We start from the raw sequence: 144,179 nt of genomic DNA, 5'->3' as shown, positions 1-144,179 counted from the left end.
TAACAGTAGCTGTAAGTGTGAAATTCTCTTCCAAATATTATATTTTTTGTAACTACTTGGGTATTTTGTGCTTTAGCCGGTGAATGCTTGAATTGTGAAGCTGTCAAAGTTTGGTTAGTAGATGCAGTAATTTAACTCTAATTTAACTTTGCAAGAATGTTACCACAGACCCCCAAATCAGAATACTGCAAATATATCAATCTATAAAAAATATATCTGCAATACTGTCATCAGTGGACCACAGGCTTGATCACAATTGTGCTGGCTACAGTAGTGAGTCAACAGTCATGTATCGATGTCAGATTGACCATTTTTTGGTCAGTTTTGGCATTTGAGTTTCCAGCACCTAATTAATCAGGGTTTATTCACCCTAAACTGATCTCATATTTGTAGTAAAGAATAAAATGTGTTGTCAGTACATATTTTGCAAATGCATTCAATTTTAGTCAATTTCAATTTTTCAAATTTACATCGCTGTCAAAATTTCATGAAGTCAACAGAAAATGAACAGATATTGTCAAGAAGGATAAACACAATTTCTCATCAGTTATCTTGTGATAACTGAAACAGACTTTTATATTGAAAAGACAAAATGTTTGAGCAGATTTTGACTCACAGTTGTAAGTCTACAATGTGATTGTACCTGTAAATATTTGCAGATACAAAAACATGTTTTTTACTGGCTCTAATTCTAGAGTCAGATCCCAAATGAGTATCATATGATCAACAATTAACTTTGTGTGAGTCATTACACTTATATGAGGTCACATTGACATGTATGTTGAGCTTAAATTTTCTCTCACAAAGACACAATGAATCCTTTTCTATGCCTCTTCTTCTGATAACCCAGCTCTTCTTTTAATGGTGCCTCTCCATGAAAGAAGTGATAATAGAAGCCAACCAGGCCAAAAGTTGAACAAAAAAGAGAAATGATTAAGGAACCTTATTAAAAGCAACCTTGTAGATTCAGAAGCATGATGGAGAGCACATTATGAGGCCTGATCCTTTTCAAATGACACCACGGTTTCCCGAACACGCGAAAAACCTGATTAGGGTGACAAGCACTGAGTGATACTGCAAACCTGTTAATAACATGAAAATTAGAAGGGGCTCATGCAAAGAAAGGAGATTAATTTAGCTGGAGTCCATCTTGTGCAAATTGCGAAGTTGTGAATATGTTTTCAGATAATGAGCCTTCCTTCTTGTCAGCTCACTTGTCATTTTCTGTAATTAATGTTAAGGAAGACTCCTTCCTGATGGTTCATATTACTCATGTACCAGGAAAATTTCTCCCCAGAAATAATTTACATTTATTATCATCAGTCTGTTTGTGTGGTTTATTTCACAGTGGAGTAATTTATTGCAGCACCATTTCGCTTGCCTTGATTAGTCACTCGTCAGACTGAGATGTAATTTTTTTTCTTCATATGTCTGGTCTGTGGAAATTGAAAATGTCTTTGGCTCAGCATGGCACCTTTGCAGCTCCACCTTGTACTCCTTTTTCAAACAGTTTGTGTATGTTTACTCCTACATTTTTTGAAAATCCTTCTCTCCCTTTTCATAAAGACAAAAGCAGATCTTCTACACTTTATTATATGTAAATCACAAACATACTAGGAATAAATAAAAAGCCCTGATGTAAAAGCTTATAAATAATTAGTATTGTATTGATTTGCCAGATGGGAATTTGTTTTCTCAGTAACAAAGAGGACCGAGAATTCAGTCAAGACATAGGTTTCTCTACAGGAATTAGTCAAGTAGCAGGACATTTCCACAGTGACAAAAGCTGAATCTATTATTATATTAGCAAACCATTTATTTTATCATACAACATCTAAATACAGTGATGACAACACTGATATCTCCTATTCTCTTTTTTTACACAGAGGCATTTCTTCCCCACAGCCTCCACAGACACCAGCTGCACAGATTCAACCCTCTGTGGTGTGACCATAACTCAAAGAAATCTTCATTTAAGACAGATATTCAAATCGGCCTTTCTTGGCCACTAAGCTTTGCTTTTCTTTGCCAGTAAATTTATAATCCCACTTCTTAAATGTATTATTCATCCATGCATGTAAATAATGCATGCCTGCTTCCACAGTGAATTAACCCTTTACCTTACTGGGGTGTACAGGAGTCATTGTTTTGAAAGGCAATTATGTAATTTAATTAATGTTGTAATTAATACCGTAATTAGCTTAAACACCCTGCAACCGGGTGCCACTACTAAGCTGTCTTAATTAAATAGATTGAATGTTTTCATATCTTTTTGCACTGTCATGTTGTAGGGTATCAAGTGATGGGCCATCTTATGTGCATATTTCTACGTTTTAAAACAAACAAGGTGTAAGAGCTCATTCACAGATAATGTTTGCACTAAAAGCTTTCTGTCTTCAAAGCTTCTACTCACAGAGAAATTGCAGATGATTGTTTCTGAACTAACACCGTAAATCTTGCCTCGGTCTTTTGTGACCAGTCACAATTTGGTAGTCTATCACAGCAGGAGTCATTGTCTCCTAAAATTATGAAACAAAATAAATCTTATTCCAGATTCTGCTTTCCCATTAGAAGTAAGGGAGCTTGTGCAAGCTTGTGTTTTATTGCTGCAGCACAGTGGCGTGAGCAGGCAGACAGCTAATCCGCTAGTAGAGAGTTTTTATCCTCGCCCAAGCTGACAGTGATAGAAAGTGTTTTCCCCAAACTAGAAAAATAGTTGAGAGAGGATGAAATAGCAAAGAGGTCAGTGAATACTGAAGTGTTTCCAGTCCACTCAACTCCACCGGCTGCAGGTCCGGTTTTGTATTCATGGGCTGTGAGCATCCGTACAGCTCATCTATTGTGCATGTGTATGTCAGGATCATTTTTGAAGCCAGACGCCTCGGCTCTAGCAGGGAGCAATAAGGAGGAACTCCCAGCTTGTAAAATTAATTCCCCTTAGTGTGTCAGAGTATAGCTGAAGACCCTGGGAGTTAGTGAGGAGATATAAGCTGCTTTAATGTGTGGGATTTATTTATTTATTTGTGTGGGGGTTGCTCGCAGTATATCTCTCTACATTTAAATAATGTATAAACATTTGAAAAGAATATTAAGAGAAAGATTCTAAAAAATTTGTCCTGCGTATCATATGTGCATCGGGGAAACACGGTGGCTTTCTATTTTGTTGCAAGTGCTTCTATCAATGTCATTAGACCATTCATTGAACTAAGTGAGGAATCCATCAAAAGCTGACAGGAAGCTGTAGACTAATGGCTGTTAGGCGGTAATATTCTTTAATATGATTTTTATTTGCCTTAATTTCATCTTCTTTTTCACAGGTCCCAAATCGGTAAAGAGTGGCTGAACACCTGAGCACTCAGCTCTTCAGCTCACAAAGCATTACATTCCATATGGATTTATTCTGGCAAAAATCTACAGCTCCCAGTAAACTGAAATGAGAAGCACATTGTGTGACAATTGCATTTCACTGCAGGGACACATGATGTAAATTAGGTTGGGTGTATATTATCGTCTATGGCAGCAAGTGGGACAGCAGTTTGTGTACACAAAAACCTTCTGCACCCTGTTTCTATCTCCTTGTACTCCCCCTGTGTTTGTGGCCACCTTCATCATACACTCCAATACTCCAAATTAAAAATAGCTCAGCGGGTTCCAATTTTGTGCTGACACAAACCTAATTTTACACCTCCTTTCAGTAGTTTCCCCTGTTCTTACACCTCATATCCTCCCAAACAATCAACGCGGCCCTGAAATTGCCTGAAACATAACAAAACAAATTAAATGGAAATTAATTTTTTGCAACAAGATTATCTACTGAGTGACTGTTATCTTTTCCTGCTGTTTATCTGGAGCAAAAGGAGGAGATCATTTTACAATTAATGGCAAAGGATTCAGAACCCAACTGTAATCATTAGATGACACATCTTGAAGAAATGGCCCTTCATATTGCCTTACCCTGGGCTTCGGTAATCTTGACCCTGGGTATTAATGGATGAGTTAATAGCCTGCAGAAATCCTTTAATTTATGCCAGGATGAATTAAGAATAAGTAATGGATTCTGCTTTTCAAAATGTCCAGACAAGGCATTTCCGCTCAGCCTATCAGAGAAATGAAATTATCATATTATCTCTATGAATGGGTCTTCTGAACCCATATTTCACAATATCTGATGGAAATAGTTTTGACATTCATTACACGACTCTTGCTTTATTGTGCCTTGCTAGTACATGCAATGACAAAGGCGGATAATGATTTTCCAGCTAGCAATGAAGAGAATGAGTGGTGAAAAGAAAGAAAAAAAACAGAAATGACAAATCCAACAGTCAGTGTTCTAATGTAAATACAAATGTAATTATGGAGGTATAAATTGGTTTGACTCTCTGAAGTGAGGCCACCACCCTTTACCCCTGTCGTCAAAATACATTCACAAAAGATTTGATATTTCTTAGTAATAATATCCTAATAAAATGCAAATGGTTTTTTCATTAGGTATGTTATCTTATGTATGTGTTTTAAGAGGCCCAGGTAATTGTACTTGTGTAGGCTCTTTCCCACATTTAATGTGATTTGTATCGGTTGGTATAAGCTTCTTTGGTCATCTGGGGGTCCTTTTCTCAGCACCCTGAATTTCAACCATAAGACTAAACCAGGGACTAAACAAAATTCCAGAAGCATATCTTATTCCCCAAAGTGGCCCATGGAGAGGGCTGTGCTTCCAATACTGGGCCTCTAGTTAGGCCTCCAGCGCTGAACATTTCTGATTGGTCAAGTATTACCTGTATCTTATTCTTTGCCTTTTGGTATCAACTAACTTTTAATCTCTAAAGTTGATCAAATCTATTGACCTCAAGTTGTACCACAAGAATAATTGTCACTGGGTATAAACACACAGACTCAACTCAGCCATTCATGCCAGCTTCGGTCATCTGGGGTAAGACAGCAAACAACACAAGCTGTAGTTGTGAAGAGAGCTTGAAAGTGAATGAGGACTTAAGTGATGATGACTTGTAGGCTCTGCAAGCAGCGGCAGTGTCTGATGTTACCTCTCTTCTGATTGGATCATTTTAGACAATCACCCTCCAGTCCAATTTCAATGGGCAACAGTAGTAACAGAAGCATTACTCAACAGTAGGATTTAGTTGTGGTAAAACTTTGATGAAGCGTAGTTGTACCAAAACTTGAACTAATAATAATAGAATTGACTTGAATTAAGCAACAGAGGCTATGTATAAAACAAATGAGATGGTAAAAGTTTGGTATTTAAAGCGTAGTAGTTCAGATTAAGAAAGCATCACGGCTTGCATCACAACAGATAGTGTGGCTGTAGCAGAAATATCCTGGATTATTGGATACTGAGTCCTGTTCCCTTGCTAAAAACACAGAACATGTTGGACACACAAGCCAGACAATGGAATTCATGTTGGGTGCCATAAAACATACACAGATTTTGTCTTTATCAGTACAAATATCTATTTTTTTTGTTATGTGACTTTTTCAGGTTTTGTCTTGAGACTGGGCTGTGTTTTAAGACTGAAAATCATGAATTATGATTATGATTATCGTAAGTACGTCCACAGCAGGGTATTAGTCCATGAAAGAACCTGAAAGAAATGAGCAAACGCGCACACGCACACATACAAATGACACTGCGTAGTATCCCTATATTTTCTTTTGAGACATAGCTGTCCTTCTTAATTTTCTGTTATATCTGTACAAGCTAGTGTTTTTGTTATATTCAAGTTTACATGCTGTTCTTACCATGCCTCCTTAAACCAAATAGAAATTTATAAACCAAAAGAACTTTTATATTTTCATGCCTTCATATTTTTTTCCGACTAACTGATGTGTTTAAAGTTATTTAGGAAATTCTGAAAAACTGTACTGATCTATTGAAAAACTGTTTTTAGCATAAAAATATTTGGATTAAAGTGTAACAGCATCATATTATGGAACTTACTAACGAGTAACCTTGATTTCATGGATAGAAGAATGATGCAGAATAATGCTGTGTCTTAAAGCACAAAACGCGCATACAGAATACTGTTGAAGCACAAGAATGTTGTTGTTGTATTTGATTTATTCACCAATGACACCTCCAGAATTAAGTTCTGTGAGACTGTGTTTCTCATATTGTTTCCCATTTCTGTGTGTAAACAAAGGTGGACAAAAAATAGTCTTATATATGTTATTCAGTCAATGACAAAAAAAACAACGACGACAAACAAATGACTAAAGCAAAGTTGACTAATTTTGTCTTTGTGAAGCTATAAAATAAAAAGAAAAGAAAGAGAATAAAACATCACCATTTCCTTTTATGCTTCACAAAAGTTTAGTAGGATTTATCATAGGGCTGTTCTAATAGATTGCACTGATAGCTTAGTGTTTATTAATATGCTTTCATTTTTATAGGCACAAAAGTATCTCTTCACATCTCCTTTACACCTCTGCCTGCTGTATGTTGTGGCCCACTCTTGGGGACACAGTCTGCATTTTTAGTGGATGAGGTCATGCGTGTGTCAAAAGTTTGATGCAAGGCATAATTCTGTCGCGCAATGATGAAGTCATCCATACACTCAGGTTGTGACTCCTCAGGTTGAAGAACATCCTGTAAGCAAACAGGAGCCTCCTAGATCCCTAAACCCTCATGTGCGTGTACTGAAGTTGCACATACTCTCCTGTCAAACAGCAACACAACACTGGCAGTTATTTGGGGCTTGTTTGTAATCTTTTCGGGCGCTTTGTCAGACAGGCGCAATGATATTAGTGTGAGTGCACAAAAGCCCCCGAGTGGTGTCACGCACAATTAATGTCCCCAGGTAGCAACTCCATTAGTCTTATGAACTCAAGTCGCAGTGGGGAATGCTAATGGTGGAGGTGCCGTAGGGCATTAGGAAGGAGCGTAGCCAAAGCTACCACTTTACCCTTCGATTTGACCAGTGCGCACCTCCATTTCACTTTAAAGCTCTACAACCAGCACCCCCAACCTCGTCAGTTTAGTAAGACACACCGTGAGGTAAAAGCAGCCTTTAAAAAGATTCCAGTGGCAATATGTGCCACTTTCGCACAGTTGTGTTCCGTTCTTTTTTTAATGATCATTTATATGTTCCAGGCATCTTATTCAAACGTCTCTATTACAAAATAGTGTCATGTTTTGTGTCACACTAATGGCCCCATTGCGAGTCCGTATTTTCAGTTTCATGTGAAAACACCCTTTAGTGGTTAATCATTGTCAGCTTTCATAAATTTTGACTTCCATCTCAGCAGCCTCAAATCCCACATGGTCACATGACCTCCTCCACAACAGATCCCGAGCCTGACCTTGCTGGTGTAGAGGCATGGAGCGGTTCATTTGATCCAATAGGCCTACAGCTGAGCTAAACCCAGTGGTGAGGCCTGCCTGCTCCCCTGCCCCATGCCCGCTCTTGCGTGGATGTTATTTAGGAAGCCTAGTAGCTACCTTTACATCACAGCTCAGTAGCATCATGTTGCCTCCAAACCTACATGTCAATTTCATGTCACACAGTCCACGGAGCGAAAAAAGAGGTAGAGGTGGTCTGTGATAAAGAGTGAACTGACAGAAAACAGAGAGATAGAGAGAGAAAAGCTGGTAATTTGGGCAGAATGAACCCACATCTCCAAGCAACCTCCATCCAGGCATGAAAAACTCAAGCCTGCCATGACAGTGACTGCAAACAGCCAAAAGTCACTCTGAGCCTATTCACAGCCTTTATTACATTATCAATTACAGATTATAAATGTACTCCACAAGGTCTGTTTCTTAGTGCCTTACTCCATCATGTTGTGCCGTCATCACTCAAACTGAGGCCCACACGGGAAGGCCAGCAGAGCTCTCAGGTTCCTAAGCGCCTTTTCACCGTTGCTATGGAATGCAGTGCCGGTTTTATTGCTTGTGGCAGTAATTGCACTTACATTTGACGGTCTTTTGTTGAGATAAACCACACTGCTGGCTTTCTGTTAGCCGCTATTGGAAGCCAGTAGTCAGAATGCTCTTAAATATGTGACAATGTACCAGCTGAGGGCCAAATGTGCATCTTTTAACTTTTTATTTGAAATCTTTTTTTTTTTTTATCATGTAAAGTTAAGGTAAAAATGATCCCAGCCTGTTTTTAAAATCATCCTTTGCTATCATTTTCTGGATGTGTCCATGGGTGTTTGAAGTCCAGGTCTTTGATTTTATGACCTTCCTATGAATGAGCCAAGCAAGTGTTCATATTGATTTACACATTAAATATATTAGTAATAAAACAACATCCTGCTGGAAAAACAATTGTAAAATCAATAGTAATTGGAACCAAAATATTATGAGTTCTTGGTCTGCAGTCTTACTGTCTCTGTAACTGACCAGTGAAATCCTGTATGTTTGCACGATAAATGTGATAAATATTGATAACAATGTCAAATGAATGTATGGCTGTAATTCTGAGCACCTATATATAAATTGAATATACTCTGGAAAGATGGTCTGTGATGAAACAGGAGGATAACAAACCAAAGCAGAACTGAACTTGTTGAACTTGAAGCAGTATGCTCAGTACCTTTCAGTAGATAGAAATTGTATCAGGTCAGAGAAAGCCATGCTACTCAATGTAAACATCGCTGATCATCATTTTCTATATTTTTTTGTGAATATTTCCCAGAGAATGGCTTTAGTTCAATGGTGACTTGTATGACTTGTGTGACTTGTATGGTGATGACATACAAAACAGGAAGCAACATTTTCAAATGTAATGGTCTGCTAGCATACCCAAAATGTGTAAATAATATCTGTAATAATTGAACTGCCTATTAAACCTGAAATAACAGTGTTTTTTTTTGTTTTTTTTTTTGTTTTCCACTACTTTGGGCACAGCAGAAAAAAAGTTGCAAACACAACACTGATCCCCGATTTGGATGTCATCGGTGCTGACACGCCTTTAATTAAATCTTATTGGGCACTCTACGATTCATGGCCATGTGATTAATTACATGTAAAGCCGCCACAGATATCAGTGTGTAAAATTGCCAGTTTTAGCACAAATCATGAACTTTTCTCAAATATCAATAAGCAGTTCTTTTGCATAAATCTACAGTAATTCATAGGAGGGCCAACAATTACGCAAAAGTCTCAAACTTGATTCTCCTCAGTCCAGCAGCAGATTTAGGTAATGCAACAGCCCTTCGACCTATGAATGTAGACTCTCTACCTTCATTAATGGCCTCCTGAACCTCCTGAATAAGCGGGTAGTTACCACATTGTAATTGCTAACAGCTAACCCAATTTAATAGCAGAACATATAGTAGACAATTAACCATTTCCCCATCATTTCAACTTACTATGCAGGGACGCAGCTTATGTGATAATGTTTAGGTTCAACATTCACCCACATTTGCGTTATATGATTAAGTTGATCTACCACACATTGCTGCATGATAGTGTTGTTCATCTGCAAAGTCTTGCAAAATAACAATATGCACTCACTTAACACCATGAAAGTATTTAATTTTCCCAATTTGCCCATTAAAAAGTGTTTTTAATTTTCTTACTGATACGGAAGAGGATGGCACTAATTTGTTCACTTTTCATGTGTCCATGTGATTGACACCCATCTGACATAACATATTACACGATAATAGGTTGAAAACACATTGTTAGGTTTGACAAATGTGGGGGGATGGATGTCACAAATTTTAATTTATCACCTTTATGGTCATGCCACAAGGACACTCTCCTATACCAAACAACAGCCTGCATATACCTTACCATGTCTCATTTTTAACCTTGAATTGTGACACTACTACATTTTGGGCACATCGACAAACATGCACATTAAAAGTGTTTTTATGAGCCTTGGCTGTAAAGTGACCATTTATGAGGTGAAATCAAGCGTATGTTCCTTCTAAGTTCATATGAAAACTTAGCAATAACTTGCTCATTTACACCTCCATCACTTCTGGTTGACATTAATTTAAAATCTGTCTATCCACATGATTAATGTAAGTTAAAATTCACTTTTTTTAATCTTTTTGTTTAGTCTAAACCAGACTCCTGAGGAAATGTCTGGATCTCTGGGTGTCTTTTTGCTAATGATATAGCATTAAAAGGTTTAAATATATCCAGATATAACTAAGATGGGCTGTGAGGTACAAACTGTAGTCTGTGCTACCTGACTGTCTTGGATTGCTACGATGAGCCATAATTATGCACAAATTTATTAGATAAATTGTTGCTTGTCAGGACCAATCTAAACACAGAGACAGCAGTCACCATAAATTACGGTTAATGTTTCAATAACATTTCAGGTAAACTGTCTTTTTTGTATGTCCTTTTACACGTTGTAAAAACTTCAGCAAAGAGAAGGTGTAAGCAGGGCTATACTTTTAATAGAGAGACACTGCTCCTTTTATACACCCCTTTGATATGGGATCCCATGGAGCAGGAAAACAAAGCATGAGGTGTGTCTTATTCTCCAAAGAGTGTCCTGGGGCCAAGGAGTGAGCTTGCTGCCATCCTGGAGGCTTTGAGTGCTTTATAACAGTGTACACAGAGGACCAGCTTCCCACAGCCCAGTCATTAACAAGTGGGCAGCAATGAAGACAAAGCCGGAGAGGGGCTTTCCTCCATCCTGCCACCACACCTGCTTCTACATTCACTGAGCCAGACTGGCCCAGCATGACGGATGACTTGTAGTGTGCTAAACTCCAGGGAAAGCATTCCAGCCCCTTGTCTTGTTTGTTTGATAATTCAAAGGATTTTGACAACAGTCTACAGGTCAGAGCCACAAAATGTTGAATTTAGCTGCTTTGTCATCACTGGTCTTGTAAAGAAATAACATGACTATTCAAAACTACAACACAAATACAGTTTAGTTTAGAGCTGTCACTTATCTCACTGGTCCACATATCTGAACTGTCTGAATAAGCTGAACAAGAATAAAAACCTCAAGTTTAAAGTCGTGCAAAAATTAAATTTATCTGTACTGTTAACTCAACTGTATGGATTTTATATGGTTTACCATATATCAGAGGGTGAGGGTAAATTTCAAATAAGCTGTAAATCTGTCACTGGAATTTTATATTAGACTTCAACATCTTTGGTTTTCAATTGTTCCAGAACTAATTACATAATAACTCTCTGTAGGATTAAGATGCGAATGAATTTATGGAAACAGCTTTTGGAACTCATATAGAACTATATTCTGATGGGTTACATCTGTGTTCTCATTGATGTGCCCATCTTATGAAACAAATTTGTATTTTAGGGTTGAAATATTGTATAATCATATAATCTTTTTCTATCTGTGAACATCTTCACAATAGGCTGGGGACAATCTTTTCAATGGGTGTGACGGTTAAAGTATGTTCTTCTCATAAAAAAAACACAAAAGACCTTCCACAGCATTAACATTTCTTTTGACCTCAACACATTAAAGGAAATATGTTTGGAATAGCCAATGACACATTAAAAACTTAGTTTTACATCATAACTTTTTACTGCCACTTAAATTACGAATGAAAAACATGTACATAAACTGTCATAATTGCCATTAAGCAAAATAAAATGAATTTGACAGCTCTGTGATGCTAATGAATCTAAGCACCATGCTTCATAATAAAAAAATTAGAATAAAGACAATAAAAGACCCTCCCAATAAAGAAGCACAGAAAGACACACACACACACGTGCATACACACAAATATAGTGTCCCAGCCCTCCTTTAGTCAAATGAATATAAATGTGTTCTCAAGCAATCAACTGGTGTAAAGGAAGTTATATCTAAAAATCACTGTATTTCAAATGACAGTATTTAATCTTCAGTATTCCCTCAGGAAGTCAACCCTCATAATGCAATTTGTATTTAACACAAAATGACCTACAGCCTCTTGTGGTAATGCTCAGTTGAACTCTCACTCTGTATAGCAGCAGTGATGTCTACTTGCATTCACGATCCTATGAACGCAGACAAATGCTGTCATTGTCTCTTACAATCAGGTCTTGATACTGAAGTACAATCACTCTCACACTTTTCAGGTTCACCCTGTCTTTGAGGAGAAGTGAAATGTGACAAAAACACTGAAAAGAGCTCATCAATCTGATTCACTGTTAATATCAAATGATAATGCAGTGTGATTATAAGTTAGCAGACAAAACCAGAATGGGCTTTTTCATTTTTCTAATCAGAGAAGTTGTGTTGGCTTCACTCCGTCAACAATGAGCTCTCTTTGCTGTAATGGCTCTTAGGTGCCCTGCTTACGTCTCTCTAATTACTTTTGTTTCATCAGGTCTTACAGAAATGTGGTGAAGACAAAAATCAATACTCGATAACAATGAAAAATTCATATTGTTGTTTTTCATCCTTCCCTATCTCTCTTACTTTCTTTCCCCTCCTCTTACTCACATCTTGCTCTCTTATTCCATGATATATTTAAATGTTAATAACCATTCATTTCTGACACCCTATCCACCAAGCCCCAAGTTTAACAGGAAATCTATTTAATCTGAAGAATCTCATTACATGATCATGACAGCAGCTAAAGCTCCAACTATTGTCGATAGATGGGAGGTAGGAGGGGGAGAGAGAGAGGGAAAGAAAAGACGGGCTTGCAGAGAAAGACGATGATGCACAGGAAAAAATGAATTCAGGGATAGATATTTAATTCAATCGCTGTGCATGAAGCAACATAAAGGAGGTATGAAAAGTCTTGCTTCTCTTCTCGTTTGAGAAGATCGTGATTTAATGTTTTGTATTGTGCTGTGCAGCTGAAAGCTTTAATCACTCCCAGAGCCGAAGAGAAGAGGCTGAAAAAGTTAAAATATCCCACCCTTTAGTGCATTTAACAGTATTCCAAATATGAACTTCTCTTAAGGCCATTAAAAGATTATCATTGATTTAACAAAATGCCTGTTCAGAGCATTAGCCACAGACGGTTCCTCAAACCCCTCAGAACACCATTCTCTGAGCTTCTATTATCTCATCCACCCAGCACTATTTAATTTCATTTCCATGAATATGCAATGAATTCAATTTTGAACACTATTTTCATCTGCTCCTGTAATCACAAAAATGCCAGTGTAATTAGTTTCTAATTACTTGGTGTAATTGTTGTAGTAATCATTTTAATTACCCAAATGCACAGACATTAGATGCTAAAAGGAAAATAATCTGCTTGTACCTCCTACTGTGTCCCTCATTCTCCAGAGTTTGATATCTAGATTTTGACATACGCTGCTTCACAGTCAGAGACATAGGCAATAGAGAGCTGCTCTGTATGGATATCTTACAGCACTTGATAGGGGAGTCATGTATTGTATAGGAGGGAATGTTGGGGGGGGAGGGTGGAAGAGACAGAGGCAGACAGACGGGACCAGACTTACATTGTAGCATCTCTGCAATCTGCTCTTTGGAAATTTGCATGCCCCAAAAAGCCATTAAGTTAAAATATACAGTTATTGTACCTTTCTGGGATCGGCGCCATACAAATGCTTATTGCATGCGCTTATAGCTCAGTCTACCAGATGGTAAATCATGAAATTTTATGAAATTATTGCACCAGTGAGGTGTTTTGAAAAGGAGCAGCTGTGAGGGAGATGGGACATTATAAACACTCACAGGTGTTCTGTCTTTCCCCACCGCCAGCCACAACATAAAAAATTAAATTATAAACAAACCAGCAAATGTTGTAATCTCCTTCACAGATACACTACTTACAAGAGAAATTGCTTAAACTAAGCACAGAATTTAATTTTAATTTGCATAAAATATTTATTGTGGCTGAGAAATTTCATAGAAGAGCTGGCTCAACTGCCAAGTTTGGAAATTGCAGAAATGTACATTCAACTAGCATCTCAGTGCCATGGATGAAGATCCATTAGGGAAGGCTCTAATGGGCACTTCACCCAAGCACATATGGGCAAGTACACCTAATAAGAGGGAGCTGGTCAGTGCCAAACACCACAACAAGCTTGTGTTTCTCATTAAGATTTTATTCCTTCCTTAGTATTTAATTAGCCACTCTTGCACAGGGACCAAGGAAGATGGTTTCACATCTACTATGTTGCCACCTACCAAGTTGCCAATATGTAAACTGGAGGTCTCCTGCTCCCTGGCTTACAAGTAGTCTATTATATGACTACTTGTTGCTCGAAACAGAGTCAGATTCTCTACATAAACCTTGTATCTCTAAGGTAAGACATGCTAACTTAGTTTCTCTCAAATCATCTCATTGCTACGTGCATGTGTCCTTGCTTAGTGGGAGCGTATTCAACTGTACTGACATTCTCATCAAGCCATGACCTCTATAAACAAGAAACAATTGTACTTCAAAGCTGGTTGTGCTGGAACCTTGCCTGGAACCGAGTATACTTAACTGCAGAGAAGAGGTAAACTAATTATTGAGACAGTATCACAAAGCCTTGTGTCATCAATTGTAGGGGTTAGCAGTCATGGACAAAAACCCGGCTGCAAAACATTTGTCATCGAGCCACTAGTGGGAACAAACTAAATACATTGAATAATATGCATATTTGAGAAGAATATTAACTGTTCAATAACACTTAAAGCATTGCTTGACTAGCTGCATCCCCATAGCTAAAGAGTGGTCACCTAGCAACAGTGTCTACAGAATTTGTCCAGTGCCTCTAAATGCAGATGACCCAGGCAGTGCGAAGGAATGGATGTGTGACCCATTTGTAAATGTCCTCATTGAATCAAATTAATGTTGCTGGAAACAACATCTCTGCCAAAACCTGTAGTGAATCCACTTCACTGTTTTACCTAGACTGTACCTCCCAAGTCACAAAAATTCAATATGGCTACCTGATAGTTGTTGGCTTGGGGATATAACAAGTTTACATAATCTCAAATAAAAGGCTGTTGCTCTGGATGATCTTTGCACTACAGAGTGAGTGTAAAAGAAGAGAGAAAGATGCCAAAGTGCCAATGATTAAAAAGTCATGAACAAGACAATACAACCCAACATAAAGATGGTGCCCTTTCAAATATGATTTTATTGAAATGGCCTGTTGCGTGTTTTTGTTGCCTTCTAAATAATAGTGGTCTAATTCAAAATGTGTAACAGACTCAAAATTTGAGGGTTTGCATGTTATTAGATCAACGTCTGGCCCTTACAGTTGCTAAGCTTTGACTTTTATTTGCTCTGTGACTTACTTATTCCTCTCAAGGGCTCTAGTTAGGCGATAACTTCACTTGAGAAAAGCTCAACAGGACATTCTAATTTTGAAAATGTGTTTTAATGGTGTATTTTGTGATGCACTGCACTTGCCAACACAGACCAAACAATAAATGCTTTGTTTTGAGAGTGGGCTTTCCAACAACAACTTCTGGCACCATCTTTTTGTCCCAGTCAGCCCCTGGTCATGATGCCAGTTCACCAGCTCTGGTCACTGCTGTGGGTTCATAGTTCATATCAGACTGAAAAAAATAGATCCAGTTTTAAACATGATTAAAATTGTTTGTAGCTGAACTTATGAAAAACATGAACCATTATATTACACTATCATTTTAAGTGTCCAAAACATATTATCATAGTTTATTGAAGGATACTTGTATACCTACATATCCTAAATTTGCAGAGTAATTAAAAACACTATTCCTCAACAAATACATGTATTGCAGATGACTTGATATGCTGCAAGTCTGTTTTGTAAATGTGAAGCTAAACTCTTTTTCTCAAGAAAGCATCTTTCCCAAATGTGAGGCTTTCAGGCTGCAAACAACAAAAGGTTATCACCCACTTTTGTGTCTGTGTGTGTCGTTTTGGATTACTTTATCATCATCTCCCAAAGAACGTTTTTTCTAAACATATATTTATTGTATATGACTTGGCATGTAACATATTCAAATGAGATGCATCTGTGTTCTTTCTGTGAAAAGAGGCTGGTGCCTGGACGAGTTACGCTGCAAGGGTAGCTGGGATGGTCATGCATATTCAAATCCACTGCTGGACATGGCTGCCCTAAATAGGCAAAGAGCGTGCAACACTCAAGGGTGGTTTGTCTTCCATGTGTTTTTTCTTCTTTCAAGCTCCTCCAGCACATACTGATCAAGGCCCTTGTAGGCATTTATCTCACATTGGCTGCAGGCACTTCATGGCCCTGCTACCTTTTCACATCACTGTTGAATGGATCTTTGCATGAAAATCTAAGACATCTATCTATCGATCTGTCTATCTATCTATCTATCTATCTATCTATCTATCTATCTATCTATCTATCTATCTATCTATCTATCTATCTATCTATCTATCTATCTATCTATCTATCTATCTATCTATCTATCTATCTATCTATCTATCTATCTATCTATCTATCTATCTATCTATCTATCTATCTATCTATCTATCTATCTATCTATCTGTCTTTTTTCTTTCTGTCTTTCTTTCTAAAGTGCATGCTATGAACAAAAGGCCTCCTAAGTTGCTCCAAGAGCATTTAGGCATCACCAGTCCCTCATTAAAAGAGCTACAAAGTCCATTAAAACATCATGAAGAGGGTGGCTGTCAAAGTAAAGAACACACTTAAGTTTGGCCTTTGTTCTCTATTACGACTTCAAGAAAATGAAAACCACGGCCAATCACAGAACCAGCTCTCTTGGTCAACTTATTGATCCAGTTGTTGTCATCCACATCAATGCCCCCCCCCACAACATAGCACAGAATAACAAAAAAGGATGCTCACCAGGATTCCGTGATATAAGAAATGTGGAGGAGTCATAATAGGTAAACAAAAATCTGAATTGAACCTTTTTTTAAAAAAAAAACATCTTCACCGTTTTTCTTCCAGCTTTAGTTATTGTCCGAACTGACAGCAAGATATTTGTGATTTCAATCTGCTGTCATTGGAATTTCATTAAATGATTAACATGGCCAGAACCAATAACAATATTATTCCAATATCAACAGAACACCTGAAAAATCAACTAATTCACCTTAATAAAAAGGTAAGGGAAAAATTACAATAAAAGCAATTTGCAATCAATAATATTTTGATCAAATCAAATGTGCTGAGATCAAATCACAATATTACATCTGTTATCAAAATTTCATTCTTATAATATCGCTATTATCATCAATACAAAAAACTCCACTATGCTGACCCTTGATAATCTCAGGAGAGAGTTGCTGTTTTTTCTAAAATAAACAACAACGTTCTTTATTTTTAGCTACATTAGGTTTTTAAAAGTGTGTCCCATACCAGGAAAAAATAAAACAACTCACTCTAACTTTTGTATTTCAAGTCATTTAACATACTAAGAAATTTCACCAGAACATTCTTCTGTAATCAGCAAATTGGAATGACAGAAAGAGTGCAGCCGATCCTTCAGCAGGAGAGAAGCACATTGTGGCTTTTTGTTTATGAAGCTTTTAAATGGAGCAGCTTTTTACTCCACCAAACAATGCCTCTCAAGAAAAGAATAGTCTCATAATGATCCGATATGACAAATTTACTCTTTGCAATTATTTGCTGCCATTTCCAGGCTCTGTCTCCACTTTGTGCATGGTTGGTCATAAACCTGCACCTTGCAGGATAGTGATATACCTTTTCACAAGCAACATTTATAACAAATGTAATGGCGTCGGTGGGGAGAACGGACGGGGGCTAAGGGATGCCCTTGATTGACTGTACAAACCTGTCTCTATGCTGCATTGCGAAATTGTCACAGAAGTAGTTTTTCAGCTTCCATGAATTCCTAATGTTCAGAGGCATGATGCAAAAAAGAACTGTCACCACACATATACAGGGAAAAAGGAAAAATTAAAACTCAACAATGCCCATGGAACATAGCAATAGCAATGCCAAGTATGGTAATCAAATCTGCTTGCAAATTACTTCAAACTCATCAACAAGAGCTTTTAATGAAATAACATCCTTAAGTGAACACTGGGAGAGACTGAAAAGTGAGCAAAGGCTTTTCAGGGTAGTTTGAATTTTTAATTGCCTGTCGAGAGAATATTAGATGAAGCTTGATTAGAAATAAATTGAAAATCTCTGTTGAATGCATCTACTGATAGACACACTAAAGGAGACAGGCAAGGAAGGCAGGACGTCCATAAAAAGCCCAGGAAGACTTTGGAAGTTGATTGATTTACTTGCTATTAGTGTTTTTGTACCTACTTATATGATTTCTTAATAACCAGCTACCTTACACACACACACACACACACACATTAGATTTATGTATAAACTTTAAAAGAAGAATAGTTTGAAAACCGATGCCCTTGTAGTGTCAGATGTCAAACGTAAATTTTATATATTCGACCTGAAGCCAATTTCTCAGTATTCAAAATTGCAAACTTGTTACTTGTGACTATATGTCTGGTGCTGTTGTAATGTGATCATTTCGCTGGACAGTGGTGGCACTTTTCTCTGCTTTCTTCCACTACATATGTCTCTCTTGTGCAGTCTTCTGACCTTTGACTTCTCATTCTGATTTATTCTGCATGTCTTTAGTCGTAGTTGCTTCCAGGACAGTTTTGATACCCAATTAAACATAAAGGTCTACAGCATGAGTCAGACCAGGGGGAAAAAATAACTCCAGTCATGTTATTTGTACGTCTTCCCTACATGAGTCTAAGGCATTTATTTAAAGTTGGAATTTGTGAAATATGTAATCATTTACACTCTAATAACTGTACAAGTGATAAGAAGATGACATACTCTGCTTCACATAATATTTCTGTTATCTATTTGATTATGTTAAACTTTTACATCTCTACTGTTGCAAATTAAATGTATTTCTTAAGTTAACCAATGCTAACTTACAAATATGTTTGTTTGTTTTTTTTATCAAAGAGAGCCATCTGACATTATGCAAGTCACATTAAAACATTGTTTTAAATCATGAAAATTGGTCATCTGGTGGTGAATTTGTTAAATGAAGAAAAAATATGTTTTAAGTATTTGTAATACTGGTGTAATGTGTAATGTGTTTGAATGAATTCTTTTTTTTTTCACACCCAAAAAATTGGACCCTTTCAAAATAGGTCCAATATTGTTGTCTGATATGTATTCTTTTTTACACAGCTGAATGAAATAACATACAACTGTCTTGCTTAATGTTGTGTTGGCCTCCATGACAGCCATTATTTACAGACCAACAAAGTAGGTGGTGGGTAAAATGAATCAAAATCCTTTATGAAATCACCCTCATTTTTAATTTTTAAAGGTTAGTAAAACACCTAGCTATAAAAGTGCAAAAGGCAAAAGTATAAAAGGCAATGGCAGATTAGGACAACAGTATATACATTTATACTTTAAGAATACCTATATTACAGTTCCAATTGCACCAGTTCCATTCCAAAGGTCACAAGATCAATAAGGAAAAAAGATCACTGCTCCTTCAGTAGTGTGATTGTTGGATTTGTAGGATTTGAAAGCGATAAGAGAAAAAAACAAATAAAGGAAAATGTTGTTGCTCAAATGCTCAATCAAATAGCTTGAAAATCACGGGATTTATCGGAGTAGACTCAAAATAAACAGTGTCTTGAGTAGAATATTACTCTAAAATCTATTACTCAAACTCCTCCTGGGGTAATTTCTTTAATGATTATATTCAATAAAAGACCATCGGTGAGGGAGAGCATCTATATGAAATAACTACTTCCAGATAACAGAGGCCGTCACAGTGACAGGCAGGTCAAGAGGTCAGCAGACTGCAGAGCATGTGCAGTCGGCTGTGTGAAATAAAGGACACAGGGGACACTGAGCGCGCCTCATCTGACCAGCCTCAAGATATAGGCTGTTCTTTACTCACAGCAAAGAGGACAATATAAACAAACCTGAGAGAGAAATATCTACACAGTGTATTTCACTGACTACATGGCACCGACACTGAAGCATCAAGAAAATACTTACCATAGTATTAAAATGGTGCTTAACCATACCATAGTATTAAAATGGTCCTTAAATGCTAAGGGAAAAATGGAAAGCTTTGTATGTATCTGGATTGCTCCTTCTACACTGTCTATGGCTTGTCTCCCATTTGTTCTGAATTCTGCCTACATCCAGACACACAGAAAGAAGCTCAGAAAAAAAATCTACTATTTATTTAATTTTAAACGTCACAGCAATTGCATGAACAAAAATTGCACCAAGCATGGTAGGGGAAAACAATAAAAAGAGAGAAAGATCTCCTGTTGAAATGTGTCTGTGCTGTTTCATACATTGATTAGACAAAATAAAACAGCCATAACATTGGGTCAGGAGAACACAGGGCATGGGTGCTGACATTCTATCACCGCAGACATATATTGACTGGTGCTCTGAAAGTAGTCACTCACTCATCAGTGTGAGGCAGGCTGATTGAGTTGCCAGCAGCCACTAAATGAGGCCTCCATCCACTGTGGGTCGAAATGAACCGCAATCTTTTCAGACCTCGTTGCAGCCAAGAGACCAAGTGAATGTGTGTGTAAGATAGAGAGAGAGAGAGAGAAAGAAAGAAAGAAAGAGAGAGATTAAAAACCCAGGAGGATTTGAAATAAGTTTACTTAGAAAAAAAAGGAGAGAGAAGAGAACCATGAAAACAAAGCAAGTAGACTTCTGAGTCCAGATGCTCTTTGTGTACTAGATCTAGCATATTGTGCTGTCTTTGTAATCTTATAGATTGTTTTTGAACTGCATCATTCTCACATCAAACCACACAAAGACTGAGGACTACAATCAGTCATTATAAAAGTAGTATCCAAGCCCGCTGACAGATTTCTCCTCCACATCCTTACCCTTATTCTTAACTTGTGCTCTCTTTGTATTGCAAAGACAGAAAGCATGCAGTTAATAATAGCTGATGAAAGATTGTTTGAGCAGAAAAGGAGGTATGTACATTAGGGGAGAGAGAGTCAAGCGGCTTGAACCAGAGGGTTCCACGCACAATTTGTTTGAACCTGGGCCCTCCTCACTCTCTGCATGCTAATTTACCTTGGGGCTGCACCGCCTGTTTTTAAATATCGTTAATTGACTTAAGAGCTCATCAACGCGCTTTGTCTTCATTAGGTTAATGAAAAGGCCCAGTGTTTATTTTTCGTAACAGATTGTGGCAATGACATAATCTAATCGGTTACTTCCACTTCCTGAAGGATTGAGTTCTTCTCATGAGCTGCTGGAGTCGTTCAGATGTTCTGTGTTTGCGGGCGTCTGTCTCTGACAAAGTAGGGACGGGGGAGGAATTAGAATAAACACATTTAGCCCTTGGCATGAATCTATGTTGCCCTTCTCTAATCGACAGTGTGAACTAACAAGAAGGTAATGGCAGTTTTGATGTGTGGGTTGTCGGGTGAAAAAGAGGGGACAGAGGCTGAAATTGAAGAGGATTTCAGATTTTTCTCTGTAATCCTAATGGGGGGAAATAAATCTGCCACACAGGAATGTCTATGAACACACAATGTGAATCTAAAGGGCATTGTAAGATTTTGTTTGGAAAATGAAAATATAGAAATGACTTCCTGGTTTTTGGGGTTGGATACTGTATTTATTTCCATGTGCCTATTTTTTTCTATCATGCTTTGGCAGTTTCAACTTAACTGTTAGACAAGAATGCTGATATAAGGTAAGGCTAAAGCTTAAATAACTATTTGACTAATAATAAGTATGTTTGGCAACTATTTTGAACTATTTTGTCTTTATTTATTTTTAATAGTAAAATGCCACACATTTGCTGGATCAGATCCAGTAATTAATCCTCTATATGACACTTGCTGGTAAAGAAAAAGATGCAAGTTAAAGTCTGAGAAGTGCCCTCACCACTGAAACCTTACCTACTATAGATAAGAAAAAAATGTATCTAGAGACCAGCTTTGAAAGGGTTTTTCAGAACTGGATATTTCACCAAAAGCCAGAGAGGCTCCCTTTAAGATGATGAATGAAATTATCCTTGAAATAATTTTCTAAGGAAAAGATTTAATGTTGACAACACACAGTTGTGTGTTCTGTGACTGAGGTCGACAGGCTGAAGCTGAACAACATCAGTTATTTTCTTGAGATTGCATATGTATTTGTGTTTTTCTGATTCTTTTTTTTTTTTTAACTTTGTGAGTCTTTTTTTTTGTCTTGCTGGCAATGTGATATGGTAGTGTTTTGAAAGAAAGATAAAACCAATAAAATAAAAAAAAATTATCCCTTAAAGTGTTGCTGTAGCAAGTATTCCCAACAGGCCATTTGTTGTGAGCTCACTCACTGTAGTAAACTGCACAGGCCTTCGCTGCAGCCTTTTTACCGTACATCTCTTACGCGATAGAGAGTTCTCTTTGGATATACAAGACTGGCTCAGGCAGTAGGAGACGGACCCGAATGAATCTACTGATTTATGGCCGAAACACATTTGGACAAACGAGCATTAAACTGGTAGCGGGTGAGTTTAAGTTGTGACAACAATTAAAAATGATAGGTTTCAATTAACTGACTGGTTCACTTAGCAGTTGCATGCACAGCTGAGTTGAGCCCTGGTTAAAGCTGGACTTAGTTATTTAACTGGAGCACTGTCATTTTCCCAGTACACAAACATAGGAGGACAAACGAGATATCCACAGATGTACGTTGCCCATGACGCTGGGGATTGTGTGAGTTAATGTTCAAGACATTGTGTCGCTTCGAACTTTCTCTCAGAGATCATCGAACATACACACACCTCAATTTAATGCACACGTTGGAATGAAACTTTTACTTTACTTTTATTTGAATAGTTATTTTTGTCACATGACACTGATTATAAAATCAGGATTTCAGTTGTGCAGAGCGACAGTCAGGAAAAGGTTTAAGTTACCGTAAGCTGAAACATAACTTTATTGTACTGATTTTCAACCTTGTTTTGTCATCTTTTTAAAAATAAAAGTATGTAAATGGGAGGAGCTTTACTGGGAATTCATACTTTAATGATTTTACAGAATTGCAAAAAAATATCTTTGAATCATTTAAATCAAGTAGAGCACATACATGTTTGGACTTTGATACATTTTCATGTAGCTTAAATCTAGTTTTGGTCAAAATACAAACACCAAATACTTTTTTTTAGTTTAGTTTCATGTAAAAATGCTCAATGGAAATCAACTTGGTTCATCTGATTGGTTGAAGTTTGCTTGTAACTTTGATGGATAGATGGGGATTTCCCATATAGCTCTGTGAAACAAAAACATCTGAGCCAGTGCCAGATTGGGGGGAGCACTCTAAGTGGTCAGTAAATTATCTTGGCCATACATTACACAACTTTCAAGCAATTTCAAAATTGTAAACAGTTCTCCAGTGTCTGAATGAAACCGGGAAGTATCTCATGAGAGTTGTGCAAGTTCCCATGATCTAGTCTTTTGGTCTCATAAAAGGTGGTCATAAAACTCAATCCAGGCTGTTTTAAAGCAGTCTTTACAACAAAATGTCTCCACTATGTCTCATCTCCTTTGTACCACATACGGTGCCACATTCTATTTATAGTTTTTCTTCTTCAGCATACTACACTGTACTTAAAAATGCAAATAGTGGCTAAAAGCAGCTTATCCGTTGACTTCATCGTTGTTAAAAATTTCCACCAGATGCAAGATGGAAAATAATCTTGTCGCCTTGAAAATAGTGACCCTGCAAGATCTCAAGTCTTTGCAAAATCATTAGTCTGTGACTTAAAACTCAGTGACACTGGCTTTAGATGTGAGAGGGTGTCAGGCATTGGTCTTTTTAAAATCTTCTTCAAGTTTTTTCAAAGTTGTATGTGACGCATTACTCTCAGTGTGTCCTCCGAAATCTTCCGTCCAAAAGCCCCCTTTTGTTGCCTCAAGGTGAAGATCAATGTTACTGTTTTTAATAAGGGTGAATATTAACGTACTTCTGAGCAAGATGTGAATGCTGGTCTACGGCGTTAAGGTCATTCGTAGTCATGTAAAAGACCCACTTCTGCCTGCTCTGTCTCTAAACACGAGCACAAGGGGTGGAACCATTCAGTAGAGCTATAATAATGCCAAAGAGTACAGGGCTGAAAAATTCCCACATAAAGCAAATATCAGTAAGCCAAGCATGTATTTTGTTTCTGTCGACATTTTGAAACTAGAAAAGACCTTAACATTTTAAATCCAGTGTTATAACCCTTAAATGGTCAACCTGGGTTGATGTAAACATTTAGTACTAAGCAATGAGGAGGAAAACAGTTGAATAAGTGTGTCCGCCTTGGCCGCTGTAATACTTAGGAAAAGTGATCTGATCTTCCTCCTGAGGACACTAACATTTGAGGCCATCTTGTGTGGTGTGGCCCATAAAACGTGACATGCTGGTAAAATAAATCACCCCCTCGACCCCTGGGCCCCACAAGCTACCCACTTCCCTTCTTCAGTCTGGTACATGTGGTCATCGGAGGGCTGCAAAAGCTCATCAGTAAGAACTTGAGAATCCTCTCAGGAGCTGTTCTGGGGTCAGCTCAGCCTCTCCACTTCATAAACAGCTCCCCTCGTAGTCAGGTTCATCACTAACCATTTCCTCCTTCTCTTTTACTCACTGTCCATCCATGCTCTCCTTTCCTGTAACATTCAATAGCAGACGTTTCCAATAAATCATTCAACCCCTCCTCTTGCCTCTTGTCTAGAAACCCCTGTCTGTCCCCGACTTGGCCTGAGATGATGCGTTCTGCTGAAGTCACTTAAATAAAAAGATCGCAGTGGGAGACATAATGTGTTAAAGTAATAAGATGGTCTCAGGCAGGTCACGGCCCCTCTCCCTGCTCCAGTGCTCCTGTGGAGGCTCTTTGAGTTAATGGGCTGTGGTCAGTGCACTGGTGAGTCATAAAGACTGCCCTCTGAAACTACAGCCCCATTCGGCGCAGTGGATCCTCCAAAAGTCGCTAACTGGCCCATCTAGATAACAGCACACCTAGCATTATATCCATAGAGCTTCTGACAGTCCGAGGACCTATAAATCTCTAGTATTTATCATCTTGTCTTGTAAGGATGTGTGAGTCCTTGCTGACTGCCATACTTACACAACTGTTCTTCAGTATCAGCTCATAGCTGGATTTCTGTGTCTGGTGAAATACTGAAACATGACTCTTTCGCAGCCCTTTTTCAATTTGTACACCCATTTGACATACTGGAAGAGTACCTCTTCTATTTCTATAATACAATGATGCATGCAGAACCTTGGATTACTAATTAATCCAATAGAATTATTAAAAGCAGAAAGCTGTAACAGATTATCGTTTTGCATTTCAGCAGCAGGTTATTTTCATGATGGCTTGTGTGACTTTACTCGGCTGTGGAGGTTTGTTGAACGAATGGATTGACCATTAATGAATGTAGCTCAAGGGATTAATGAGAAGAAGCAGGGGACGTGTCATGAAGAAGTGCTCTGGCATCGTGACGACGACACCGCAGTCCCCATCTTCTTCTCCACTTACAGTGATTACATTTGAGCCCCTGTCATGTGCTATAAGTGGTTTTATGAAATTGTATTAAATGCCATTGTTTATGCCTCACTTTTTGCTTCCTCATTGGTCCAACACTGTCTTTTTGTTGCCTGCCTTTAGCACGCTTCATTTGAGTCTCACTTCAGGTTTCATCACCAACGCATTAGCATGCTCAGTCAAATTAACCAATTCTTCCTCTTGCCAGATTTGTGGAACCTCACATTTTTTAGCCCACGGAATCCTTTTGCTTGTGGATGATTAATTTGTATGGCTGTATGGTTCTCCATCAGTAACAACAGCAGGGAATAACTAGTTTAGTAACCAATCTGATGAACCAACTTAATTTACAACAACAAAAACTTCTGATAACAAAGTTTTGATCCATGTAAACATGGAGATCGATCCAAATGTTGGTTTGTTGGTGACAAACACTGCAGCAGAGGGAAAATGGGGGCTTATAATATCTTAAAATGCTACATGCAAATACGGTACACAAGAAAATCAAACAAAAATAAAACGGCATATGTCTACTTCACCAAGCTCAGTTGATTTTTTTTCCAAGTAAATATCTTGAAATATCTTTGAAATATCTTATCTCGTAATAAATATGTGAAATGAATATATCAGAAACTACCATGGGATATTTAATGAGTTAATGCCATCTCTCTTCTTCTCTGATTAAAAAATCCATACCAAAAACCAGCATGTGTTATTAGATGTTTTTAACCACATTCCACTGTTTTACTGGCTGCAATACATCCCAGGAAGAAGCAATCTGCTGTGGTGTATAGTAGAGGAGGACCCCGATGCAGACACGTGGAAGGTGAAATTAAATAAACAAAGATTCTAATAAACAAAATACTTAATACAAGAAGCTGCAGGATATGCTATCCAAAAACAGATTAATCAAAATGACAAAACAGGCATGGAACAATGTAGAAACAAAAGACAGTTCTAAAGACAAGGATCTAGTCCTGCACAACATAAACTTTGAACATACGCGATGAAATGAATGAAAAAAAAAACAACTGAGAGTCAAACATATTTAAAAAACAGGTGCAAAGCAAACAAGGCAGGAAGTAAAATCGGTGGAACAATAGTTTCAAATTAAAACAGGAAGAGAAACTAAATGAAAAACAGAACAGTAAAAATCACAAACCCCAATGGAAGAAAAAAACTGCGTGGCCAATGACAGATATTATTTCATACTCTTCAAATCAGTGAGTCAATTGTTCTCCTAATTTTACACAGCCAACCATATTACAATCTTACCAAACACAAAACAAAGCAGAAACCAACATTAGCATCTGTGCTATCAATGCTAAGACTGGAAGGGCCACAGTTAGCTGCCACTACCACTATTCAAGTCACATCTGAATGATTACACAGAACTTCGTGGTTAAAAACAAGGTAACAATCAACAGGAAATCGATGGTAGAGTTCCAGCTATCTGATATTGTTATTTATGATAATAATTCAAATACTTTACCTCATAACTATAGTGTGTGTCAGATATAGCTTGTAGCTGATGTCTCTGACCAACTCTGCAGTGATGAGTGACAGATACATACATTTGTAACTTTGCACCAACCAAGCCTTTTTCTCCACTTCGCTGGATATAGTGAACAACATTTAGACACTTATTCTGAACCTTGGGCCAATCTGAACACTAAATGGTTGATAAGGAGTAGTTTAACCATATACTAGACACATTCTTTACACTGGCTCAAAAAGCGGAGAACAGACTGTGACTGTCAGTCATTTCTGTGCTGTATACGTAGCTCACTAATCAGCAAACCAAATCAGCTAAGGTTCTTTCACATAGTTGAAATGACCACATAACCAATTAGCATGTTAATAAAGAGGAGCAATGCTGAAACTGTTTCTAAACCACTGTTGCTACATTTGGATGTCATCACCATAGTGTTTGAATAGTCTTTGTCAATATATATATAATCTAACCATATTTTCCTCATGTGAATTAAAGTATTACAACAAACCAATGAAGCTGAAACAGTGGGAGCTCTAAACTTCAAAATGCCAGCTAATATTGGGAACATGCTCCTCTCCATCAGCTGTCCTCATTGTTTCAGATAGAAAAGGTGCAAGAGTAACTATGCTGCATTTAATGTCACTACAGAATAATCAGTGTTTGGTGTTATATGTTTTTTATTGTGTTTAGTCTTAGCAGACCACATGCAGTTGACGGTGGCCTGATGCTTGCAACTGCTGCATTAAAGTGTTCAAAGTGATTTTTTTGAAATTATAGACTCACTTCTTATCTCTGAGGTGCAATGAGCAGAATTCTAGTGGTGCTTGAACGTACCTTTAAAGCATATAAAATTGCAACCAGTCTGCGTAACATGCTGTACAGATACATACAGAGAGAGAGAGAAAGACTGCCTCTCCCCAGTGTGGCTATAATAACCTCCTGGTGTTGAAACAGACTCTGAGAGATATCCTTGAGCCTCGCCTCATCTCTCTAACAGGTCACGCTGAGATCCAGGAGATAGTGAGCTATAGTTAAGGTCCAGATCTGCTATCTAGACTTGAATGATGGAGGAAACCATGTGGCGACATGTTTATTGTCACCCAGATGGTCCACAATGCAGTGTCTCAGTGAGCCACTTCGGTTCCTAATATAATTCATAGGGTGGCACCATTGTGGGGTGACTGATAAGGCCTTCACTTTGCCCTGCACTGGTCACTTGTCTCAAGGAGACTCCAAAGAAACTTCACTCTGTACAAATGGTGGCCAAAATATCTAATCCCACCAAGGGTTGCACTTTAGTGTTAAAACTTGTAGTGAGGTTACAGAGCTGAGAAAGGCCATTCATAATAAGAGAATTCTGTCTTTACCATTTGAGTCCTTTGAGGAAACCTTATTTAAAGGGGAAAAAAAAGAAACTTCTTGTCAGAGAGCAGTGCAGAAATTGTAGAATAGATGAAAGAAACCAGAATAACAATACAAGCCCACCCAATGAGAAACCCGTTGGCAGATGTGGTCGTCCACATAAAATTAAGCCTCCAGAGGCTTTTGCCTTGGCGTGTCAGAACATTTTGTCACCTTCAACTTCAAGAATTTTCTTCCTCAGCGAAATGCTAAGAAAATGTTATTCCTACAAATTATTAAACTCTGGTGTGTTTGGTGACATTTTGATAGCTAAGGACAGCATCAAATAAGCATTCCAGCAAGGGAGGTTAAATGGAACCAAATGTACAGTTGTCCCAGAAGAGAGCAAACTGGTCACTGATGAGTGAGATCAGAGGACATCAGCATGGTGCTGTGTTGACTCCTAAAATCTGTTTCTCATCAAACAAATGTGCCCCATATTCTCCAGAGAAATTTGCTCTGACAAGAAAAATGTGGATAACTGCATAAAGATATTTACAAATCTGTTCACCATTACGTAGCCTGTCATCATTACCTAGTGCTATTATGTTATTCTTTCACATTTTTACTCTCACACATTTATGTCTCTATCACTTTAAAACTGTGCAGCACTATTGCTGATAATCTCCTGCTCTTTTCTTTGTTTTTCTGTTTTGAAGAATTCTTACTTTCTGGTCATGATGCAACATAATGTAAAATAAAAACGATTGTTTTATTCGAATGAAAACGTTTTGAAAATAATATGAATGTCTTGGCCCTTTCTTGGTTCAATGCTACAGGTACATAATCTGTGAAAAGGCAAAAAAATTGGATCAGGAGGAGGATTGGGAACATCCCACATAAAATCACTCTTGGAAAAAGGCATTATGTGTCTGAATACACAAGGCCCCTCATTGTGGCTTCAAATAGAATAGAATAGTTCATGAATATTAATATTTTTTTTGACCGCCTTTTCAGTCTTTCACTATCTCATCTTGATCATTTTTATGCTATTGCTGAATTAACAAAAAACGCAGAGAGGGAAAACAGAAACACTTGTATGATGCAATACAATGCAACATCAGTCCTGCAATATTTTTCCCCTAATACTTTGTGTGTTTACTTACCCTATGATGCTGTGTTTCATAATGAGTGTCAGTTCTTCTCATTTCCTCATTGTAAGAAAAACAATGGACCAAATTTGGCCCACTGAAGTTCATGAGAGCACATTTAAATGCTCAAGCTTGTGGTAATGTAATATCCCTTAAAATCTGAAGGAGAAATTAACTTGTTCAGATTTGTACTTAAAGTGCAATTTGCAGGGTAAAAACCAAAGTGATTTAAAGTGTTGGAAAACAAACAAGAACTGTTTGCATTACAATAATGTTAAGAACTGTGTTTGCACACATTAAAAAAAGACGTGTAGCATAGAAGAGAGCAGGCAAACTAGGATGAATTTGACAAAAAGAAAAATGGATCCACACTTTTATACAGAAGAGGTAAAAAATGTGCATACCCCAGCCTTATAACATATCAGAGTATAAAAAACATAAAGAAATAGAGGTTGTCTACTACATGAGTATTAAAAAGGCCACAAAGCAAAACTACATGACCAAGGATCAGCAGGTGGGTTATTAGTCATATTACTTTAGACTTTTTTGACTTTAGAGTAGGAGAACGAGGGTAAATTAGGGGAGAAATTAAAGATGATTAACAGATTAGAAAAAAAAGACCACACTTTCCCTGTTGCTGTCAGTGAATGCTCTATCACTGTCGGCAACCTGATGGCCATGGAGACTGCGTGGAGTGAACCACTAACTGCTATCAATCCAGCTTCTACATTCCATCTGGAACGCCATAAAACCTACATCTAAATCAGTATCAGTATAATCAGTATAAGCTGCAGGCAAAGTTTTGTTCGTTGTCTCAGAAGCATTCGAGAAGTCCTGTCTTTTCACCTGCCGAAGTGCATCCTGGCAGGAAAGCTGACTTCATCAGCTCTTTACGGGGAAAAAAAATGGGAATTCTGCATTGAAAGGCTGACGTTTGGGCAAACTACACTGACAAAATATTGACGGTGAAGAAATTTACAAAAAAGCAGCTTTTTAGATCAGCGCTACTACCCCATGATAGTTAAAAGGACGCGCCATGATAATTTTTTTGAAAATAACAATTTCTAGGAACACTGTGCATGGCTTTCTTTCCTTCTGAAACTTTGTTTATATGCAAAATGATTTAGAATCAAATACAAATGTAAATACGTTGATTACTCTATGAAAAGGCTGCTTTGTCCAATACCAAACAAGCAGAGATGCTTTGTTCAGCTGTTATGTTTTTCTATGAAGTGTATGAGCCAGATGACTATCCAAATGCAAAAGAACAAACACTGTGCAATAAAAATTCAAAAGGCATTCATGAGTGGACTTCCAATCTCTACCAGCAGCCAGGGCTTATTTTTCAGTAAGACCAGTAGTTGGAGTTCTGCCTATCGAAGCAGCATCTTTATTCGGATGGAAAATGAATCCTCAAGGAACATGGCCATGCGCTTTATTGTGTATGCAGTGTGTGGCCAGGTTCAAATTGGCAATCAATTATCCAATTAAGACTGACAGAAATGCACATCAGGAATTCCAGCCCATCAGTCCAAGCTTCTGATTGGAACACGATTAGAGGGACTTAATTAAACCCTAGGTGCTGGGTGTTTAAACATCATTTGTGCAGCGTCGGAGGGCTTGGAAAATATAAATCTGGACTGTGCACACCATGTCTCGGTTACAAGCCAGGAAAGACCTGTGAAAATGTTCCTTTGACTCCATCCTGTATGTGACCGCATTGGTTTTTCAAAGATTTGCAAGGACCATGGTATTGTTACATTAAAATACATGCCCTTGGGAAGATATGAAGAAAGAGATAAATATTTGTGAGAATTGCACAGTACAATGCAATAACAATAGCGACCATGATATTGTGTCACATTAGTCTTAAAACCATTCGTACAGTTTAACAGGTTCTGAATAATTCAAGGACATACCATACCACGGAGAGCCGTATAAATGTGATGTGTGGAATGAAATGCAGCTTGTTTTTGAGATTCTTGGGGGTATTTTCTTACTTGGCCAACCTTTCCTTCTCCTGTGTGGTTGTTTAGTGCCTGTATTGATTTCTGAGCTGTTTCTTCCTGCTATGTCAGACAGTGTGAAATGGAAGGCACTGCATTTTAATATTGGGTTGTGAATTAATCATTTTTCCTGATAGCAAAGCTCAGCTCTGTCCCTGTAGGAGAACACCTTATCACAGCAAATAGGATTCAAAGGGAGAGGAGCAGTATAATCCACAGCTAATTGGATAAAATGGCTATGCTCTCTCCCTCCTTCCAGGGGCTGGCGTCCGTGCAGCCCCCTCCATAGGGATCTTGGAGCCACCGAAGAGGTTATTACAGTCTGTCCTAAGGGAGCATTAATACCTTAGCCCTTGTTCAGACATGCAAATAATCTAATTCAAGGTCTAGCTAATTAACAACTTAGCTACAGTAAAGATAAAGAGGCTCAATAATAAGCTTGAGATTTTTGCAAGGGAGGGCAATGTACCACCTACCACAGATACAACAATGTCACAAAAACACGGCCTGCACTGAAAAATTAGCAAACAACCTTGCATTATAATGAAAAAGAGAGCTTTAAGCAAAACACAGAACAATTAATATTAAAGGCTGACGTGAAACTGGCCATTTAAGGGAATGTGAGACATTATTAAGGGAGCGTAGTCTACATTTTTTGGGAAATGGGGGAGGGTGTTTAATGATTGAACATTTTGTCTCCAGAGAGCACATTTGTCCCTATCCTTTAGCAGATAGCACCCTCACTTTATCTTGAATCTTAACAGGAAGGGGAGATACTAAAAAGTGCTTTGTGTTCAGAAGTAAATTTGTCATGTAAAATTTGGTTGACAGGAGGGAGCAAGAGAGCTAGAGCTATTATCCAATAATGGTTTAAAATCTTTATAAAGTTTCAATATCAGAGGAAAAGTTAAATCAACCAATCAATAATGTTGTTTCACTTTGAAATTCTATGGAAATAAAACAAGAAATCAACATTTCAGAAACAAAAAGAAAGGGCACAATGTAACAGCAAAAACAAAAAATGTGACATTTCACAGAACATAACTGAGAAATGTAAGCACATGCAAGGAAATTCAACACTGAAGCAGGACAAAACTTCCTAAAACACAAACAAATAAGACAAAACTATAATACCACTTGTAGCATATTTATAAAAACACAACAGCAACGCATACAAGTATTTTATAAACTGCAACAACGAAACAGAAAACATTTCAACAAAACCAAAATGCATTTCAGAAAATCTAACAAACAAAACCAAGAACACAACAAAATATTGCAAAACACACACATTTAATGCCTCTGCAATGTTGCAGGGTTTCCTTTTATTCTGTCTTTAGTGTTATTTATCTATTGATTTATGAAATTATTTGTTTATTTATTAATTGCTTTATTTAGTCAGGTTTTCTGTTTAATTTTTTCTGAAACTTTGCTGTGTTTCAGGGTGGATTGCTTTGTGCTGTGTTTTTCAGCATAGGGCAAATACACGAGATAGAGGTTATTATCTCGTAATTACTATCATTGTTTTACTTCAGAGGCAACAGTTAAAAAATCTAATAGGACACAGAAACCTGAATTAAAAAACTGAAAGATAATATTAACTCCTGCTCTCCACCTCAATGATTTCTAAACAATCATTTACAACAAGGACAGATGTACAGTAAAACTGGAAACACGCCGCTGTGTAAGAGAGCAAAATGAAGTGGTAAGTAAAAAGTAGTGCTCTTTTATACTTATACAAGTTTAATATAGCACAACATATGTGTTCACTGAATAAATGTTAAAGTTGTGTGTTAGAGCTGGCTGGTAACCTCCTGTTGTCAAATGTCAATATGTAAAACAATATGCATGTGACTTTTCTTCAGTGGACGATCAGATGGATATGTCAACATTTGTTTGACACTTAAAACACTTAAATCCAACACAAGTTTCTCCTTGAGTACTCATGCAGCATACTATGGGCACTTATTTGAATAGCCTCTGTAAGCTGTTGTTTCATAATGAGGATCGGGAAAAAATGGAACATGTTTTAAGGCATCTCTGGCTTTTCCAGGGTAAAATGTTAATCCAGCTTTAGCAAGGTTAGATGGTCAAGGTTGCCAAATTACCGACAAGCACTAATCACCCTGCCTTTGAGCGAGTCTGGCTCAGAAGCAAACACTGTGGAACATTGCTCCCAGCCCCCACTGCAATGCCTCACCACACTCACAGCTACACTCTGCACCTATCTTGTGTATGAAACTGTGATTTACAACATCAATTTACATCTGCCAATACCAAATAACTTTTCCTTCAGTTCACAATGTTACTGCATCAAAGGGTGTGTGTTGTCCCTCTCAGGATGGCTGAGACACCTCAAGCTTATATATCAGACCTACACAAACACACAAGCATGAAGATCGCTGACCTTTAGAAATTGCAACATTCCCATCAAGAGAGCATCAGCATCAATTAACACAAAAAGCTTTTCAGACATGGAAATATGCACACATCTGTTATTTTGTTTGGACCCTTTTTAAATTGGCCATGAAAAAAAATCAGCAAGAATGTACCCATCCAGAATGAAAGGATTGACATTTAGGAACACAGACACTGATATAGCCATCTCTTGGAAACAATTAATAAAATGCAGTCAGATTAGTGTTAGATTATTACTATACCGACATTCTAAGTTTTGTCATATGTATGAATAAGTGCTATAATGCATGAGACATTTTCACAAGCATAGCTGCCAATGTATGTCTGTATAATTAAATAAGATTATGTGTATTTGTGCAACTTTAAGGTTTATAGTTTTATAAGGAACACTTAGGTTCACCCGATAGCAGTGTTCCCGTCCATTGTAATCTGTTCAGTGTGTTATTGACACACCTGCTCATTGTTAGAGAATAAGTTAATTGATAAAGTCTTTACTTGAAAAGAAAAACTCAAACGAAGAACCCAGGGAAGAGTATATATTTTGAGTGAATGCAGCCAATTGGTATTTAATTCATGGTTAGTGTCAACAGTGTATTAAAAAGTGACAGAAATATAGTCAAACAAATGCAGCATAGCTATTCACCTTTCAAAGTAAAGTTAAAGAAAAGTAAAGTTTTCAAAGCTAACAGTTTGTGAGCCAGTTTTAAAGATCAAACCTACTGTTGGATCTATTGAGCTGATAGGGGACCCCAAAGTGTTGAAAGATGTTTGATTTATTTCAAGGAATGAACTTACTGGAAAAAGCATCCCTCTTGGCCATATGATCAGAACTACAGTAATATCATTGAAATCATCCAAAATACATTGTCATCATCAAATGTAGTGTAATGTAATGTCATTTTACTGAAATAAGTATAATTACAAAAGGGTTAATGAAAGTACAACATAAAATGTGGTATACCAAGTGTTGGAGTCCAATCACTCTTTTTAATAGCTTTGTAGCGGCCAGAAAATCAAGTATTCATGAAGATTGAGGAAGATGATCCAGTGAACTTCAATTTAATTGGTGCAAATTAAAACAATCCATCTTTTGCAGCTGTCTATCTATCTGCTATCACCACTTCATTGCTCGTCTTGCACCTTGATTACAATTATCTTTTAATAGCAAAACTTGTCAGCAATTTCTTTCCCTTCTGATTTACGTCCAGGCGCAACACAGTGTTGTCACACTCATATAATTCATGTTTTAGTGTAATGCAGAGTAAGCCTTTGCTGGGCAGATGCAAGATGTATTGACACCATCATCTCATGTGTGCTGTGCGCTATGACATATGGCAAACTGTCTCTCTGTAGTACAGGCTGCAGTGCTTCCCCGATTCATACAAATTTGGCATGTTTGCATGCCTGGAGCTTGGTCCCAGTAGGCTATGTTCAGACTGAAGAGTATCAATTGATTGAAAAATAAATGCATATGCAGACACTTTTTTTTTGCAGTGTCCGGTAATGGTTCCAGGTAATTAGACTGAAAGATGACACGTTGACTTTAATTTGGGACAAAGTGATCTCTCTCTTGCCTCTTTTAGCCTCATCTGACTCTCAACTGATATGCTGAGCTAAGGCCTTTGCAGAGATACATCACATGTTTTACCATAAAATGGGATCTCGCCATTCCTTGCAATAACTGGATGTTGAAATGCTCATTTTAGATGACTTAAGATTCAATAGATGACACCGGTGTAGTGCTTTGGGAATGGCTGACATCAATGACTGTTGAGATAAGCAGAACTTACAGCCCAGACACTGCATTTGTTTCAGTAAACCACAAATATGCATCATCTCAACATTTCATAGCCACAGAGGTTCAGTGTCACTCACCAGATGTTGGCTGTTTATATGATGGGGTCGTCAGATTGGCCTCTTATTTTGAGCAGCATTCTCCTCACTTTTGGTTTTGACACATCACAGTTAACAGATGAAAAAGAAAACTCTTTTCTTACATAAAAAGTCAGCCTGAACGTTAATAACCTACAAGATGAAATTGGCAAATTTGTACAAAGATTGTTAACTTGCAATTGGGTAGGGTGGCCTGGCTCTGTTTGTGAATTGCTGTAAATTTCTACAGTGAAATGTTGTTGCCCAGCAGGGATTTTCTTCCATGTTTGATTACTGGTTCTACCAAATCAAGGTCCTTTTCAACAATTCTCTCCATGGGTTGCATCCCACAACATCCTTTTAAAGAACCAGAAATGGTAATGTGAGCAGTCATACGCTTCTGTAACAAATGACACTGAGCTGTGGAGATATGAGACACTAGCTAAATAATGACCCTGCATTTAACGGTCTTTAAGAGGCTGTGAAATTACGACCTTTTCCTTAATATGATCAAATAGGGTTTCCTAACCTAACTTTACCCAGTCATTTTGTTTTGGTATGAAAGAAAAAGCTTTTTATAGCTTTTTGTGGGCAATGTTGTACATGTTTGTGTTTCTCAGAAGCGTTACATGTGTCGGAACAAAACACACCAGCAAGATCAAAGTGAAACAAGACATAAACCACTCAAAAAACGAATGTAAGTTGGTGCACACTTTCAGAGGCCAAACTTAAGTATACCTCCAGATCAGTCTGTAAAGTTTAAGTGAGTCCAGGGTTATTGTCAGAGAAAGAAAAATCTATTATCTGCATAACAATTCCTTTTACAGTATCAGCAGCAGACTCATTGTTGCAGCAATAAAATGAATCTAAGTCAAGAGTTTCAGCCTCTAAAATTGCTGGACATTACAGTAAATGAGCCATGCATGAACAATTATCTGCGAAGAGGTGGATAAAAACATAGCAAATAAACAGGTTCATATCAAGATATGTGATCAATGGGAGAAAAACCATTGCACCCTGACATTTTATTGCCAACAATTATTCACTTACAAGGGATAATAGACGCATTAAGCTGATAGAATTTCTCATAAACAAGACAATTAAAAATGTACTTCAGGGAACTAAAATAGCTAAAATAGGACGTTGAAGAGGTGTAATACTAACTGTGCAATTTTTACATGTGACCGTGATTTTATTGGTCACCCTTGTGCTGAATCTAAGTGTCCCCTTTGCTTGAAAAAAAAAAATAAAATCTATATAAGCTTTAGGGAATTGCTTAGCCATTTCCACTATGCCCCAAATAAACTTGGATGTTCTCCATCCATCAGGTGACTACATGGAGAGCTGACCTGTCATAAATTCACTCTGTGGGGATGATGACAGGGCCGGAGCCAATCTTCATGAAAGAAAAGAAAAAAAAATGTCACGAGGTTCCCATCCCCCCACTCCCAGAGCCCCCTTCCAACCCCACCTCACCCTTTACCCTCACTACTGGAGCACCTTCGCTCCCTATCCTCCTGCCTATCTCTCTGTCTCTGCACCTACGAGGCTTTCTCTCTCTCTCTCTCTCCCCCTTTTCTCTCCATGGGTAAGCAGGTAATCATGAGCTGTCACAGAAAGGTGACCCATTAATGTGATGGATACGGTGTGAAAAACAAATGGTGTGAAACGTGTGGATTGCTGTCCTTACTGCACCTTGGCCTTTTGTTCTGTCATATCAATATCCACACAGGGCCTCATTACACCGCTGCACTACACAATGAGTGGAGCGCCAGGGTCAAGACTGCGCCACGCTCCCTTTGACTGGCTCCGACTGGGCTTTTCAGCTCAACCTCACCCAAGAGGACTCCCAGGTAAACAGGAAGAGGGGCAACCTTTGGAGCCAGAGACAGAGCTCATCATCCCAGACCAAATAAGCACACCCCCACCAGCAGTTCTGTATCCATCAGGGGCCTTGACTCTGTTTACAGACAAAACTGATAAGAGTCACATGGTGAAATCACTGAGTTTTGATCAATGCATGAACCGGTTCTTTCGTCAAATTCTAGATACAAGTTTTGCATCTAGCAAGTGAAAGCCTTTGTGTCGTAGGTTTTCTAAGTTATTCCCTGGTTATGTCTACAAGGTCAAAAACATCCTTTTTATTGAATTCATGCTGATGCTGTCGATGTCTCACAGAGTTGTTTCTTTCCTGCAAATGTTCAGATTCCTTGGCTATAGATCACATTTTCTTCAGACAATGGCAGCTCACATAGAGATAATTGATACTCTACATTGCCAGACTGTGTGTGAACAGCAGCAAAAGAATCAATAAGTAGGACTTATATGAATGTGTATGGACTTCTAAATTGCTTCAGGCATACTGTAAGATGGGCACTTAGATTTTCAAAGAGCCATACGGTCACTCAAGGTCAGGAGGGGAAGCAGTGAGAAGTTATCAGAGTCCAGGGCTAACCCGGCACTGTCCATTACACTTAACTGCTGTCTGGTCAAGCACTTATTAAATACTGGGGCTAATTCCACTGCCAGGACCTGTGATCTGCTAAGTAACAGCTAATCACCAATTAAGAAATATCATGGATTACAATCTGTTGGTTTTATGTGCAAGAATCAGACTTATGGGACGTGGAGAATTGTGTCTAAAGCTGAAGGAGTGTCTATGAAGTGTGAGATATTCTGAATGCATCCTCCTATTAAAAACAAAATCCCTTCTGTAAAGCAGCTTCCAAAATTGAAAACCGCTAAATACATTTATTTACATGTGAATAAAATATCTTTAGAGTGGTTTTGTTTCCTTGTCACTTGTACAGTAGAAGTGATATAAAGTCTCTCAAGATGTGTTGATGAACACCTTCTGTTTCCCCTGAGCTCTGTAGTGGTGGTCTCGTGGACACCTCAGATGAAATGCTGGGGACTCTATTAAGGACAGTGGTTATGGGCCACAGACTAATCTAGTATGACAAACTGGAGGTGTCCTCTTATTTCCAGACCGTTTGATGAATCGAAGGCTGTAGTCCCCCATGCTGTCATGTCAGAGTGGAGCTGAAACAGATTGAGAAGGAACAGACAGGAGATTGATGATCAGTGCCTCTTCCCTCTCCTCTAAAACCCACGGAATCAGTCCATTAGCCCTCCTCCCATTTGCCTATCATTTTACACTGGCAACTTCCCCAAACATTCAAACCTGAAACATATATAGGTGGAATGAGTGACATAAACTAGTTAAGTTTTTGTCCTTCTTTAGCAAAAACTATCTAAAAACTTGATTTTTTTCCTGTTTTTTTTTTTCTTTTTTTAATTCAATATCAAACTTTGCAACAAAAACAACCTACCGTGGACATTATGAAATCTTTTTTTCTACAAAATCTCCAGTTTTCCTTTTTTAAATATTGTGCCAACCATTCTACAATTAGTTAAATATGTTGTTTAGCATTAACTAAGAGTTGGTGGCTCAGCACACAAGAAAAAGAGTGAGTGTAACACTCAAAACCTAGCAGAATAGTTTTGGAGAATTTCTAGATAACAGATAATTCTTTCATAGCAGTATATAAAGTGGATTATTTCATATGGAGTCACTGATCCTGGTTGAGAAACACAACAGGAGACGTAGAAGTCTACCTTAAACCACAACACAGTAAGGACTAAACAAATCAGACATAAGATGGCAATTACTGAGCTGTAGATGCGCTGGTGTTCAGATTTTATTGTGTCTGGTGAGAGCCTTAGGATAGTTGTTTCCCCATTTCAGTCTCTAATTGGTTGCTTGCAGTGACTTTACATGTAAAGTTTTATGATTGGCAAGGGTTTCCACCCAAAATATTTCAAATCTATCCTTTAACACTAATGTAAATGACAGTGCTTTAAACGTAATTTTATTCTATTTAAAGTAGTGCATTCTACGCTTAAGCCTATACGTTTAGGCTTTATTGCTGTTAAATGTGTGCAACTGGGATTCTTCAGACTTGGGTTATCTATGGTTATTGTTAATGGAGGAATGAAGACAATGACAACACTCTTTGTGGATCCTGTTGTGTCTGACCCCAACACACACACACACAAACATATACACCTCTGCCATCCCCCTCTCTCTACGATGACCGCATCCCCACTGTAATGCACCTGTACGTGTGTGAAGGACATCCCGACCGGCAGGGCTATCACAGACACAATCTCGCAGCACTTTAATAACTTTGAGAGCGGTCAGCACCCTGCGCTTTAATAACACTCCCTGTCAGCTCACCCCACACTGCGCAAAATTGTCTCGTTGGAATTCTTTATGGTGGAGGCCAAAGAACTCTGGTGATGGGGCTGGAATATAGCCACACTCAACCCGCTCCCAGCTCTAAATGGCTTTCCAAGAGTATGTTTTTATCTTGGGCTCAAAACAAACAGGAGAGAAGAGAGGCACTTGCTTTGTGACGCAGCAATACGCTCTGAGAATCTGTGCTGCCAATTTTGAATAAAAGGTGTTTTCTTCTGTTGGAAAGAGTAAAGTTGACATCCTCACTCATCCGGTATGATAAAAGCAGGCCTAAATTTTGATTTCACACAGACCCCCACAGGAGAACGTTTTCATGGAAGAGCACCTCTCCAGTAAATGAAGTTGTAGAAAAGAAAAAAATATTTTTGGGACTATATCACTGTGCTCTTTTCTATGTACATTAACTGCGAAGACAATTATATCAATTATTGAGTCATGCCCTTTTTCCAAGTTATGGACCTGGAAATCTCCCTGTTATTGTTGTGACTTTTGTATAATGTAATATCAAGTCTTGCTGGTAATATATACAGTACCACCATTAAATGATTTCAGATAGTGAAGTTTATTTCACTTTCCTCTTGCTGCCATTTGCAGCTGCCAACAAGCAGACTTGCGTGGTGTAGCTCAGGGTTCTTATCATTATGCAAATATTTGATTATCTGTTAAGGGAGATCACAGCTAGTAGCTTCACAAATGCAGCATGTTTATCTCCAGAATACATATTAAAGGAAAATTCAAGCTGAGCATGTGAAGTGTAAATCACACAGTGCTGCACATAGTGTGTAGCGGCTGTGTTTCAGAGCTAATGATGGGCTCGGGCTGTGTTTTTGTGATGCGTCTCAGATTAGAGCTCTCTCCTGCAGCAGTGGTGCTGCGTTCCTGGTCATCACAGCCTAGTACCACTGATTAACATAATCAGCCAGCATTAGTTATTCATGTGATGTGCAGAAACGCTCGGGGGTCAAATCTTTGCCCTGTCTAATAACCTATGTTAAATATTAAAGAAGTACATGGGCTGCCTGATTTACATGCCTCTCATCCTGCCTTTAAATGCAGTAGTAGGGGGGGGAACAAAAAAAAAATCACTCTAGGCCTGTGGTCCATTACTTGTAAGCAGAATAAATATATATGGTGCACTGAAGATGCATTGCTTTGAAGATCTGGGTTGTTGTAATATAACAATGTGTGTCCAATCCTAGTTTATGTGCAAGGCTCATGTTCATGTAAACTGTGTGTGATCATCTCATGTATGAACCAGCTCCTAGTAACCACCAATGCCCTGCAGAATCACCCTCCTTGTGCTTACAAGTGTGTGTGTGTGTGTGCGTAGAGTATTAGAGACCACTTTTTTCCGCACGACTTCATCTGACTGTCTAGCAAAAAGGACCCTAGTGGGCATGCATGAACTGACTTGCTGCATCTTTATGCCTCACATTTCTTGATTAGGAACAATGAAAGAGGCTAGCCAAGCGTTGAGCTGTCCATGCTGGATGAGCTGAGTAGAGCAGAGGGTGGGGAGGGAGACCCTATGGGCTACAGGGACAGGGGCAGACTCTGGACCCTGAGGAAGTCATTAGGAGACCAGTGACCTCACTGGTACAGAGCACAAAAAAGCTGCCCAGTGGCATGATGTCATACTTCACATGTCAGCTTTCATCATAGAGATACAATGAAGAATACTAAAGTGTGAAAAGAATGTTGCATACCTGGCAGCTTGAGATCCACTTGAAGTACAGCGGTGGCCTTACTTCTCACATTTTTCCACAACTGCTTTGCCACAATTCTTAAAGATAATGACTACATTCAAAAGTAGAAACCTACAAATTTTTGGGCACTTTTTAAAATACGGTTTAATAGCTCATCCTCATCTGATTTTAGCACAGCTGAGCATATGAGTATGTACAAGTGTTTATAATTTGATTGAACAAATCTTGCTGATATGCAGCTTGTTGACTGAACAGTTACACACCAAAAAAAAAAAGTTATTTGTGGGAATCATGACAAGCACAATGTAGTCCATTCACTTAGAAAATTGTATTTGAAATATATGAATCTCATCCAAAATCATAAAATCTATAGAATTAAATAGTTAAATAAATCCCTCCGTTGTCCTGGTCTCCTCATACTTGCTTCACCCCCCCATACTGGATTTCAGCTCCAGCCTGAGTCATCTACCCTCTTGCTTGCCCCACCGCTGACACGGATCCAAAACCAGCACAACCAGTGCCATTCCCTCCTACATGGACCACCTCCTTTCAATAAGTAAGGACAAGACAACCCTTTTGGATTTTCCCACTATTTTGGAAGAACACACTAACCCTCTCCCTCCTCCTGCAGAGTCTCCAAGTTATCTGGATCCACCCTCGACTATTCTCCATTATTAATAAATCCTTTTACCTTTATTCATACCCAGTCTGCATTTGAGTCCGTATTCTCTGACGGCTTGTCTTCAAGCCGTGACAACAGTTTTATTGAAGTCATTTATGATAAAATTCATTGTAATCCAATCATAATCCAATAAAGTCAAATTTATTCTAATCCAAATTCAAACCTGAGCATGCACAAGGTGACGGTGGCAATAAAAAAAAACTTCCTTTTAACAGGAAACCTTCAGCAGAACCATAGTCAGGAGGGATGGCCATATGCTTCGAAAATTTGAGGGTTGATAGCACAAGAATAAGGGGTCAACAAGTATCATAACACCAGGTCAGGCATACTTTCTAAGAAAGAGAAACACATGCTGGTGACAAAAATAACTCGAATAGGTACTGGCAGCTGGTTCCACAAAAGAGGAGCCTGATAACTAAAGACTTTCCCTCCCATTTGACATTCAGAAACGACAATTAAATCTGCAACTTGAGAGAGAAGTGCTCTGTTGGGAAAATATCAGATTGTGAGATATTGTAAGATATGATGGAACTCGAAGTCATTAAGAGAATTTTTTTATGATGTGCTATGAATCCTGACTGACACTCTGAAAGCAGATTTTTTTCTGTGATCACAAAGTTGCTTGGCAACAACTTTTTTCAAGAACTTTAAACATAAAGGATAAGCTAACAGTTTTGGATCCAGAGTAGTTTTTTTAAATAAATGTTTGATTACAGTAACCTTAAAAGCCTCAAGCAATCCAATATAGAAATGTTGATTAAGGAAAAAACCTCCTGGTTGGGATTGGGTCAAAAAGACAAGCTGATGGTTTACATGAAGCTATGGTTGTTAGTTCAGAGAGACGGAAACAGTCAAAACGCAAATCAAGATTTTACAGAAACTTCTAAAGCTGTTGTACTTAATGGTACATCAGTGTCAATGGTGGGAAGGATTCTATGATTCTATGATCTTTCTTTCTGAAACAATGATACTGATGAAGAAGCTCATGGAGTCATCAGTACTAAGAGGTAAAGGGATGCATGGCAGGGAATTTTTCCCCTTCTGTGGGCACTCCCCTTTTTTTTTTTTAAATGAAACTTTGTTTTAATGCGTTAGAGAGTGAAATAACTTGGGGACGTTTCAAAGTTTTGCAGGTGAGTCATAGTGCTGCGCTGTACCACATACTGTAATCAGTGATGATAAATGTGCCTCTAAAGCTTTTAGAATGTTAACACTGTTTGATGAAATGAGCCAAAGCAATCAAGACTAACTATAATGAGGCAGTTGAGCATCATTTACTGAACTTTATCTGCAAGCAGTCTCAGTGAGTCATACATATTGCATATAAGTTGTTGGGCAGTACAAGAATACGTAGTATTTATCAAAGAATACATCCAAGTGATGGAGATAATCTTGTTTGCTCCACCTATAAACCGAATCACTCAAAATAACTCATAAAACAAAATTTAAAGGGTATTGCACAATTAGTTTTGTTCTCTGAGGATTAGAGAAGACAGACGCAGTCACAACAGCAGGTGGGTCTCAAAGCTGGCACTTTGTTCCAATTCCAGGTTGGACTTTTAATGACAGCTTGCAGTGTGGAAGAGAATGGATGCACAATTTATCACCCATATTCCTCACCCTGTAGGAAAGAAAGACCAAGCATGTAGACTAATGAACTGCAAACTCTCCTTCAGGCTTCCTTTTATAACGACGGAACCACTCAGGATTTTTCTTTCCTTTCTTTTTTTATTTTTTTTAATTTGGTCCTTAAGAAAATAACAAACCTCCTTGGCCCTGCTCATTACTGCTTGGCTGTGGTGACCATTAGGAAATGAAAATAACTTTGCTCATTTTGTGCAAAGCGAGAGTCCCTAGGCTGAGGGTCTGAGTAAAGAATTTAATTTCTAAATATAACTTCAGTTCTCACAGGCTATTGGACTCTCACATAAAGAAACTGTGTGATGGGCTAGTTTACAAGGCTACTGAATTGCAAATAGAATGATCGTTTTGTGCAGTGCAATGAATAAGAAACTAAAATGAAAACATGAATCAATGTGCGTGGATTTCCTCTTTACTTTTTCATGTGCATAACTCAAGCTGCTATGCCCATGACTATGCATGTCAGATACCCTGGAAACATCACTTAGAACATCCTGAATGATTTCTCTTATTTCTAGTTTATCAGAATATCAGGAAGGATTAGTCTGAAAAGATGCAGAAAATGAATAAAAATGAATAAATAGGTAAACTGCAATGAATTCTGGAGAATTGGTGGTATGAAGGTAGAGGTATGGCTGGTGGAGATCAACCATTTGCAAGAAAGAAGAGGGGCAACATAATCTTAGAAAATTTTAAAACAATTATCTGCATCTATCAACACTGTACTTGCTGACTGCTTAAAAATTGGGCATTTTAACCACCTGCTTTGGTTTGGGAAGTATAAACTATTTGATTAAGACAAGAGAGACATCATAGCCTGCCCTAAATCAGACCACCCATAGTATTAGGCATCAGATGTTTCTATCACACTGCAACGGTGAGTCCTGTCCACAGAATATGTCATTCAGCTACAGAAGCGCATTTAAATTAAATATCTGATTTTGAAAACTGAACCTAATGTATCAATAAACAAATAAATAGATAAAACCATTAAAAAATATTTCAATTTGCATGATTAACAATGTTTTTGTTTGGTGCCTGTTTAACAATTAAAGTATTTCAGCTTTCAAGTCTGCCGACCCTCAAGGCCTGTGTGACATCACCTTCACCAGACTATGAGGATCCACAGGATCCCTCTGCATGCAGGCAAAATATTGTACCTGCACAGATTGAGCCTGCTGTCTATGCATAGACTTGGATTAATCTCCATTCAGGTATGTTAGTTTAACAGATTTAGAAGAGAAAAAACATGGACGTTTGTTTAGAGGAGAATCGCCTGTATCCACATTTCTACAATATACTGTCGACCACTTACTGTACATGCATGGGATTCTTCATTCTATTACCAAACAGAATTTGAACTGAAAATGAAAAACAAATGGAAACCAAAAAGCTTTCAGTACAAAAACTATTGTCAGTTGCTCATAGAAAGTCTTCATATGTATATATATATATGTTTGCAAATATAAAACTACACTGAGTTAAGTAAAAATGTGCTTCACTGCTTATTAATTTTACTTCATATTGATAAGAAAACATATTAGGTTATTCCTTTAATCAACCCTTCTTACTAAAATAGCTCTCTATATTTGCTCTGTCAAAACAGATAGACTGTTGAAGCTTATGCTCACATAAAGTTTTCATTCATTGGATTTACCACTGTGACACTGCATAGAATCTGCTCCTGTCAATGTCTGTGTAAAAATCTGTTTCATACAGTATTAAGGGACACAGGCACAGAGTCTCATGGCGCTTGTACAGCATCAATTCACTCACTCCAAACACAAATGTGGTGGCAAGCTCAATGTATTTGGCAGAGACCAATGTCTAGCAGTTACTGGATGAATGGCCCTCAATATTGCACAGAGTGAGCGCACTCCCACATCGAGGCTGGACTGCTGTTTAAATCAAGCGGGCGGTCACACTTGGTGTGTACATCACCACTGAGGCATGGTGAACAATGAGACGCCTGTACAAGGCCCCTGCCGGCCCATTGCAGGGCTGAACTGCTGAGGCCCCTGGGCTGCTTAATCAAATCTGAAACCATCACATTCACTGGGCTCTCAGGCAAGGATGCATGCAAAAGAAAGAAAAAGTCCACATCACCAATCATATCCCTCCCCCACTGCTCTTAAATACCACCATTAGTAAGGTATTACAAAGGAATACATAAGTAATAGAAATAAAGCATTTTATTTTTTCTTATTTATTTCCAGTCTAAAGTAGGTTTGTGTTTAACAGAACTTGTTAAAGTCAACCAAGGCTTTCCAAAAGCACAACATGTTCCCTACAGTATCTGTATCATCAGCCATATGAAGCTGATAACAACAATCTCCCCTCAATCTCTAACTTTCCAGACCTATGAAATTGATGTGTTTATTTAGCGTGTCCAAGCCAAGGCAGAGCAGTAATGGCCTTGTCTAGAGGGTGAAGATGGAATCCCGTCGCTTCGCCATCGATGTAGGATAATGGTTTCCTTTGATGGAGATTTGGGCCATCTAAACATAATTAGGCAAGCGTGAACAATGATCTCCATGAAGTGCAGAGTACTAATTAAAACAGTTCAGCATAACAGCATTTCAAACATGACAATAAAAATAACAAGAGGACCCAAATGGATTGCACACTGTGCCAGCAGACCCAAGGAAAAAATTACATCAGACATTCACAAAGCATTAAAGGACTATAATTTGAGAAAAACTAAGTGTGTATTAAATTAATGTGTGTATTATCTTGGTTTCTCTTCTGTATAAAATGAAAACTAAGATTCAGTCACAAAGATCAGCTTTGAGTAAGAATGAGAGGAGTTATTAGTTGCTTGAAGCTAGTAAATCACTGGAAAATTCATCGAATGATACGAGTTTCTTCCTTTGCGTTACATATATTATAATAATAGGCTTGTACTCTTAATTAGTTGTCACAAAAGTTGTAACTCACAGCTTTAAATGGTCCACATTTATATTGTGCCTTTTTAACCTTGTCCAGACTCTACAAAGCATTTTACTTGTTTTTCATTGAGCCATTCATACAGACACTCATACAGCACATATGCTCTCTACATAGTATGCAGCATTTTGTTTTATACAATCACACACCAATGTTGGTTTCAGTATGTTGTTCAAGGACACTTTGGCACATTGATGAACTGAAGATTGAGCCACTGACCTTCTAGCTGGAAGACAACCATTCTACCAACTAAGCTAAAGTAAGTTTTGTTCACTGCAATGACCTCATATTTTTTTTACATATCAAAATATGTCATAAGTGTTCAGATAAGCACCATTCCTAAGCAATAAGTACCTACAGCTTATGAATATTGGCTGTCTAAAATTATGTGAAGTTCTAAAGTTCAAAATAATGACAAAAGAGTTTCCAGTTCCATTTCAAATAGCTAGTCTCTTGAGAAGCGCATTGATTCTCAAATGAATGCAAGGCTAAAGAAAAATGGATTTTTTTCCCTTACGATGTGACTTCATATCTCTTCTTTAAATCCCTGCAGCACTGTGTGCATTTTAATAACATTCTGAGAAGGGGGAATCTTTGCATCTTTATAAAATATTCATCGCAGTGGATGACTGTGGCAAGGTACTATAGATGGTTACTTGGGGAAATCTTTGGAAGTTCAAGTGTCTAAAAACAGAACTTGGTGCCTTTTATTTCAGCTGAGACTTTGCATTCTTGTTGCAGATATGGTCCAAAGTAGTTAATGAAGCACCATCTTTTCAGTTTTTAATAAATGGTGTGCATCTAGTAAATGAGCTGATCAAGTGATTTACTGTTATGAGATGACTTTTGTTACAGCATATTTCATCCATTTTGCACTGACAAAAGATTGATTTAAGATATGACCATGTTTCAATTACTGCTGGATCCTTTATTACCCAGTTGGCACTCTTGGCTCTGGTTCTATTGCTTTGTGGGACCTTCTTTGAATTTTATTTCCTATACTGACATTTCTTCTATGATAACAATATTTCAATTACATAAGATATCTCTAATGTCCCACAACTGTGCGCAGCTCTTAACTTCCTTTGATTGACTCATGTAATACCTTTTTAAATGGCATAGCAAGTAGAAATGTACAAATATATGCACCACTAACTCAGGCTAAGTGCATTACTGATCTAAAGTTGGCCATTAAAATGACCGCTGAGAAATTATCTGTTACAAACATGCAGATTCTACTTGGAGTGCACACTGCTTGGGTTTTTTCTTTTACTTATTTTATCTTTAGCTTGCATTGACATGCTACTGCAATGTCTTAAAAGAGAACAAAAAACTTAAAAAGGCTAAAGTTAAACATAAATCTAAATAAATTTTACACCCTCAATTTTACAAATTGTCTTTATCAAAAGACAATTTCTAAAAGCATCTTTGATCTCTCTCTCTCTATATATATATATATATATATATATATATATATATATATATGTATATGTATAGCATGTCTTAACTGCCACTGTGCCAGAACTTTTCATCTTCATGATGAAAATAAAATACTATTCAACTTTGCATCTTAACTATCAGCACAATCAGAGTTATGTTAGTTAAATTAGAGAACTGTACTTACATCTTACATTCACAACCCAGTGACTGATAAAGAAGTGATAAAGATTCACAAGTAACTGGTTCTAATGACTACCAGCATTGAGCAAAAGTTAATTAGTCGATTACAATATTACTAATGCCAAATGCAATAAACTTGTTCAGGATTCATTTAGCAGACAGAAATTTTGAATCCACTCATACTTGGCCTTTTCAGAATGCCAGAAGGTGTCACTGTTTATGCAATGCATGCACACCAAATCCTTGAAAACTGAAAGCATATCTCTGGTTTATAAAGACCGCATGCATTACAGCGCAAAGAGGAATTGTTTGCCCATTCATTTTCAATTAAAAAAATCAATCAGTCATTCAACTGAATCCAGTAAATATAATTACAGCTGTTCAAATTAATATTTTATTAAGTATAAAAAGACATTCAATACTTGTATCAATAATAAAATAGTATTACATTAAACATTACATTATTCTTGTGAAATTTGTTTCTAATTTGACCATTAAGGAAGTAGCTGATGTGAAACAAAACCCCTGAACACATCCGCACGCCCACACACACACAAAAATAAAAAATAAAAGCCAGAGAAATTGTAAACAAAGCAGAAACGTCAGACACATGCACACACACAGACACACACTGAGTGGAAGGGCTTGTCAAAGGAGTAATACCCCTTGCTTGGTATCTTCAAAACTGACTGGATGACAAACATGTCTGTCAGTGCTGTGCCAATATAGTTTAGAGCCTCTCGTGATGGGGCACACACCCAATGACAGAAGCAGGTCATTTCCGCTCCCTGGCATCATAAATCCACCGTCTGGCCCCTGTCCGGCTGCTGATGCTGCAGAACGCCACACACAGTGGACCTGTCGGAGCACCATGAGCTACTGCGCTGTCCCCATGGCACACAAAAAACAAACACAAACACACACACACATACACAGCAAACCATCTCTCCTTTGGCGAGAGAAGCTGAGTAGCCACACTGTCCCATCTGCTATTGTATGGCATCTCAGGTGAGTGAAGAAAATCTGTCGTCTTATCTAAGTGCTTTTTCTTTGTTGAAGCTTACGGACTACTTTTTTTTTTTTCTTTTTTTCCCACTTGTCAAAAAAGAAAGCAGAGCTGCTGTGTTGTGGATCACATGTCCTTTGTGCAGAACCTGACAGCTCATATTCCTGTCTGCAGTAAAGACTGCACTTAATATACAGAAGCATTGTACGAATACAGTGAGAGCATGTCAGTAGGGGGATGAGGGATACTGCATGTAATATATTCATGTTTGCTTAAATCAGGCTCAAGGTTAAAACAACACCTATTTCTCTTAGCGTCACATCTCTTTGGCAGAACACAGAGTTTAGATGTGCCAAACATGACACCTCCACTCACTAATACAAGAGAAATAAAGGATGGAAGATAAATAAGTCTGCCTTTTCACAACCCTCGGCAATACCGCACCCTCATGTTCTTCTCTCCTAGACAGAAATGCAAATAGGTCATTGAGCTTCATCCCCCTTTATCCTAACATGCAATGACAGTCTTTAAATTTAAGGCAACAAGCAGAAAGAAAAATGCAAGAAACTTTCTCATTTAGTATGAAGAGGAGGTAATATTTTCCTATGTAAGGCTAGGGATCAAATATATATGCTTTAAGGAAACCATGCCCGCTTTCAGGAAGCCATGACCGGGTTGAGCAGAATGCTAAATGCCATACATCCCCAAGGTTATCTCTGAAAACAGAACCCTTTTGAAATCTGCTTCTGCTTTATTTTCTTGAATGCATGCATCAAGTCAGCTGAATGGAGAAAGATGAAGGTGACTCCTGGAAGGAGTCAAATGCTCTCTCTCCGTGCACCCTACCTGGTAGGGGTGAACACCTTGCTGTGTCTGCACTGAATGCTTGTAATTCGGACTCTTCATAACAGCTATTCCAGCCTCTCTGTGCAGTGCACAGTACAGTGTGGACTGGGATTAGACGGAGGTACAGTAAGCCAGAGGCTAATACAAAGCACTTAAATGTGAAAAGTGTCATTTCCATCCCCAAGTCCCTGAATATTGAAATTAGGTCATCAGTGCAGCAGAGGCCAATTTTCACCCTCATATATCATAGCTGCCCCTGCACCCAAGGTCTCATTACGCCGTACATGGTCAATAACCCATTAACATGCAGCAGACAATGTGTAATGTTCACACAAAGATAATGTATCTACTGCACAGTAAGAGTAGTCGGTCACTGTTTGTGCTATGCAATATTTCAGGGCAAATAAATACATTTAATGATCGGGAGAGTTACACCTAACAACCATCAGTCGGCATATTTGGGCTTGTTCCGATGCTAGTGGTTGTTTGGTAAGGAGAAACAAGAAGCTTTGTATGCAGAGAGCTTGCACCCCCCCCCCCCCCCCCCAACATCAGTTTGCCAGTGTGATATTCATTTGTTGGAAGCTGTGCTGCATAAACAAACAACGCCCAAGGCTACCACTGGCTGGTTAAACAACCACAGGCTGTTTTCTCTTTTCTCTACCATAGCACATCGTAAATTCCTTGTTGGACCACAACATGCTCTGTTGTGCTTATTTAACAAATGGCATGCTTGCACTGACAATTTTACCTTACAATGTATTAACACCTTGCATCCCAGATGAGTATTCTGTATATTTAATGTTCAGGCTTTAGTTAATAAAAGGAATTGTCAACAATATCATTACAGTGTATTGTTACAAGTTGGAGAGGGTGGAAAGACGAGGACCCAAATGCAGACAGGAGGCTTGTGGACACTGAAGTGGAAGTTTATTTAAAAACTGAAACCAAAAATGTGGCAGAACCAGAAAACCATAAACTAAACAGTGAAAACAAAAACCCTAACCCTAAATACATAACAAATCAGATGGCGAAAATACACTACCGATAAACAGAACCATAGAGAACAATCAGGTAGACAGCAACAAAAACCAAGGAGCATAAATACTGTGGGGAACTGAGTTAGTGACTGAAGAAGAGACTGAATGACAACAGGTGAGTGTGGAACTGAGGACCAAACAAGGGAACCGAGGACAACGACTCGACAATGTAAAGAGTAAACTAGAAACTAAACTGTGAACACGACACAAGTACAGAACTGAGGCAAGACAAAACTAAGAGAACAGACAAAAAGCAAGAATTACAACAAAGACAGACCATGAGAGGCACTATAAACAAAAAGGCAAATCAAAAATAATACAAACAAAGAATAAATCCTGATTTAAACCAATAACTCAAAATACTAAGAACACAAACAAGAAAACAGAATCAAATGAAACACAGAAACACCAAGAAAAAGGAAAACAAATTCAAAGTCAGAAAATCCCCAAACCCTAACAGAAATAGTAATTGCTGAATTATTGAAACATTTCTTTGTTTGTCAGCATTCCTACATTTCCCCTTGCCATCACCCTGCAATAAACTTAAGACGTCAACAATCTTTCAACAGACCAAAGGCAGATTGAGGCTTCTGGCTGCCACTGCTGTAACCATTGTGGCAAATCATTGTCACAACTTATGTTTCCTTCTCCTTTAACGTGGTTACATGACTGTGCCGGCACATTTATGGACCGTTTGATCCAGTGCTGGCAGATTAAGGCAAAATCAAGCCAAACCAGTTTAAACCTCTTAGGTGACAAGTCTCCCAACATATTGTACAGCAAATTTAAAAAAATAGAAAATGTTACGAACAATAAAACAATGTTTTGTTATATTTTCTCGGCCTGATTCAATCTATTCCCTTTAACATTTTTTTTTTTCCCAGAGAACCTTCTTCCTGCTTGTGAAAATGGGGTTTGTATTGATGAGCTGGGCCCAATATTGATTTCCCATCATTCCTGGTGTGGACATTTTCTGGTCTATTATACTACAGTCGCAGCATATTCCCCTAGCAGCTGTAAAGTGGATATATGGACAACCTGACCTTGGCAATATGGAGATAATGAAATATCCTTAATGACCCTTCCTGAAAGATTTTACAGGCTGGACTATAGACTGCCAACCCATGTACAATAATAGTTAGCAGAGGAAGATTTTAGAGGCCCAAGTAAATGTAGAGCTCTCAACGCATATTGGGAGGACTATTAACTTGTCTATTTTACTAGGTTAATGTAACCATTAAGGGCACACAGTTTTGTGAGAGTACCTAATATGAGTGAGTGGTTTACACTTAAGAGCAGTGTCAGTCATTGCTCTCTGACTAGCATTTTTAAAACACATAACCTTTTCTACACAGTCCTGCAATGTATCTGCATGTAATGTGGTTTGACAATGACAACAAGATTATCCATTCAAAATACAGGTCTTTGACAAACAAGAATCTTAATAGAAAGTTCTATGACTTTGTTTAGATTATAGTTATATTTAGTGGTTCCAGAAAAAATTGACCATTTACATATACATATTAGTCCATGTTTTGTTGACGTTTCACATATTCACATTCAACATATTCTATTATACAATCTGTGGAATGCATTTCACCTGAGTATATGATTGCAAACATTTTATATTTTCATTATCAGTCATTTATGTATATACACAAGGTGTAAATGTTCAGGGATGAGATGAAACTTGAGATGTCATTCCATCTGCTTACAGGTCTATTGTCATATTTCAATGTCTTTAATAATTAAAACCATTTATGATTGCTGAAATTGAGTTTGAAAGAGCAAAGTAAAAGGGTAGGCTAAAATAAACTGCTCCTATAACTTCCCATCATTTGCGAGAACAGTGCACCCAACGAAAAAAGGAAGAAAAGAAAGCCTGAACTCGAGAAGTACTGTGGATATTCAGGTGTCAGCTTTGGTTCGGCATCAGCAGGTGAAAAAGGGAGATCATTATTCACATGTCATGCTGACAGTTGTTTCAGAGATTTGTGCCGATAGCAGCTGATAATCATCCCCAGAGCGAAGCAACAATGAACTTGCCCTACCACTCCACTGTCTTCAGAACACTTCAAACATGCTCCACTTCAAACACAAAAGCAGCCATCTCCTTTGATGTCATTGTCAAAAAATGAGTTTTGTTCCGTCGCATTTAAACTCCACCCTCTCCGCTGAAACCTAGACGGAGACGTGCAAGAAACAGATTTTGAACATGAAAAGAGCAGCTGTGTTGTGAGATACAGCCTTCTATCCCCAGGCTGCCACACTTTTGCCTTGCCTCTACAGAATAGGAAATAGTCAGAGCTCCGCCACACCTTTATCATAAATTTAGATCAAGCCACTTGTATTAATGTGATATTTACTGACTATTTTGAACAGAATATATGCATTCTGTTAATTCGTCCTCCTTTCAAGGACTGACTTGAAGAGTATATGGTAGGCTAAGAAGGCACTGAAATATCCAGTATTACATCTCCAGCTATGGGTTTTTGCACAGCTCTTTTACTAAAAGGGTCCACGTTGCAGAGGCAGCTGGCAGACCATATCTGCTCGTGATGAAATCTCACTACAGACACGGCTGCTTCATAATGACTATAATCACAGCAGATAAGCAACTAGTGCATGGGAAGGGTGGAGATCAGAGGGTGAAAGAAATAGAAGGAGAGAAAATGTAATTGAATCTTTTGGAGGCACATTCAGATGAAAGCCATTGGCTGTGTAGGAGATGCTTTTCAGTGAATGACATTTAGATTACAGAGGTGCCCTGTTCACCATCACGGTCAATACCTCCTTCTTCACAATAGCACTCTGAGTACCAGCAACACTGCTCCCAGAATAAATGTATTACTGTAGTGATGTGTATTTTGGGGGTACAGAGGCTTTTTTGTTGATATGTTTAGAATTTAGGAAGAGAAGTCTGGCAGTGCATTGAAATATGAGTCTTTGCAGTAAGTTATCTGTTAAGATTGCAATGCGTAATCATCATAATCATCATTAACTGAGTTCCCTACCAGAAGAGTTACATACAGATATAAGGATATTCACGTCTTGGTGTATGTGGTCACGTTAAATATTCATTGAACCACCTTATCAAAATGTAACCCAGAGGAACTTTCTCCCCAACCCCCTGTCCGCTTTTATCTTTCCCATCTCCACTATTGACATAGACCAGCATATGCCTAATGTTAGAGGGATCACATATTGCCCCGGTGACACACTTCAAATGTATCTCAGATTAATGATATATCACAGTAAGAGATCTACAAAAACCATTAGTAAGCCTGACACTTTAACGTCAGATTTTAAAAAATCTCCAAGTAATCTTTTTGATTTATGAAAGTGTGTCCAGGTTCATCGCGAGTGATTCCAGATTTATCACATCCTGGTTAGAATTATTAATGATTTTCAATTTGTAAATCTGATGCTGCCATGTTCGAAGCAGCTCTGCAGAATCACCAAAGGCTGATATCAGAGTCCGAGGTTTGCTCCTGAAGCATGATTACTTTATCAAAATATTGCTACCTGTGACTTACATTTCACTTATTTTCCACTCGTGCAGTGCCTCTTCCATTGCCTTCATTTCTCTCTTCTCACGTTCGAGAGCCACACACATTTTTCAAAAACGGCTTCTAAACACCAGAGCAGTCACAGCTTATGTCATTGCTTGGCTAATCTTCTGGAGTTAGACATTGCGCTATTAGTTCCGAGTTCCTGACACATGCACTTTTAAGGGCCTAGTGTGTCAACTTGTCAGATGGGATGTAATGCACAGACGGCTGTACATTGCAATCTTTCTCACTGTTGATGAGAAGCACAGCTGAGATCATCATCGTTTTCCAAAGATAGCAAACTATGTGTTGATGTCAAGGTTTGCTTTGATGTCACGTCAATGCATCAGTGCAGCTTCTTTACTTCTACTTCCCTTGTATTCTCACAATGACTGGACATCATCACTGTGTGAGGGCTTCTTTGTGTGGCATACGCTCACTTAGATATGAATTAGAATGTCACTTTGCAGGTAAGCACTATGAGTACATATCAAGATGTATGGGTGTGGCACCATTTGCTGAAATGTGAATTCCCACTGAACCATTCGGAGCAAACCAGTCGACGTGGACAATACAAAGTGAAAGGGAATACCTCAGTAATACCTCAGTAATTTAAATACTGCCCTCCATAAATAATAACAGGATGCCATATTTGTCAACGTTTCTTGCTGTTGATTTTCAGCTTATACTGTCTGCTGCACCTCACCTCAGAGGAAATCGGTGGATGTGTAACACTGTTGATGACTGTCCTTAGATTCTGTCCCATTTTGTTTTAAAATAATTACAATCTTTCACCATGTTCATGATTCATTGTTGATTGTGCCAACGAGAATGTGTTAGTAAAATCCCTTTCACACTGGACAATACCAGCTAACATTTGGCTTTTGTCTGTAACAGAAAAACTTTAAAGCTGCATTCAGCCCCAGTCAGAGACTCTGAGGGAGTGTGTTGTGGTCGCAGCGATTTATCAGTTTCAGCTGCAGTCAAAAAGAATGTAAACATGACACTCAGAAGGACAGGTATATTTTTTTCTGAGTGCGCTTTGAGAAAGTTTCAAAAGCTTACTTTATAGACCTAACATGGTTCTGAAACAGTTAGGACCATCAATCTGAGAATAAAGCAAGATCCAGTGGATGCCTTTTATCATTTCACATGGTGGAAGGCAGTTTGCACTCCACAGGCTTTTAATTTAAAACATTTATTTTTGTCATCTGACAAAAAGTCAAATGCATTTTTATAATCTATCCATCCATGACATTATTCCCAATACAAATATTTAATCATCTTAAGTAGGACATTGCATCCATAGATTTTCACTTCTTCCTCTCGGTAGTGTCTTCTTCAGTCCCTCTCCTCTAACTTGTGGACACATTTGTCCCGCAGGATATGCTACATTTTCTTAACGGCTTTTACTGATGTTATATAAAGCTAAATGAATAACTAATAGTTACTAAAACAAAATAATTTCTGTCTAAATTTGTATTCCTCTCAACTAGTTGCAGCTAGGATAGGCGCTGGCCCCTTGAGATCCTGAATACGACAAAGAAGATATGGAAAACGAATGGATGGATGGATAATGTTGCATCATAATTATTTTTATCCTGCAAAATAATTTGAGAAAAAATATGGACGTGGTATGTATGCTAACTTGTGTCTTGCGACAGACAAAAGGAAACATGCCTTTACCACCACCTTAAGTTGAACCATTTTCTTGCATTTCCTGAACCAGTGACTTTCTAAATCACAATGAGGTTGATGACCGACCAGCGATGATTTCAGTGCTCTGAGTTAAGAAAAAGCCTGGCATATAGTTTATTGTAAATTTCTATTAAACCATAAGAGCACAACTTGATGTTTTTATGAATGTGGCACTGATGAAACAATCAACCTGTAACATGTTAATGGGTTAAGTTTCACTGCTTGTGGGTGGATTTTGTTGGCTTTGGACAGCATTAGCGCATTTATGTGCTAAGTTTGTTGGACAAGAAGTGTGATCTCAATCCTCCACACTAAATTCCTGCAAGAAAGTGGGTATTTCTAGTGCTGCCAGACATTTATGCTAAAACTTTCTTGAACACTTCCCAAAGTAATCATACTCTAAATGTTATTGCTGCAGTATACACAATTATCATGAAGAATATATTATCTATATATATGAATAGATAACAATAAATAAAATGAAAATAATCTGACAAACTTTTTGAGAGGTGAAGTGTGGCAGAGGAAGGTGTGGTTGAAATAATCAGAGATTAGCATGGATGGACGGGAGTGTTGTTCTGTTTTGTAACAGGACATGCAGAGTCGGCTGGTAACAGGTGAACTCTCAGTCAACACTATGGACAGAATTATACCACATGTGTTAACAAGAACTTTAATCCCTCCTCCTTTACTGTTACCACTCTATCTGCAGTTTCTGTCTGCCATTATAGTCTGAAAGCTGAATAGCTGCATGTATTTTGACGAAAAAAATAATTTTGCTATGCTGATATTTCTGCTGCATCCTGGTCAGGGCTCCAAGCTCCCAGTCCATTTTACCTGCTAGTGATCTCACACTTCCCATAATGATAAAGGAATTAACATATCACAATTTACAGGGTACAATAACTGCATGTTGATATTTTTAAAAACAATCTCAAGACCCACCTATTTAATTTGGCTTTTAACTAATATTGTATTTATTCAGTCATTAAATTATTTTAGTCAATTTAAATAGGTATATTATATTCTTTTTACGACATTTTAGCTATTTCCTATTGTTATTTTATCTTATTTATCTATTTTAAGTTCTTAGTCTTTGTAGTATTATGCTTTTAATCCACATCCCCAGTGTTTCCTTGGTGGGGGCCATCTGCGCTGGGGGCTGTGATCGGCTCTGGCGGGGATGTCTCCGACTCGTGGTGAACATCAGCTTGGCCAGGGTATGGGGTCTGGGGCAGTGCTCCACTGCTGTGGGCCCCTCGCTGGCTCATAGCTTGGTGTGCACCCCAGTGGAGTGCGTCGTGGGTCGTGAGCAGCACCCAGTGCAGATGGCCTCCTGTGATAGTGTTTCCTGTATTCAGCCACACGTTTCTAAGTTCATTTTATGTGTGTGTGTGTGTGTGTGTGTGTGTGTGTGTGTGTGTGTGTGTGTGTGTGTGTGTGTGTGTGTGTGTGTGTGTGTGTGTGTGTGCATGGGTCTCTGCGTGCGTGCGTGCGTGCGTGCGTGCGTATGTCTGTTCATGTATATGTGCTGGGGATGGGGACTGCTTTTAAACATAAAACACTTTGTGCTACATTTTAATGTGTGAAAAGTGTTTTATAAATAAAGTTTGATTTGATTTGATGACGCTCTTTATGAAATATTCAAGGTAAATACAAGAAACTTATGAAAAAAAAAATAGATCAAACTCAGTGAATAATTCCCTATCATTCCAATCACTGGCATCCAATAGTCACTCCCCTATTGCCAGCCATCCCTGCTCCTCACAACACAACCTTGTGGTTTTTTCCACAACCACAAGCTACTCCAGCCTTTCACCAGCTGCACACCAGTCATAGCGGGGTGGGGATACAAACCCTGGTTCAGGTAGGGGGTAATGAAAGTATAGAGGGTGCCAGATGTGGAGGCAGGACAAGACACCAAACTCACCTAAACAGTCTTACAATCACTAAAAATGCCAGCAAAAACAAGGCCATACAGGGCAACTCACCTAAAATGGCCACTTGGTTTCTAAAGGCTCAAATGGGCCACACCCTGCACTTAAATATATCCTGGATTTCTAGGTCTGTTTACCCTAAGTGCTCCCCCTGCTGGGCCCCCAGCTACTATTGCTTCTTCAAATCCAAATCCACTGACTGGACTTAACAGCCCCATCTGACACTTCCTTCACTATTTTCCTCACACTCTGTCCACCTACACCCAACTCCCTCGACAATGAGACAACAGACTTTGCAACAAATCCTCTCCATCCTACTTCCACTGGACATATCCTCATTTTCCATCCTCTATGCTCTGCTTCTGCCCTCAACTCCACATACCTAAGCTTTTTCCTTTCATATGCTTCTGCCACTAATTCCTCCCAAGGAACAGTCAGCTCTATGAAATAGACTTTCATTTTAGTCCTAGACCACAAGACTATATCGAAATATGCTCTTACTAAGTTAACAACAACGACAGGCACTCTAAAACAATCAAATGCTTTCCAAATAAGGCTGTGTGGCACTGAACCAAATGCATTTGCTAGATCCAGAAATATAACAAGTCTTTTTTCTCAATCTTGGCTGTCTGAATCTGATGCCAAATCATGCTAGTGTGCTCTAAACATCCTGCGAAACCTGGTATTCCTGCCTTCTGCATAGTAGTATATATTAAGTTATTCTTTTCTAAATAACTAGCTAATCTCTGCAACTACACTAAAGAAAATCTTCCCCTCTACATCTAGGAGAGAGATCATCTGGAACTGACTCAGGTCCGAGGACACTTTCTCCTTTGGTATAAGAACGCCTCCTGCCTAGAAATAAACTGTTTCACCCAAACTATTCTTAATTGCTTCTACAAAAACTTTAGGATATCAGGTGCACTTTTATAAATACAGTAGGGGACTCCATTTGGCCCTAGGGCCGACAAGGCTTTTGCACGCCTGAATACCTCCTCAACCTCTTTCCACCAAGGTGGTCTAACATCCATCTCGTGAGCTATCTCTCCTAATGGTGGCATGTCAGGTGGAAGGCCTACTACTCTACACTGCTCAAGATCTGAATATGTATTTTTTAGATACTTTTCCACCTCTGACTTTGTTGCCTTAAGCTGCCCTGCCTTTTCCTGGTTAAACAACCCTGAACGGGTCTCTGTAAAACGCAGTCCTTACATATTCTTTCTTCTTTCTCTTTTTCATGAGAGATTCAAATAACTTAAAATGTGAAAAACATCAGTGCTTGGTCGTTAACAATGACCGGTGACACGTTATTTAACATAATGGAATAAGGCAAAAATCACTTAAAGGTTTCTTTAACTGCATAATAGATCTTAATATGACGTGTGGGGCGGCTGGATGTGTTTTCAAACAGACAACCCAGTGAAAATGTTGCAACATTGCAGTTATTTGGCTATGTTATCCACTTGGTCTACTTGGTCATTTAACCTGTAACTAGGCTACTGATAAATAACAAAAAACATTTTTTTGAAGACATATATGAGATAGTGTGACCTGTATAAAAAGAAAAAAAATTATCTGAGAAAAGCAAAAATCATAAATTGACCCAAAAACAAAGGCTGAAATCTTTTTTTTTTTTTTTTTTACAAATAAATGTCATTGTCCTTCATTTCTAAATTTCAGATTTGGTTACATGTCCTGGAACTCCAGTCATGAGCATAGTATTACAAAGATTAAATAAAACACATTTACTGTGAGAGAAGAAAATGCCTTCTTGTACTGATTGAAGTGTTGCATTACTGCATTTACAATTCTCCAGCATGTGAAAGCTACACAGCTATTTTATGTCTAGTTTATCTGTAATAAGAAATACAACAATTAAGCCAAACAGTGAAACAGACTTTTAAGATCTGGGTAATTTACATTCTGGAAATTAAAGAGTGGATGAGAGGACTAGTCCTGCTCATATTCACTATGTCAATTAAATGTATGGCTACATCAATCTTTTAATTAGCTTTGCTTAGCAAGAAGTCTGGAAAGGGGGAGACATCTAAGTTCAGTCCAAATGTCACCCACCAACGAATAAGTTGCTAACCCTGTCAGCGCAAGCTAAATGAAAAAATGGACATCGCAAAGAGAGGGAACAGTAAAATTGTACTCACAGATTTTTGATAGCTATTCAAATGCTTTTTAACAATGAACATGTACATTTTTGGTCCACATTAACATGTGGAAAGCAAAACATTTGTTTTGGTTGCTGGAGGTTAAAAGCATACATAAAAATAAAGAAATAAAGCATTTCCAATCAGGACAAATGGATTTTCTGTTTAATTGGTTACTTTCCTTGCTTCTTTTTGCATTTTTTAGCCAGTTGGTGAGTCAGTGTGATACAGTGTTTATTTATTTTTGGTAAAGAGCCCAAGGGAATTTGTGCTTTGCTGTGGAAGTAATTAACAGAGATGAAGGGGTGGCAGCAAAAACTTTCAAGTGAAATGACAGCTGACTCTCCACTATCATAAATTATTTTTTCTTCTCTGCTGCTATTTTTTTTTTACTTCAAAATGTTATCCTTAGAGTCCATGAAACTCTTTTGTTTATTCAATATAATATACAATACCCCCCTTAGCACTATGGTCAAATATTTAACACAGTGATTTCCAAACACTCATCCCATTTCTATTATGCAAGCTTAGCTAAGGGCATAAGACTGTTATAAGGCTTAAGGTGATCTAGACATGCTGAAGGGAATTTCTATGTAGTCATTATTATCCTGACATAATGAGAAGATAGAGGCTAGCTCACAAGTTACACCTAAATCTGCATCTTTCTGTTGCCTATCATGATTCTTACTGTCATTTCACATCTGCACCCATTATTAGATTTTACTTGGTGAGCATCATAGTTACATTTAATTTGAACAGTGATGTGTTGCAAAAGCCAGATGCTCTGAGAAAAAACAGAGACATGTTGTTTCCTCCTGGGGGGTTAGCGATGGAAAAATGAAACATGTTCTCACTATCAGTAAAGTCCTGTTGTGCAATGTGTTTTTGAAGCCAAAATACTATCCTACTGCTTGGACTATGCAGAATTCTAACTGTATTCCCAATATGATGTCACATAATTTCTAAAGTACTTCTAGTGACAATATTGCATATTCTGGCTCATAATAAACAAAACTTTGTAGAAATTGTAGGTATGCTCAGTGTGTAAATACTGTATTGCTCTCTCCCTGCCAGTCTGTACAGACTGCAGGATTTGACAAAGGGAGCGGCAAGTTAACAGACTTGACAACAAGTGCCTGTGACAACCATACAAATTAAGGATGACTTATGATGAAGTATTGTGGTCTGAGCGGCACGACAGAAAGTACCAGGACTTAATTTGTGTCAGACTAGCAATGATGGTAATGAATTCCTGCGGTCGGGTTGGACTCGGTGCCAAGGTCTTGAAATTCATGCAGCGAAGATCCTGCATGTAGATTCCAGACACACTGTGTATTCATTTATTGTTGAACCACTTCTTAAATGTATTCTTCTTGCTCTATCATGCGAATCATTTCTTCGATTTTATGTCCTTGTCCATTTTGTAAATAACTTACTATTTTTGGTCATAGCTCTGACCACAATTTTCAAGTTCATTTTATGCTATAAGGTTCTCAGGCAATGGAGGCTGATCATTTCATCCATACAGTAAATGACCTTTTATTGAGAATGTCAATAGAAGGATCTGGTTACCTATGTTGAGGGAGAAGGAGGAACTTAATTGCTCCCAGTGAGTGCAGTCTGAGGACTTGATTAGACCTTGAACCACTTCTCATGTTTTTCATTTGTGTGGTGACGACCTTCCTCCTGACTGAAATCAGCCCGGGCTCATTTCATGTCCACTACTCTCTGGAGATTCATGCCCCAGTGACTCAAACTGACTGCTGACTTCATTCTAGTAACTCTGAGGAAAATCTGTTAACTCTTTAAAAAGCAGAGAGCTCATTATATTCATTCTGAAAAATGTCTTTTATTATCTATATCATGACCAGTAGTTAGTTCTGTAAAATACTGATAAAATCTAAGTGTCGCTTGAGGGCTTTAATGATCTAATTGTGGAGCAATTTCCTTTTTTGATATGTATATATATATATATATATATATATATATATATATATATATATTGTGTGTGTGTGTTGATCTCCAACAATCAAGCAGTATGAATTTGCATATCCTCTTAAAGACTAAAGAGACAAAAAAAATTGATATGCAGAGCTGATTTCTCATAAGCTGGTTTTGCTGCCTTTTTAAGATCGAGGAACAAAAGCAAAAAGGCGGAAATCACAATTATAGTGCTCAACTGACCCACCTGCCATTAGCAAGATGAATTATCCGGGTCCATGTTAGTGACAACAGCTACAGAGGGAAAATAATCCTGGTGCCTCACAGACCTGGGCTCCCAGACACCACCGGGAAGCAGACAGGGGCCGCTCAGACCCCTGAGACCCAGACAGGGAAAGGGAAAGGGGAAATAAACAAGATAAACACGTTTACCAAAGCTGTGATTGTGTAGAAGAGTGATAGGGGTTTACTTCTTGTGCAATAAAATAAATTATGCAGCACACTGGTGCATGGTGGCCACACTGCACTCTGAGGTGGGTGTGAAAGTACATGGAGGCTTAATGTGGAGAAATGTTTAATGTCAAGAGGGATTTTGTGCAAAACATTTATATATGTAATTTATATGATTTTATCATTTTCTTTTTTTCAACTCATTCTTTAGCAATCAGTGTGAATTTGTCAGAGGGCGGATATGCTACTACCGTGTATACAGGTCAACATTATAATTATGTGTATGGCTATAAACTAAGAATCAAATAAGCTTACTTGTTCACCCGTGTCTAATGAAACATAAATGTGCACAGCATAAATAACAGGCATATGTAGATATATTCATAATTCTATTTACTGCAACAAAATATGTTTTGTTCCAAACAAGTGATGTTACAGTGAATTCCAAATGGCTCTCATGAGGTTAAGTGATCAAGCACAAGCAACACTAGATATGTTTCCATATAAATGTCAAGTTCATTTAAAGCAAACTTTTGAGATTTCACTGAAAGAAAGTGAAAAAAAGAAACAAACAAAGAAACAAAGAAGGACAATCAAATGAAATGCAAATTAGCCATTATTGCAGTACCAAATCTTTAGGTAAGTATTTTCTAAGTAAGTTTTAAGTAAGTATTAAAACAGTTGGCTTGATCATATCAAAGACAAGACTGGAGATAGGTGTTCAACATTTTTGTAAATTCAGGAAGTTACAATTACATTTCAAGGTGGCTAGTATTCAACACGTTTCTTCTCTGGGCACAAACCACCTCATACGTGCATATGGTGAAAATTTGACCTTTCCAGCTTTTAGCTTCTTATTTTTTCCATCCCAGTCTGCTGACAGAAAGTGTAATAGCGACATTGGCCCACAAAATAAAACTGGGTTTTTAAAAAAATAAAAAAAACTTGCTCACTTAAAATACATCTTCACGTCAATGCTCAGTATCTCCATACATCTTGCTATGTAATGAAGCTCACTCTCCACATATTGCTATGCAACTGATACTGTTGATTGGCTATAGATACTTAAAGTGGACAGAGTGGTTGGCTGATGGCTGAAGGCACTAATCTGTAGATTTCCATTTCCAATATACTGGAAGTTTGACACCCAGGCTATTGGTAAAAAACAGAATCTTCAATCTGAACTGTCTCATCATAAAAATACATTGAACTTGTATAAAGTTGGCTAAGATACAGATACCTTCACTGACTTCATTGTGGATGATAACAGTTCGTACAGGTTTGGTATGTTACTCGGTCAAACTGACAAGACACCCAGATCATGTGATACAAACCCAATATTTCCAATTCTTCTTACCAGTTCTTACCACTTACATTGAATTGTTGATGCCTTGAGAAAATTTGATGGCCAGGGGTGGTAGAATGACTAATGGTATGTAAAATAATGACATAATGCCAGTGGGCAACTTTTTTGAGCTCAGCACCAGTGAGGTCACTGGTCTCTTAATGACTTCCTCAGGGTTAGGGCCAGCCGCTTCTCTACAGCTCAGGGCTTTTTTTCGGAACATCACCCTCATTGCTTGGCTGCAGCCTTTCCTCTTACTTTGCTTAGTCAGTTTTTGAGGAGATACATAATAAATGCAGGGTAGCTATACCATACATGTATCTATTTTCTGTCCAAATACCTTATTCAAATGATCATGATATAGTATCAAATCTTATTTATAAAGTGGCAATGTGATTCACATGAAAGAATTGCAGTAGATGCATATATTTTCAAATTGATCATCCTGTACATTAGATATTGCATGATTTTCTATCAAATGTAGTGGATTTTAATGTGAAAGAGTATTTATGCCTTAAAGTTAGCTAGGTAGTGAGCTAATGTGATGCCTTGTAAGCAATTAAGAATCAAGGCTCTGAGAGAAACTATGTGATGGTGTTTGCCAGCTAAAGCTCCAGTTGCTGGACAAATATGTCCTCAGTATAACCGCCTCACATCTGTATTTGTTCTGCTCTGAATCATAGGTGGCCCAAAGCTGTCTTGATAAATAGCTACTCCAGGCAAGTATGCTGTATGCTCTCTGACACTATAGGTCACATAACCTTGTTGTCGGGACTAAGACTAATGCAATGTGAAGTGTCAAGTTATTATACTGAAACTAGAGTGTGGAGCAGAACCTGAGCCACTGTGGTGATAGCATGTAGGTGAAACAAGGCAAGGTGAATGTAAAAAGGTCATAAAAGGAGGAGATACTGAGCAAATGAGAGGATAAGGGAAAATATTCAACACTAAGTGGGTCTTGTTGGAGGTAAAAAGAAAAAGGTTCTCGCTAGTCAACGCAAATCATAATTGGCTGCTCCAAGTTGAAGCAATGCAAAACACAATGCTGACTTGCGAGGTGCATATGATGCCAGGAAGGGGATGTGTTTGTTTATTTCAGGAGAACTAAATAATGCAGCAATAATCCTCCTCACCATGTCTCCGGAGCAAATGCCTCAGCACCTGTCAAGAATTTGCAGTATGTTGTCTGTTGAGAGAGTTGCAAGAAGAAAACATGTTATTATTACAAAGCCAAGTAAACTAAAGTAAGCGTCTGCAGATGGCAAAAACAAGCCACAGCTGTTAATACAGTGTGAAACATAAGATATGAAATATAAATGTTGCGGCAAGGGACTGAGAACAAACTGCATCAGACCGAAAGCTAATGACTTCCCATTACACAACGTGTCCTATAGCTATGCTGACTAGAAGATGGAAAAATGCTGTAGAATTAGTTGCTATATCAAGAAAATGGCAGAATAAAAGCAGCTGGATGGTGGATTTCAGGTTGTAATTAATTCCAGAATTATGTGCATATGAATGTTATCATAAAGTTGTGTTTTATGAATTATGGTAATTAATAAAACAGAAGGCTAGAAAACGTTACGAAAAGCTTGCATGTGCAATATCTTTTTAATCTTTAAAAAGGTATTTTAATGACCAGCTTGAGCTGATTGTCTTGCCATGTAAAAGCAACAACAGCAAGTCACTGTTCTCGAGAAATAGTTCATAAGGATGTGCTTTGAAGCATGTTCAACTCAGCAGGTTTTTTTGTGTTAGCTGGCTTGACAAAACCTAAAGCTCCACTTAGAGGTAACAGGTAACAAAATGATACACTTTATTTGTCAACCCATTTATTTGTCAGTCAAAACTTACTTGATTCCAAATTGGGATATAATATAGAAACATATTCATAATGCTACACCAGCTGCATCTATGCAGCTTCTCACTGTATCGCAACCCTTGGCTAAAGTTTATGCAACTCGAACTGCAAAGCTTCTTTGCTGTAATAATATATGGCTGAACAGGTTAGGAGTTCAACTTATTTCTCAACACAGTATCACTCCAGAATGTACAATGGCTATGCTGTTCAGAGGACAGTTTAATAATAAAGGTTCAAAAAATATAAATCTTCTACAATTTGAAGTCTCTAAAAAGTTTAGTTTGTCTTAAAAACTGTGATAATGCTACATTTTATATTACTTGAAACTGTTCTGGAAAATGTTTGCGACTTTTAAGAAGCCCACACACACTTGAGAATGGCCAGAACATGATGTCCAGAAACAATAATACATGGACTATCATGCAAAAGACACAAGTCTGAGCCTCAGTTGTTCCAACATCACTTAAACTTCGCTGTGACTCTTGATTGGTTGTGTTTAGGTTTTAGAGAAACACGATTAGAATTTTAAAGAATGTATGGTTGGGTTGAGCATCAAGGAACTTGCAGAAGTGTTGGCTGCTCTTGGTTGTGTTGTTTGTCCGTTAAAGTATAGGTCAGAAAAAGATCTTCCAGCCAAAATGGTCATAAAGTTTGCTTGATCATACTCTTTAAAATCGACTAAAATATATTTCCTTTAGCAAAGCAAAGCAAAATGCTATCACTTGAAACATAGTTTTTGATATTATAACAAAGCTAGTGCTAGCATTTGCTAAAAACTTAGCACCCCTTCTCCGAGTATGGTCATTTCTGGCAATAAAAAGCAGAACTGTGATCATTTAAGAATATCTTTCTCTGAGTGAGAAAATGGATGTGTGGCATAACGGTGTGAGGCAGCTGGTTTCTTTGCCTTAAATATTCATTGCTCCAACTGCTCAGATATTCAGTGAAGGACACACCCAGCTGTGTGTTTGGATTTTGTCTTTGTGTGGTTATGTTTGGCTCACACCCATTATCATTGGTTTTTTTTTGTGAATTATTCAGAAAATTCCACAATTTTGCTCAAGTTTAGCGACTTTCTACTTCTGCTTTCACTTGTTCAAATCCTTTGTGCAATTTGCTGTGCGTTAGGTGAAGTACTCTATTGATTCCGTATGTAGCGCCTAAAATTAGCCCCTGCCTAAAAGCTTTGTTTCCCATTACACCCAGAGACAAAGAAGAACACAATGGAAACATTCAGGATCAGCTTGATTGTCTTGTCTATAAGCAATAATTTGGCCAGAAGCACTAAGCGATAAGTTGGGTACAATTTCACAGCGTACTGATTTCCCTGACTGTTCTAGCCTCTTTGCAGACTCTTGGAGAGATAACTGATCAGTGGAAAAACCCATGTTTTGCAGCAGTAACAGTGACAAGAGTGTATAATAAGGTTTATTAACAAACTTAAAATATCTACCTCTGAGTTCTTTCAGTAGTTCGATACATCTCCGGATATTTGAAGAAGCCTTTGATAACATTTCTCAGCATGTTGCCATCATTTCTTTGAATCATCCCAACTGTATGATACTAAGATGTTACAAAGGATATTTAACGGCTGTTTAAAAGTCTTGGAAAAAGTAAAAAATGAAAACATCAGAAGGACCAAGTCAAAAACATGTTGTCACTTCAGATAGACTTGTCAATCTATACTTTCTTTAAAGTGTGCAAATGAATGAATCTCTTATCTTGTATTTTTATTCATTGACCTACTTACCTAATCTGGAATAACAAATGGGTCCATGCTCTTAATCATTTTTAAGAAGTTGACAACGGGCTTGCTTTTGTTTTTGTTATACATTCAAACAAAGATGGAGACAGAGATGAGACATAAGGTGAAATCATGGACAGTATTTTAATGCAGGACATATAAGCGTTGTAATTGATATATTAGATATTTTAAGGGTATCCTAAAATTATTTAATTGCTGTGATATTTCTTTTAACATATCCTTCAAAAAACACAAATCAAAAAGAATATGCTATTCCAAGCAGTATTGCTGTTTTGTTTGTCTATTTGTTTTTTTTGTTTCATTGTAGTAGGTACGTCCGATATTTAAATTTACAGCAGTCACAGCATTACTATCCTCCACTGTGGAAGGTTGGCAGTTGGCAAAACTTGCAAACCCTTTGCTGACATATGCACCATTTGCAGTGATTAACAGGTTATAGACACAACCTTTGGGTAGTTCACGCTGAGAGTTTCATTCTTTTAAAAATTCAGACAAGATGTTTGATGTATTATTTGAGTCCAATTAGATGCTTACAAGTCAGGATTTGTACATTTAAGGCTCTAACATTACTTTACACATACTACCTTCTAACTTGTTCACTGAATTCAATTGCAAACAAATGTGAATCCTCATGAATCCTTATGTGGGGAGCATACCAGTTGAGATGATGTGTAACTGGCATGTGAGCCAAACAGAGTGGCATGTTTCAACGTTCTATGGTGTTTGTATGTTCCACTGTTTGTGTATTTATAGAGAGGACATATTAGAATATTGTTTCTCAAAGAAACATCTGTCATTTGCCACAGTGATTTTCACCTGCTTTGCAAGTTGTGAAGGCCCTATGACATCTTTCTGAAATCAAAGCAGGAAGTAAATAGGCTTAAAATCAGAGCAGCCTTGATTTATTTTAGTTAATATTATGATTACTGGATCTAGAGTAAGTTGCATCATATAGAGAAAGAAAAATAATACTCTTTTGTAACCTAGTGTCAGTATATTTTAGCAGCATGAAGGCAGTACTTGTTGGCATGTGTTTGTGAAGAGGTAAGACAAACATCTGCTTTCTATCAAAAGCTTTCCCATGCCTGTTTTTTTCTCCCAACTAGCTGAAAGGAGCCACCATCAGTTCAGATATGAGAACTCCTAGAGTACCAAAATGGCTGAATGGGTTGAAATGAAATTGAAAATGAACTTCTAAAGATGTAGGGAGAGTTAGGATCAAATGTTAATTAACTCCACAGTTTTAAGCTCAAAGGCCACTCAGAACTAATCTCTTAATAGTAGTCAGATCTGCTGAAGAGATTAGTTCAAGGAGTCTATGGCCCATAATACCTCTGCTCAGTAAATCACACCACATACTCTCAGCCTCACATCTCTGGCTTCATGAGCATCTCCTTAAGCAAGCTCAAATGGAGCAAAATCATGGATGGTGGTTAGCAAGTTAACTAAAAATTATACATTAAGATTCTGGTAAACTCAGGTCTAAATAAGATGTACACAGTAAATAATGCTCAAACAATATAATGCTTTAATGCAAAATCTTGGAAAAACGAATGTGCTTTTGAACATACAAGGACACTTCCTTAATTGCTGTTTTAATAAACTTAGATTGACAATAATTATATTGCAGAAGAGAGTAATTTGGGTAATAATTTTCCCAGTTTCTTTTTTTTTTTTTTTCAGATCTAACTTTTTAGCGGGATGTATGATATTATTATTGTTTTACCTACTGTAGACAGCAGTCAGAGTGCTCTCAGTTCAGAGAGGTTTTGCCATTTAGGGCAGTGAAACTTAAAAGATTTCACAACAGTCAAAGCAAACACTATATTATATATAACATAGTTTCAAATAAGACTGTTGTTTACTTTCTCACTGCATTTTCTCAAAAGAAGTCTGCCTTTGTTGCAACACCATCCATGGTTGATGTAACTGTAAAATTCAAATGTGACACAGTGTAAGAATCCTCACTATGGCATTCACTCAGACCACAAATAAACTGTTAAGGTTTTGGCTGTTTTAATGGCTACAAAATATTTCTTGTTGTGGCCCTCTTCTAAGCAGTAGTTAGATTGGCTCGCACTGTAAAAATCCTACCTGATTCTACAAGCTGAGAGTGCACTGATCTCCGCTTACAACAGGTAAGGCACTGACAGTTCACTTTAAATAAACTGGTTTATAGTCTCTATGATGTGTTGTTTGTTAATGGATTATAGAGTAAGGATAAGGAATGACAATAAAGCTTCTAATAAACTAAAATAAAAGTAGAATTTTTATAACTAATTGCAAGTGCTGCAGGCATAAACTCAAAGATATACACTTTTCATTTTCATCTAAATAACTCTCACAGTAATTCTCTTTTTGAAACTACTAAATTTCTATATGGAATCCGAATGCTTACAATCTGGGGTGTCTTTTTTTCTTTTATCTTCTCAGTCTTTGATCAAACATCAAATTTACAACATAGTGCATGTTGAAACTACTGCATACTGTCTGGAAACTCCATAAAGACTTATCTCATCACTTAGGTTTTCAGGAATGTATAATTGATTCCACTAAACATAAAGTGAACATCATAATGCTTGCAAGTAGTGGCATTTTTTTGTAAGCACTTGTGAGAGCATCTCCATATGGAGTCACATTTAGGCATGAAAAACAGATATATGCCTGCTTATGTATTTCTGTTTGAACCTCATACCAATCCAATTTAGCAGTAGTGGGATGCAATTACAGCATTTTACATTTTAATATAAACAATCACTCTATTGAAATATGTTATAACATGGGTCTGTGAACAATGCACTATGAGCAATAAATCAAACCATGAACAAAATTGCATTTTATATTTAATGTAATATGAATTCTACCTTAATAATATAAATGATATCTTTCTCTAATTTAATTGGCACTAGCTTCGTGCAAACTGCTAATATAATTCTGAATTTCCATATTTAATGATGCATGCTTTTCATGGTGAATTTTACTTAGAAAATGTCGTCTTTAATGAACCTTAAAAAAAACCCTAATAGACATAATCAGAGAAAATGTAACTTCTCTATTCAAAAGGTTCTGGGACCAATTTTGCTGAATGCAGTACTTAAAATCCAGTTGCTTAAGTCTTGGGGTAGCAAATGTATTTATTAGTAAAGGTAGAATGAGCAAATAGATTGTAATCTAAACAGCAACACTGCAACGGCCTCTGTATTTAGGTTCACATGATATCATAATTCCTGAAAGAAGATGAAGGTATGAATATGCAACCTCCATGTTATCATTAAAGAATGGTCAGAAACCACATTGCCTTGCAGCAAACTAGCTTCTGTGTGGATACATTAAATGTTAAATTAAACAACAGGGAACAGTTGTAAAACTAGCCTTGAGCATATTTCTTGAAATCAATAAAAAATAGTAGTATGCAAAGTAATAATTCAAAAAGCTACTTGTTTTTAATCATTTGATTATCTCAGAGGCGACACAATTTTTCAAAATCTAGATTGCCAAGTAAAAACGGCATCTCCATGTTTTTGGATATATGTGACATTGATATATAAAAGATAAAGATAAAGACAAGATTATTAAAGAAAGGTGTTCAGTGAAGCTTTACACTGGTTGAGTGTACGAATATGCTCTTCTGGGTTACCGGCTGCACATTGTGCTTGAATTAAACTTGTCTCTTTTCTTCTTTTCCTGCCATATGTTGGAATGAAACCACACATGAACATTCCCGGTTCCATAGACAAGTCCTACTTTCTGCTTATCATGAGTGCTGATATTCTTTGCAGCAGTGGGCAAGCACTGTGTTTCAGAGGTATATGCAGTGTTGAAAATCTGGGAAGGCCTATGACCAAGAGATACATACACTGAGCACAAGTTGAGGTGGAAGATGGGAATGAAGAACTCTGCTGAGAAAATGAGAATAAATGGATGTCAATTTCCATGTGGAATTGGTAACCAATGATCCATTAAGCCAGCCTTTCCACAACAGACAGACAAAAGAGCCTGAATTAGAAGTGCCTGACATTTCAGTTAATTGCACTAACCATGTCAGCTCACAGTAGCAGCAAACAGGATTCTCATCCTCTCGCCACAATATAAAAGGCATATACACATTCAATAAATGTTCAATTTGTTTTTTAAAAATTTGCAATACTAAAATAACGATAAAACAAAAAGCAGAAAAAAACATCCTGAGAAAAGTGTCAAGCGTTCCCTACTTACTCTTTAAGAAATAAAGAGAAGGCAAAAACACTCACCTTACTGTCATGAAAGCAAAGGGTTTATTCATGTTTGAAATTACACAACTACCACAAGGAAGACTTTTCTGTCCAGGGTGTAGTCTGGTTAGAAAGTAACACTAAACATCTTTAATACATTAGAATCACTGCCACAAATCATTTGTCATGACTTTTCAGTTTCAGAATCACATACAATAGAAAAGAGAGAAAAGAAGTCTTGAACCCTGTTGAACAGAGTTGGAAATTTACAGTTCTGAATACTGAAACCTCTATGCATTACAGTTTTTATAGTGTTTTTTTTTTTCCTTTTTTTGAATGATTTAGTAACAAGATGAGCAACATTCAAAATGTTTTTTTTTTCTCAGTATTTACAACAGTTTTACTGTTTGGCGTTTATTTATCGACAATATTCATCACACCCCCTCATAAAAGCCACACACCAACAACATCTTCATTCCCCTTCCCAGTCTATTTTCCATGGTATTAATTTTGTAATCATTTGAATTTTTTTTTATTATTTTTGTCATTTTACGTTGCACTGCAGCAACATAATTTTATTAAAAGATTAAAATATACATTAGATTACATAGAGAATGGAAAGTTTACAGTGTTCCGAGATGTAATCAAAATAACTACATAAAAACATTAAATAAGGGCAAAAGAAACTATGGCGGTGATATTGTTTAGAGGTAGTAAGTGAGCACTCTAAGCTACAGAAATGTTGTAAATGACTGCTTTCTATGAATGAGGTAATAAAGCTGTTTATTGATTGGTGGGATGTATAATTACTCTTAAGCTATATTATATACAAATTTTCCTGCGTATTGGGGCCGACTCCTGTGTGCCATAACATAATGATCAACTGTGTGTGTCTGTTTGTGTGTGTATTCGGGGGGGTTGATTCCATAAACAGTACAAAAAAGCAATGTTTACATATGTACAACAAAACATCAAATGATAAAATATGGAATAGTGTCATGTTATAGTCAAGCAATTAATTACAGAGTTTGAAAAGTCATTTCCTTGTACTGATGTATACAGCTGTAAGGCAAAAATAAATCTTGAAAGTAACGACAAAGCTGCCATTGAGCTGTCAGCAGTAGCATTGTTGAGTTGTGGAACAAGATTGCTAGCACGTTATGAGTCAAAGAAACAGCTGTGTTAATTGTAAGATTGTACTGAACCAATTATCAAAATGGAGATTAGCAATCAAATCGAGAATCAAACAAATGGGTATTTGAATTGACATAAATTGTCATCCAGTATTTTGAGCTGAGCGTCGATAATTATCCTGAAAGTTTACTGTGTAACATCTGAGGGTTACAATATTTGTACATGTCTATGTGTTACCCCTACAACAAACAAATAAAAGCAAGGTGATTACACTTGATTGAAGCAGAGAGAAAGAAAACCCTAAGCCACCAGGAAACACTTGGTGTTCATAATGGAGGATGTCATTTGCGTGTGCGCAACATGGTCGTGGAAAATTTTAAGGTACAGGAAAACCAATCCATAGGGAGAAATGTAATTCTTTTTATAACCTCTGCCGTTCAGCAAGTTAAAAGTCTATGTCCAGCTTGAGGCGGAGATGCATTTTTAGCGGATCAATTCGAGGTATCGGAGTGCACACTGCCAGGTCCTTCTGTTGGAGAAATTACAGAAGACGGAGTTGTTGCATCTTGCCATCCTCCATTAGCCTAGGACACAAATAGGAAAGGCTGAGATTACAACCACACTCTGCAATATGAACCTGGTAAACTATAGACACAATAAAAATGGAAAGAAAAAGAGAAAAAAAGAAGAGAAAGCCGAAACTATGGTTGCACGAAAGTGTCAACTGGTATTAAACTGCTGCAGATACAATGATGCCATATGATTACTCCAGTCTTTGCTTTACAGTGGCATCAGCAAAGAGACTCATAGCAACAAATTTGTTCTGTGTCTGGACCAATGGGAACAGTCCCTGAAATCAGTGTCTAAGCAGATTTCAGCAGCAACCGACAGCTTGTCGCTACATATTCTCCTGTCAGTCAAGAGGAGGGAGGGCTCGACCGGGTGAGGTGGAGAGAGCTGAGTGAAAGTGACAAGGCAGAGCCTCTCCAGGAGAGCCAGTCTTAGCCAGCCTGACCATGCTTTGCTTCAGGCATGACCTAGCCTTTACTGGATCCCTCTACGTCACCACCCACAAAGCTAAAGGTTAGTCTGTGCAAATATATCTATAAGACACTGGCTGGATTGTTGCTAAAAAGAATAAGAGTCATAGTTGTTATTCGCCATATTTCATCACTTTATTACTCTAATTTATTTAAAAAAAAATTTTTTTAAGGTTTTACTGTTATTCTGTAGTGTCAGTTAATGTACCAGCTCTCTAACGTAGAGCTGATACTGAGCTTTGGTGAGCCAGTACACACAGGTCTACACTGCACATGGAAGTGAGAAACCTTGTGAGAAAGTGAAAAACACTTGATCCTGCTAGGAGCTGACATGTCTAAAGAGCTTACAGCGGTAAGGCCACAGCAAAGCCAAAATGACACGGAAGGCACAGAATGCTGGAAACAACTGCCCCCATTTGTTTACATAAAACACACAGATTTAGTTTCACAGAAATCCTTTTATAATTCTAAGGTGTCTGTAAATGTAACATTATGCTATGATGGTTAAGATCTAAATATTATGAGACTGGAAATATGTGTGCATTTTACCCAACAGGCAACAATAAAAAGAGAACAGCTCTGATAGAGTGCAGACATAGAGCTGTCGGATACTGTTTCTCTCTCATTCTCTCCCTCAGTCTTCATCCTCCCTCATCACCAAAATTAATCTTTACTCTGATAGCTTCAGATTATGTGCTGCTTTACAAAAAGGCACCATATCAAACCTCATCAGGGAAGATGGAATTCATGTCTGAAAAAGGCTGCAGGCAATCGCATGTTCATATTTTATCGTGAAGCTAAGTCTATGGAAAATTCTGTGAAGCATTGCAAAACAGCTCACATGCAACACACATGTTGCAGTAAAAGCTTCCTTTTTAAATCTTAGTTATGGTGTGACTCAAACAAAGCAAAAATGGTAATCTTATTTCTCACATTAGATTGATATCAGTTAATGAAGTGACAATATTGCACAGTATACTATACATAAAAAAAAACACTTTTGGAGACTAAATAAAAACTATAGGAAACTAACGTAACATTTTCTTATGATAGATACAGTAGCTAACAATTTTAACAGTGTTCATGTGCAACTGATAAAGTCTCTACTTACATTTAAACCATGTGGACTATACATGGTGTTCCCCCCCAGAGCATCATTGTATCCTGCCGTCTGACTGATAACATGGCGCAGGGTATCCACCTGAAGGGACAGACAAGATGGACAAGCTGGTCAGCTGGGTGTCTTGCAGCTGTCCAAAAGTAACTGTAATCATGCTCAGTGAAGCAAAAGATGTTAACGAGTGTGAAATCAAAAAGAGAGACTGAGACAGCAAATGTACTAACCAGGTACCACAACTACTTGACTCGATAATGAAACAAAGAAAAGCTACTCATATCACAAACATGCTCAGATCTAATTTATTTTCATAGTGGCTACGAACTGATTAACAAAAGATCAAAGCATAAGAGAAAATAATAACACATACATTATGGCTGTTTTAAATGAGATTTCAATATTTATCTTTATCATGAACAGGCATAGATTTTTGGTAGAGTGTGGAGTGTGTTGGTTGTGTAGCAGCATTAAACTCACGAGATGGAAGACAGAGACAGCAAACAATAACAAGATGAGACAGGAAGACAGCAATACAGAGTACAGAAATGAAAGGGGAAAACATAGTACCATAAACCCAATACCAACCCAAGAGCTCAAGTCAAAGCCAAATGCATTCAACACAATGTTTGTAACCAGGTAATTGCTTTGTAGCATGATAGCAGTGGGGTGGGATTATATTTTGGCTGCCAAAATATTCCATCCAAAGCGAAATAGTCAGTACACACTTCAGTCAGTCGGATGTTATTGGAGGCCTCACTTGGTAATTTGAACTGCCCTCGCATGAGCAGTGTGTTTTTCTTATTTTCTATTTTTGGTTTCATGTGCTTCAGACTGCACTGTGGATGGCTCAGTACACAGGCAAGACAAGGACAGCTCTCTGCACTGATTGTCAGGAACTGTCCCTGATTGTTGATCCTACCTGTGACTGTACATTGGCTCCGACTTGTGCCCCTTGGTAAGAATCCCCATTCAGACTCTGCATGCTCAAGAACATGTCCCCAGAGTTTGGGAGGCTAAAAGAACCTGAAGAACCTGGAAAGGGAAGATGTAAGTAGCTGAATACATGAGAGGGCTATAAAGGGAAAGCAGAGACACACAAACCCACGCAGAAGTAACACAGACACACAGCACGCACATGTCTGCGAAAACAGACCCAACTCAAGCAGACAAGCACACAGAAGAAAGACTCCCACAGAGCAAGCAAATATGAAAGGGAAGGAAGCGAAGCAAGGGACCAAACAGAAGAAGACGATATGTAGATCTTTTGACGAATGGGGTGAACACAAATGGAATGAGAATCACATGACACGAAGGGACCAGTTCTACATGTGGTTGGTTGCTTAAGCTCCCAATAGTTCCACATCACCTACTTCCAATATAAAATTGTCAGGGAGGTATCACATGGTAAATGACAAGGACAATAAGAAGCTTATGAAAAGACCAGTACCAGTAAACATGTTGCTTAAAAGAGAGTTTTTGCTCTCTGCAGAATCCAGTTGAAACTCTTCATCTTTCATCTGGAATCCTGGGTGCAAGAAAAAGGGACCACTTCATAAGCTTACCACATCCCGACGCAGGTAAACCTAATCCATTCTCAGCAATACATCACTAATTAAACTGAACTAAACATGATCTTTTAGGCTTTATGCTTTTATATTATTCAATAGAAACAGCAAACGATGCCATTTTTACAGTTGGCAAAATGCTCCCAGCAATTATGTTACACCATACTTGTAAAAAAACCAGTGGGACTACAAACCATTATATTACAAATGACAGGAAGTTGACAGAAAGTCAGGGGAAAACAAATCCCATGGCATGATTCTAAATATTCTTCTTTTTATTTATTTCCCAAAAATACATTTGTTCTCGGTTCACAACTCAGGAACGCGCTCTTTATGCATGAGTTTGCTTGGCATCAACTGTCTTATAGACAGGAGACACTGTGATCCCCAAGCTGGGAGCAGAGCCTGTCACTCTTGCCAGTGTGAATGGTGCATGAGAGAGTGAGGCAGGCAGGCAGCAGGTTAAGGACTGAGGTAGAGGGCAGATCTTTTATTTTTTGTCAATGTGCTGGAGTGCCTACCGGAGTTAGGAGTGGTAGGGGAGTTGGCCTGGCTGTTCTGCACTGCAGCGGCTGCAGCGTGTGCTGCATTTACAGCAGTCTTGGCGGCATACAGGTTGGCTTCTTCCTGAAACTTGCCAATGTTTTTCTTGTACCGGATCCTTTTGTTGCCAAACCAGTTGGAAACCTGTGTGGGAGAGCAGAAGGAGGAGGAGCAGAGGAGTCAGACGTCAAGCAGTCACAGCACCGTGCACTGAGCAGTGTGATTGTTTCAAGATGTCATGTTTGGGTCCATCAAGTACCCAATTCCCAGCCCCTGCAGTAATGTCCGCCGGGTACACAAGCTAATTAAGCCATAATCAGGAGCCACTTGTGTCTTCTCATGGATGGGAGCATGACATGCTCTCAGATCTGTCTCCTGACAAAACTAAAACACAAGAGGCTCCTACTGTATTGCACAGACTTTACAGTCAGTGTATTGTATTTCCTGTATCAGTATTGGTTATGAAGGTTACAAATTTTGACATTTCTCCTTCATATTTAATCCCCTAAAGAATGCTCACTGATTCCAGATCAGTGACTATATGTGAGTGACACCTCATGGAAATGCGATTTCTTGAATGATTAAATATCATCAAGCAAAGTAAAAAATAAGATGTTTAGCTTATGTAAGGCAACGTGTCAAATTTAGCATAAACTTTGCACAGATTTGTTTAATGTTGCTATTTGACAATAATCATTATTCAAGCATGCACAAGACTCCATAATCAAACTTAACGTTTCTCTTAATTAATCATATTTTAATTCAGAAAATAACAAAATAATACATCAGTGAAACATTTGTGTGTGTGTGTCTGCGTGCATGACTGATGATGTGGAGCGCAGCTTCTGTTAGAAATATTCAAAATAAGTGTTAAAGGGTAAAGACCTGCAGCCATGTGAACAGATTATTGGTGCAGCGAGGGTAAACTGATGCCTACGAAAGATCGAGATGTATTTTTAATGGGAGAAAAAGGACATCTAACGGCACAAGGAGGAATTGAGATAAAAGAAATATAAAAAAAGTGAGTGGAGTCAGATTTAGAAATGTTTATTTTTTTGCTGGAATGATGATGTCCACCATCGGGCACTGAAAAGTTGTGTGCAGAATGAACCGTATGTGTGAATGCTGGCTCTGCAATAACAGTGGAATAATAATGAGATGATGCTTGTTTTTAATGGTCCTATAAATTAGAGTGTCTTGTCGCTGTGCTGCAGCCCCCCTCTCAGACCTTGCAGCCCACGGCTGGACCAGCCAAAGAGCAGCTGCCCCTAATGACGCTTTATTTAATTTCCACCCATGTGCTTAAATTTTAATATCCCCAGCAGCCCGCCAATGCTGTGGCGTAAAAACTGACTGGATTTGCAGGACATCAGATCATTTCTATCCTGCACGTCTCTGTGCTCTAAATCTTTAATATCTAGGCAATTAAAATTAATGACCATTCAGGCAAGGCCCACTGTTGGCAGGGTTTCCTTGACATCAATTGTTTGATGGGTTTACCTAGAGGTTAAACTAACAAGCAAGGTTTAATTGGAAGCAATGAAAGCCCTGGCCATCATCCTTTTTACTTAACCTGCTTAGAGTGGATTGTAGGGCTAAACACGGTGCAATATTCTCGCTCATTTAGACAGCTCAGAATGTGCCCACAAACCCCTGAAAATCATAGAAAATGTTTCTATTGCTGATCAGTCTGTTTAATTTAACAAATCTTGATACAGTGTATTAAACAGATCTACATTTATGAAAATGAAGATATATTCATACCATTAAGTGTGACTTTATAGACACGGACTATACATTAGTTTACCACAGATCATTACTTTCAGCAATAGAGCATAATGCAAACAAATTCTTAAGTAAAATGTGACTGATTATTTAGTGAAATATTAAGAGTTTAAACATTGTGTTTGTCACATTTTCACTTCTGTTTTTCTGCTTTACCATAAAGTGTGTAATGATTATATTCGAAAGATACACTGTGTTACAAATCTAAATGTCATGAGATCTTCAAAACATCACTCCACACCTCTTTCCTACAATTACACACACACACACACACACACATTTCTCCCCTGTCCATTGAACTCTGGCTTCAGTGATTCTGAAGTTCAGCTAAATATTGAACAATTGCACGGCACTGGAAGGTGTGCAGCACAACCCCATCTACAGAACTAATTCCCCTCTGTCCCGTGGCAGGCCATGCATTCAATTGACTCCTGTGTTTGGTGAGAACCTGGCTGTGAGACTGCATTGCCTAATATCAGCTGCATCAAAGGCACTGACTGTATAATGACCATGCAGACCCCTTGCAAAGACACGATGCCACTGCTTTCATTAATGCCCATGAGGGTGGCCAAAGTTGTAGTTAATTATTCAAATCATTTCAGCATATTTAAGGTCAATACAACTCTCTGGTCAATATGTGGCAAAGCATAATCATTTCTGAGATAAATTAAATCATGAAGAAACATTAAAGTGTATCCTCAGAACAAAATAAAAAACAATATATTTTGAAAATCCAATGTTATCTTTTATCGAGCCAGGATTAAATATTAAAAAGTGAACAGGTTCCAAATTATATCAGATTATATCAAATGTCACTTCTGAAATATCTGACACAAACAACAACCATCTAATGCCATGCCTTTGTTGCAATGCACATGCAAAGTGACAGAGGAAATAAGATGGAGTCCTGCATTTAAAGACCTACTTAGAAAATATTATCAATGTGAAGCCATCACTGTACTTGAAATATTTGCTAAAAAGAAGCAGGACTCAGTAATCAAATGGGGCACATGAAACATAGATATTAATGCACACATTCAGAATTTTGTTAGTACAAGGTTATCATTACAGCATCTTCAGAGGGCTTTAAATGAATAAAATAAACACTGCATCTGAGCTGCTGGAATCTGGATTTACTCTCAGAGAAGATGCCTGTGTGTCACATGCATTTTAAATGATCTCTGCCAAAAGGATGCAGGGTCTTTCATCAGTGATGATGCATCGAGAAAAGCTGCAGTGTGATATTGGCATACCATTCACAACGGATAGCGTTTACTTAATGAACTACGTGTGCAATCAACAAAGCACCGCTAAAAGAATACGGGGGTGTTTGAAAAATTACTTTGCCGTGCCCTCAGAGTGACCACAGAGAGCTGTTTGTGACTCTGAAAGGTTGAGCCACTGTGAAGGATGACATACTTATGTTGCACCTGGCATTATGTCAAGCTTCTGACTTTGTTACTCACTTAAAATGAGTCAGAATAAGTCAATAAGAACGTCTGCCATGGCCACCACTTATCGAGGAGTATGCCACTAATGGGGCCTGAGATGAGTTCAAGTGAAATTTTAAAAGCATAGACTGAGCTGTTCTCATGGGAACAACTCTGTGGCCTGTTTTGGGGGATACTTGAAACACAGACAGGACCTCAGCTTGTTAAGGCCGGTGGTCATTTCTTTAAGCAATGTAAAGCACAGAGTCATCATGATGTGGGAGAGTAGTAAATAAACTCAGAGCACTGACTGAGAATTCTAAAGACCACACAATTAGTCAACGCTCTACAACACACAAGAATAATAAAAAATGTGGTGAATAATAGCTAAAAATCAAAAATACATGTCACACATTTGTACACACATAATATGGTGATAACATGGGTATAGTGTAAAAATATGAGTCAGTCAAAATAGGCTGTGGTCTTGTGTGACTTACAGGTGGGATGTAAATGCTGAATACTATCATCCACTCTTTTTTAAAAGTAAATTCAAGCTTCACATACTGTATTCTAGCATTAGCATTGATCCAGTGGTGTGAGGGAGAGGGAGGGGAGGGGGGTTCTGTGCAGTGGAAAACTGTAAACCTATTACATACATAAACAAAGAAGGTACAGAGAAAATGAAAACAGTGGATCAGGAGAAGTTATGACATACCTGTGATACTGTGATGGTGCTTCCCACCCCCTGAAGGCAAAAAAGAATGGGCTTTTACAGTATCTGACTCTTCATGACTACACTCAATATACCCCTCATCACCCCCTCCCCACACAGACAAAACACTGCAGATTATTGTATAGATTCATGTTTCTATGATATTGTGTCTCATGAGGACAACCATAGAACAATAGAGGATAGTAGTCACAATCATAACAGAAAAAAATAGAGCACAGGATAATAATACTTTGGATGTGGGGGTAAGGTGTGAGAGATATTGCCTTCAGGTTTACTCAACAAGGAGGCTATGATACATAAAAAGTAGGAAAGTCGCATCTTTATGTGTAAAATATAAATGAATTAGCCGACTCCTGCAAGGTCACTGAAGAGCAAACATACAGATAAATACCCAGTATCATCTGGTGTTTGGAAGCACCAGCCTTTGAATGCTTTTCTTAAAGTAATGGATGATGCCATTTTTTTCTCCCCAGTTTATGACCTGAGTGACTGACCAGGCAGTAGAGAGAGCACACATGGTGGATGGGAATGAGAGGGAAAAATGTCAGGGGACCCAGCGTAAGGGCGGCTAAGGAAGGACAGCATAGTGCTTTGATTGAGGCTAAGATGATATAGGCCTCCCTTCCCTGTGGCCCTGCTCTGACTGACTGGGACCTGCCTTGACTGAAGCATCATTAGGCAGTCACAATGTCAAGGTTAGCAGAGGACATTGTGTCTTGGTGGTGTGTCCTACTGTAACGATCCCTCTAGGCTTTAGCCTTCCCCACCTTGATTACCCACCAGTTACTGTTAGATGAGCAAAACCCACCTGGGAAACGGTGATGCTGCACTTTTTGGCCAGCTCCTCTTTAGCCTCCTCACTTGGATATGGGTTGCTGAGGTGGGAGTAGAAGTATTCGTTCAAAATTTCTGTCGCCTGCTTGCTGAAGTTTCTCCTTTTCCGCCTGAGTGGGGAGCAAAACGAGAGAAGGGCCAAGCAAACCTATTAGTGAGACCGGCATTAACTCATCCATTTGGATTGCACAAATTGCACAATCAATCTCACACATAAATGGTGGAAATAATGAGGAATGGGCTCTAAGGGCCTTCAGGAGCATATTATCATGTCCTGCTCCAAGTGAAAGAACTCTGACCAATAAACTGATATACACAAGCATGCACAAACAAATCCACACAGTCTCAAAACACATACAATGTTTAATTTGGTCTGTTGGTCTCCAATCTCCAGTCCAAGCGTGTAATGTGTAGAGTTTAGAGCACCGGATGGGTGGGCTTCATGATGGAGCGCAAGGCCCAGTCGGAATGCATCTCGGTACATTATAGAAATCATGGCATGCACAGTTGAGCATTGTTCCTGAAGTGCCACAGCCCCGGGGATCTCCAGCAGAAACAAGGAAACTCTAACTAGATCTGGGTCCCCTACCCTCCCAAGGGCACTACTTATCATGTTGTTGAACATTTGCTTATTTTGCCTTGTTTACTGCGTTTCTCACAGGCAGCAAGCAGCAAATGTGCTTCCGCTTGGCTGGTTTGGCTGGAGCTTGTGCCGCTCTCAGCATAGCTTCACGATGCATCGTACTGTTAGTGATTAGATTAATCCACAACACCTGCTGATGACCTTCCCTCCATCCATTACACATGACTCGGTCCCCATTTCATTTGGTCTTAACTGCTCTCAGGTGTGAGGGCATGATTGTCTTGAAAATGGATAATGCATGGAACATGGACCTAATTAAAATCATGCATCTCAGCGGTGCTCAAACTGTGTGCTGTGCCAGAAAAGTAACTTTAGACATACACAAAGTCTAAAACTGACCATGCCCACTGAGCTTACTTATATGGGTCACACAGAAGCAATAGAAGTTTCTAAATACATATTGCACTCACAAGTATACACTAAACACACAATCCACTGACCTGGCATCAAGGAATCTGGAGCGCAGGATCATGACAGCCTCACAGGTGCTTTGCTTCAGTTGCATCTGGATGGAGCTGAATTTGCGGTGGATTATTCCCACCATGCGCTCAATCTCCTTTGGCGAGATGGGTCGCGTGCGAGACTGTTCTCTCAGCAGGTTCATCACATGGGTAGTGAATTCGTTACATGCCTGTAAAGAAACAGAGTGGCATAAAACGGCCAAAGTAAGCTGGCAAAAATTCACAACAGGGGGTTTTTAGAACTTAAAGATCTTTTTCTGAATTTTTATTTTATTTTTCATTAATCAAATTAGTTATTTACAAACTGGTGTTCAAAGCTTAAACAAAGTGCTTTGTTTGTATGCAACTTTAATGACATAATAGGTGAAGTCATCTTTGAATAAATGCAGATTTGCAGTTTGGCTTGGCCATAATGCAGAGTGAATTTAAACAGCTTTTCGTTAAACCAGTAGTTCATACATGATTAATTAGAATAACTCATTTACGTAGTGCACACTTTAGCTCATTACTCTGAGTAAAATTCGTTAAGTATTTACATTTAGATAATTAAAACCTGGAAACACCCTTAAGAAAGATGCATTTACTCCAGGCAAAGTGTTGTGTGCCCTCACGCCTCCTCTCAGAGAGCACAAAGTAAATTAGCCTAATTTAGCTCACTGGCTTGCTGAGGCATCACTGTTACACCTTCTATTTTCACCCATAATGTCTCTGTGTCTAATGGCAGGCTCAAAGTGCTAAGTGAAGGAGCTGATCATACTTTCATTTCACACAGATGATGAGGGAACTCCTTTGGATCTCCATAATCAACTACAACACGGTGAATAACACACCAATTTATTTTCTGAGCTGATTTTCTTTCATCATGTCTACAGTGTTCTCAGTAATATAATGTCCATTTAGTATTCATATGCTAATGTAGATCTTGCAATACTGAAAAAAGAACATATGTTATCCTTCTTTGGAACCTTGAGATTTGCAAAGATATGTCCTTACCTGTTCATATTTCTCTAGCTCCGTGTGGTAGATCTGTCTGATCTGGGTGAGTTTGGCTCTGTAGTCAGAATGTTCGATGGAATTGTCGGCCGCCCCACCCGAGGCCGCGGCTGCAGCTGCAGCAGCAGCGGATCCGCCGCCTTTCTCCGGTCCTGCAACTCCCTCTGCCAGCAGCATGTTGTCTAAACGCATGAGCTGGGGGTCTGGTGGGTCCTCCTCTTGGGCACCACGGATGCTGAGACCTGCAGCAGCACATGAACAAAGAAATGTTTTCAGCTGATGCCATTCAGTGACATGCTAAGACTGGAACATTTGCTTACGAAGAAAAGAAAAAAAAAAAAAAAAAACAGAACAAGTTTGTGGCATATTGTGATTTTTCCCTTGCAGGTATGAACTGAGTGCCTCCCGCATATGTGCTGTGTTCCTGTCGCCCATGTCGATGCCTGTTGTCTTTTATTTACACACTGCGCTGCACACTGTGTGTATGGGAAGGCTGACATGACAGCAACATCTATAAACTGACAAATGCTCAATGGTGAAGTGGCACTTCTACTCTGTGAAAGGATGCTAAACAGAAAACTATACCTCCAGTAAGTGTCTCTGTCTTTCACACTCTTAATGCTTGGAACTCAAAGTTATCACAGTTTTCCTCACTATGATCAGTTTGATCATTTTCAAATCTCCCATTATTTTATATTCCTGATGTTGCAGTACTTTAGGATGTATTGAAAATATCTTGGTGGAATAAAAATACATGCAGAGTCATTTCTATGCAAAGTGCTTATTCATGAAGTCTGATTTTATTCTCAGGTCCTGGTGTTTATTTTCACTGATTTTCAGTCTCGCCAGCCTGTCGGCATGTTGTAATCACACAGCAGATAGCATACAAGCACACCTGGATGCATAGGCAATGCATCCACAATGCCAGGCTTTCCAGAGAGTAAACAAACATAAAAACACTGCAGGTCAAAATTACAGCAAAAACAAGCAAGAGCAATCCAGTCTAGTAAGTGGATAAAAATGGGACTCAATGGGCAGTAAATACTGAGTGGCTACTCGAACGTTATGATTACCGGAGTTGTTTCAATTCAATAATCCCTCCCGCAATTCAGGGATTTTCAACAGCTCATTACAGCTTCATTAAGATAGGGCCGGCCTCTGGATTCTAAATAAGAAGATTAGTGGCTCTATTGTGTCAGCCAGTAGGCATGCAATCAGAGAAGCCCTTTTACCATGCTTTGACCGTCTGACCCTGCTCACCATCAACAGGAGTAAATACTAGATGAAAAAAAAAACTCTTTTCCTCTTTATATTTTTCTTATAAAGACAATCCTGGGTAGGAAAGGAAAAAAAGACAACATATTATGGCCACTTCTCTGATGTTTTCATCTTTGTTGGTGTTTTGTTTGTCCGCAGGGCCTCTGAAACACAAATTTGCCTCTATTTATGGATCGGCTGGCTTTGAGTCTTTTAGGTGTAATGGTGTGAGAGGAGTGGATGAATGTGGCTATTTGTGTTGGAGACATTGAGATGCTGGACAAGGCTCCATCAGGCTCACAGAGCCAAGCCATCCGAGTGGACAATATGCCACTGCTCCACTAACCCTCAACCACATCACGGTGCATTTGAACAACTCCACCCAAAGCTATTGCTCAGGACAGACTCCATTGTTTTCATTCCAGTTTGTGTGGCATAAAACAAAATGGCACATGATTCAAATGTTGATTGACCAGATGCCTGGCTACATATTTCAACATAGCCTAATAGCTGGTGGTTTATCTGCCACAACAGTCCATATTTGCCTAATTTGCTATTTACTCCCACTCTCTAATTCAACACAGGCTCAGCAGGCCACACTTTCCTTTGTGCTGCGGGTGGTGGTAAGTAGGTAGGCACGTTTTTCATGTCAGGTATATTAAATATAACTCTGGGACGCAGCGTACATTTCCACTCCAAACCCAGTTGTCACTTTCACTCCACTCACTCTGAATCCAAGGGAAATGCAGCTGAGGGAATTTACAGGGCTTTTCAGCTAAATGGGCATAAATCACTGGTTTCATTCAAACTAAATAATCACAGACCATAAAGAGCTACTTGTCTCTTACCATATATTACCACAAAGTTCCCGTGCGCAATACTGTGGCCATTCACAGCAAAGGAAAACAGAGCGAGACATTATAAAGTGACATGTAATCCTGTTAGTTCACTGACATGTGGAGTGGCCGTGACATTTTTATCATACATGTCCATTTCTATTTGGGAAATCAGCAGGATAAAAATGATTACTCCACTGCTCCAAGAAGCAGACGGCCCCGCAGGAGTCCACTAGGGTGTGTTTGTGCCACAGCAGCTCAGGTTGGCCATTCATAACACGTGTTTAGGAGGGATGGTGCATCTGTCTCAAGCAAAATAAATACAGAAAAAATAAAAATAAAAAAACGAAGCCATATCTCTGTCTCGCTGTCTCTCTCTGTGCACCTTTGTTGGGAGAGCTAAAGATTTAGGATTTACTGCTTAAGCTTAGCATCATCACACAACTTCCACAATATAAGCTCGAGCGAGATAATATCTTTAATTTGCTGTGTGGTTGACAAATCTGTATAGTAAGTTGAAACTCCACAGTCACATTATAGCATTGCAATGCTGGTTTTCCTGCTCAAATCTTTATCCTGTTTTTGTCTGATGATATAGGTATTAAAACAAGTTTGGGCACCCGACTTTACCTCTAATCCACCTCCGCAGTCAAAGTGGGATTAATCTCACTGCAAATGGAGAGTACGAAAGTCATGTCACCTTGGTAAACCCTACGAGCACTGCGAACTTAAGAATGAAAAATCGACATGTTTCAGTTATTTCACATAGACCTGATGATTATGCCGTCTCACTTTAATTACCAGAACACATTAAATGACATGACAAAGAGAATATCAAAATCAGAAACTGTACTAATAATAATGTCACAATGTCACAATTGCCCTCATTTGTCATTCAACAATACAGGCGGGTAGCTGGAAAAATCACTTGCATATACAGTACGATTGTTCCTCATTTCTCTTCCGTGGCTGAGACAAAAGGGGACAATGTGATTAATCTGTGCCTATCAGTCAGGGGCAGTTCATCTTTTCACTTTTTACAGGTTTCACAACTGCTATCAAATCTCGGGAAGGAGCAAATTTGACAGATACAGACAACGCAGTCCTTTCCTCTTATAGATCCCCTCCCCTGTTCCCTGTTTATAATCATTTCCGGTTCATGGCTGCTGTCTCGTACATCATTCCCTGCTTGAAGCCCTGACAGTGATCTGAGCACTGCCTCGGGGCGCTCTCCGTTCCTCCCACCTCTTTTCCCCTTGTGCCCTCTTTTATTCTGTGGGCTTAGCTGACCTTTGGCCCGCTGCTTGTTTACTCTCATCACTGAAGTGTGAGCAGGAGAGCCATAAAGGCAGAGCCCTGCTGGGTTAATGCGGCCTGCTGAAAAGGGAAGGGGTGGCTCAGGGCTTCTCCACCTCCGTTTGCTGCACCGTCAAATCACAAGACGATACATTGAAAGAGGGGTATTTCTTGCAAATAAGGCAAGAGATTTTTCTATCCAAATACCTTGATGCTTCTTGTGTGGAGTTTTTGCCTTTGCGTATCAATGCATGTTTCTTCCAAAACTGTTTCCAAAACAGCACGTTCATTATAAATAACCCTGACCTCCTGCAGCTCCTCGCTTACCCAGTGCCTCCAATGAACAGCTCCAAGCACACATCGACAGTCTGTTCATCTAATTGCATCGATCCGCTAAGGTCTCCAAAAGCTAACTAATCGAAACAGAATTTATTTTCTGTCAATATTTGCAAAGGTCATCTCTCTTAAAGCTGTGGACTAGACTAGTGTGAGGATAGAAGCATCTCGGATGAGGAAGGGAAGGAGGAAAACTAAGGCATCTCGCCTGTTACTGAGGCTCATCCAAGGTGAGCTTTAATTCGAGCTTGGCACTCAGGATTCAAGGCTTCTAATCCACCATGTTATTAAAACCCCCTGCCAAAGCAACACACCAGAGACTACAGAGGGCTTAGAGTATCCATTTCACAAAGAGGCCAGTGTCACTGCAGCCGCGTTCCCCGTTTCCTTTGACTTCATATCATCTCCTTTGTCGTGGCGCCTGGATCAGTAACCTTCAGCTGCAGAAGCTGAGAGCTGGATCAAATTACCATTAAAAATCTTTTGTTCTGACAAATGAAACATAAGGATCCTCTTTCATCGATGTTCTTAAAGACTTTTTTTTCTTTAAGGTTGGCCTACATCCACATGGCACAAAGAATCTGAGAGAATGCCTGCAGGCACTTTCTAGCATGTACAGTAATTAACATGCCATTAACACATTAATACACATTAACTATTCCCAATGTTAATGGCAGAGTAATTACCATACCTGATACTGCACTGTGGGGAAGCCAAAGCACTTTGCCACTTTGTGTTTCACTTTCTTTGTTGAGTGAGCTGAAAGGAATAATTTGGGGAGATGGCTCAGTCTGCTTTCCTTCACAGAGAAATTAGCAGTGTCCATCCGTGAGTCTCGATTGTTGCATTGTTTGCTTTGTGCTTTCCCACAAATTATCTATCTGTTCTGATTTTACTAAAACAGAAGTAAAGCCCCTGGTGTAAACCACCAAGGACTGGTTTTAGAGAGATGAGGTTGAAATACTAAAGTGGACAAAGAGTCTTATAGAAGAAGGCACAGAATGGACTCCAAACTGGGGAATCCCTGTCTGGAATGATGATGTATTTCCTCCCAGTGCAGTGAGTGATAAGCTAATCAGCTGCACTGACAGTGAAGTGTTTCAGCCCCCCAGTGCTGGGTCAAGACTTCTCCCATCATACACCAGCAGCACACACTAAACAGACAGCGCATGGAGGTGGTGGTGAGGAATGACAAAAAAGTGGCTCCGGTCAGAAAAGAAGATCTCTGTCAGTTCAGGTAGCCTTTGTCCCTCGATGAAGATGATGAGGCACTCCTCCACCCACTAAGGAGGAGGTTGTGACAGCAACGGGGGGTTGAGGGGTGTGAAGCATGGAGGAGGAGGGCTTGCCACTCTCGACCCACGACTCCAAGACATGCAGGGAGTGGGGGTGGGCAAGGGGGTGGGAAAAGACAACCCAAACAAACATCTTGAAGACATTTTGCCAGGCACACCAAAATTAATCACTGTCCCACGGTGGCACTGACATTTGTGGGAAGTGACACACAACATGACAGACTTGAAGGAAAGGATGAAAGGAGACTCAGAGAGGGTGGGAGGGCCGGGTAAACAAGAGCCACTGTCACTCGCTGTGATCATGTGTGTGTGATGTGTGCATTTGTGTGTCTATTTGCAAATGTGAGAGAGTGGCCACTTTGTTTTCAAAAAGTGGGCACTCAAAAACTCAGTGTGGGCAAATGGCCAAGTGGTGTAGTGATGGCTGACCAGGCCTGGCTGTGGCGACCGCACGCAGCGGTCGGGGAGACTGGCCAAATGAGTGGACAGGACCTCCGCTACAGATCAGCACACTGACTGACCCTACAGGACACATACAGCATGGGGCTCCATCATAGGGCTCGCATGGTTCTCATGGTCTAATAATCACAGAAAGAGCCAAAAATCACAAATACACTTGTTTTTCAGGCAGATATCCCACATATTTGATGACCATGAAGCAAAACATGCTCAATATTTTTGTCAGAGAATATCCGAATCCCCTTATTGCATCTCATGTTTCAATATTTCATTTCATCCCTCTTATATTGAATTAGCATGTTTTGCTTATTTCTTTTCTTCAGTTTCATTTTACATTTCGTGTATTGATGGCCTTTAGCTGCTAGCCTCAATTTGCTGCAAAGGTAGGCTGATTTGTTATTCAGACCCCAAGCAAATAATGCAAATGTGGCACTGAAAGCCACTTATGAAATACCCAAAGGCAACTAATCACTCCCCTCATTCCAGCCTTTCTGCAGCCTCCTAATTAGAAGCTGGAGATTGCATGAAACCAGGTCACACAGCAGGTCTCATACACACCGATAACCAGGAAAATACGAGGGCAAAACTCCATCCAGACACCAAGCCAAGCACACATTATTCTAAAGGCTAGAGGTGAAAAAATAATGCTATTCACTTTATTAATCCCATATATTTCACTGTATGCTTCCAAAGAAAGGATTTAGGCTTGCAGCATTTAGTATATGTGTTTTGTAGTTGTGTATTTTTCAGTGCGTGTGACTGCGTATGTGCATACGTTCATGTCGGCTTGTGTGCATTTGAAAGCAGCATGCTCACATAAGCAAAGAAACGGCATTGGTAGCATACAGCCAGCCATGATCTACTGCCAGAGAGATTATTCTTTGCAGTGCCATTTCTGCAAGAGAGTTGACAGTCCATCATTTAGATTTTGCAGTGTATCCACGAAAAGGCTGCATTGCCTGAAGCAGAGGGAGCTGCTCTTTCCTTCAGTGTCTTTTATATAAGAGAATTCAGCTCCAAATTGTAAAGCCAGAATCCTTCGCTTGGTGTACTAGTGTGTAAGGACTCTGCCACGAGGCACCTGAGGTTATGACAATGGAATAACACTGTGCTTGACGTGCCGATTCTCAGAGCAGTACTTAGGAAGCTCTGGTAAATCTAACAAAAACGCATCCAACTATGGTGTTTTTTGGTTGGATGTTCCTGAGTTGTTGCTGGTTAGTGCTAGGTTTGCAAAGTGCAGTGTGAGGAGTAGCTGGGCAGATCAGGTCCAGGCCAAACAACAGCTTGTGACAGAAGCAGGCCAAAGAGGACGTTAAGACACAGAGACTTAACAGGCAGCCGGCCTGCCATCCACTCTTTTTCAGCTCTCCTTACACTCAACACATCACTTCAGATCCATCGCAAGTGTCTCTCACAGAACATGGCGAGAGCAAAGTTTCATATTACCATAAGAAAGGAACAAAATAACTCTGGCTTGTTCGTAGCAAATGAGTGAATGATTGCTGGGAGAATATCATCTCCCTCATTTCATTTGACCAGCTGAATAGTTTTATTATACACCTACAGATGATACTTCACATTTTGTTGTTGTGTGACACACTGAGAACAAGATAGCAAACAAAAAAGGTTACTTGGTGCTAATTATTCCCAGCATGTACTTTACACACCATTTAATGAGTTAGACTGGAGGCGTGGCCATTGGCTGTGACTTGCTCTCCCAGTTATCCAAGATGAACCATGCAATCTCCCTCACATCACCCCTGTCATGTGTAAGTCCCCTTCCACATCCAATTCCCTGCTAGGGCTTCACTGGAGCAGAGACAAGGCGCCACTGAAGCAACACAACAGCTCCCGTAGCGTCTCTGCACACCATGGAGGGAGGAGTTTGAGGGGTGGGGGAGAGCTGAGAGCTCACTCTCATAATTACAATAATTAACAGTTGCAGATTTAATTGGAAGGGAAGGCATTAACAGGAGGAACATTGTGGTGGCGCGTGCAGAGGGAACCTTTGCTGCAAGAAGCTTTTGTCTTCTCTGTACCTAATGACGCCTTGGCTGCGGCTGGCGTGTGCTGACACAACACAACACAACCAAGCTGCGGGTTCAGACAGTGGGGCTTGTCAGGACTCAGACTGGAGGCAGATAATTAGGTGCCAGGTTAATGAGAGCACAGGCTCTTGATGGCATTTGGTTACTGTATGTGGGCAATTAATGGCTTTGTTTTTGTGTTTTTATTGCCCACTTGTGTGGAATGTATAATACATTATTCACCTCAGGCCTGTGTGAGGTGTTTGATGGAGTGGTGGTGACTCTGGCCAAAGAATCCGTTTTGTTCACTTTGGTGAGTGGTAAATTCAAAGCAATACGTATGATGTGGAGTGGTAAAATGTAATCTCAATTCACTCATGGCTACTGCACTGCATGACCTTTTCAGATTGTATTGCTTCATGTTGCTGGAAATGATGTTAAAAACTCAAATATGTCAAGCAAACACTGAGTCCGGAGGTCAGGTACAGGACAAAACACACCAGAATAAAGAAACCATACCCTGTGTCCAGAAGTGTTCGGTTAACTTACCATATCACATTTCATAATGTATTTGTGAAATCTCAGACACTCCAGAAAAGCCCTGCTTTCATTTTAGAGGATTTATTGGCAATGAATCCACTGAGAGGTCTTTAGACATCCTCTTCTTTAGCCCAACCACTCGACGCCTCCTGTTTTGGAGTTAGTTGTTCTCCAGCCTGTGGTGGCCAATTAGAGTGCTCTAAGATAAATGGGCACTCGCAACTTTGATGTCCATCTTTTTAATAAGCTTTGGTTAAGATGACATCTGTGTGGAAGAGTTCAATATCTTCACAGTGGGAGAGAAAAGAGGTTTACTCTAAAATGAAAAATCATGTAAATACTGCTGGAGGTTTAGGCTGGGTGGGGTGGATCATAGTGTCGGCTGTGACTCTGGCATTGGCATTCATTATCTTCCACTGCAGTTGTGCAGATTAGGCAACGGAAGATGATTTTTAGAGCTTTGTGAAATCTATACTTTTTATAGAACTGAATCAGCTTCAGCATAAACAGAAAGTCTTTTTAAGGAGTCTTCAACTTTAGAGGCTGAAGAAGTTTGGTAGTATTTATGTATATTCAATACAATAATTAGCATAAATATAAATGCTGAATAATGAAATACAACCATAATTGAAGAAAAGTATAGGGTAATAATATCTGAAGTTGTGCTGTAATAAAAGGCTGCATCAGTCTGTACAAAGGGAAGTAGAAAAAGAGCATATATCTAACCTTGCCTGTAGAAGTGCTCCTTTATATGTGCGTGTAACTCAGTCAGGAATAATGTAAATGTCTGGAGAGTCTTAAGACTGAGCAGGCCCGTATAAAAGCACCCTGTTTCAGGCTAGTAAAACAAGTCAATAAATACAGCGGAGAAGCCCGTGCTGTCTGCTGCACTCTCCTGAATGAAAACAGAGGTGAACTGCTTATTTTCAGTATGGCACTGCGTGTCTGACAGCAACATTATGGGTGCTCATACATTCTGACTATCACTCGTCACAAGCTATATCTGTCAACATTACACTCAAGTGCATTTTAGATGTAAAACAAGTGTTCTCTGAGAAGACTATTTATGACTTTACGTGGTCAGCTGCTAAATGAGCTAAACACTTCCTACAGAAGTGGGTGACTACAGTTACGATGCTTTCAAAATCTTTCTCACCCAATTTGTCAGTTTGTCTCTTTTTGTTGATTTGTCACAGATAGAACAAACAGAAAAATTACATCCTCTGCCTCCGCAGGTTGGCAGTTACTGTGTTAGGAGGGAGATCCAAATGGGAAGCCAATGACACAGACTTGCACAAAATGGAAACACCATTAGGAAGGCAAACACTTCACTGCAATAGCAGCTACCTGATTACAGGAGGAAAGCACAGCCATGGTTCTCCTTTTTTCATACTGTGTCAACACTTTGAGAAAGCAAATGTTTCAGTGACTACCTTCCCTGCGCTTTAATCCATATGGTGCATTCTGTTTGTCACCACAGATGTTCCACTCCCAGGATGGGTTTTCAGAAGAGGAGAAACTGCTCTCTGTACAAGCAATGCTCACCTGCTCCCAGCCCCACAATGAATACACAGAGGTCACACACCATATCACACCAGGGCCAATCCTTTATTAAATTACCCAGCTATCTTATTTCCTGTCACCACATAGATATGAGGGTTATCTTTTTCATTTATGTAGCGGATTTTCAGGGGATTATGCATTAAAGATTAAGGGTGTGTATACCTAACACCTCAGCACAACAAAATGCAATACCTCAGACAGTGGATGGCTGATGTGTGTGAAAGGGAAGGCGGTGCTGCGAAACAAATCTTCAACAGCCAGAACTGGACAGGGTTTATTCTCCTCAGACAATACAAGCTGTGACTACACAGAATGTTTCAGCCCTAAAATACTGTGGTAAGCAATACAAATCCCTTGGACAAAATGAAATGTATTAAACATGTGGATTTCATAAATCTCCCTTTCCTCGGTCTGGGTCAGAGGTATATTCACTGTTGAGCTCAGCAGGCATTTTTCCCTCAGCATTGTTACTCTGAGTCGCAAGTGCTCCGAGTGGTTTCAAAATGAATGTCAGCAAAAGCTGCGTGTGTATAGCAAACAGCAGATCCTCACAGTAAAATGGTTCAGATCACTTACCCCTGCTACTTTACAGGAGTATTACAGTGGTATAGGGATTTAAAGGTCTGCTGCAGAAAAATTACTGCTTAAATACTAAAGCAAGCTCTACATTATAAATGTAAAATGCTACTGAGATGAATGGCTCTGGATAGTTCTCCAGATTCACTCCCTACAATACAGACAGTTAAAGCCATTCAGATTCGAGCACAACACTGTTAAACACCCAACTGGGATCCCTTTAACCTTGAGCAGCATACCAAAGGTAGAAGCAGCCTAGGGCTATGGGGGGACTGGCTACCACAAATCCCAGTGCCATGCTGTTCCACAGTGGGGGCCCAGCATGGCCAGATTGCTAGAGAGGCCGGTCGAGGTGGTGCTACAGAGTTAGCAGGGGCTGATCACTCATCTGCTACAACATTCATTTAAGTTGCTCCTTTATCTGTTTTGTTTTCCAAATGATTCTGCTCTGGTAACCTCACTGAGGATACCAGAAGTGTTCCTACACTCACCTTGTGGGTGTTGGAGCATCTGTTGGTGGTTTGTTCATGAGAAATTTCAGCTAATTATTTAGCTGCACAGATAGATAATATGTGAATGTTAAAGATGAGAAGAATGAGGGAGTTATTATTGCACTTTGGTTCTCACTCTACAAATAAATTTGGGAATTTGAAACAGCAAGCAACATGGATACACAATTAAATACTCAGGCTCTAGTATTTTGATTTTCCTTGGACTAAAAGCTTGTCAACAAAGTATGAAAGATGTATGAATGTCATACATGGCTTTGCCTCGTGTGGGGGCCATGGAGAAAAGATGAATAAAGACGGAAGATAAATTAGTCTGTGAAAAGGATATGCTTTCCCTCAAGCTCACGCTACAGATGAAGCAAAACAAATAATGAAGCCTACAACCTATGAGTCACTTCAACCCTATTGTATAATTCAATCATTTTTGTGACAGCTGACGATTACTTCATCATTGCACAAAGACAGATTAAAAAGTTGTCAAATTAAATATTAAAGAGGCACTGCAGGCAGTTGTGAATTTTTAAAGGAATAACACAGATTGGAGATGAAATGAGGCACCTATATGCATATTTTATGCCATAAGGACTGAATTCATATACTTTACTCTAGGCCACCTACTTTGCAATAAAGAATAGTGAGTGTATAGATGTGGTAATGCAGCACAGCGGAAATGATATGAAAGAGAAATTGGTTTTATGAAATGATGTCAAAGGGAATACGGCTCTGCATGGTCATGCAGAGTAAAGATAAGATTCTATTTCGACGCGAGAGAATATTTTGTTAATGGTTTCTTCATTTCCTTGAAGAAGAAAGAGAAGCCAGAGTTGTATGCACCTTGAATGTGGTTTCTAGTGAATGAAGTTAACATCTTATCTATCAATAGCAGAGGGGATCTGTTGAAAATACCCATGTGTGGAGTAGAATGGCGAATGTAAAAGCTTTGTCATCTCTTGAAATAAAGCGAAAGTGACAAGTGACAGTAAATGCTATCGCATTTTCAACAGGAGAAAGGTTTGAAGAGGAGAACAAAGCCATAAAATGCTGTGCAGAGAGGGTTAAATCTCTATAAAGAACAGAGAGGAGGCAGCATTTCACTAAGTCAGCATCGATTGGAGTAAACAATGACTGATCAATAAGCATATAAAAGGCTCCTTCCAACAAAGACTTACATGTAGATTTCAAATATCATATCTCATAGTGCATGTTCTGTATTCTGTCCTATCTGTTGAATTAGTAGATTATGTTTTTATACTAAATTTCCAATTCAGCACTACATACTACACAGATACACTCCTGTGTCCATACACACTTAGTCATGCAATAAGCATCATTGTCACAGAGACTTCCTTTCCAAATGGTTCAGCCTCTACCATCTGCAGGCGTTCCCAGACACACCGCTTTGAGTCTGCCATAATGATGCATGACTAAGTACAGTTAAAGTGTTGCAGTCTGTTGGCAAAAAGCAGTCAAGCACTTTGCTATAGTGTCACTACGGATAAACCATACAGCTGAAGGTTGACGATGGATAAAAGGCAGTGACAGGCCTGGTGATGCGACTCCGCGTGTGTGTTTTTGTGTGTGTGCTGGTGCGGATTCACATGCGGATGAGAGGTTAGAAACCATGGCACAGCAGATTTGTATGTGTACTTAACTAGGAAGTGAAATAGGGTTGGACACAGTGAAATGAAATGCTGTGCTGGAGTCTGTTGAAACTGGGACACACTTTAAAAGTTATTCCTCCTGCTAATAAACAGTCATCTTCTTCCTCTACTTCTGTGGGGAATCGCAGCCTCATCGGTTTGATAAGGCTACACACATTTCTCCAAGTTGCTCTTGGCCATCACAACATAAAATTGTAACTGCAATCCAAGAAAATGATTTGAACAACATTTCTTGATGTACTTGGATTTAATTCTGTAAATTATTTATGGATGTTAGGCTTACAGAAGATTATTACTTTTAAAAATGTCCAGCCTAAGCAGAGCATTCATTATTTAACTTATTTGACCCTGTATACAGTTATTTTTTGTTGAATTGAGCATTAAGGGACCCAGTCCCTCTCCTCATTACGCTGTCTCCTCCAGTACCACTCACAGTAGATATTCAGCATAAAGTGAATACATAGGAGACAAAGAACTCTCCATTATACTGTACTCTGTTTGCCAAAGTCTTTAGTGTCAAAACGCTCGGCAGACTTTGTTGCAGCTTTGTTGGGTTCACCGCTGCAGCCGCTTTCATGTAAATGATCCTGAATGTTATTTTCTAAAGAATGCTTTTTAAAGCGAAATCCCCATTTCTGCCTCTGCATCTTGTCACAAACCCTTTTCTCTTCTATCTCCTCCCTTCTCTCCCACTCCCTCCTGCCACAGCCGTAGACTGCATAATTGATGCAAATACTGTCACATGTGTCAGGAGTGGAAGCTCTTCTAGTTTACTTCTGTGCTACACTTTATCGGGGAACATTAAGTGGAGAAAGCAGCCTCATGCCCGGGGTGGAAAATCAGCTTGTCAGTGGTCTCATTCACATAGCCATTTCCACGGGATTGTTTCATCAAGGTGATTGAGAACAAAAAGTACGGCAGCAAATTCCAGCTTATGTTTAGGAGCCCTACCACATACATTATTTATATTTGTTGCCCACCCTAGTCTCTCTATTCAGCCATCTGAATACATCATGCCCTAATTCTCAAATATTTCTTCAGATTTCTTCCTACTTGGGCAATATCCCTTCCACATGAACCATGCCAAACCATTAAGCCTGTAAAGCCTGCTTTTTGTGTGACACAGACCTGAAATTACAGATAGCTGCTTTCAAGGATTGCTAGGCCATGCTGGGAGAGCTGTAATGGCTGTAGAGTGACTGGAGTGCAGTCAGAGACAGAAACAGGATTTCATTTACAACAACGATACAGGAGGAATTATGTAAAATGGTAACATTCCATGCCATTTAATGAGCCATATTCACTAATGTCTGAGTCTATGGTCTAGTAGTAATAAAATGCTGTGCCTGCAAGAGCAGTGCTGCTACGCTGTTTCTGTCTATTTCCAGCTGAAACAATGAAACAATGGTGCATAACAGAACAGACAGACATTTGCAGTTTTTTACCCTGCACGCTGAATGCTCTGCATTTAGAAAGAGTGAGGCGCTTGTCTTGTTACCCTCTCTTCTCCTATCCCCTGTGCTCCCCCCATTTTCCTTTTTTCTGGCCTCAGTCTGTGCCACAGATTAAGTGACTTGATCCTGCAAACATCTGAGGAATTCAGCTCAACAAAGAGGTCAGACAAAGGCCAGGGGATAGCCTTACAGGTTCTCCTCCATTAGCAGATCTACCGAGGTGTCATCGAGGGGGCTCCGTCGACAACAAAGAAGCCTGGAAAAAGCAGCTTTCCAATTGATGTTTATCTTTGCACTCATGATTAAATCCTTCTGAGTCTGCCTGATCATATTTTAGATGTTGGAAACTAATGGGAGAAATTCATAAGCCTTTCACTCCGCAAATGTTGTGTGATGAGTTGCATTCGAAAACAATATATTTTGGACTGGTAAATTATATCTCACAACTTTGCTCAAATCTTCACAGTTTTTTGCAATTTTTTTTCTCAAACAAGCTCTCACTTGTGAACTGCAACACTCGTGCCAAGTCAGCCGCAAGTGCTGACTGTCTCTTTGTTTACATATCTCTTGATAGAGACAAACAAAAATACCCCATATTTTCCAGGCAATAGCATTCACGAAGAATATCTGGGGCTCCTAGAAAAACATTTCAGCTGTAATAAGTTTTCTCCATGAGCATCTGAAACATTTCAGAGGGCTTCTTTGAAGCTCTCACTATGTTGACTGTTCCTATATAGACAGTGCTTGGAAAGCCTGAGTGCCATATCACTGTAACCTCTCAGTGGTTCTGCATCAATAATTAATTGCCAATGTGAGTAAACACCAGTGAAGATACGAGAATGCCCCTAACAACACACACCATGCTGCTCCCACTTAAAGCGGTATGCTAAACAAATTTAGTTGAGTTTGCAGATACATGCTAATGTAGTATAGTCTGCTCACATCATGGAGAAAATTCTAGCAATAACTTGTGTGTATCAGAGTGTGCAATTAAGCCACGTTTGAGATATTCAAGCAGGTGGCTCGATCTTTTGTCACAGACTGCCATGTGTCATCGGCTCTGCTCAAGAGGAGATCTGGAGATGTTACTTCTGCACAGTTACCCTTTCACTTTCAGGCAACACGCTGTGTGTTTACAGCTAACACAGCCTCATTTATATTACTTATTGCGTGGTTTGTATGTACCGGGCCTGTAGAACATGCTGACCTTGTCAGTATGTGCAGCATCTCCTAGTGCCAATGAGGAGCCTTCTTAGGTATTGTGATCCAGCTACTAAAATGCCTCCTGCGCATATATAACTAGGGAACTGCAAGTCACTGTGTATAGATGAACAGTTGCTTATTGAATGACCAAACAATATAACACGCCCGTTCAGCTCTGATGAAAAGATGTCATTACATGTACAGCATGAGCACCTATCACAGCACAGTTTAATATCTGGTTTTGAACACCCAGCTTGTTTCTGAATAAAAGAGAAATGAGAGGCTCTGTAATATACAATACAATGCATACTCTAATTTTATCACTACGACTGTGTGTGCATCACCAATGAGCCTTTTTCAGCTTTTGGTGGTGGAATATGACCAGCTATTCAAAATTCAGGAGCAGGGAAAGTGTCTTTTATCTTACTATAAATTCTCATTATTTCTAATAGCACTTCTGAAGGCTAAAGAGTAGAGCAGAGCATGTTCTCTTTATTCTTCAGTCGCTGACAGACATGGCCAAGCACTATGGGTTAATGTAATATCACAGTTGGATGCCTCCTCTACTCACTTACATTCCCTGTTAGCTTAAAAGTCCTTCAGTGAAAAAAAAGAGAGAAAAAGTATGCAGTGCATGAAAGGAGATGACGACTGCGGGAGCCTATGACGACACAGGGCCTGAAAATTACACCAAAAAGTAGTCTCTCAATAGCCCCTTTAGAGAATTTGTTTGATCGATTAAAAGCACATTTTATCTTAATTCTAAATAAAGCCATGCATCATTATAATAACATCTGAAGAAAACAAAAGAGTTAGAAATGCCCATTTATTTTGTTGTGGGGAAACGTTGGTCTAAGAATAGAAAAATGGGCCGTAAGAAGTCCATGGCTCATCTACTGAGACTGGCATATCAATTAGGATTGTGAATAAGAGTGTAATTGAAAGCAACAGGAGCAGAAAGAAGCGGAAATTCATCAAGGCAAGCATGGAAAAGCACAAATGAGGTCTGAGCGAGACACAGAGAGCCTCGTCCCTGTTCTTCTGCTCTGTTTTAGCCCAGAATACATCCACCTAATCTCTCCAACCATTACCAAACAATGAAATCAGCAACCAAACAACTCTGCCTGCTGTAGTTTCCTTTAATAATTCTAAGCAGGCTAATTGTTTTATTAGAGGTACAAATAAATGTATTTCTTGGACTGGCTCTCTTTTCAGCCACAGTAGATTCATAAACTCCGTGTTAACGCCACATTGGCTGCTCACGTCTGCAGCCTCGGGGCCTCAATAAGTGGTAAATCTGGTTTTATAAAGAAAAAAAGAGTTCACTGTGTAGCATTAACCACTTACTGTTGGCTCATCAGTCACAACCTGTTGAAGTGGTTCACCACCTCTTAGTGTGTAATTTTGTACAGACTAAGAAATATTAGTGCTGTTGAGGTCAAAGGTCACCATGGTGGGACCTTAATAGGAAGGTTTTATTGGCTGTGTCTCTGCTCTGTGCTTGTGATTGCTTTACAGAGTCTGACTTATGGGCCAGTAGCATCTGTGTCTTCCTATACTCTTATCTCTGCTGGCAAGCGAACACACTGGTGCAGGCCTGCCACACGATCATTGTACCATGGCTCCACTGTCACTAAATGGCACGTTCTCTCAGCCCCATTCCTCCCTTTCCTCGGCACGGGCTTCTCCAGCTGCAGCCTAATTTCCTGTGACTTGCCTAATTACTGTAATTAAGGATTAATTGCCATTAATTATTCACACATAAGCTCATCGCAAATCATGGGGTAAATGTCTTATGAAAGCTGCCATACAAGCCATGTATAAACACACTAGGATGCTCCAGGCTGCTGAATCGATCACTCAACCCTCCAGCAAATCTCCACGCCACACTTAGGAAAACAGCGATAACTCTCCCCAAAATCAACCAGGTGATGGAAGAATCAATTCAGATGCTTTACTCATCTCAGCAACATTCGGTCACTGTGATGTGCTTTCAGGACTTAGAAGGCATGAAACAAACGGAGAAGAGTCTGTGAAGCATGCCGTAAACACAAACTTTTGATAAAAGGGTGTGCTGTCTCGAAAAGAATAGATAGCGTAGGTAAAAGGGTTGGGGGGGTGAGGAAAAGTAGAAGCTAAATCTACTCTGATCTACTTTTGCTATCCTATTCTTGCAATGCAATAATCAGTCCATTAGATCTGCTTTCTCAGCAAAGCAATGAGTCATTCCTGTAAGCAAACCAAAAAAAAAAATCTAAATTATAAGACATTCACTTAAACCTGAGGGATTGATATTGAGTCGAGGAGAAACATACCATTATTCTCTCTTGGGAGGAGTTTTTATCTCTTGTGACCAGTGATTTCTCGGACCTGGCTTTTCATGAGAGAGACAATAGGGCATAACACAGGCAAATATTTACACTTGCCTGTACTCTGATTATTCCCAAGCATTTTTAGGGAAACACTTTTTAAGGCTTTGGCATCATAAAATCATAATAATGTCTGTAATGTAAATCTGCTGAGCATGAAATGTCTTCCAGGGACCTGCATGCAAACAGTTTTTAAAATGAGACATTTTTACAAGGCTTTAAATCAGCAGTGGAGCCTGTGTTGATAGAGGGGGGAAAAAGAAGAAGTAAACGTCTGGTATGTCACACCAGGTCTGTGAGACCTTACAGTAAACTTTATGGTAATGTACAAGAGTGAAAATTATTTTCTTGATTCTGGTGAGGCCTGTGGAAGCTGCTGCCTCAGCAGTGATGTGGCACACCCCATATCCCTTTCTCTATGTCTTTATATCTATAATCTCGGGTCAATGTTTGAGAAGTTGATTGGATGAGAGAAGACTAATTGTTGGGCCAAAGGCAGATGTGGCAGATTAATGCAGGGAACAGCTTCATTTTGGGTGCATAAGTTTGTGTGTTTGATTTAAACATTTATGTTAATGGACCTTCTGGCAGCCCTTTAATGCTCTATGCTCTCTTGTAAACAGCCCACTTTGCAAATCCATCATTGGACCATCCAGCAAAAAAAAAAAAAGACCAAAGCTGCACAAGGAGTGGGGAATGGATAATACCATTCAAGATCAAGGGGATAACAAGACCTCAGACATACAGAGGCAGTTTGAGCCAATGCTGACAAAATTTCTCGTGATCAGCATTACTGCAGCCAGAGTTTAATTTATGGAGCTGAGCTGGTCCTGTTTTATGTGTTTGTTAGATTAATGTGCAGAGCCTTAGTTTTTTACAGCCAAAGTCTTTGATCAAGTTCAATTTATTGGGATTAACCTGAGGTTCAAGCACAGTCCATGATCCATTTTAAGTCATTATATGAAGCCTCTACTCTCTCCAGCTGTGATTGGGTTTCTAGTCCTTATAATTACGCATGAGTTTAAGCTGTCAAATCTCTCCTCCGGTTATTTAATGACCCTTTGCTATAACATATTAATTTCCTGTTATTTTGAACCTAACTTTTATACCTTTTGACTTTGCAATGTGCACCTTAAATTAGCATGTGTTAATTGTTACCTTAGAAGAAGTGCAGTGCTGTGATAAATGCTACTTTTCACTGAGACACAAGAGAAGTGCCTGATTGTGCCTTGGTGTTAATATGGAAACGTGTTTTACAGTCAACGTGTCAAGGCGCTGTGTGTCAGCATGTGAGTTACAAGACCCCACAGCCTGTGCAACTTTGTGTGGACCCTGCTGCCCCCACACGTTTCACACTCCCACCTCCCTCTGTGTGACACCACCCAGCATGCACATGCATCATCGCGTCATTGATGCCTAATTGATACTTTCCTATTTATTGTCACCTTCCCTCTCTGTCAGCTGACTTGGCTCTCCATGTCGCTTTGCATTTATGGACTCCCGGTTGCCTTGATCTCAGTAATTAGAGTTTATGTGCTAATTGGTGTAAATACAAAGATGGGAGTTGCAGGCAAACACTTTCACGTTGCAGCTATAAATTGTGGCTCTGATAAGTGTGGGTTGTAGTGCTGAGGGGATAGCAGAAGTGTCTCTTGGAAACAGATATTTCTGTCACCAGCTCTCATCTCTTTTTCTCCCTTTTTTTCTTACACATTCAAAGTGCTATATGACTTGAATAATATTCAGACAGCTTTGGACATCTTTGCAACGTCTGGCTTTGAAAGTCTCATTTACCTTTGGGTGGCAAATGTCACATTTATTATTTCAAGGCCAAGTTGTCAACTTAATTATCATGATATGACAGTGTTTTCCAGCGTGTATATATATATATATATATATATATATATATATATATATATATCTTTAATCAAACACAACAAATTTAGAAATGTGTAGTATGCTGTTACTCCTTCCTGTCTGCAACACATGAGACGACCAGAAATGTGGCAACCTGATGGTTTGCCTTTGGTTGGTATTGTAATTGGTTCACTGCTGAAAGAGAAACCTGATGGTTACAAGGTAAAGCTAATGTGTTGTAAGTATCATGAGATGGGAACAGGTCTAACAACAAGGGATTAATGATGACAGTAACTTGTGGATTAAAATTGACAAAAAAAAAATCTGGAAAAAATAGTAAAAATGCCATGCTAAGGGGTTAAATTGCAAATAGATATCAAGATCGCAAATTGCAAACTTTCACACTGATTTAAAACACGCTTCAGCATGTGTTCATCACATGCAGGAACACAGATGCATGTTTCTTAACCCCCTTTTCATTTTGGTTCTTTTTAAACTCAGTGTTGTCAGCAGATGTCCTTCTAACGGAGACAAAGAAAATGAGAGGGGGCTGGATATCATCAGCATAGAAATGAGCCTCCTCCATGCCACTTCTAAGGCACAGCCACAGTGCCGCTCCAGCCACTACACTACCTTTTCAACTTGCAAATGACAGTGTCACCAAATGCTATCCTTCCATCAATCAAGTCAGGGGGGTCATGAATATACAAAAGGCAAAGCGGAGTCTGGCTGCCTCCCGCAGCTCTACTTGGCCCAATTATACAGGCTCAGCTTTCTCCTGTGAGCTTCCACTTTTTGTTTCAGTCTAAAGGGTACAATCCAAGGCAGCCCCAGGCTTAATCAAGGTAGGTCACGCATACTGGACCTCTCAAGTGGACCGCAAATGCAAGTTAAATGTGGACACCAAATGTCATCTTTCTTTTCCATCATTGCTGCTTGGGGGCAAAGACAGCAGGGGTCAGGTCTGCACCCCTTTTTCCTGCTCACACTCTGCCACATCCCATGAACTGAAGTCCTCTTTTTTACCCAAACACAACAGCAGACCACTAGGCTGCTGCAGCCCCCTTCTTTCTTCTGTCTGCAGCAGCCTGCTTGCCCCTTTCTTTACCCCAGCTGTCAGATCATAGCAGTGAATTAGCATTCTAACGGATACGCCTCAATCCGGGGATGAATTAGCACACAGGACTAACTAATGACCTCCCTGCTGAAAGTGGACCTTATAGTCGATGGTACAGCTGATCAATACCACCGCTTCAGCTCAGCTTACACTCGCTTCTCTCTTTTTAGTGTTCACTGACATCCTTTCACTGCCTTACAAAAGATATTTTAAGACAAAAGTAAACTGGAATATTAAAAGTTTTATTTGTGTAACAGTTTATTGGTATAGAAATGTAGCAATAACATTGACCAATACAATCTCACGTCATCATGATAGGGAATATAAACAAGGCAAATCCATGTGTTAATGTAAGCAATGGCAATGCTACCAGATAGCATCAATCACTGAATGCAGTCATTGCGCTCTTGCTTCTTGTTGACAAAGTGTTGCAAGAGCTGATCGATAAATCGCCAAAACTGATGATTCTAATTGTTTTTGATAAAAGTGGCACTGATGCAAAGGTTAGGACCATTTTGTTACACTGAAAGCCAGCTTGCTGAATGAAGGAGTTATAACTTTGTCATGTGACACAATACTAATGAGGCAGGAATGGACTTTTTTGGGGGAATATTTGACAAATAATTTCTGAATAAACTATCCCCATATAATCACCCCTCCCTATCAAAGAAAGAAAGGCGAGTCAGTTACACCATGTAATGAATAGAACATAAAAGGAGATTGCTGTCAATGTTGTTTATCAGAATTCAAAATCTTTCCCAAACAAACTCACAGATAAGTGTAACAGAAAAGCATGTCATGCAGGCTTTGATCAGCTTTTTTTATGTGTTCATGTGTCAGCAGAAGCACTGCAATCAAGCTACAATAAGTCTCTGAGGAAGCAAATGGTTAATGTGGGCCCACGGCTGTGAAAATAAATTACTCTAAATATGTAAGTGGACGTTGGAATGGGGCCTGTAAGAGCAGAGTGAGTTTGGGTAAACCAACAGTCTGTCTGTGGTAATTTATAGACAGCTATGATAAATACTATTTGTCCATGACAGTCACATGAAATAATAAACCAAGGCTGGCTATAAACATTACAAAATCCTGACACTATTGATTTATAATGTCTAACAGTGACATCAAACCAAACAAGTGACAGAAACAATGCCAGGGCTTTAGGAGCAGTTTGTCAACTATTAATTCTGTCATAGGGGGTTTTGCTCTAAGCCGAGAGAGCTTGTCTTGCAATTGTCAATCCCTTTGCTGGAAATGACTGCAGCACGTTCATGGGTAAGGGCTCAAGGCACAGCACCGTTAGCCCTAATTACCCCCATCCCTGCTTTGGCAACGACAAGACCAGCCTCTATTTAAAATGCATGTTAATTATGCAAATTATTAATTGGGCTGGTGCTTGAGGATTTGTGTTTATGCCCGGATTAGAGTTAATAACTGTATCAAGCCACGTTTTAAGCCTGACCTATGACAAGTAATGCTGAGGTGCTGAAAGGGATATTTTCCAATACATTACCCTCTCTTCTCTTCCAAGTCTGTTCCCCATTACAGGAGGCTGAATAAATGACACACAGATTCTCTTACCTCGCAACAACAGCCAGTTTGGATCTAGACACTGCTGTATAACATCATCTAACAATGCTGCACAGTGGTACTTTGTTAAAGGCTCTGGTGAAGGAACAGCACTTTATATTTACCCGTAACTACGATGCTCACAAAGCAGACACCTAAATGCAGTCACAAAATAGCAGAGGGTCTTATTTCATGGCAGTCCAGGAGTTTCTGTCAGGCTAATTGCACACACCTGTGATGGGGACCACACATGCTCTGTCACCACCTGCCATGGATAACAGTCAACAAAAGTCTGAACTCTGAACGCAGAGATCACAATACCGACCCACAGGTCTTGCACTTTGCCCCAGTCTTAAAATCTTTTCAGCAACATGCACGGTGGGCATGCTTGTTTGCACTAATTTCATGCATAAAAAATAAAAGAGTTCATTCAGGAGCAATTGAAGAAAAAGCTGCAACCCATCACTAATGAACCCATTTACAATTTTTCCCTTTGTGTGCATATTTAAGTATATGTCCCATGAAATTGTCAGTGTATGCTCATTATGGATTTGCCTCAGCTCTGTTCAATCCTCAGACATCCTGTCTGAGCTTGCCAAAACCTTTGGGAGCTCTGGAAGCGATCCCTCCATAGGGTTAAGCTTAACTTTGTGTGCCAACAGTCATGCATGAACGAAGAGCCGTTACATGATACCCGAGAGGTATGAAAGGAAAATCAACTGCCAACAGTTGCATTAGAGGACCAGATAAACACGTCAATAATCATACTGATTTCTCGCCATTTTAGTTCATTGAGTTTCTTCACAAGTTAAGACCAAGAATCAATATCTGAACCTAATGTTGAAAAACTCACAATGGTTTTGAGTGAATATATTGCTCACCTGGTTATCAAGTAAGTTTGTTTTTTTTTAAATTTAACCAAATTCTCTACTCACTTGCTGTCTATCCATGGGGATTTTGGTATTACCTGCACTCCAATAAAATCTGTCTGAATTCTGTGTTTGCATCACCATCCATAAAGGAAAGTACACCAGCCATGTATACACACGGTAGGCCTATATATCTATTCTTGTCTCATCTAATTGAAATCCCTCTCTTTCAAACTGCAATAATGGTTATTGCATGTATTTTCCAGAAAATCTGACACACTTTATGTTTCAACAATAAACAGACCGCACAGGATGTCTGTCCCTCTGTCAGCAAGTCAGCAGTCTTTCCACTTCCTGCCATGAATGAAATGGTTAAGGGGGCATTAAGCTGTTTTGCTCAATGGCCCTTAACCAATATAAAGAAGTACTGAGATAGCATGGTCTGATTTATGCCCCGTGAAGACATTATCAGTGCATGCAAGCACATGCATGAACAGAAATACAGTTGATGTAAAAAAGAAAATGATAAATAGATCAATCACAACAAAAAAAGACTAAAATACAATCAGTGAAACAACAATAGACTAAATGAATTTAGTAAAAGAAAAAAATCTCTAAAACAGCAAATAGACTTTTTCCTTTATTTTCTTGAGAACCTTTTGTTTGTTGGAACTAAATTATGGCTTGATTAAAGTCTAACAGAGAGCTACAGTAAATCCTGTGTGAATGTTTGCTGCAGTTCCTCTAAAATGGGAAATATTGATCAGCATGATTTCCCTGGGTACTAGGTAGCTGTGGAGGAAGAGTGAGAGACATTATTTCAGGGACATGGAGCCTCAGTTAAAAAAAGGAAAGAAAAAAAGGTGACGTTTTGGTGTATGCTTTAAAACATGACTTTGTCTGAGTGGCCTTTGATGGTGTGGCAAAAAGGTAGTTCATCATTGCCTGCATGGGAACCACAGAGGTGGTTGTCTTATGTTGATTTTCCATTATTAATTTGAGGCACACAAGGTCATTGGGGCCGATATAGCCATGAGAACCAGTTGTTATCTTAACACAGCTGTCGGGCTGAATCTGCATTGACTGATTATGCCATTGATTGGTAACATTGTGAGAAGGAAGCCCTGAGGATATTGCTCTACTATGTGGTACCAAAACCATCACCTAAAAGCAGGCCTTATTATTTGTACTTTACAATACCTACAGCAGTGAAAAGTGCAGCTTCAAGAGTGTTGTACAACCATGCCTAGCATCAATCTGCTGTACGCAAATCAGATGTAAATGTTAAATTGTTGCAAACATATGCAAATACAAGATAAACCTTGTATGAAAGAGAGGGAATGGGGGACCAAAAAGAAAATAAACATTACAAAAACTGTGAAATCTTAAACAAAAGGGGGTTGAATCCTGAGCAGCTGGCATGGAATGAACTCTTCTGGAGAGGGAATGCCAGTTTCAGAGCGCCCCGAGCATCGATTTAGAGCCAAGGCAGTAAACAGCTTTTATCAGCAATAATGATGGCATAATCCCAGCTAAAGAGGAAAGTAGCATATGGTGCAAAGCTTACAACTGCAATCCCAACAAAGTAGGGGGGATTTTCATCACTTTGTCCACTTGAAAGACACTGCCAATTCATTTTTTTCTTTTGTCTTTTTGAGAATAACAATCTACATGTCAATTTTTTTTTTTTGGGGGGCGTAAGTGGCAGTTATTGGAAAGTGGGCGGAGAGTAGGGTTGCAATAAAAAGGGACATAGTCCAGGACTTAGGCTGGCTGTGTCAGGGCACCTGGTCCCTCAGTTAAGACACTGGGAACTGCAATCTGCATGATAGAATTAACACAACTTCAATCACACAACAAAAATCCTTACTGGTTAACTCTAAGCCAGTATAAGTTGTTGAACAATGCTTTTGCAAGTATCTGAATGTGAAATTGCAGTGCAGGCCCAATAATGTACACATTGCTGTACCTATATGCTTGACAAGGTGACAACTATTGCTGTCTAACATTGCTATTCTGCATTACACCCGCACATACACATAAGGAGCATCTTTGCAGAGATTCATCCTGTAGCTGCCATCTACACTGACGTCAAACAATCTTTTCTTGTGTGTCTGTATTTCACCTGTCAGTTTCATCATATCCTCCCATCATTAAAACAATCAAACCTCTCCTTTTGATCAGACAGCCAAGACCAGGAGACAGCTCTTTTCCAACAACAGTTTAATGTTGCCAAGTAGCACTCTAGACTGGCTTCAACCTCTGTCATTGATTTTCCTCCAAGCTGTGACCATTCATTGTTTGTGACATTCTCCTGTCGGCTCTTTAACACCCTTCAACCAAATCAATTTCATATTTTTGTCAATGTCTTGCAACTGGATGAGCCAGATGGGAAGGGACGTCATATGATTTAAGATGTCGATTTTCTGGCAACGGTTTTATCTGCACATTTTATAAGACGTGGCTGGCACGATGAGTTTATTTAAGGATATATAATGCAGGAGAAACAAAAACCACTGCGTTTCAGGTTTTACATATTGGTTTACCAAATATTCTTCTATTAAAAAAGAAAAAAAAATCAGATCATAAAATTACTGTAAAAGAATTTTGTAGTTGAGCATTTGTTGATCATCGATTAGTACAGTTATTAGTTGACATTGATATTACTTTTTGATAACTGAAACAACTATTTGTCTTTAGTCTCAAGCTAACTGCCCTACATCTGAAAGTAGCTACAAGTGGTGCTAGGTTTTTGTGCAGCATATCTTAGTTGGCCTTTCGTACCTATAAACCAAAAAGAAAAGTGCTTTCTCCAACTCTAACAAATTACTAAATTTATTTTTTCCTCTCCGTATGTCTAGCAGATCATATGGCATTGCCCTCCATTATACTTTCAATATCACACACTAACAATGACAACAATAATAGAGCGGGTGACCTTGACTTCCCGTCTGGACTCTAAGAATAATATCTGATAGCAATATTAAGTGCAACAATAATGAGATGAATATTCCCCATTTATTGTAGACAGCTTTAGGACAAATTCTGAAGGGAGAGCCGCCCGCTGCAGCTACATGCTGGTCACTCTTAGTTGTCAAGGCTGATTTATTGCCTCCTAGCTGTTCAATTTCACATTTTGTCCTCGTCATATCCCCGACTCATGATCATTCTGCACTGACCCTTGTAGGGCAGGCAGGGAATATTGATAAAACAATTATCTGCTTGCCGTTCATTTGATTTTCCATTTCAATTACGGATTGGAGGAGGCAAAAAGAAAAGATTGCGGCATTGATTTTTTTTTCCCTACCTTACAACAGGAAGGAGGCAGGCTTTGATGGGATGCTTTGGTGACATGGAATAGGGGAAATAGAAGAGTACTAGCTTTAGGTATTTTACTTTAAGCGTCATATACAGTTTGTGAAGTTAGTGCTCCTTCACGTGGACAAATAACAGTTTTTCTAAATCCAAAAAGAAATGCAATGATTCTACATCCAACTTTTAAAAATGATTTTCCAGACACATGTATCGCATACTCATGACATTGTTAACCTGAGGTAAACACTGTATGCGCCTTGCACTCTGGAGGCCAAATGACCCAAAGGTCATAGCAGTTTGTCAGTGACACCATTCAACTCTAGCCCCCTTTCTGATGGTCTGCCACTGTCTATTTGTCACTCTAAAATGACAACACAGTTGCATCATACTTGTTTTCCTGCAGCACTGACACAGTGCTCTACCACCTTTACACTGTACAACATTGTACTGTGATGGGGATGATTTAAGACATACCACTGCTGCAACAGATGGAAATAAAGCAGTTAAAGAAACATGGTAAATATTTAATTTTCAGTGAGGTGTATGGTAAAAGCAGAGTTTTATTCCAAAGAGCTGTGTCAAATGAATCCATTACTACAAAGAATAAATAGATTCTTCTGTAAATGATTTGGAACATTGGTAATGGCAAAAGACCTAATGGGAATCCTGGTAAAATAGCCTTTGGGGAGCCTGGGAAAATCTGCCTTAGTGAAGTGTCCGGCTCTCGGCCAAAACCCTGTGTAGAAGGGGGAAAGGGGGAGGGGAGGCACAGACTTCACGGAGATGACAGAAAGTGCGCGGGAGAGAATGACAGACAGAGAGTGGAAGGGGGAGGGAGATGCACTCTCAAGGAATCTCCAGCCGTGGATGAAGTTAAGTTCCACTGTTGAGCATAATCAAGTAAAAATGCTGAGGACTTGAAAGGGCTGATGATAATGCTATTGCTGTCCAGTGATCCAGCACGGTCACAGGCAGCAGCAGCAAGGCACAGTGCTGTACTACTTCCTATATCACAGTCCGCTCCGGCGCACACAGCAGCTCCCAGGAGATTTCACATGGCTGACCTCAAATAAGTTTGGCTTTGATCAAAGTTTAGCATTAGCATGATCAGTCTGCTTACTGCAGATCAGGTGATCAGGGAGATGAGACCTGGGCTAGGAGGTCCTGGCAAAGACTCCTTCCCAAAGCTCCAGTGCACCCTTCCAACACCAGATTATGTTGGGTAATTAAGGTAATGAACTGGCTAACGTAACAGCGCATAATGAACCTTTTTATCCCTGTTCTCTAAGGTGCCTCTTGCAGTTCATCTGACACATCTCTCTCTGCATCACTTGAAAACAGCTTTACTTTAATTTTCTATCCTGATTTCTGGTGCTTTAAATGCTGGAACTGTTATAACAGGTCATTTAAGACAAAAGAAAAGTTCCACAAGATTTGTCTGCGTGTGATACAGTGTAACAATGGAGCTCTTGTTCATAGTTTGGGCAGCAAGGAAGAAGAAGAAAGAGTGCAAAGGCACCTTTGTGGATATGTGCATTTGCCTGCACTGGTGTACATCCGAGTGAATGGCCAGGCCTCATGTCGCTCTGTGAGGCAGTGAAAGGCTGCAGTCCAGTTCCCCCCAGTCAACCTCCTACCCCATCAGTGCATGACTTGTCTGCCTGCTCCCTTTTCATTTGAACACATTTTCTAGCCAAAAATTTCACTTCAATCTCACCTCATCTCTCCATACTACATTAACCCCTGGCAATTGCCTTCCAAATGACCCCATTAAGCTGTAATTGCCTCAGCAGGCCTGCTCCCTCGCTTGTAATTCTGTGCAGCGAACCCACCAGACGTTCCCCCGGCATTGTTTCATGTTCTGGCTCCCATCAAACAGTTCAGATGCTGAACCCCCACCCATCCCACTACTCGCCATCTCCTCTCTGTCGTGGCTGGAGCTGTTGGTGCTCACCACTAGCAGTGCCAGTGGCATTCTCTCCTTGTCTCCACAGCAAGCCCACACAGAAGGTGCTGCGTCCTCATTCCCTCCTTAACAGCCAAGCTCACTGTCAAATCACAGAAGTGCATACTTTCTTGACAAGAGACCTTTGAAATAAATGTTTTTAAAAAAAAAATTATGATGTCAGTCTTTTCATTTCATAGGTACTACCTAGGTACACATAGCAGAGTATTTGGTGTAATCTGTTAAAAAGAGCAGCTACAAACCAAGATGTTTGCTTTTTGTCAGTCAGAATTTTTTCTTCACTTGTCAGTTGCTGAATTAGCTGTGGCGTAATATTTGTATGTTAAAACCATAATTTTTATCTTCACTTGCCATTACAATGCTGTTGGGTGCAGGGGAGCACTTCTAGTGATGACACCAGCCACAGAAACCACCACCCCCCCAAGCACAACTTCACCTTTGCTGCTCCCACTAGGGAGCTGATGTCAAGACTGCTCAACTTTTTGAAGAAGGCCTCTGCGGATAACTAACGCACAAATGCGGATAGGTGGAGAAAGTGATCCTGACAGTGATGTATTGCAACTAGTTGCAGGTGTCAAAAAGAAGATGCTCTGCCAGCCATCGGTGTGCATGCACGGTATATATGCATGCATGCACACATCTGGGCCACCGCATGTTTTTTTCTGAACATGTGTCCCGACTGTATGCACATCATGCTTGCATGTATTTGTGTGTGCTGTCAGACATTTAATGTGACTGTTCATGATGTCTCTAAGCTTTTACATGTGACCTGGTATGGGGGGACTCTGACTAATTATCCGTTCAACACTCCCTCCATCTCAAGCAGTACATCCTCCCTTATACCCATATTAGCACATAAATGCTCTTCACTCACACACTGCTTCTTTGTCTGCAAGTCAAACTGTGGTATATTTAAGTTAACACAATCTTCAAAAACTATCTTCCTTCTACACACTTTATTTGTTTATAAAAACTCTCTGGAACGTGGAAGAGCTTCCCTGTAGCACAGTAAAGCTGGGTTCCAGTTTTTATACTGCGGCCCTTTACTGTGATTTGAAAAGAGGGTCTGAATTCGTTCTAAGCCAAGCTTTTTCTGAACACGCAAACCTTCAAAAATGCTTTAGATCATTTCATTCTCTCATTGCCTGTTTATTTAAATTCATTCTTTTCCTAAGCAAATGTTCCCAGGAATATCAAGGTGTTTTTGTTGCAAAGCTCTAACTGATCCACGGGGATTTGCTTCCAACAGCCTGTCTCTCCCTTGCCTTTCAACACAAAACTCTGCGCTCCAATCAAAATGAACCACCAGGGACCCCCCCACACACACACACCTCCCCATTTCCCTCCCCCCTGAGCTACGCCTGCTCCGAGTGCTGTGATATCAGCCTCTCTGCCATTGATCGCGGAGTATAGCACAGAGCATGTATGCCACCGTTAGCAGAAAACAAAGACCTCTCTCCCTTTAATAGCGGAGCAGACTATTAATGCACCTAACGTCTTCTGCTTCTCTGTGCCCTGAAGAATGAATGAAAGAAAGCAGATTGCAATTAAAAAGGTTAACTAGGGTCCACGTCTCGTCTCAACTCATCTTTTTCAAACAAATCTTTTTACCTTGTATACAGATTGATATCTTTTGGGAGTGCGCATACACTTGCCACAAGAGATAAAAACACGCATTCATGTCTTACTTATAATTGTGTTCCATGTTGCAAATCTAATCGTAGACACTGAATTCAAAAAGGAAACACAGCTTTATTGATCCACCTAACACAGACCAGGAAGATCTCATGAATTAGGAATGAGATAAATCACCATTAACCCCAGAGAACCCACCTTGTGGTCGACCACTGACAAACCGCACAATTTTTTTTAATATTCAGGATAATTCATTCTGGCAAAGTATAAATATAACTATTCAATGAATTCAGCATGTGTCTGTTTATTTAATCAAGAGCTGATTTACTTGTGACAGAGAATAAATTCTTCTATTTTCTTTGAGCCTCTATAAAATTGCCATCATTTTTAATTAATTCTTAATTAAAATATATTACACCACAGCTTCTACCCATCTCTCTTGATATTCTAACATAATCAATTCAGAACCATTTACATATCATTAATTAAAAGCTTTCCTCTCTCATCCTTAAAATCATAATGAGGGCCGATTCCTCATTAGTAACCTATAAGGGAGAAAATAACAATACAGTAGAGAATGGATGGCACATTCCACAGCGAGTCCTTTGTCTCTGAGTTTTTTCTAACACTTCTAAATTGGATTTCAGAATTACTGAGTCAATTTTCAAGGAAAACAAGTGAAGCGACAGAGACTATATATTATACATTTGTGTCTCCATGTTCCTTGGAACAGTACTACAAAGCCCATCTGTGTCATGATTGATTTTGATTTTGCACAAATTCAGTTTAAACTTGAAGGAAACAGAATTTATCATTAGCGATTTAAAATAACGGACGGGACAAATTGCAATTATAAAAGAGCGTCTCAATGAAAAAAATTATAAAACAAAAAAACTCACATGTATACATAGATATATATATTTATATACACTTGTGAATAGTGACTCTTCACGATAAATGTCAGACTTGCAGTTTTCTCTGAGCAATAAACAATTCTGCATGATTATAAAAGCCAGTTTAATGCTTGTTGTTATGCATTCAGACAGCATAATTGAATCTAAACTTGTTTGCATCTTCACAAACAATGGGACGAAAATCATTTATTATCCTGACTTAAAAAAAAAAAATTAAAAAACAAACCGTTTCTGCTATCTTTCCATCTGGAGCTCTCTCTTAAAGAAGAGTAATAATATCAAGTAATGATAGGTATTGTTATGTCGAGGATCAGGCACGTTCTGATTTTTATCGCTCGTCTCTCACAGGTGCTCTGGCGTTACTTGTCAGGACTGCATGTCTGGGTCTTCCACATGTCAGATAAAAATCGCTGCACTTGGTGTTTCGGCAGCCTGACAGCAATTTATTTGAATGTTTTGTCACACTGGTGTTGGTGCATTTTGTGTGGGCTGCTCACCGGAATGGCAACAGCTCATAGCTTCCTGACACTCTCTGATACACACACACACACACACACACACACACACACATACGCACACATAAAATCACAGATGCATACTGCACTGCAATTTCATTCACAATTAAAAAAAATACATATATAATAGCTGGTAAACAATGTGTTCATTTATATCTAACACCCCATAAAGCAGGTGACGCTACTCATTAACACTAGTTATCATTTAAAAAATGTAATTTACACCTACATGACTACACACACCACCCTATACTGTATGAACGCCAAATGAAATATCAAACGAGCTGGCAAATGCTGATGGTGATCGACAATTATAGTCATGAAAGTACAGAGTATATTTTCGTATGTAAACCTCAACTCTAATACTGTTCACAGTATATAAGAAAATAATACACGCTGTTTGGAGCATGTCAAATACAAACCATACTGCAATCGTTTGATTCTCTGAGCTGACATGGGATATCGAGTAAGTTAATGAAATCCTCTCAAAGACAGGAACTCTATTTTTACACTGTGATAATTAAAGTACGGCACAGTTATAATTTACAGCCCTCGCCTAATTGCATAGGAAAAGTAAAATGGGAGAGCTCTACAGTATGAGGGGAGATTAAATGTGTGTCTCTGTGTGTGTATCTTGAGTCAAGAAGAGTGAGCGTAAAAGAGCTTCCTGTGCATCTAAACAGCAGGATTGTATCTTTCACCATCATGGAACATATCAAAGATAAGGTAATGAAACATACACTGTTCTGCTTTTTTACTACCAGGCCTTTTGACAAATCGAGTACAAACCAAAATCTCCATAAATCATTATTAAAGACAAGTATATCATCACCAGCGCATATATCTTCCCCAGCCTGACCTGTAGACTAATGAGAAAAGGCCCAGACTATCTTGTCTGATTAATTAATTCAAAATGTCGGCTGTTATTCAAATGTGAGGCTGGTGTTATTTGAATAACACTTGACAGCGACGCCTGAAGAAATAATTTCTGGTTTGTGAGGCTGCTGCGGCATTACTGATGATGGCTCATGGAAATGTTAGAAGCCGAGGAGTATTTCTCCCCTCTTTGCTGGTCCATTCGCTTTCCCTCCCTCACTTTCTCAGTCATGATAGCTGCGAGAAGTATTTCATTACTTCAACCAGGCTCCCCACCTTACCCTCTCTACAATTATGGCTCTTTCTGCTTTTTTTTTTTACTGTCTGTCCTTTCTCTGTGTTTGTATTCCCTCCCAGAGCCAGCCCTGATCTACGGGGCAGTGCTTTGGCTCTGCGAGAGACATGCTGGCAAAGAGGAAGGTCATGGTTTTTACAACTGCAGCTCCCCAATGCTGACAGCCCGTACTGCCAAAGTGACACACTCTGTTTGGCTTTCCCACGTTCATACAGCTCCACAGCACTTCGTCTTTATCAAGGAGCACGTCACACACACACACACACACACACACAAATGTGTGCATTTAATCAGCCTCAGAGCGTCATTTCTTGTCAGTGTGTAACAAAATGATCACGTGTACTGACATAATCACAGAATATGACAACAGACAGAAGTGGAATTTTTCCCATTTGGTGCTGCACTATTCCTTTTTCTGTCTTTTTTATTTTACTGCACAAGCAATGGGATTGGGGGTAGGGAAATAGTCACTAGAGAAAGAAAACCATGAATGTACGTGCTGAGGCCTAGAGGCAGCGCACACCCCTCTATCGCTTCCCTCATCAAGCATGGATTCTAATCAGGGCTGGGGAGATATAAGACGCTCAGTCATTAAATAAATTAACTCTGCCACTCCATGCTCTCCTTCAGCACCCGTGCAAGGCCCGCCGTGATCTGCATACTTACAGGGGCTCACCTTCACGCTGTACCCTAGTATGCCTGCCAACACACACACACAGGTTAGAAACAAAACTTGCATATTTAGAGAAGGAGAAAAAAACCCACCTCCTGTCCCTCAGCAAGCCACAGAAAGCTTTTACATAATTGTATTGAGAGTGAAAAAACAATCCCTTTGGAAATCAAAGGTATGTCTCACAATTGTGAATTAAAAAATTGTGATAGCTGTTTTCTGAAATCCAGTGTTGATTCAGAGGGTCGGTGAGATGGCAATATAGATAGTCATGAGTTGTTGATTTTTTTCTTTTTCTTTTTTTTTTTAAGGATCCGAGCAGTGTGCTGCCATTCATCAAGAGGAAGCAAGTGCAGTGACGAACAGTAAGGGAGCTCAGTGTCGGCTCGGATCACTGACACAAACAATCAAAGCTGACACAGTCTTCGTATAGCACCTGCCACTCTGGCAACACAAATAGATCAATATGAGGGGAGCTCATTCACTGTTTAAAACTCATATCCTTGCACCCACATCATCTTCCAGAGCACTGTGATGTAAAAAGTGCATGCTTAATACATATCAATCACTCTGACAGAGGAAATGCTTATTTGAGGAGCCAACGTGAGGCAAATACACGGTGTCAGCAGAATGTCCGTTGTCAAAACTTGCCATTTGAATTTTCGAGCACATTGTGCCGAGACAAATGTCCTCAGAAATCCCTTACATTGCAATTTATATCATTTTAATGCGCAATTTAATTCTCCATTACTTAGAGAGGAAGTACCTGGGAGGGTGGAAACACATTAGAAAAAGTAAGAAATGAACAGAAGGGTCTGGGGATCTCTCTAGCAGACACAATTAAATATTCATGTGTCTCCTCCTAGGACACAACAGATACAGATCATTATCATGGCAACAGCACACCACCATTTTGTTCACACATTTGGCTTGAAATCAATGGGTGTGTATGAAATTCCATATGAAAAGAAGGCACAGATAGAAGGCTAGTTATTGACTCCATCATCAAAATTAGAAGTGCTCCTTTTATAGTTCAAATGGCTTATATAAATATTAATCAGTGTTATATTCAGAGTCTTCATTAATACAGCTAAAATTACCAGCTGTGGGTGAATTTCTTTGTAAAGGTATATGTGTCCTGTCCTTCTTTCGAGGCACATGCCACAGGACAGTCCAATAGCCCACAATGTTAGTGAATCATTCCAAAATTCATTACAAGCAATCAGCCCTTCCCAGACGCCTGCTTGAGGAAAAACCAAGAGAAAAATAGCAGTAATGTACTCTGGATGACCTCCACCTTCTGAAGAGGAGAAAAAACAGCCTTTTTTTTGCTTTTCAATCCCCATCAAAGAGGAGCAAAAGGAGGGACAGCATTCCCCTGCTCGCCATCATTAATCATAGTTTTCTGGGAGCAAGTGCATATTAATTTCTGTCATCCTAAACATCATTTGGTATTGTTATGCCACAGCTTAGTCCTCATTCACCAGCAGACGTCGGCCGTTCCTCCTGGTTTGAGGGAAGACAGTGTCTGTGTGGCTGTGTTTCAGAGCAAGAGGCCTTTATCCCTGGGGCTCTGACACCAATTAAGCCATTTCACGAGAGACGAAAACAGGGCCCGCAGTTTCTCTGTAACATGAGCCAGCACCTAGCTGCTGGCCCCTTGCCATCTTTCCATTACTTCAGACGCAAAAATGAACTTCAAGGACTTAAGAAAACAAAAAGATAGTCTGTGCAGCAAATGGTTTTACTTGACTAACCCCTAACAGAATTACATACAGGGAGGTGTTGACGTGTTTGCCCACTGAACACCAGCAGTAGCGCACCACTTTCTCTCTCATAGGCTCCAATAAAACAATGATAGAAAATTATTCAATAAATACTTAACTTCAAAAGTACAACCAAAATAATGTGATATTTTATGTCACAACTGCAAAGAAAAATGCTAAGAGTGCACTTCTTTTTAGACCCCCCTTCATCCAGTGTTGCCTTTTAGCAGGCGGTAGAGTGGAGCTTGTCTTAAGGCTATACCAGAATAACGCAAGGTTTGTTATGAATTAAATATTAGAAATCTTAACACAGCAGCCAATAAGAATTATTTGCCTTATTAAAGCAGCAGAAGACGCTGATTAAAATTTCATTGCATTGCAGTCTTTTCCCCATTTCTGCCGTCGATACATCATTGTAATGTATGAAACGTGGAACAATAGCATCTGGAACAATGGAACGAGGGGTTCAGATTTCAAGCTTGCTAATGAGGAAACGGTAGCAGAGATTCACTTTTCCTATCAATGGAAAACACAGGTGACGTTTATGTACCACGCTGCCTTTGACAAGCCATGGACTGCCACTGTGACAAACTTTTCACAGTGAGATTTAAAATAGTCTTTTTCCTAATCTCTTGCTCAAATTTACAGGTGATGAAATTTATAATGCCATCACCTGTTGGAGTAACCCTTGCACATATTCACCCACACGTACACAATTAAACACACTCCAACTCAAAAATGAAAAGGGTTGTAGTCTTCCATAAAATTTAAAACATAAAATGTTACTTGAACAAATGCAAGATTGTTTTCAGAGTTACTGCACTCACAAATGATAGTCATTTGTTGTTAACATGTAATGTGTACAGAGTAAATGGACATCATGGTGTGTATTGTCCCATGAGAAAAACTCCTCCCTGAAACAGTAGAACTAATGAAATAGGGCCCTATAAATAGCGGAGTCATTACTGAGAAAGGATTTGGTTTGCACCAGTCTTTTGCTTGAACCTTTCTTACATTTATAACCATTTCTATGGCATAGGGTAAAGTCTGGGTAAAGTTCATGTAAAAAAAAAAATTAAAAAGTGAATGTGGGCTTGAACAAAACATGTTTTTTGAGAAAAAATTAAAAAAATAAGCAGCACAAATTTGGTCATTTTGAAATTCCTCAAGACTTCTACATACATACAAAAGTAATTAAAAAGTATTTTTAAAATATTTCAAAATTCTCCTTAAGTGTGTCTGGCAGGTCAAAGATCTTTTCCAGTTTTGACAACAGTCTAATCTCAATGATATGTGATAACATAGTCCTCGCTAACGTGCCACAGCATGACAAGTTCTATCACTCACATGTGTTTACTCTATTATTACTCTATCGCTTTAAACAGGAAATCATAATTTGATCTACCTTCTTCCCGTCTGCTTCAGATTCATATTTTTGTATTCAGCAACAAACAGATGCCACAAAAAGCAAGAAGGGTGTGCAAAGAGTCTCCAACAGGCATGCTCCTACTGCTGTAAACTAATTTCAATCAATCCTTCCTCTTTGCATCCAAAGCAGCCTCTGCTGGCTGCCACCGCCTGAAGATAACTATTTCACCACCTCTGTCATGCCTAATTAACAACTCAGATGTACAATTCAGAAATTTCGCAATTAACCTACTAAAATATTGTTGGAGGATGCTAATTGTTATGCCAGTTGCCATAAAGACTAATTTGCATAACGTATGTGCAAAAAACAATTATGAGCTGTTGATCGCGCAGGAGCCTGCAGTAAATGCTTGGAGCGATGGGGGGAGAGGGGAACGTGTGCTCCAGTGTGCAGATGGAGGGACAGCACCGGATCATTGTGCAAAAAAAAAAAAAAAACAGATTTGAGGATCTGTAAATGCAGACACAAGCCAGCACCGCTGCAGAGACATCTATCCCCACAGCACAAAAGCATTTACCCTTCCAAATGAAACTGATATGGATACTTCTGTTTTTTTTTCCAGTCCTCTTTGTCTAGCTCTCCTTCTTTTCATCTTTGCTGATGGGGAAATGGAGGGTATTTGGGAGCTACTTAGATAATAGCCACATATTCCCCGGTCCCCCTTGTGCTTTAGAGGAGGAAGCAGTGGCCATGCCATTGAGCCAGTCAGGAACCCAGCTGTGCACGAACCATTCGGCACAACACTATCTAGTCACTGCAGCCGCATCACTGGGGCTCCCTGAGACAAAAAGCAGCCAAAGTCAATTGTCTCTGATGCTGAATAGCTTTCTGTTCTCGGTCATGCATTTACCAAGGCTTTTTTTAGGCTTTAAGAAGCCCAATAAAATAAAATAAAAAGCATATTTGTTTGCCAGCTATTTCAATGCCTTTTTATTTCTGCCACAGCGGTGACAAAAAGGATTACAAAAATGTAATAAATAATAATAATAATAATAATGAGAATAATAATTATTATTATTATTATTTCTATAAATAATGATAACCCAATAGGAAGGGTTATGAAGAAGGCTCATTAACTTTATCAGAGAACATTGAAATTAATGTTCCCTAAAGATTTAAGAAAAATGCTCTAACTCTATTTACTCCAGGTAATGCTTTTAGTCTGCCTGGTATGTGGTTAATTACAAGCTCATCCAGAGCTGTGTTCAGTTTACACATTGTTTCAGACCTGAACATCACATGTAACATAGACAAAACAATACAGATACATAAAAGCACGTCACACTTTTTTCAGAAGCGAAGTGTAACATGTGCAACAAAACGGCGACACTTGCTCCACCTATGAGCGCAGTCCCTCCCTAATCCACTGCTTCAAACACTGGATCGCAGCATTTATCAGCCTGGATCTGCCACATTCCCTCCCTCCCCTACCTCCCGAGACCCCCCATTTCTGAACCTGATGAGTCAAAGGTCAGGAAAACAACAAGTCAATACGCAACCAGAAGAAGCGCCTTGCAGCTGAGAGAGCTGTGGAGAGGGCTAAGCCGCTCTGTAGCACTCCATGATTTAGCCTGTAATAGTTTTCTGTAATCTCTTTCTATTGATTAAACCTCACATCAAAGAGGAGTCTTGCTACAGAATCTCTCTTTTCCTGGTCAGAAATACCATATGGAGGTAATCTTTCACCTTTGTTATTCTTGCCGCTCCCGCTGGTGCTGCTGTGAGCCCCTCTTCCAAGCATGAGAGTGAGACAAGGGAGTAGCCAGCAGGATAAAACAAACCCAGCGCAGAGGAATAACTGCAAAACTCCGCTGAACCCATGGCAAATTTTACTCAGTGCTTTCACTGTCTTCTTATGCAGCCTACACGGCAAAAGGTACGATGTGAATGTATCCTTTGTCTTGAGACATGGGAGCATTTTGTCTACCATGTTTTACATTTACTCCAAAAGAAAAAATATCACACACTGAAGAACAAAGAACAACACATGCCAATAGAATCTCACTTTTCATTTAGCTTATCTAAATGCAAAACCAAGAAAATATAAGGGGGCCCTCCTGCTAAAAACACTCAATTTAGTGACAGGCAAATGACTTCATGCTGCCACTTAATCTCATTTCTTGCATAATGCTCTCTAATTAGCATATCAAAGTGAATTAATACTTCCAGGGCATTAGCAATGCAGAAATATGCTGCAGCTCTACAATAACAGTGAAAAGAGTGTTATAAACTTCTAAACCCCATGACAGATCCTCAAAACATCTTACTATCAGTACAAAAACACTTTCAAGCTACAAATAAAAAGAAAAATAATGATAAAAAATACACCTTGATCACAAACAAAGGCATACCTTAATCTCGCTTTCATCAGCACACATGACAATAAGTCCTGATAACATGATGCATGTGCACAGTAATTACGCTGATGATTCTTGGTCCGCTTACAGATTTATCATCAAAAGTTATCTTCAGCCAGTGGTAGGTTTCATGACTAAAAGACAGGAGTCCAATGTGTCATCTGAACAGACATGAAAGGGCCAAGGAAGCCCTGCGAACAATGTCACAGGAGCCAGTGAAAGGCTCACTGTGTACTAAAAAAACAGGCCGGTCAACAAGGCCACCAGACCAGCTGAGCTCTGTCAGTGGCTAAGAGGGGGAGGCTGTGACTCTAAACCACAGGTTAACCATGCACACACACACGCACACACAACCTTGTTCCTTCTTCTCCTTCTTATCACAAGACACATGGACTGACTCGGTCCATGTGTCTTGCGATAAGTGTGTGTTCTTATGCAAGAACAAACGTTCTTATGCATACATTTCTTTCAAATGTTTCTTTCATTTTAATTTGTATTTCTGAAACTGTTTTTTTTTTTCTCAAACCTAGGAGCTTAGCTGAAACTTTCAAATTTTAATTTTGGACTTAGAACAGTGGGTTTTTTTTTTTAAATCCTCTTTTCCTCTTTTTTCTTTTTATTCCTAGGAGGTCAGCATCCTGCAGTCACAGAAGTACTTCTACACTGGAAAACGTGTTCTCATCAGATCTGGCATGTGGTGTGATGTGTTATCTGCATCTTTGGTCTTCAAACTGTAACTCTTTCACTGTCATAAACTCGACAGGAGCACAAACATAGCACAGCTCTTTGGCTCGACAGAGGACTCCTGCCTGTCCCTGTGGACACCACCTGTGTTGAGGAAGTTCATAAAGTTTTATGATCTCTTAGAAGCTCATTTCCTCATAAACTGCACAAAGGTCACAAAACTGATATGGGATCAGGTTTTGCTTAATGTGTTTTTTATCTACATTCCTATTTTGTTTGTCTGAGAAATACACACACACACATATGTATATAGATAGATAGATAGATAGATAGATAGATAGATAGATAGATAGATAGATAGATAGATAGATAGATAGATAGATAGATAGATAGATAGATAGATAGATAGATAGATAGATAGATAGATAGATAGATAGATAGATAGATAGATAGATAGATAGATAGATAGATAGATAGATAGATAGATAGATAGATAGATAGATAGATAGATAGATAGATACTAGAAGAAAAATATCAATGTACAGCAATATTTGAATGATGTTTTCAGTTGTGCCAAAGCACAAGTTTCTTTGATTCTAGAACAGAGCAGTCACATAAGTGAGAAAGACATTCACCCTGGTCTGTTAAAAAAGAAAAAAGTAAAGAAATAAAAAATGTATGGGGGCTTTATTTCAGAATTTCAACTGACGTAGTTTATTTTATGCCCAATAGCATAAACATTGAGGGTAAATTGTGGGAATCAGAATGGAGAAACATGAATTTCTAATTCTAATATGGCAAATTTAGGCCTATAAAATTAAAATAACTAAAATAAGAAAAACATAATCTGTATTTTCTGTTGTGGCTCATTCATATAAATGTGCAAGCACATTAAAAGTGTTTTTAACCCTGTTCATAAGTACACAAAGACAAAATCCTTACAAATTCCTTCAAAGTCAAATTTTTCCAATTAATTTTCTCTAAATATATTCTATTCTCTGAATTTCACCAGAATTAACCATCCAAAAATTTTTTAAAAAGAAGTCTGCATACAGCAGCACCTTAATCATAGATAAAGAGCGTAGTCTCCTTGAAACCGTGGCACTTGTTGTCATGTTACAAAGCATGAATTCTGTGTGATCTTCGCAGTGTACAGCATATGCTACGGGATTTCCCCATCCTGTTCTGTGCCAGGGTGGTGTGTCTGAAAGCTGGAGCACACTTGCAGTTTAAATCCAAGCAACCAGTGCTGGAAAAGACAGTCCTGCATAAATGAGAAGATCTTGGGGGGGGAACTAAATCCACCTGCTGTACTGAGACAACAGTACTGTTTCCTCATGGCACAGTGACAGATTTAAAAGGGTGATTGATTTATTTGGCCAGAGGTCGCCTATAACCTGGATGTAGGATGCCACTGGATCACCAAGAGGTACAAATGCCTATAAGCTATTGTTTTAGTTCTATAACAAATTCTGTGTTTCTCTGAATTTAGCACATAATATCAGGATATGTTTAACAGAAAAATCTTACCTGTCTTTTCTTTGATTTCACAGAGAACGCTGAAGAGAGCTGGTTTCATTCTGTGACAGTTCAGTCCATGTTTCCTGTTTCAGTATAAGAAAAAATAAAATACTGAAATAAGTTCACTGATAAATCACACGTCAGTTGTGAACAAGTAAACTGATTTATCAAGAAACTAACTGAAGTTGTCACTGTGCCTTTCACTGTTCCAGCCGAAATACTTTTGTGGAGTTATCATCTACCATTACACAGTAAAGCTTATTTTCTTCAGAGTTAAGTAGAAGCAAGTGTCGATGAAATTCAATCATAAATATTACTCCCAATTAAAATTTATTGTAGTTAATGAGGCATTAACTGTACTGTAGTGAAATCAACTTGATTTTTACCCCAGTTGTAATTTCGCAGATGTATGACTTTAGTGCGCACAAACTTTCTGTACAGCACCTCCTCTCTCAGATACATGCTGACAGGTACTTTCAATAAAATTCCGTTGTGACAACTTTGTCATGTGTTAAACCTTTGTGAGGCAACAAACAGGCTACACCTTAGATAATCATTACAGCCACTCCAGCCTATTGTTAAGCATAGGGGAGTTCAGTTAATCGGGCCACATCTCAACAGTGATGCGTGCAGCGATTTGTGCGGGGCGAAGTTAATAAAACATATAAATCAACCAACTTTGCTTGCGCCTCGTCCAGACTTTGATCAGTTATGGTCATTATTTGATGCAGAATGTCACCAATGTCTTGCTTTCTTCCGTCTCCGTCTGTCCCATCGTGTCCATGTGGAGGCGGCAGTGCCATGCCTCCTTGCACCGAGTGGCCAGCCAGACTGACACCGCCGATCGACTGCATGATCCGGGCTTGATCGTCCATCGTAGCCGCTAAAGAGTCTGTGCACTGAGCCACGCAAATTGAAAAACTCATATACGAAATCGGCTATAGCATGTGCCGTAGACTGGGTAGATGAACGACTGTGTGGTTGTTCGCAAAAATCGAGCACACACAGTTTTTTTAATATATATATATATATATATATAAATAAATATATATATATATATATTTTCTTTTTTGGATAGCAATTGCAGTAGAGATGTTTTCGCTTAAATCTTTTCCAAGTTCTCGCTGTCCTCTTGTTGTTTTACGCGCGGTCCAAAGTGCCAAAACGCGTGGCTCTGTTTGTAGAAAAACGCATAAATCGTTCTTCTCCTTCTGAAAACTTCTTTATCAGAATTGACGGTCCATCATATCCCGCACCGATCCTCGCACCAATCTGTCTTTTCTCTGGGATTTGATTGTAGTGTAGACAGTAATGCTCCTTGATGATCTTTCATTTATTGGCGCTCTTCGTGAGAATCCCGGCGCATTTCCACCCGAAAATGTCCAAATCCTTCTCGCGAAGCACCGGCAACAACAACAACAAAAACAAAAATTATCCAATGTGGAAAACGTGTATACAAATCAAACAATCTCAGCTTCGCAGGTGTCGCCAACAGTAAATGTGCAGAAATGTTTCCAGCGCCAACTGACAGTATTTAAGAAAAAACACACAATCTGTGGCATACGATGTCCAAATGTTACTATAAAAAATTATGAAATGTACAAAAAGTTGGGAGATTTCTGCTTGGAAAAAAAAAAGCAACAGCGAGACGAAATTAATTAGGATACAAGGTTGTATAAAGGCGATGCGCAAAAAATATCTCGCCCTGCTGAAATTTATGAGCTCCAGCCTCTGCCTGTGTGTGTTTTATGTTGTTTGATGGCAGCGGTAGTGAGCGATTGACAGTGTGCCAATGCCACTCACTCAGTGCAGACGTGTCAGAGCAGGGTACAGGGGTGGAAATTTTTTTTTAAAAAAGATACAAAATACAAGATGAAAATGCACGCTCCGCCCTGCAGAGGAGGGGTCTATATTCTTGTCACTTCTCGCCTGAACACCGAAAAACAAAATGTTAAGAGCTAGTACTTAGGATGGTGATTATAATGATGAAAGCACGGCAGAGTCCCCTCTCTCTTTCTTGCAGCAGCGGCAGCAGGGTATCCTCGTTTCCTTACGCGTGCACGTGCAGCTATGTGCATATTCTCTATCAATGATAAAGATTTAGCCCTGCAACACCACAGGCAAATACATAATGAGAGTTTTTATACAGTTTGATGTAGAACTGCATAGTCGCTTGTAAGCCTCGGTTCAAGCCAGGCGAGCAGTAGACATGTTTATATTATTGGATGTAAAGCCCATCGACCAATCCCAGACGAGAACTACGAAGACTGACGATCCGTCTGTCCTATTGCTGGCAGATGCATGTTGCCGAAAACCCACCCACTTCACCCCTCCATCTTCACGCTGCTCGTACAGAAGGATAGGAACTTCTGATTGGTCGTTGCTACGAGTGACATCCATTGCACAAGCAGGCGGCGCTGCTCAGTGCTCCTCCGCAGTTGCTATGGCAGCAGACAAGTTGTTGAGCTGGATGCAAGGCAACAAATATACTGTGTACATCAACAGTAAGCATGTGGATCATGGATTCATGAGGGAAAGAGGGGGAAAAAAGACAAAGAGAGGACTGTTTCAAATTTAATGAAATTGCATGATAAAATTGCAGGACTGAAGCTTGTGGCGATACAGGCGGTACACGGGTTTTTCCAGTATTGGAGTTCTACATAAAGTGCATTTTTCAAAGAAAAGCTGGTGTGGTATAAACCCTTAATACTTATCTTTTTATACAAAAGGTATTCTGTGATGTAGTTTTGATCCTTGAATAAAATCATAAAACCATACGATCACTTCTGTGGTTGTTCTTTTAAGTAAGATTTTAAATTGCTATTGCAGGCGTCAACAATCAACAAATTGTTTCTCAACATTTTGAAGTTTCCCATATCGTGTGTGTCTGTTTCTATTTAAAGAAAAGTTTAATAGCTGTATACCTGGGAAATAGTATATGTAATATCAATTTCAATGGGACTTTTTTGGTTGAACATTAATGGCTCCAAAGGGGTTGAGAGTCTAGACAAATTTGATCCTTGTGGAGCACAGTTTGTTCTGAGGCACTTGATGCTCAATAATTAAAACTGAGTTATAATATTCCTAACTTTAAGTTACTACGGTGGAGAGGACTTTAGCATTCCTGTGAAAAGTGGTGGTAGTTTGGTTTGTGTTGTTATGCAGCATGATTTTGTTTCTCAGGATTAACAGAATCAATCTGCCTCACTTGAGCCATCTCTATGTTGTTTTGGGCAAAAAGCAAGGGGAATAAATTTATTTTCTGCACTACATGAAAAAGAAAAAAGGAAAAGGAAACCAAACACTTGAAGGATTGCATTTATTAAATAGCAGCATACCTGACATGGCAGCTCTTGACCTTATTTCTTTGTAGTAATTATATGCTGTTTTGACAGTGATGTTACAGCATTTGTTTAACTTATACAATGCGATTTCAACTCACTCTTGTCAGCACAGAACAGACAGAAACAAGATTGTTGATAATGAGGCACAATTTTTTCCACTTTCTATTATTGCCCATAATTTGCTACTCATTAATTCAAGCATCTTACTTCTTTAGAATACAGAGTTAAGTGGATCCATTAAGATGTTGTCCTGATCTGTCCTCTTATGACATATTCTGTGTGCTTATGGGTTAGTGTGACGTGGTGAAGAGTCTCAGGGGATGATTCATCTTCATGAGTCAGAATTGAGTGACCAGATTAAACTGCAAAATATAAAGCAAGTTTTGCCAAAAAGGAAATAATTTAAAGTCACGATACAGTGAGTCATAAAAAAGTAACAGTGCACCTTTAAATGATCTTAGGAGAGAGGACACCATCCTGCTGTTACCTCTCTGCATTCCAGAAACTAAAGACTGAGTCCAAGATGTCACAAAATAAAGGAAAGCGTACAGTATTAAGAATGTACTTGATTTGACAGCTATGCATTCTCATATATGGAGTTTCATTCATCAATAATTACGGTATTCGATTTGAGGACATGACTGATGTGAAATAAATCTCAAAAGTTACATGAACTCTAAAGTCAGAAATCTTAATATTACAACGAAATTCCATATGTGAGAAAAAATGTGGTTTGACTCGGTGGTTTGCGTGGTTCTACTCATTCATTTGACCTTGACGCATGGGAGCAACACACTAGAGTTTAGTGAATGGAAGTCCCAGGACTACTGCATTTATCATTGAAATACTGAGCTGTCAAGTCACACTACATACCTGTCAAAAAGGGCTCAAAGGTACAGCTCCAGCTCCTCTCCTCTCTTGCAGTGCATGATTCTTCATTGCATTGCATAGCAGGCCTATTCACTGTTGTTTTCAGCCATATGTCAACATAATTCATTTCCTTATGTGACAGCTCTGTACAGTAAAACACTGTGGGTGAAATAGTTCACAAATTCATGTTTACAGAACCAGGAGGTTGTACTTCTATAACCACTGTTACTTCTGGCGTTAAAAAAAAGGAACTATTATAAAAATGTTTTATTTGACATATCAGATATGTAAATTGACATGTTGTTTCCTTACCGTAGTTAGGTTAAATGAAATGACAATATTTTTACAAATGAGCTGAGCGAGGCAAAGGAATAAGCACTTATGAGTGTAGAGACAACACTTTGTCATCATGCTTCTCATTGTGACATCTGAAGAGACCCACAGGTGCTGTAGAAAGTGACTGTGTTGTCATATTTCATTTAGGCATCCTTCTGCAAAGCTGTAATTGCCTAATTAGCTTGTTAATTAGGAGATTAGCATTTACTGATAGAGTGGCTTGCTCTGTTGTGATGAGAGTAATACAGATTAAGTGAGAAGTTATGGGTGCATGAGTTCACAGTTTTGCTGTCCATAAGGGTCACAAATCATTAAAAGATTTGTGAAATTGCCTCTTGTAGTACATATGATAATGATTCTTGCCACTCCTTTAGGCTTCCTTGTCTCAGAATAGGTGTTAAGGATGGTGAAAGAATGTAGAGGGCAGTCTGTCACACAGACGCAAGATAACTTCTGGTCTCAGTGTCGCCTGTATGATCCCCTGTTGCTCGGGGAGATTGGAGGAAATGACCAAGCAGACGGTGCCAGAGACATTACTAACCCAATTATGAACAGTCTCTCATCTCGTTTGGTTACTTCATTTTATTTATATCCTGATATTTGTCGCTGCTCTGTAAGCACTTTGTCCTAATTATGGTGGCAGATGTGAAAGGAGAGTGAAGTAGTTTGACTGTTGGATGAATCTGCTCTTGGGTGTGATGCTATGAACAAATGTTACCTTTGAAAAAATCCTATTGCATGGGTCAGACTCATGAAGTGAAGAACCATGCATACGCCTAATTTACCACAAAGTACTTAAATGTAAAAACCAATCCAAATCCTGTTTTCAGGAGTATTATCAGCAACATTTACTCGAAGCATCAACATCAAAAGTGTTCATTATGCAGAGGCATGGCTTTTGCAGAATTACATTACTATGAACTATATTATTGGATTAATAATGATAATGACGAATAAACATTAACATATATCTGTATTTCACTTGTATAGCTGCTCAAGATGGTTTTCAGAATCACTGGAGATGTCTGAAATTCAGGTCTAGACTCTGTCCCCAGTTGCCCATTTACACATGCTAGGCAGCGGGATGTTATCCACATGAGATGCACTTTCATAACAATACTTAGGTAAAGCACACACAAGGGAGGACATGATGTTAAAAGTATGTTTTGTTCATACCATAGTGAGGACGACAAAGTTCCCTACTAATCTTTAGGGATGACTGTTTTTGTGCTGATATCAATTCTAACTGTAGCAGGCTGTGGATCCCTCACTTAGATGATGTTCCACTAAATATAGGGGCAAATGTAGAGTATGACACAATTCAAAGACAAAAGATTTAATCGAAAAGTAGTTTCATACAGTTCAAAACATTTGTTTGACATAGATATTTCAACTACTAATTGAAAACAAAAACAGTTGTATAAATGTAGCATTGGTTAAGTGTTTAATACAAACATCAAGTAAAAGACCAGGGAAGCATTTATGATCAATTTGATTGTATTCTTATTATTTCATATCACAGAAACAAATAGACGAGCTTTCCATCATATCACAAATATCACAGTATTTATCACTTTCCAAGAGGCACAGTTAGGCAAAGGCTGTCTGAAGCAACAGATTCGTTGTAGAAATACCATACTGAAGTCTGCCTCACACACCAATGCCTGGGCATCTTACTTGAGCGGTTCCTTAAGTTTGTTAAGACTCATTTGGTCACAAGGTTTTACCATGTCATCTCACCAAGTGAGAGTTCAGATTTATCATACTAATGCATTATTTAATCAATGCTATATAAATCTTAGAAATGGCCAGTTTTGTTAAATTTCCTTCCTAATTTTTTAAATCCAAATGTTTTCAGATATTAAACCTCAGATTTGATGGTACATTGTGAACAGTGCCATTGCTAACAGATGTAGGTGTAGCCCACTAAAACTGACATCACAATAGCAGGCCAGGTACGCTTTGGTGTTTTTCCAGTTTGTCAAGCACCTTTCAATATTTGTAACCTGGTGCACTCTGCGTGAGGCCTGCATCTGAAACACAGGAACAGCTGCAGGGGAGGACGTGCGACCAGGTCCATCTCTACCAGCATCTCTACGACCTATCCAAAAAACGCAAGAAGGTACAACTATTATAAATGTTACAAAACTTAAAAAAGGGCTTAAAAGTAAAATAGAGAAGTTGAAACTGCGCAGCTATGTTCATTTCTAAAAAAATGTTCTCTGCATATTGGGCTTCATGAATGACTTCCTCAGAAGAGGTTGTGCAGGCAGTTGTCTCAGTAGTGAGGCCTACTGATTTGGACAAAAACTGTGGTAAGTTCAGTGCGACTGAGGAGCTGGCATTTACAGTTATGGTGCTGTGTTGACATCACAATTTTCTCTTCGCAAGGACCAATTTACACTGGTGCTAAGCTAGCAAAGTGCTGTATTCGTCACATGTGCATTGTTGAACCAGTGCACATGTCTTAAAAGCAGGCAGTTAATTGTCAACATTCTCAGCCTTGCAGACGGCAGCACACACCAAAATCGTAAAGCTACTACATCTGGTGACACCCTCTGGAAAATTTCTGGTCTTTTTTCATGACTCTTACAAGGTGATTTTGCTGCCTAAACCTAACCCAGCAGTTTCTGTGCTTTAACATCACTAAGTCATTTTGTCGAGTTTATTTAGTGTAACCAAATTATGAGTGATGGCATTAAACCAGTTGAGCTGGCCTCCAACCCCACTCCAACTTCAAACTGTGGGCTTGTTTGAAGGTTAATAAGGATCACACTACTGATATGGCATGCACTTCTTTTACTGAAGTTTGTTCATGGTTTGAATATTCTGGTGATGAATATACAGAAAGAGCAGTTTAAACTCCTACCCTCTAATCTTTAACTTTATGTCTAATGTAACTCCTATATCTGCAATGGAGCTCAGTGTCTGCCCATACAGGGCACCTCATTTTTGTGTATAACTACAAGAAGTAAATAAGGATGTCACCTAAAAAAATCAAGGTTTTTACAAAGTTTTAATCCCACAAGAATTATATTTAAGGAATCTGTTTCTTTAGTAAGTCAAGACAGATGTGAGAGATCAGTAGCAGGCACTAATCAGGAGGGGAAGGTGAGAGGTACACAGCTATACTGCTCACCACGATCAATCATACTATACTTGTCCTCCCTCGACTCTCTGGCTGTTACTGTCTCCAGTGAATGCACTTCTCTCTTTGCTTAAATTATTACACAGGCCATAAACTCAGAGAGGTGAGCGTCCTGCTAATGTGGGTACATGTAGTGGTTGCAGTAACCTTTAAGATTGGCCAGCGAGCACTGGTGGCTTGGACACGGGCCATATATTCTGGTCAATACTAGAGGCATGGATTGACTTGACGGGGCATTTTAAGGCCTTACATTTTAACTGACATCAAGGCTGCAGCCCAAATTGATTCTCAAGAGCAGAATACAATCAGACCTTGATTGCAATACTTTCATTGCCAAATTCTAATTGATTTAGAATATTTCTCAAATATTTTATTTGACTAAAAGCTTAAAGAGATCAGTGGGGAAAAAAAGATGTCTCCTGTTGCCATTTTGACAATGATGTGAATCTACTATTAGAAAACTGTTAGATAACTGAAAATGTTCATGAATTTCAACTGATGTCCATACATTCAAATTGGTAACTTGAACAAGTGTCATTCATTTTCATCTGAAGCCCTCATCCAGATGCAGGCTTTATCTAATTTATTTAATCTCTTTCATATTTTCAATTATAAAGATTAAAACACACCTTTTCAAAAAAAAAAATTTCCTTCCAACATCAATTTGTCTGGTAATGAAGAGAAAATCTCTGAAGGGGTCAGACTGGAGCGTGTCTAAATCACAGTGGCCAGACTGCCCTCAGCTCAGCTTGAGTATTGACATTATGCCAGCTATGACACCATAACTCAGCCCACTGTGATGGTCATTTGATAAATGGTATCATAAATTGTTGACAAAACAATTTGTGATGTATTATGTTACCGATGGGTTGTACTGCTTATCAAATCAAGTAATCTGGCAGGGCTCTCCATTCATCAGCATAATGCAAGCGCTAGCTGTAGATAGTGATGACTTTGTTGCTTTGTCAACATACAGTTCAAATGTAGTGTTGCAGGAAACAAGGAGACTGGCTAACACCAGACTGTCATTATTTTTATGAGGCTCTAAGAGAAGTGCAGTGTTGCTATCTTTTTTCTCACTTGAGGGAATGAGGGTGACACAAGTAGATGCGTTGTTCAGAAAGACCTCATCAAAATGAAATGAAAGTTATTATACTGAAAAGCTCCTGTGCATAGAAGAATAGTGGTGTGCAAACAAATGTCACATAAACGAAAAAGAGGCACTGCACATATTTACATCTAAAACCCATGATGCTTTCATGAGTGACAAAGTCAATTTTTTCTTTGAGCAATTATTTGTTTTTGTGATAATAATTTGATGCCAGAGTTTCAGACCACTCTTATGCTTGTACAGCAAATAGATTACAAATGATTAGCTGATTTGTAAAATTATTTATTTTACACTGTGAAGGATGAATGCAATTACACACAATGTATTAATTACTAAACTTTGGAAATACAGACTTTTTAAAGCCCTTAGACCAGAGATGCACCATTATCTCTTATGCCAGACCAAGTACAAATACTTACATACCTCCTAATACTTAGGGCCATCCACTGTCAAAACATACAGCAGCTCCTCACTTTGTAACAATAACAAAATGAAACAGAAAAGAATGGGAATCAATCAGCTCAGACCGTGATGTCAATCCTAACTTTAGGGGAAAAAACAATGTAAACATGTTAAAGCCTCACATGAAAAGAAAAAATGATAATCCCAACTTTTGGTCTTTACCACTAATTTTGTGTTTTAAAACAGTATGATGAGATTTAAATTAAGGCTTGAATTTATGCCAAAAGAAAAGGGAGGCCAAATTGAGTGACAGATGTGCTGGATATGCTACCAAATGGATGTGGGTGGTGTCTTCAGGTTCTCATATAAGATCAATTCTTTGCAAATCCCAAACAATGTGATAGCAGTGGCCAAATGACAGACATGATGCTTTTAAATGGTATCACACAAGCCACTTGGGGTCACTGTGATAGCCACCTTTATCTTTTACATTGTTTTGTGGCAGTGGACTGATGTGGGGAATCCCGCAGGATTCTTATTCACTAGGGAGCAGGCAGGTTTAACATTGTTGTGGGTAGGAGCAGGTGGTCAACAATAAAAAGCGGGTCCTGGTGTGATGCTTGCTTCGTTATTAAGCCAGTACCACAACGATGGTGTCAACAAATTCATTTGTGAAGAAGAAGAAAAAATGACTATACAAAAGCAAAGCTGGGCGAGTCTCCTATCTGAACAATTATCTCTGTTGGGAACTTGTGCAACAGATTAAACGAATAAATAGAAGATATTGTGTAAATAAGATGTGTGGCAGAAGTAGTGCGATATCAAACAGGCAGGACTAGAATAGAGGAAAGCAGCCTTACATAGGGCTCTGGTGTATGTCTCGAGTAAATTTGGCTAAAATATCTCATATGTTCAATGACAACTCTTTCTTACTTATTCATAGTTTCAAGCTAAATGTATGGCTGCTATTTCCGACAGCAGTGATTAACAGACTGCTTGAACTCTACACTGCATTGGTTCCTCATAGGTTTGATCTGATGGATTTTTTTCAAGGAGCTTTTTTTCTTTAACTCCTCCCCTTTTTTACAAGTAGCCTTGATAGCAGAGTATTGTTTTCATGACTTCATCATGGACTGAAATATTTCCAAACTGGTGACTTAGATTCTCATCAAACTACCTGCTCAACAAAGTAGGTGAGAGCCATAAGGTATTATTGGATGTGGTGGCATTATGAGCAAAGTGTCAGACTTACTTTTATTGGGGTCAGTGCATCCCTATTTTTGAGAGGTCTATTTATCTCCTTTGAATGCAAAGCTAAGCCAGGTGGCTGCAGTTTGTCCCTTTTGACTGTACATATAATCTCAATGTTATATCAATATTTTCATGAAACAGTTCTACATATATTGTATACTTTTAACATGTTTTGCATAATTCAATGACGAAAATCCAAAAATTCTAATCCATTGTTTGTGACAAAGCTTAAAAGGACAGCCTCTTTTTCAACTTATTCCACAGTCCTGTGTAGAAACATCCGTAACATAAGCCCAAAACTTCCCTGTACTTTGTAATATTTCTGTTTGACATGCTAACACACATGTCAGCATTTAAGACAGTTGTTTTTCTCCTTTCCAACCATTTGTCAACCTTTATTTCTCATGAAAATGTGCCAAATAGAAAATAATCCTATTGTAACAAACAGCTCAATGATGAGATCATTAATGTTGGGTTACTGACAGGCAGTGGTGTAAATGTGACCAATAGCTGCTTGTTTTTCTAATAAGTGTCCTGAATTGAGAGCTCAAAGAGAAGTGAAAGGAAAACAGCAGTCAGCCTGGTTTGTGTGATTCAGAGACATTTTTAGTAAATGTTAAAAGCACAAGTCTTTATTTTTAGCTTCGATGAAGTATACAGAGATTACACTTTTAATTGTCAGCTTTCTTCAAACATGTTCGGGTGACTATGTCCCATTTGTCTTGGCATTAATGTGAAACATACACTACAATATTTATGAAGTGCACCACCAGCTTAAAAAACAGTGCTCAATAGAAACCTCATGCTCTTGATCAAGAAACAATGCTGCATCTTTTCATCATGCTGTTCTTTGCTAGAAGTTGCCTGTCCATCCTCTCACTGACAGTGGCAGGCAGTAAGCGACCCCTGGGCTTCAAAGAGACATTGAAGTTCCGCAAATAATCTGTCAAGCATGGAGCCCAATGACTATAACCACATCTGTCCACCACACCTCAAACAAACCTATTCATGCATGCACCGTTTGTTGTCGATATGATGGAAAACGTTTGTTGTCATCAGAGTGTTTTAGCACAGTGAAACCCACGAATAGACCATTGTTTCAATGTGGTTTATTGAGAAAAAGGGATTAGATGACCCACTGGTTTGTGACATTTAGTATCGGCTATCTCACTGAGGAGGCGACAGGATTTATGAAATGGGTCACACACGTGCACATGAGTCTTACTTAAGCCTCCAGTTAAAGCCACATGACCTTAAAAGAGAGGGAAACGTATGACTGGAAAATGCTAATGTGGTTCACTTGGTGCACATTAATTCTGTGCATGAATAATCGCACTTCAGCAAAAATAAAAATGTAGCTTTAGAGTGATGTGTTCTTTCATATATCTTAAACATTAATGAAATCTGCTCTTTAGCAATTAGTCATTTGTGAACTAGTGAGATCGTGACTATATTTATTTTTCTTGTGACGATATTGGAATTAGAGAAAATTGCTGATTTGAGAGGTTTTCATTATATCAGCTAAATCAAACTCAGTAAATACTGTCTATGCATGTCAGTGGAGGCAAAAAGTTTGTGAGATTTTGTTTTGATGGCATCATGACCTTTGAGGGAGGATTTGTGATAGAAGCACTTGATTTATACTGTTTGGTAAATTTTGCTGCACATTTTCTCACGTTTTTGACATTGATCTGCAGTTCTAGCTTCTCTGAGAAGTGCGCTGCTCTACAATCTCAAGGTTAATGCTTCTCGGGAAAATTTACCTCTGGCCTTCAGTGCAGATCACTGCAATTAGGCTTTTCACTTGTGAATTCAAACATTTTGAAATGAAGGGGTCGGCTTATATTATTTGGCCCCTGTGCCCTGAAAAAGAAAGATAACACAGAGGTCAGATGTGTCATGTTACAGGGCTGGAATTATAGTGAACTCCGAGCAGTGAGTAATATGAGAGGTTTTACTTTTTTCTTGCATGTACGTACAAGTATTCTGCGGCTCAGTTGGCTTTTTATCTAAATGTATTCATTTTTTTTCCATTAAAGTGGAAATATAATGATTTTGTTTACAGTATACACAGACTGTTACATTTTTGGGTAAACATTACTGATGATTATATTCAAAGGGGCCTTTTTTTTCCTTGTGACCAAAACACAATATTCTCTTGTTTGGGACGTGAGGACATAAGGTTGTTGATGATAAGTATGTCGTGTAAAACATAGTATTCTCACAACTGAGGCTGATACACAGCACATGTACATCTGTATTATTGACATGTCTATTTTCTATTTTTCAAACCTTTGTTTGTTTTTTTGACGACTGAATCCAACCACGGATGGGAGTTTCCATGTCAACCTTAGTTTCAGAAACACTTAAAATTGGCCAAAACATCTTAATGTCATCTTAATCTCACTGATTTAAAGTGTCAAACATGTACCGAGAGCTAAGTTTCCTTCTGTGTATGCACTACAAAATCATTTAAAGTGATTTTAGTATCACAATTTTGTGAACCTTAAGAAAAAGAAACAAAATAAACTTACTGTGACATAGTGTGAGGGAGAGCAGCAAAGCAATAATGGATTTCCCAATAGATAACATGGATCCGCACCGGAGTTTTGACGCAGAAGCTAATGAAAATACAAATGCGCACAGATATGACAGACCATAGCGATAATATCATGAGCCTGATAGGTGTCAAAAAGAATGGGTAAGTTCAAAGGTCAAAGAGAAATTAAATTGTGATGTGAGGAGAACCAGTGGAGAAATGAACCAGTGAACAGCTGCTTTATCAGCTCACAAAAGCTTATCTGTAAGACTCATCTGTAAGAAATCTGTACAGTTTGCAACCTTATATCAGAGGAAAAGATTTTTTACTTTATTACTGGAGTGCTAAAACACGTCTAAACACAAAACTGAACTAAATACCAAGTATCAGCTGGTGGGCTGATAGTCATTTTACACACTATATAACAAAGCAAAGCTACATTTTATGGTGCTTCTCAGAGACATCAGAGTTATTAAGGGAGGGGAAATCAGTTGAGACATATAAGAAAACTTCTGAATTAGGAAAGTGGAGTTACGCTCTTCTGACAGTAGAAGTGGCTGCTCTGCCAGCTTCTTTATCCCATTTGTAAAACCATACAATGTCCAGCTAATTGGAAAAATACAATGAGTTTGTGCAACTTGCACTAACGAAATAATCACAGTGATAAAAAACACAGACTGAAGAAAGAGCTAACCTTATTAGAACAACAAAAACCTATTACTGCCACCTGAACTGTACACAGCTTTGAGGCAGAGACCATTCTCTCCCTTTACATACAACATTTTTTGGAGCACTGCTAAGAATGGTTACTTTTTCTTATGAGATTTTGCACTTATATTCCAGAAAATACATACGACTATTAACATTTCAAACAAATGTTTCCAAAAAGATCTAATATAGTCATGTGTTATATTACATGTCAGAACAATGTAAAAAAAGTGAATTGCCATTCAATAAGGCAAGGCAATTTAATTTAGCAATTCAAGCACAATTCTACAACAAGGTGATTCAAAGTGCTTTCCAGAGACATTAAAACAGTAGAAATAAAAAGCATGATTTAAAATTTAAACAAAAAAGAAAAATAAGAGCAATAGATAAAGTCAGAACAATAAAGATAAGCTTGAATAAAATGTAATAAAATGATATATATGAAAGATAAGATAAAATAAACTGTAATAAAAATGTAAATGATGATAAAATTAGTAGTTGAAATATGATTTAGTTTTGAAACTCAAATTCAAATGCAGCTTAAAATAGAGTATTTCAGCTGATCTGAGGCTTTCTGGGAGTTTGTTCCAGACATAGAAGCTGAATGCAGCTTCTCCATGTCTGGTTCTGACTCTGGAAACCGATAAACATCCGAAAACAGGTGACCTGAGGGGTCTGGAAGGTTCATACTGGGTCAGGAGGTCACCTATGTATTTTGGTCCTAGACCATTTAGAGCTGTATAGATCAGCATCAGAACTTTAGAGTTTATCCTCTGATGGACAGGCAGCCAGTGTAAAGACCTCAGAGCTGGACTGATGTGCTCCAATTTCTTGGTCTTAGTGAGGACTCGAGCAGCTGAGTTCTGAATGAGCTGCAGTTGTTGAACTGAGTTTTTAGGTAGAGCTGTAAAAATGCTATTACAATAATCAAGCCTACTAAAGATGAATGCATGGACCAGTTTTTCCAGGTCCGGCTGAGACATCAGATATTTTAACCTTGATATATTCTTAAGGTGATAGTAGGCTGACTTTGTTATTGCTTTAATTTGTTTTTCCAAATTTAGGTCTGAGTCCATCACTATACCCAGATTTCTGGGAGAGATAGCAACAGAGATTATTAATACACTTCATTAAGAGAGGAGGATTCAAGTATTATTATTGTATAATGAGGCCAGTCTTTCTAAATCATCATCCTTTTCTAAACCTTAACAAACTTGACAAATGTAAACTTATTCAAACAGTGGCTGATAAACAAAAGAAACAGTGGCACAAGAACAATGGACCCACAAAAAAATTAAATGCCATTTCCTTGTTGTGCCTCTCCACTACCACCCCTTCTGCCTCAGAGTTTGTCAATCATGACCATTATTTAGCCATGAATACTTGTGTCCACTGCAACAAAGCTGTAAAAACAGTTTTTCGATTAGTGTTCCATTAGCGTTGTTTCCATGACAGTTTTTTGCTTCACACCAAAAGAGTGACTTGAATTCTTCCGATCTCTGTACAGCAGATTATTATCTGCAGGGTATATCACTGTGAAAGACCACTCTCACAGTCAAGTCGTTACTTCATTCATTATGAAGCTAATCATTTCAGAGCCTTTGTAGGTATTGCAGATTTTACAGGTATGCTTAACAAGAATTCAAAGGTGATACTAACATCAAACGCGTGACGCGACAGATACATCAATTAAAGATGTGTCCTTTTAAATATCATCAGGACAGCCTTATGTTTCTCTTTGAATGTGTATTTTCTATTAATGTATAAATACTTTTCATGAACCAAGAACCAAGAAATCCAAATAAACATTTTGGAATGTTTTTTAATGAAAGTAACTGTAACTGCCTCAAATTTTACAATAAGAATTTAATTATGGCAACGCTAAAAAGACTGCAACTGCAATTAACCGTGCTAACTATGTGTCTTGTGCATATAGAAATTCAATGTATTGGAGGACTGCAATGGAGCGGAAGATGGAGAAATGTTGCATGTGTGAGCAGAGATAGCACAAATACGTCTGTTGATTGGGAACAGTTTTTGCTATTTCATTGTATTGTGACATATCTTTCATTAAGCTTTAAGTATTAGATTAAACTACAACCAGTATCCAATAGTAATTAACTTGAGTATATCGGGAAGCCATTATTCACATTAAAGTAACCTTTTAATAGCTGAGCCTTTAACTCCACTGCAGGTAATGACTTTAAAGAGTGCTTATTAAAAGAGAAATGGTAATGAGCTTTAATAAAGCAGAACAACTTTGAAATGAAGAGCGCTTTTCAATAGAAAAGGATGAAGGGATTGGACCTGTGATTCCATTAACGAGACTAATGATTCTTTATCAGCCCTCTTATGTGTACATGGAGTTAGCATTAACAGTGATTGAAGACAGGTTTCGGTAAAAAGATGGGCCCTTTCATTGCCCTTTAAAAGATCAGATAAGAGAAAAAGAACCCTAGTAATTTAAATCATTGAGAATTGATAACACAAGTCCTACGACCTCAAACTCAGAAACCAGGGGCAAAATCTCCTTCAGCACTTATGGACTGTGACAATACAGTACATCTGTAATTATAAAACGAATCTGTCTCATTATGTGGGAAAATTAACCGAATGAAAGAAGATAGATTAAGTGATATGAATGTCAAAATTCTGCTGAGAAAATGTGAGCTATCTTCAAATTTCACATTCTCTTTGCATTTTTTAAATGTGAAACAGGAAGATTTACATTTGCATGAAATCAAATGGCTTCCATTTGGAGATTTGAATATATATTGTGTATTGTTTTGACCACAATAGACCTTTTGGTTTTCAGAGAGAGGCCAAAAGGCTTCAAGGTGGAGAAGACAAAGAATTAAAGAAATGCAGGGACAGAGGGAATGGAAATAATTAAATCAATCTTTGGTGAGCAGCTGGAGCAGGACTCCAGCTGACAACAGCACCTGGGTGTGCAGCGCAGGCTGCCTGGGGCTGCACTGCTCCCCCCCCACCACCACCACATCATTTCAAAGCCCCCTTACAGCCCCCGGCCTCTGCTGGAGCTCTGACTGGTACCCCCACCCCGTTGTTCATGTTCTCAGACAGTGGCAGCATCGTCACACTGACGCTCACAGACTAATTAAAGGGATGATTTGTGAAATGCTATCTTTTTATTCAATTAATCACCAACACAAAGCCATAAAATCCGTCAGCTAAAAATATTTCCGTTGGTTTGCTGTATACCTCATAGATTAAGGTACATTAAAAAGGCAATGGATGATTAATTTTAAAACAGCCGCCAAAAAAGGCTGGCTACCCTCCCAGTATTTTAGACCTGCCAGTTTGTTGTGTCAGAATCACTGCAACAGTACAGATGACTCCCTTTTACTATTAGTGACAACAGCTCGGTCTGTGTTCGTACATCACGTTACTTTCTTTAAACACAAGCCAAACATATATGTCTAAATGAGTGACTGTGCAGATCTCAAACAAATGCTTCCCTTCTTCCATGTTCCTCAACATGTTTTAATTAGCAATGAAAAATGAGTTCATTTGGAAGATAAATAACATGAGCTGTGCAAGCTTTTGGTTGGCAGGGCTAAAGACAGAAGTTCTTCATCCCATTTACACAAAAAAGGAGAGAGACAGTTTGCAAAGCTTAAGAAGTTACTTAGAAAATAGATCATTTCTTAAACACTTCAAAATAAAATAATAAAGTAATCTTTTCACTGTATAGTATATCCATTCAACAGTTATATAGATACAGAGTTTACAGTTTTCATTTAGAAACTATAGAAAATATAACAGATCCAACACGGCTCAAGCTAAAAAAATCTTCTGCATTTTGCTTTGAAAGTTTTCCTATTTCATCTTTATTTTCTCCAACAACCTTCCTTGTGCAGAAGAAATTACACATATCATCAATAAATGTTTATTCAGTGCTTGTGGTGAGCAATGGGTGTGAACTCAGGTGTAATTTGGTTTCAGTCTATCAAGATTAATTTTGTCAGGAACATGATGAATGCAATGCGGGGTAACGCTCCAATGCATCAGTGTCATTCCAGATGAGATTTTTCACAGGAGTTGAGAGTTTCTAAGATTAAGTGCAGTATTAGTCAATGTTTTTGGGATAAGACTTCACACTAATTTAGTGAAGAGCAACAACCTGCAGAGGAGGCTCCATTAGCAATGACAATGAACTACAGCTCTGGAGGAAAAAATCTGATTAACGCCGCTTGCCGGAATTGTAAAGTAATTTCAATGGTTGGGCGATAATTCCACATTTGCAGGGATGCCAACTCATGAAGTGCTTTTGTCCATGTCAAAGTATCTCTTTACTGATTTATTGTCATATTTTATAAGATCTCAGAGGACCAGAAATTTATAGATATGTCAACATAGAAATGTGCAACAACATATTTCTAAAATGGTATCAGAAGACAGGTGTTTGTCTATGAAATATGCTACATCTTATTTGTGTAGCAATGTAAAGTGACACATTTCAAACAAAATCAAGAGCATGCCTGAGGCATTACAAAATGTAAAGTTGGTAAAATCATGTAAGTAAGATGTGCTTCCTTGAAATATATGTTCTCATCAGGATACTGAATACTTAAAACAGGGAAATCTTTCCTGCTGTGTTTAAACTTTATTCCCAATGTAGTATCTGCCTTTTACTACCAAATATATCTTTATTCTCCTTTTTTTTCTCAAGGAAATTTCTCTATTGAGATCAGATGTCCTGAATATATAACAGTGACAAGCTCCTGTCAGCATTGATTTCCATTTCTCCTAGAAATATGCTGTTGAAATCCTCTCCAGGCAGATAAGTATCTTTACACATGACTGCCAGATTTGATTGCCTTCTGTAAAGGAGGCTGTATTGGAGTCACTCTCAGTGTTTGCCATAGTACATTGTATTTCTCCTCTGTTATGCCTTACTATGCCCCTCACAGAGCCCTCATCTAAATAGGAATATTTCTTCCATGCTTGACTGTTCTCAGAGGGATTGGTGAGCAGCAGGGCTGAGTTGTTGGCCTGGGCTGGGGGGAGTTTGGGGATGTAAGGTTTCAGCTCTCTGCTCACTGTAATGGAACATGTGACCTTACCAAACTGGAGATGTTGTCTTGAATTGCTATAAGAA

The 144,179-nt window shown here is 38.9% G+C and overlaps 1 protein-coding gene across 6 annotated transcripts; it reads right to left on the bottom strand.

Moving 5' to 3' along the window:
- Positions 1 to 72,681: 72,681 nt before the first annotated feature.
- On the bottom strand, positions 72,682 to 127,518 carry pbx3b (pre-B-cell leukemia homeobox 3b). Of its 6 annotated transcripts, XM_072388329.1 has the most exons (11): positions 126,027 to 127,518; positions 125,358 to 125,431; positions 84,610 to 84,851; positions 83,596 to 83,786; positions 82,487 to 82,622; positions 81,661 to 81,690; positions 77,706 to 77,871; positions 77,067 to 77,144; positions 76,539 to 76,651; positions 75,614 to 75,703; positions 72,682 to 74,046 (listed from the first exon to the last, which is right to left on the bottom strand). In XM_072388329.1, exons 1-11 carry the CDS (start codon positions 126,272 to 126,274, stop codon positions 73,954 to 73,956), a joined length of 1,461 nt encoding a protein of 486 aa, XP_072244430.1. In that variant the 5' UTR covers positions 126,275 to 127,518; the 3' UTR covers positions 72,682 to 73,953. The 6 variants fall into 6 exon arrangements, with proteins under 6 accessions (XP_072244430.1, XP_072244431.1, XP_072244432.1 ...); XM_072388330.1 differs by lacking the exon at positions 81,661 to 81,690; XM_072388331.1 differs by lacking the exon at positions 76,539 to 76,651 and having other exon boundaries at positions 73,958 to 74,046.
- Positions 127,519 to 144,179: the final 16,661 nt, after the last annotated feature.

Source organism: Leuresthes tenuis, unplaced genomic scaffold (assembly GCF_036924035.1).
Source record: "Leuresthes tenuis unplaced genomic scaffold, fLeuTen1.0.hap1 SCAF_6, whole genome shotgun sequence".
Classification (NCBI taxonomy): Eukaryota; Metazoa; Chordata; class Actinopteri; order Atheriniformes; family Atherinopsidae; genus Leuresthes; species Leuresthes tenuis.
This window is presented reverse-complemented; position numbering and strand designations above follow the sequence as displayed.

Coding starts and splice junctions, on each gene's coding strand:
- pbx3b (XM_072388329.1), bottom strand. CDS start 126,274: ATGAGTTTTTCAATTTGCGTGGCTCAGTGCACAGACTCTTTAGCGGCT. Junction 84,852..125,357: donor TGAAATCAAAGAAAAGACAG/GTAAGATTTTTC, acceptor GTGCTGCTGCAG/GTCTCAGCATCCGTGGTGCC. Junction 74,047..75,613: donor ATAGTCCACATGGTTTAAAT/GTAAGTAGAGAC, acceptor TTTGTGTCCTAG/GCTAATGGAGGATGGCAAGA.